At 40.4% G+C, this 144179-nt stretch overlaps 6 protein-coding genes across 7 annotated transcripts in view; 3 read left to right on the forward strand and 3 right to left on the reverse strand.

Moving 5' to 3' along the window:
• Positions 1 to 9875: 9875 nt before the first annotated feature.
• On the reverse strand, positions 9876 to 75012 carry lpgat1 (lysophosphatidylglycerol acyltransferase 1). 2 transcript variants are annotated; one of them, XR_003274601.1, is made up of 9 exons: positions 74436 to 75012; positions 73517 to 73769; positions 48723 to 48841; positions 46625 to 46720; positions 39363 to 39642; positions 30875 to 31001; positions 13941 to 14047; positions 11409 to 11618; positions 9876 to 11092 (listed from the first exon to the last, which is right to left on the reverse strand). XR_003274601.1 is itself a non-coding variant. In XM_026193997.1 (8 exons), exons 2-8 carry the CDS (start codon positions 73752 to 73754, stop codon positions 11467 to 11469), a joined length of 1119 nt encoding a protein of 372 aa, XP_026049782.1. In that variant the 5' UTR covers positions 73755 to 73769; positions 74436 to 75012; the 3' UTR covers positions 9876 to 11466. The 2 variants fall into 2 exon arrangements, 1 of the variants encoding a protein (XP_026049782.1); XM_026193997.1 differs by having other exon boundaries at positions 9876 to 11618.
• A 2362-nt stretch (positions 75013 to 77374) lies between these two features.
• On the reverse strand, positions 77375 to 85843 carry LOC113006529 (integrator complex subunit 7-like). The gene is made up of 11 exons (XM_026142557.1): positions 85620 to 85843; positions 85293 to 85532; positions 84949 to 85086; positions 84650 to 84856; positions 84217 to 84411; positions 83221 to 83324; positions 83031 to 83099; positions 81977 to 82109; positions 81027 to 81125; positions 80323 to 80508; positions 77375 to 77747 (listed from the first exon to the last, which is right to left on the reverse strand). The coding sequence occupies exons 1-11, from the start codon at positions 85668 to 85670 to the stop codon at positions 77466 to 77468; spliced, it is 1704 nt and encodes a 567-aa protein (XP_025998342.1). The 5' UTR covers positions 85671 to 85843; the 3' UTR covers positions 77375 to 77465.
• Positions 85844 to 86195: 352 nt separating this feature from the next.
• Positions 86196 to 91893, forward strand: LOC113006530 (denticleless protein homolog). The gene is made up of 14 exons (XM_026142558.1): positions 86196 to 86475; positions 88057 to 88194; positions 88296 to 88388; positions 88469 to 88530; positions 88740 to 88860; positions 88953 to 89018; positions 89185 to 89300; positions 89394 to 89467; positions 89567 to 89673; positions 89763 to 89867; positions 90344 to 90456; positions 90579 to 90668; positions 90834 to 90957; positions 91138 to 91893. Exons 1-14 carry the CDS (start codon positions 86424 to 86426, stop codon positions 91572 to 91574), a joined length of 1698 nt encoding a protein of 565 aa, XP_025998343.1. The 5' UTR covers positions 86196 to 86423; the 3' UTR covers positions 91575 to 91893.
• Positions 91894 to 101114: 9221 nt separating this feature from the next.
• Positions 101115 to 111853, reverse strand: ints7 (integrator complex subunit 7). Its single transcript, XM_026142860.1, is given in 21 exon segments — positions 101115 to 101487; positions 102559 to 102744; positions 103263 to 103361; positions 104215 to 104347; positions 105269 to 105337; positions 105459 to 105562; positions 105923 to 106117; positions 106356 to 106562; positions 106655 to 106792; positions 107002 to 107241; positions 107791 to 107888; positions 107984 to 108118; positions 108205 to 108322; positions 108410 to 108532; positions 108622 to 108821; positions 109099 to 109145; positions 109251 to 109388; positions 109923 to 110069; positions 111346 to 111377; positions 111380 to 111477; positions 111626 to 111853. Coding segments are annotated over 21 exon segments (2883 nt in total). The 5' UTR covers positions 111720 to 111853; the 3' UTR covers positions 101115 to 101205.
• Positions 111854 to 112384: 531 nt separating this feature from the next.
• Positions 112385 to 119493, forward strand: LOC113007134 (denticleless protein homolog). The gene is made up of 15 exons (XM_026143571.1): positions 112385 to 112694; positions 114150 to 114287; positions 114389 to 114481; positions 114562 to 114623; positions 114833 to 114953; positions 115046 to 115111; positions 115278 to 115393; positions 115487 to 115560; positions 115660 to 115766; positions 115856 to 115960; positions 116437 to 116549; positions 116672 to 116761; positions 116927 to 117050; positions 117231 to 117889; positions 118731 to 119493. Exons 1-15 carry the CDS (start codon positions 112643 to 112645, stop codon positions 118794 to 118796), a joined length of 1986 nt encoding a protein of 661 aa, XP_025999356.1. The 5' UTR covers positions 112385 to 112642; the 3' UTR covers positions 118797 to 119493.
• Positions 119494 to 122137: 2644 nt separating this feature from the next.
• ppp2r5a (protein phosphatase 2, regulatory subunit B', alpha isoform) overlaps positions 122138 to 144179 on the forward strand; it is a 57590-nt gene continuing 35548 nt past the window's right edge. Inside the window, exon 1 of the mRNA XM_026143355.1 lies at positions 122138 to 123191. Coding sequence (XP_025999140.1) covers positions 123044 to 123191 — 148 coding nt within the window. The 5' untranslated portion in view covers positions 122138 to 123043. The remainder of the gene's footprint in view (positions 123192 to 144179) is intronic.

Below are 144179 nucleotides of genomic sequence, written 5' to 3' on the forward strand. Positions count from 1 at the left end.
TGTCACCTTAGCCACATGTTTTTTCTGTGCCCTGAGCTACAAGGTTTCTGGACAAGGTATTTTGCTATTATGTCAACTGTTCTTGGGGTAACTCTTCATCCTTGTCCTCTGATTGCTGTGTTTGTGATTCCTGCTCGCTCACTTACACTTGATTCCACACAAAGGGATATTATAGCCTTCACATCCCTATTAGCGAGACGTCTAATATTGTTGCATTGGAAGTCTGCTAAGTATCCTACTATTTCCCGGTGGCTTAAAGATGTCATGTTTTTTTTAAAACTTGAAAAAATTAAATATACGTTGAGAGGTTGCACAGCCAAATTTTTTCACAAGTGGCAACCCTTTATCTCTTATTTTGCTAGTCTAGAGGTATTGCCTGTTTAAATCTACTTTTGTTACTGGTATATTCCTCTAATATGTTTGATGGTTGTGTTGATCTGTGTGGGACTGGGGGGGGGGGGGGGGGGGGGCGTTGTGTTTTGTTTTTTTGTTTTTTTTGTTGTTTTTTTCATATATATATATATGTATATGTTAATTTACTTAGGAAAATTAAGAAAGGTTGATTGTATTTCGGTAACTGCAAGTACTGTTTTCTTTTTTCAATAAAAATATTTTCAAAAAAAAAAAAAAAAAAAAAAAAAAAAAAAAAAAAAAAAAGAAATGGAAGGAGTATGGCACAAGTATAAACCTACCAAGACAAGGCCGTCCACCTAAACTCACAGGCCGAACAAGGAGAGCGCTGATCAGAAATGCAGCCAAGAGGCCCATGGTGACTCTGGACGAGCTGCAGAGATCTACAGCTCAGATGGGGGAATTTGACCATAGGACAACTATTAGTCACGCACTGCACAAAGTTGGCCTTTATGGAAGAGTGGCAAGAAGAAAGCAGTTAACAGAAAACCATAAGAAGTCCCGTTTGCAGTTTGCCACAAGCCATGCGGGGGACCCAGCAAACATGTGGAAGAAGGTGCTCTGGTCAGATGAGACCAAAATGGAACTTTTTGGCCAAAATGCAAAACGCTATGTGTGGCGGGAAACTAACACTGCACATCACTCTGAACACACCATCCCCACTGTCAAATATGGTGGTGGCAGCATCATGCTCTGGGGGTGCTTCTCTTCAGCAGGGACAGGGAAGCTGGTCAGAGTTGATGGGAAGATGGATTGAGCCAAATACAGGGCAATCTTGGAAGAAAACCTCTTGGAGTCTGCAAAAGACTTGAGTACGGTGTACATTTTAGGACATCGTCAGGTCTCAAGAAAAAAGTTGTCAGGTATCAGACAAAAAATTGTCAGGTCTCAGTTCTCAAAAAAAAAGTTGTCAGGTATCAGACAAAAAATTGTCAGGTCTCAGTTCTCAAAAAAAAATTGTCAGGTCTCAGACAAAAAATTGTCAGGTCTCAGTTCTCAAAAAAAAGTTGTCAGGTATCAGACAAAAAATTGTCAGGTCTCAGTTCTCAAGAAAAAAGTTGTCAGGTATCAGACAAAAAATTGTCAGGTCTCAGTTCTCAAGAAAAAAGTTGTCAGGTCTCAGACAAAAAATTGTCAGGTCTCAGTTCTCAAAAAAAAAGCTGTCAGGTATCAGACAAAAAATTGTCAGGTCTCAGTTCTCAAAAAAAATTGTCAGGTATCAGACAAAAAATTGTCAGGTCTCAGTTCTCAAAAAAAATTGTCAGGTATCAGACAAAAAATTGTCAGGTCTCAGTTCTCAAAAAAAAAGTTGTCAGGTATCAGACAAAAAATTGTCAGGTCTCAGTTCTCAAGAAAAAAGTTGTCAGGTATCAGACAAAAAATTGTCAGGTCTCAGTTCTCAAGAAAAAAGTTGTCAGGTATCAGACAAAAAATTGTCAGGTCTCAGTTCTCAAAAAAAAAAAGTTGTCAGGTCTCAGTTCTCAAGAAAAAAGTTGTCAGGTATCAGACAAAAAATGTCAGGTCTCAGTTCTCAAGAAAAAAGTTGTCAGGTATCAGACAAAAAAATGTCAGGTCTCAGTTCTCAAGAAAAAAGTTGTCAGGTATCAGACAAAAAAATGTCAGGTCTCAGTTCTCAAAAAAAAAATTGTCAGGTATCAGACAAAAAATTGTCAGGTCTCAGTTCTCAAGAAAAAAGTTGTCAGGTAGAACACAAGGTACCATACAGAGAGAAAATCTTCCTGCAGGTGGCGGTGTTGTCATGTCCCACCCAATGACACGACAGCTCCCCAAAAATGAAGCCAAAACGTCTCTATCGCCCCCTGGTGTCTGGCTGCAGTATATACGTCATAAACCCCACCTCCTCCACATTAGCGGATGGGACTGGGGTCAGACTAAAATAAAGTTATTCTCCTCAGATAATTTTTTTCCAAAGATTCTTTCTTTTGTTATCAATAGTTCTCATCACACTGATTGATGTTCAAGGGGTCTCCTCTCCCATAAGTTTGATTCTAATTCCTACCGCGGTGATGTTAAATTGGGGTGAAACGTCATCATAACAGCTTTGACTGGCAGCTGCAGTTACGGAGAAACTTGCGTATCTCTGTTCGGGAATAGCAGATAGAACGTAGGCTCTGAGAGGAGGGCCAGCGTTTACGCTACGAAAACACGACCAAGTGTTTTAACCTGACAGCCTGAGGTGTTCTTCAGTAAACTGGACTACCCGACAGAAGGACCCGAGGCCCTGCTGCACTTTTTCGGTAAGTTAAACGTGTTTGTCAGCTAATCCGTAACTACCGTCCTTAGCTCGGTCCTGAGACCTAGCTAGCTAAGATGAGGACTCGGCTGTCAGGGTTCGTTTAGCTAATCTGTGCAGGTGAATGAATTTACACCGACTAAAGAAATCAAGAGAAACGCTCCGGGCTACTCAGTCACTAATTACTGTTACTGTACTTTTATTACAAGTATTATACTGTAAAATCAACAGGCTGCATCCTGCTTCAGCTCCTGTGCAGAGCTGATTATTAAATATGTGCAAACAACAGCATGTTTTCAGTCTCTTGCCACATCTGTAAAGACAACTTTAAAAAAAAAAAAAAGAAGCTTGTACCTTGTAGCTCTTCATTAATCAGGAACTATGGATTAAAGTACTGTAGTGTACTGTAATACTGAAAAAAATGTAAGAGAACAACTTCAGATCCTGAGTGTGTGAGGACCGAAGAATCAGCTTTATTTCAATTTTGAGGGATAAAATTTATATTTGAGTTGGATGGTTCTGTTCTCTTTGTGATTACAGGAGCTGCCCTCAGATTCAGACCTCAGCACCACCCCGTGACAGCAGACAGATCATCCAACATGTTCACATGTTAACTGCAAAATGAACTGATGAAAACAATACAAAGGTTAAAGTACCACATGTGCTGTAGTGAAAGCTGCAGCTGTTTTATTGATAAAGTTAAAGACAAAAAAACAAAAGGATTAATCACCCATGTAACTGTGTCACTATATATCAGCATTAACAGGACCTCAGTTTTTATCTCAGACCTGCACAGCTTCCGTTTTAAACACTTGATGTACTCAGCTGTATAAAGAGCACGTTTGAGTTTCTCTAGCACAATTAAATAAAACCTGATGAAGGTCAAAGGTCACAGTTTTCTGCAGATAGTGTGTTATTTACCATAAAGTGATTCAGAGTTATTCATACCAGAGTAACCAGAGAGGATCATATCTTTTTAAATATATAACTTTCTACAGGACTGAATATAATATCTTTATGTAAAAGTCCGGAGCCTCTGGGGAGTATCCGAGTATTTATAACATTACACAAACCAAAGGTCTCCATCACAGTGTTCATGAAATGCTGGGTTTATCCATCTTCTGGGGCGGGCCTACGGAGGAGTGCTGAAGATTTCCCTGTGAGGGAGCTGCTGGTGAAGATCATGAGTCCTGCTTGATCAATGCGATGAGCTTCAGTGTTCCTGGTGTTTCTTAAATGATGCCTCTTTCAGTGGGTCAACAGAACTTCTGGCACAGGACAGCTGTGATGAAAGAAAGGGAAGAAGTTTCTCCAAACCTCTGGACCCAGGAAACCCAGCTTGGTCCTGATGGTCTCCCTCACTAGTTTCTCTCCAGGGTGAAGAGATTTAAACAGTTTTAGATCCATTACACTCACAGTCTTAAATGTTAAAATCTCAAAGGACAGCATTATATTTTTGATATTAACAGTAACTCTGGGCTTCTGTGGAGTGTGTAGCCGATCTCATCGCTGTCTAAAAATGGATTTTAAAAAAAACATAAGAAGTGCTGAATCCTTCAACAACACAGACTATTAGAGTAGCAGCTGTCTGTGTGAAGCACTTGCTGCAGGGTTGCGCCATGAATGTATTCAGCTGCCAAGAAAAAGCAGGACTCAGTGCGGGCAACTGCCATGAGTCTGACGATGTTGGGGTGAGACAGTCTCCTAATAAAACAGAAACATCTCCGAATAAAAAACAAAAAAATCACGTTTCAACACTGTCGCTAGCTAGAATGAATTAGCCATACAAAAATAGTACTGATTTGATTTCGTACAAAACTAGCTTTCCTTCTGATATGTAACTTTCACAACATAACCGCAACTTAATATAATACAACTGTGGCAAAAATATGAACAAAAGTTAAACTTACCTTGTGTCGTTAGGAGCCTGCACCGCGGTAAAACTCCAGTGAGGTCAATGACCTTATGCTCTCCCACAGTCACACGTTGATGACGTATTTGGAAATCAATTCGGGTGGGACATGACAACACCGCCACCTGCAGGAAGATTTTCTCTCTGTATGGTACCTTGTGTTCTGATACCTGACAACTTTTTTCTTGAGAACTGAGACCTGACAATTTTTTGTCTGATACCTGACAACTTTTTTCTTTGAGAACTGAGACCTGACAATTTTTTGTCTGATACCTGACAACTTTTTTCTTGAGACCTGACAATGTCCTAAAATGTACACCGTACTTGAGACTGGGGCGGAGGCTCACCTTCCAGCAGGACAACGACCCTAAACATAAAGTCAGGGCAACGATGGAATGGTTTAAAACAAAACATATCCATGTGTTAGAATGGCCCAGTCAAAGTCCAGATCTAAATACAATCGAGAATCTGTGGGGAGATCTGAAAACTGCTGTTCACAAACGCTGTCCATCTAATCTGACTGAGCTGGAGCTGTTTTGCAAAGAAGAATGGGCAAGGATTTCAGTCTGTATTTGTGCAAAGCTGGTAGAGACATACCCTAAAAGACTGGCAGCCATAATTGCAGCAAAAGGTGGTTCTACAAAGTATTGACTCAGGGGGCTGAATAATTACGCACACCACAGGAACAGTGGTGAAGCTTCCCAGGAGTATCAGCCCGACCAAAGTTACTCCAAGAGTAAAGACCTGCAGGTCTCACTAGACTCAGTTAAGGTCAGAGGTCACACAGCTCCAGGTAGGTTGGCATAACTTTTAGACCTTAATAAATGAAGCTATTTAAAAATTGCATTTTGTCCATCATTACAGACAAATGAAAATAATAATAAATGAAATGGGTAATTGCTTTTTCACAGTACTGTTTCAGTACAACGGTGTGCATGAATAGCAGAAGACTTCTCTACACTTAATCATCCACAGGTAGCCAGGATAATCACTTATGCATCACACACACCTACACCTGGCTGCTTTATTCTGCAAGTTTATTACTTTTAATTATTATTATTTTAAGATGCTATGACCAAACAACAACAATCACACCAGCAGTGCGAGGTTTTATTTTTCTAATTAATTTCATTTTTCTGACTGCTGATGAGTTCCAGCAGGATCTGTTGACAAGTATTTGCACATGAGATATGAGCACAGAGGGTTCAACCAACATGACAGGGAGGAAAAGAGAGGGTGAGGACTCTGATGCCCATGGCTGTTGCAATGACATTCAAGCCTTCTCTCCACAGCTGGATGTTTTAGTGCTTGCTGACTCAAGGGACACCGCCATCACCCGAGCATTCACGAGGGAGCAGCCATCAAGGCGTGACATTGAGGACCTTGGGGAGCAGTGCCCGTGAAATAGCTCATTGCAGGTGTCCGAGGAGGAATGCCGGTGCTTCTGCAGAGGACAGTAAAGTTCCTCTAGAGACTAATGTTTCTGTGTAATGCGGCCGACCTTGGGAAGAGTTCTGCTGAGGAGCAGGAGAGTGATGATGCTCCTCCCTCCATCTGATCACCACAGTGAGCAACAGCCACCGTCGCTCCTCACTCTTAGCCCTTTGGTATGTTGGTGAAGCTCGGTGCATGCGTAATCCCATTTTCCAGCTCACTTCCTGCCTTTTTCCCATTGGCGTGTGGCATCCCGGAGCTGTGACCCGTCAAATTTCACTCCAGCTGCTGCAGAAATGTCACGCTGGCCTTAGTTTCTGTTTAGTCTGCAAAGCCAATAATTTTAGGGCAAATTGGCAAAACAGGAAAGGTGGCATTTGGATTTCTGTCAGTGCATCTGATTTGGGAATATAACAGTGTTTGTTGACCAAGTGGTTTAAAGTACCAAGTGCACTGCCTGGCCACCACTGGGATTTAACTAAGCAAATAGGTAGCAGGTTTCCACTGGATAATCAGTGCAGCTGGCAACAAGTTATTTAACCCTAGCCGATGCGGTCAGAAGTTGCTGAGTCATTCCTGCTATTCAGTGCCATTTCAAGGTGGCATTATTGTGTCAAATAATTCAACTTTCTATTATTTTGTTTGTTAAACTGTTAGAAAAATATACAAGTCCACATTCTCCATACAGAACACAGGTCAAAGGTTCCCCCTTGTACAATTTTATTTTTAGCCACTTTTGCTCATGTGATGAACAACAGGCTCATGAGGACAAGACTTTTAGCAACCACATGATCAAAATGACAAATGACAGGTTACACTGTAAATGACACATCAGCGAACCACTAAAACATGATGAAAAGAAGTTGATGAAAGCGTGACGATTACCCTGATCTTGCGTTATCTTCCTGGTTTAAATAAAAGATTTGCATTGCAGGCATTTTATTTTTCAGTATGAAATGGGGCTGCATTTATAGATCATTTTTCTTACCTCAGTTTGCATCGACACTTTGGTCAATTCAGAATCACCAGTTAACCTAACATGCAAACGGACTATGGTAGGAAGCTTGAGAAGACCCATACAGGCACAGGGAGCATATGCAAACACTCCATAGAAAGGTGACAGAGCCAAATAACCAATTATAAAAACCTCAAACAGGCAAGGCTTCTGGGGCATGAAGGTCAGACTGAGAGAGCAAACATAAACTTAGACACCCTGTTAGAGTTGGACCAGCCTTATAGATGATGATAAACACGCACTGATGGGGAAACGCAGTATGCTTCAGAACTGCGTGATGTTACGTCTTGACGTGTCAGGTCTCATGATATTTTTATACCAATGTTAATCTGTGATTGATGCATCTGTGGCCCTCTCACCAACGTAAGATCATCTCCGTCTGCTGCCGAGAGGCCTCGTAGTGTCTGAAATCAGAGCTCTGTAACAGAACCCAGTTACTTTCAACAGCCAGACATCGATGCCACGGTTAAACAAAGGGTACAATACTGAGCAAATACAGGCCTTCGGTTACCCCAGGACCTCTGATAGTTTGTTACCTCACTGAAAACAAGACGGGAACATTTGCTGGCAGAAGAGAGGAACCCTTCCTAGACGACCAGAATTAAAAATCAGCAGGAACTGACGATTTTCACAGCACGATTTAGGAGATTAATTCTGCACATTCATCTCCACTCGGATCTTTTTTTAGACTCCTTTGGGTACATTAGTTTGTCATTTCCAGTGCATGTGTGAATGACAAACTTCCAACTGAAAAGAAAATGGCTCGATCTGCGTTTCTAACATTCAGTTAAAACATGCACCCCACCCCAAGTTTTGAATTTAGATAAATTTTTTGAATTTATCTAATTTTAGCCGTTGGTAGCTTTACTTTTTTTTTTCTCCTTTAAATCGATCTATTGATCTACTAGGATTTTCCTACATAACCATCTTTAAGGTTTATAGAGAATGGTTTGAGCCCAATTGCTTTAAGCTGATAGGAAGAAAACAGAAAACAAATAACCCCTCCTTACAACCAAGGTATGCAGAAGAGCATCTCTGAAGGCACAGTGTTTGAAATAGGGCTATGCGATATGACCAAAGTCTCATATCCCGATATAAGAATTCTATCGTCTTGATAACGATATAAATCACAAAAATGTAAGATTTTCTGTAAATTATGTGAATCTCGGGCAGCTCGACTTGCGGGAAGTGTTTCCAGCTGCACGTCATGTAGCTTGAGTCGAGTGTTTTAACCGATGTATGAAACTATATATTTCTAGACATAAGTTGTAACGGCCGTTTTTATTTTTTAGCACCTGGCGGCTTTTTTACTTCTCATCCGTAAATAATCTGCTCTTTCACGTAATTCAGTTTATTTTGAAAAGTCTCAACAGGATCTTGAGCTTTATTGTGAAAAGTTTGTGGAAAATAACCAAGCGGACACGCGATGGTGTTACCGTCGTAACATAAAGCATAAAAGAGGCGCTTGTCCGACCGTAGTGTGGTTAGATTAAATATAAGAGAAAGAAAGAACTTTGAGAAATTAATATAGCCACTACAGTGACCATCAAAACGATGAAAAAAATATTGCCGTAAACAGTTTATTTTGCGACACCACGAAACAAACGATAGCGTAAAATGAAACTAGACGTTTTTATATCGTCATCCGATATACATTGTTATATCGAACAGCCCTAGTTTGAAATCTTGAAGCAGAAGACCACACTGGGTGCCACATATGATAAATCTCCAAAAACCGTGTCATGCACCTTGTTGAAGCCATGAATAAAAGCAAAAAGGGCTCTAACCCAATACGACTTGTTTTTTTTTTTTTGGTTTTTTTTTAAGAGTGCAAGAATACATTGACGAGAAGCACACCGTTAGGATCTTTATGTTTTATTCCAGCACAAGTTTGTTTGTGTTGTAAAATGGCTGTGTAGCTAGGAATTAAAGGAGAAGTACAAAATGGAAAATTACAGACAGTTCTAGTATAATTTGTTTAAATCCCTATTGTGTTTATGTCCTAAAACCACATCTAGGAAAACATGATTTCCCTGCCTTCTTTGGAAACATGGTCAACAAATTGAAAAAAGAGGGGGAAAAAAAAGATTTTAAAAAAATGCTTCAGTTTAAGTCACGCTCACAATGGAGGGGAATCTGAAAGGGTCAAAGGATGAAACACCATTACAGCCTGATTTTACATGTTTTCACCTACCTAACTAGCCAGGTAGCCCTTTTTTTTTTTGCATTTCACACATTTTTTTATTTTTATTTTTTATTTAAATCAACAGTGGCACAGAGGGAGGGCAGCAGCTACTAGAAATGCACCTTTTGGGCATTTTTTTTACAACAATAATAATCACTGCTCCTCAATCATTTTCATATTAAAGCAGGCTAAGCAAAACCACAACATGAGTACATTCGAGAGAGAACATCTGCATCTTCGCAGGGGCCCTGGTGGAGTTTCCCCCTCAGAGATTTCTCCCTCACTGGACCAGTTTTACCTGGACACCCCAAAATCTTTCCTCACAGCAACGTTTGTCGAGCGTTTAAAGCGAGGGAACAGCATTATTCAGAGGACTGTGGTCAACCAGAACATCTGGTAAGGCGTTAATAGTTTTTCCCGCAAAACTGGGACCGTGTGTCGCTTTTCACATGGACCTACAGCAGCTATAACCTCACAGAAACGGATCACACGTCAACTTCCTGGTCAAAACAATACGGGATAACACTGATAAGTGAAGAGGGGGAGGGGATAAAATCCTTGCTTTCTTCCTATTTTTTAAAAAAAACATTCATATCTTGAAATAAATTGTTTTGAAATGTTCACGAACCAAAAAGAAACAAAGAAAAGAGACAGGCTTCAGTCATTTCACACATTTCCTCAGCTTTGTTATATACAAGATTTAAACATACTGGGACATAAGGACAGAGCAGTTCAAGTAATTTAAAAAGAAACTAAAAATTTGAAACCGCAGCCACACTCTGACAACACAGAGCAATACAACTTGAATCATATATCAACAATGGTTGGATGGGGGTGTGGGGGGGGAAATAAAGACGACCACACACTCACTTAGGCAGGTTATGCTGTAAATTTACAGTAATGATGACACCTATAGTTCTGTAAGCCAAAATTTCTATTGTAGAATGCATTAGGGTATCTTTCTATAAAAATCATGTTTATTTTCCGTGTCTTTTTCCCCACCTCGACAACAATAAGCATATGGCTTAAATATTTGTAAAACTACGTAGTCCGATGGGGGAACAGTGTCTCTGCCTTCTCAGTCTTGCTGAAGCGATCCTCTGCTGTATCGGTATTTATTTTGGAAAGCAGAGAAAGTAGGGTTACTTTTTTCAAATCCAAAATCTTGCCAGTACTTTTCTTTTTGTTTCATTTGAAATAAGTGTTACATCAAATCTCACCAAGGGAGGGAAAAAAAGAAAAAGAAAATCCAATCCCTTAATCAAGCGCCACATTATAGCCATCGTCCCTTTTAGCGTTTTCAGTCAAGCCACCAGTGTAAACATGATCCCCCCGTTTCTCAGCAAACTCACGGACACGGAAAAAAAGAGTCCAGACAAGAGAGAAAAAACAAAGAACACTTTAGAAAAAGAAAAGAAAAGAAAAAAAAAAGACATCAACAACAAATACAGTGGCCGTTGTTGTGAAGATATGCGGGCTAAGGGAGGAGAAAAAAAAGAAGAAAACACCGACAGCTACCGTTCAGGAGGTTTTCCTGGAACAGGGAGCAGTTAGGGCAGTATGGATCCTTAGTGCAATGACAGTCAGAGGAGCGGCCGGCTGCTCGGCCTCAGCGTTCGTACGGCCGCTCGCTCTGCAAAATGTAGCCAGCTGACTCATCAGCGGACCGAAAGATGTCCGGTGGGCTTCGTCGACTCTCGCCAGAAGGAAGAATAAGGGCAGACATGATGCTTCTGGTCACACATATTCCTGCACACGCATTCGCATCCATTCACACTTTACTCTGTAAAACTACTGCGGCGAAAGCCTGGGAGGGGGGAGAGGGGGGAAGAGTCCAGTCCAGAGCATCTTCTGGAGGAGTCCTGAGCCTCATATCGTTACCTTTGAAACAAAAGTCATGTACGTGTGAGTGTCTACATGTATGAGGACGTGTAAACATCAAAATGTGGGTCGTGACAAGTGAGATTATTCTGCTAGGCCGCCTCTCTCGTGTGTGTGTGTGTGGGGTGTTAGGGTTGTGTTAAAGTTAGTTAACTATGCCTGTAACCAGTTTCATATTGTATGGGGTTTGTGTGTAATCTGCGTGTTTTTGTACTTTGTCTTCATATGTTTTCCTGTCAAGTCTCGCCTCTGAAAATTGTACATTCATCCATCGTATGGGGGGAGGGGGGTTATGTATGACACTTGGGCCACACACCATCCAATCCTGAGGCTCTCCCAGTGGTCCAATAAAGACTCCCGTCTCATCAGCGCACTCAGAATAAACAGCAGTAGATGTACTGGAGGACGCTGTACCACATGTAGCCTGAGGCGAAAGCAAACGACTGGATCAGGCACAGCCACACTGGGTCGAGGGTCATCTGCCGGGAAACCGCCTCCTTCTGTCCTTCTGGAGGAGGGAATGATCCTGTTGGGGGACGAATAAATGCAGACTCATCACCAGGATGCTCTTATGTGCTTTCTCTTGGGTTTTGTGCTTATTTGGTTATGATAACTTGTAACTACCAACAGAGGTTCAGGCAAAGCACCCCCTATTTTGGTCATAAGTCTGGGTGCTCCTGGTAACTTATTTACTTACTTGTTGTTCCTAGGCTATTGAAAAGTAGAATGGGGGGCTGCAGAAGGCTGCAGGGAGTTTTTCCTTCCCACAGTTGCCAAGTGCTAGCTAATAGTTTTACTAGTCAACTAATTAGCATAAAAGTAGGGGAAAAAACTGAGTAATAAACTGTAGGCAAAAGTCAGTGAAGCAACTTTCATGTACGAAACACTAGGAAGGCAAACTTTGTGTTTATATTTAAGAGAATTTGAAAGAGTCAATAACATGCTTCACTAATGAAACTGTATTTTAAATGTTACCTAGTGCATTGTGAATAACATTGCTAGTTAGTTTTTGCCACCAAGTTGGAAAATACATGTTGTCCCTAGCGACAGATGGGTGCCAGGCGGTCGCTGACTGGTCTATAGACCTGTGTGCTTATTCACTTGCCCCAACATCTAGTGTCTAGCTGACTAGTGACAAACATCCCCAATATAGAGTAAAAACATTAAGATTTATTTTGAAATTTCTACCAGTAAGCAGCTCATCAGCCTCATTACTTTATAGATGAATCTGGTAACAGGTTTGCATTTTCCATCAGTGTGGCAATGTCAGGTAATATTTCCATTGACAGATGAAGGTACCTTATATTGATTCTTACTGCACCTGTTGTGTAAGGTTGCACAGTTAAGACATTTTCACATAAACATTGGACAATTTCAGAGGGGATTAGGATGGAATATTTTTTTTAAGGGAATTGCTTGTACACTGCTGGAAAAGTCGGTGCTTTTGGTGAGGAAGTAGGATGGATAAATTGTGCAGAAGAAGATGCCCACCAAATGCACCAGGTACCTCGCCTACACTGCTGGAGTCCAACATTATAGAGATTTTGTATGCGAGAGCATGTCTCGGTTTTTCTACAAAATATAGAAATGCTGCTGTAGTACATGACAAATGTGTCAGCACGATTGTTTGGGCTTAAATTTAAAGAAATAAAAGTGCAAAATTGCAGAAAAGGTTCTAGCAGCTTATTGGCCAGACTGCTCTGTAGTTATGAAACAAAAGGTTTTGTTAATTTAAATAAATAAATAATAAAAAAAAAAAAATCAGCATTTTCTGTGAATTAACGGATTCATTTATTACCGTGAACCCATAATAAAAATGAACATTTCTATAGAAGTTAGTAAAAAACACATTAAGTTTTATGTAATGTATATGTTTATAATGTCCAAACTTTATGCCCTCCTTCACATTTTCCAAAGTGAAGACATTGCTAGGTCGATTTTGGCCCGTGGTCCTCATGTTTGACACCATCGGTATAAAAGATGGACAGCTACAGTGACATCACAGACAGACCTCTGAAATCCCTTTCTGACATCTTGCAATAATCTTTTTTGGCTTTGTCACTTTGGTATCCTCAAACTGCATTTGATGCAAGCGGGCGGATCGGACTGTGAAAGTGCACCCTCATTGATTACCAACTCATCAATTTTAGATATATGCTGGATAATTATCTCTTCTAACTTTAAGAACGACCAAATTTTACAAAATGGACTCGATATTTTATCCAGCATGACCCAATAAGGGTGACTGACACTGAAATTCATTAGTAAAATGTATATAGTGGTTCACTATCCCATATATTTTAGTAGGACAAGAAGTCTTTTTGCAACCACACACATCGCCAACTGGTGGCTTTTAAAATGAATGCAGGTTCAATGCAAATGAACATTGGCTTCACTTTTCAGAGCCTGAAACTAGCTCCAACTTTTTGCCTGTTTTAACTGTGTTAAGCTAGGCTGCTGCACACTATTCACTGTTAGACTGAGTATAGTTAACTCAAACTGTGCTCTTGTTATTAGGAGCACTTTTGTCATCTATTTCTGGCTTGTGCACGCTCAGGGAACAAATGTGAAGTGCTCAGGCAAGTGTATTTAACATTCAACTGCACAGGTTCTCCATTCTTGATCAATACTATCAGCATCATCCACTTTACACCCTGACATTTAGAGCAGGGTAAAGGAGAAAGCAGCATAGCCTCAAACCACAGCAAAGCGCAGTAAAGACAGAATATTTAGCTGAAATGAGACCACTGCCAATAAATTGAAGTCATAGCAGTGGTATTGGATAAAGCTGAACCAGTTCATCCCTAGTACCATAGTTCTTCAGTTTGATTTTACCACAGTAACATACCTGTGTCGTAGAAATGGGCCAGTAGATCTTCTTTCTCCACAAACCTCTGATATAGCCAGTCAGTCAGGGCCTCAGCCTCCACAGGAACCTCTTTTATCGGGTACATCCTGAGGAGAGAAAGAAGAAAAAAAAAAAAAAAGAGCCGGGCAGTCAGGGAGAGACAAAGATGAAACACAGCAAAGGGTTTCTGGAGTCTCACTCAGCAAAAATTGTCTGGATTGATCTGTCGTGCAAGCTGCAGTCCAAAATCCCAGGGAGTCAGCTGTGGACCCTGCACAGCAGTCCATTTCAACCTGGCGTCTATTACAGCAGCCTGTGTTTGCTGTAGCTTCAGCTTGTTTGGGGGACTCATTAGCTGGCCAGCTCATCAGAGTGTCACAGAGAGACAGAAGTGCTGAGGGAGCCCCCGACAGCAGACAGACCACTCACTGAGCTCGCTCAAAAGTGAGTGGGAGGAGAAAGTCAGATTTTCTCTCTGTCCCTTTTTTCCCCTCAAACTGACAAAGTTAGATCAGTGCAGCTCTCAACAAACATAGAAGCTACATTTGTAAGTCACAGAGAAGCCACACTATTAAATCCTGGAAATTCAGCTTCCAACTCATCTATAGCCATACAGAGGAACTAGTAAAGCTGCAAACTGCAGTTACTTTTTAATCATCTGGTAGTTTCTTCATTTATAACTTTGCATATAGATGCTAGGGACTTATAGTTACGGTGCCAGCATTTGTTACCCGCCAGGCCTCGGCCTGAGGTCCTTAGGTATTGACAAAAAGGTGATCGAGCATTTATTTATTTATTTTAGACTACGGAGCGTTACACGGTTATATTCCTCATGTACTTGCACTTGAGTCTTGTACAGCTAATTTCAAAATTCACATTCTAATGCTTTATTATGTTTAAATGTGTCTGCATGACGCACTTTATGCTTCTTTTGATAAATGCTTTTAATTTTATGATCATGTAAAACAAAGAAAACAGCCATTTCTCACATTAGGAGAGCAGAGTCTGGTAGAGATTTGATACATTTTTGCTTTGAAATGACTCAAATCACTGTGAATCACTTGTGCTTTATGAGATGTTTTCAGTGGTCATGAATATTTATATTCAAGCATTCCCTTCGTAAAACTTCGCGTAGTGGTTCTCAGACTTTCACTGGCACCCTCCCCCTCACTCGCTCACTCACAATAAGAAGGATCCAAGTTGAATGTTAGCAAAACAAAAAGTTCATCTTGTAAGATCAGCAAAGCCTTCGATATATTGCTTACACATCATTTTGAATTCAAACTGAAAGTAACTGTTTCTGTACCTCAAAAACTGACTTGATGAAGGTATGATAGGAAAAGTGTCTGAAGAATAAAGATGTACTAAAGAAGACCTGAATGGATCTGGACTAAAACTAATTAAAACCTCCCTGTAAGTGTTTAAGCAGCTCTTAAACACTCTAAAAACGTGACAACCTAGAAGACGAAGAAAACTAGAAAATATTCCCATTTAAGAAGACATCACAAAAAAAATAAATAAATAATAATAATTGTATTTTTCGTTAATAAATTCATCACTTCTAGATGGCTCAAACTCAATTTTGGATGAGAAATCTGTGTCTGAACAAACTGAATGACTGATTTGGTGGCTGACGTTGCACAAACTGTAGGTGGCTGATAAAAACGGTCACTGTTAAACAGCATAAAAAGTGCCGATGAAATCTCGTCTCTAGCCAGAAGGGGTCTCCAACAGGCTGCACTCCCACACAGCCTGCCTCTGGTCACCTTCAAATAGAGGTTACAGTCTCCTCCCTTAGACAAAGCATTTCCTCTGCGCTCAATATTCCTGACCGGATAATGTTTGCAGTAAAAGTACATCCGCGCCATTGAGAAAAGCATCTTACGAAAGGAATAGCAAGTAACGAGTATGATGCTAAAACGATCATTTAAGATGTGACCTGTGGGTTCATCGTTTAAATGTAACTGAAGAGAAGAGGCACGTTTCTAAAAGGCCTGCTGCAGACATGATTGCCATGACGATTACCTGTGCAACTAAATGAATCAGTATTCACATGAGGCTCTGAATACAATTATAAATATTAAAGAAACAATGAAAAATGACGAGTAATAGCCTGGATAATGTTTAATCTATTAGTTATCAAGCCAAAAGGAATCAATTAGTTGCCCCCAGTTGGATGAATTTATTAAAATCAACCAAGCAAAACAAGAAATAAGGGATTGAATTGATAAAATAATCTTTACTTGCAGACTTACTCAACAAAATGAATAAGAAGATACTCTAAATGAAATTATGACTTTTTAATAACCAGAGCAAACAGTCACATGAAACCTTCCATTTCCAAGTTTAAAATGTTGAAATTTTTTTTAATTTGAAACAAATGCTTATCACAGAGCATTTTTTGTCTCTTTTTTAATGTAATGGGTTAAAAAGGCTCAGTGTAAAGGGACTGATGCAAAGATGGAGAGTCGCTGCAGTAAAGACTTGATCTTTGAACTGAAACCGTCAGTATGACCAAATGAGGGAAAGGCTCGGCCTGCTTGCCCCACAAACGAGGAGGACAGGAGCTGGTGATTGTGCACAAGCTCCCTCGTCTGGTTTATATACTTCAAGCGCATGTCTATAGACACTCCTGCTCATTATCCAGCAGTTCACGGTGTGGGTGTTGCTCTGAACAAGATCCTGTCTAAGCAGACCAACTTTTATGTCCCTGCCAGCAAGAAACGCCTGTTAAAATTCAAGTTAAAGCTGACTCAAGTCAACCACTTTCATCCGTTAAAGGCTCTAACAGAGCTGAACTTTTGAAGATAAAACAGCTTTTGACCAACAGCTACATTGGGCCCCCTGAACGGCTCAGCCTGCCCAGAACTGCTGTGGAAACCTGATCGGGTGATTAGAGGCCAAAGCAAGACGTTCCTCGAAGCTTCTTCTCCTGTGTTTGCAGGTATCAGGTCTCCTCCTTGTTACTGATGTGTCATAGGAGCCAACAGCACTGAGGCTTTGTCTGAGCACTAAGAAAAGAGAAACTAAGAGACTGAACGCAATAGGAACATTATTATCTTTTAATAACAGTACAGAAATCAAGCGAGTTACCACCATAACAACAAAAGCCACTAAGTGCTTCTAGTTTAGTTTATGGTTGGCCATTTTTGACTTTGGGTGCATAAATAGCGTCTATTAAAAGCACAAATCTTCAGATAATTGACTGCCTTTTTGCAGTAATGATCATCAATGTGGCATCATTAAATAAAAGCGAATGAATTAATTAATTTATGATTTGCAAAGCCATGCAAGGCTTGAGAGTCTTTCACACCTGCTCCACTATAGGATGCCTTTGAAGGGCTCTCATGCTCCAAAATGTAAACCAATAGTGCTGTAACTGTGGCAGAGGGAAACAAAAACCGACTCGGGCCACTTATCAAGAGGGTTGGAACGTTTAGGGCGTTGGGTAGCAGGTGGCTGCCACAGTGGTTTCCTGCAGCTGAAATATTCATGCACAAATCAGGATCTTGTTGGTGTTCAGAGCAGCTGCAGGAGCTGAGGTTGAAGGCGGTGATGCTGGTTCGGGCCCACAAACAAAAACCCCCACCAAAAAACAAAAAAAAAAAAACAAAAAACAAAACCCAACACGCATAGATAGAACACACTCGCCCGTATCAGCTGCTTTCTCTGCTTTATCAGCCTGGTTTGTTTGGCGAACAATGGCCATAACCACATCTGCAGAAGTGGCTCCAGATAAACCACTGACAAACCAAATCACTCAGTTTATGGGATGTTCACTGGTTTCATTTCCTGCTCAGAAACCAACTGACGCTTAATTCGCATCTCACACCAGCTGCAAGAATATTTTCTAATTACAGCTCTAAGTAACCATCATGATCATTTATCTTTCAGGTTAAGCGGCTTTTTCTTTCTCCAACAGTACAGTGGCACAGTGGGTAGCACCATCACCTCAGACCAAGAAGGTCTTTGGCTCCCACACAAACGCAAAGCAGGAGATGAAGCATCGCCAAATATGTTTCCAAACCATCTTCATTCTAAGCCAAAGACTAAAAAATATGGTGAAGCAAATATTCCCTTTGGCTTCACCTGCACAAGTGCATAATTGGTTTTCCCTGCGTCAGGAGCAGGCGCTGGGCTCTCCAAATCACGGACAAACAGAATTCCACATTCTTGATTTTTAGTTCACAAACACTTCTTATAACGACTCCTTGTAAAGCAAAGGGGGGTCTAGCAAAAAAAGTTTGGGAACCACTGGCCTAACCTGAGGCTTCAAAGCAGGACTTCAGAAAACGGGGGATTTGCTACTAGTAACCTGATCTGACAACATTATTCTCCCTGACAGATACAAAACCAATAATAATAATAATAATAATAATAAAAAATTATTTTTTAAAAAGGTGAAATGAGGTCAAAATAGACCTGGGTACCCCGCCCACTTAAAGTTGTGGGGAAATACTAGAAACAACTTTATACGTCTTTCAGAAAATGTCCTCTAAAAGTGAACATTTAAAAACCTCTAAACTATCCATGCACAGTATGCAGCATTTGTCTATACTCTAAATCCATCTTTACAGAGTATTTAAGAAAAATATGAAGGATTATATGTCCTATTGCATCTGCACAAGTTACTATGACATAATTATTGGCTGCCTTCACTTTAAATCTCTTAAAATTTCTTTCTGGTGTCACTACACACAAACAAAGCTCTGCTGGATGTATGTATAAGGATATCACTCCAAACACCTTTTTTTTTTTCTTTCATTTTTAATAGCTGGTAAATTAGCAAGAATCCAAGAGCATGTGACACTGAAAAATATAAATATCTAAAAGTTAAGGATTTAAATTTTAGGTAAGAAGAAATTTTTAGGTTAGCGATGAGGGCCACGACTCTGCTGGCTGCTGATGTTTTAAAGTTGTGAACATCATCATGGTCTCACTCACAGGAAACAAATAGACCGGTCAATCAGTGCATCGCTGCACCTACGGGTCGCATCATTACAGTGGCTGCCGGAGGACGAGCCGAGCGCTCTCTAACAATGCTCCGCTGCGTTTGCAGTGGTGTGAAAAATGAAACGCTGCTCTGCTGTGCCAATGTTGTGCTGAGAGAGAAACAGAGTATGGTGGTGTTTGTATCTGCTGTGTGCATAGTTTCAGCACCACGTGTTACAGCGTACAACAACGGTGGCGGCGGAAGCAAAGAACCGGCGGTGATGTGTTGGCGCGGGGCCACGGCTGCGCTCTCATTTCCACCCTAACCCACTTGGCACCGACTCGCTTGTTAACCTGAAACTCTGGCGAACGGACAGACAGCTGGGGGAGAGCAGCAGTTTCTCCTGTCAATAACCTTCAACGTCAGGCTTTTACAGTGTGCTGACCTGCGCTACGGGCAGCAGAGGACATAGATCCTCACTGACATGTGATGTACAAACTACTGCAGTCATTTTCAGGACTTCGGTGAATAAATGACCAATTTTAATAGCATAATTTTCTTGGATTGATGTGCACGTGTTTATTCACCAGGAAAACAAATCAGGGTAATAAACAGAGTAAATAAGAAGCTTTAAGGCCTTCATATTTACAGTCTTGATTGAGTCATTTAGCTTCTGTACAGCTCTTATTCTTGAGATACTGTTTCCACTCTGAACCGGCGTAGGAAGCTAATTAAATTTGGACAGTGGCTGTAAAAGCCTGTCCACTCGACAAGACTCTTTGGAGCGAAGCCAGTCATTGTTTGGGGACTCTATAAGGTCCTAAATCTCCGGCTGTGAAATCTCGGGAAATAAAGACTATGTCTGGGAGATCTGCACTTGGACACAATGGTGCAGAAGGTGAATATTAAGATTACTGGCCAGCGTAGCTCAGGGACAAAAAGAGAAAAAAAGCCTCCTGTTCCTCTTCCTGTATCTTTCTCATATAGATAAATGTTTTCAACAGCATGCAAAAAACCTGCCGCCTCTGATTTCAAACTATCAGTCTTCCTGAAGAGTGAAGGTACACTGCACAAGATGAAACAACAACAAGTGTTTTATTTCTACTATGCTACAACAACACACCACAACAGCGGTCATGTGATTTCCTCGAGGTCAGTGCCAATCCCAAAGCAAACCACACGCATGCTCTCTGAGAATCCTAAGGGTCGCTGCTTGTGAAACACCAAGAAGCCCTTATCTGCAATCAGAGAGAAGTTGAGGGATGGTAGGAGTGTGCTCGTTAATTGCTCCATTTAGTCTTTAATCTGCTTCCTCTCCGTCTCAAGACTGTCTGTACTGGAGGAAATGGTTTGATGCTGGCATCAAGAGGCACGACCAAAACAGATATAAAAAGACCACAGGCAGAGGGAGGAATGGTACTTTTCCCTTCACATATAAAACTAGGGCTGCTCAATTAATCGAATTTTAATCACGATTACGATCTGGGCTTTCAACGATCATTAAAAATGACTGAGCCGATTATTAGCCCCTCCCTCATTTATCCGCGACACCTTAAAGGTCGGTCCGTGAAAATATTGTCGGGCATAAACCGGTCCGTGGCGCAAAAAAGGTTGGAGACCGCTGATTAAGAGGACCCGAGGGAAGCTCGGAAAGCTAAGCAGAAGTTATTTGGAGAGGAAAGTGACTGCCGTTGGTTGAAAAGAGAGGTAAAAAAAACTTCAGTGGTGTTGCACACTATTTTATATTATTTTTTAAAGTCATTATTCAATACGTTGTTATTGTTAACCCTTTAAAGCTGGTCAGAGCAGCATGCTCCGTTTTGTGTAACTATTTTTAAATCCCTGTAGAACCTGAACCGGGTAAGCTAGCGCAATATTTTTTTTTTTGCATATGAAACCAGAGGAGTTGTACTTACATCTTATGCCATCAGCTTGTCCTCGGTCACGGTTTCCTTCCACATAAAGCTTTGCAAAAACTGCATAAAAAGCGCTTGCAGGAACAAAAACATAATATTCCAGAAACACGCTTTGCCGATCCGATCAGCTGTTCCTAACACTTCCCACAGTGAAACCGACATCAACGCGAACTATCGCATGTCCGCCATTTCCTGCCCGAAACCGGAAGTGATGTCATTTTCGTGGAAAATGTAGTTTTTTACTTGTAGGAGCTTAAAAGCCTATACTGGTGTTTTTATAAGTCATGTTTGACTTTTCTGAATAGTTTCTGTGATGCTTAGAACTCGTATTGCACTGCTGGAAATAGTTTATTTTGATGCACCTGCTGTTTTCTTTGCAAATTTGCATCATAGGATTGTTTTTTCGTTTTTCCTGCAGTATATAAAAATTGTGTATCTCCAAAATAAAACTATGAAGACACTCAAAATAAATTTCCTGTTGTTGTAAACTATTTTTTGCAACTTTTTTGTATTTAAAGTTTTGAGGGATAAACCTCTTAAATTTCTCCAAGTAGAAATATATGTAAAAAAAACAAAACAAAAACGATTTTCAATTTTTTTGTAGTTTATTGCACTTTTTTGCAATTAATGTAGTTACTATGGACTTAATGTATACATATTATTAAAATATGGGCTATAACAGTTGTATAGCAACTTGAAATGCTCCCAAAAATGGCACTACAACATGTAAAAAAAATAATATAAGCTCTGGCGGACTTGGTTCTATAGTAGGTCGTAAGGGTTAAATAAATATCGTCAAATAATCGAGATCTCAATTTCAGTGAAAATAATCGTGATTATCATTTTTGCCATAATCGAGCAGCCCTATATAAAACTAATTCACAATACTTTTAACTCAGTTCAATTCAGTTGAGCTTTATTCATATAGCACCAAATCATAACGACAGTCGCCTCGAGGCACTTTAAACTGTACGGTAAAGACCCTACAATAATACAACAATCAGACGACCTATGAACAAACCCTTGGTCACAGTAGGATGGAAAAACTCTCTTTTAACAGGAAGAGACCTCTGGCAGAGCCAGGCTCAGAGAGGGGCAGCAATGTGCCACGACTGACCACTTATTTTGTAAAGTTGTTTTCCGATTCAGTACACAAAGACGCACCACGTCTTCAGTATCAAGCCTCAGTAGCAGCATGATTTCCCCATAGCAGCTGAAACTGTATGAACAGAAACATCAACTTGAGGCCCAAATTTTTATTTCCTTAACCCAAGCATGTTAAACAGTTACCAACAAACACTCATGTTTTTGCCTCAACTTTGATCTTTTGCATCCACGTGGCAAGATCAAAGTTTCACCTTGTTAAAGTGACCACACACACCCCCCCTCGACAGACTACTGCTCTTGTCTTGCAGAGATTAAGGGCCATCAGGGGAGCATCGACCTGTTATCACTGCAGAGGTTAAGAGTAAGGGCATTAAAACCACTGTCAAACGTAGACGTGGCACCAGTCCTGAACTAACTTAACGGTCACAACACAGATGTCAGAGCATCCTGTTATTTACGCGGATTCATAAAGGTCATTTTAACTAGGTCTCTCTCACACACACACACACACACACACACAAACACACACAAATACAGTAAAATAAAGCACTTAAGTTCCTTTAAGGTTTCCCAATATGAACTACTTCTGTAGTTCATATTATATACTGCATGACGTAGATATTCAGGTATCTGAGGTAAATGTAGGCCTTTTTAATCCACTACATTATTCACACATCAAAATATTCCCACCAACTGACAGAGCGACATGAAACACAAAAACTCTTATTTATAAAAAAAACATATAAAAAATAAAATAAAAATCTAAATGTGGCAATGCTCCAAGCTGCATATTTGCATCAGACACCTCAACTCTGTCTGTCAATAATGAGTGCTGATAAAATCCCAGTGTTTCCCTTTTCTAATTTTAAATTTACAATACTTAAAACTCACTGGATTTAATTTCATTTAAAGCTTCAAAAAAAAGGCCGGGAAGTGAAGAAGGGTTAATAGAAACTGGCTGGAAAGAGGGGAAAAAAAATAAAAACAAAAAACCCCTCGCCACCTCTCTAATCTCAGAGGTACATTCTTCTTCATGAGATGAAAGCAGCTAGTCCAGTGCAGCCTGAAGCACAATTATCAATGTTCATACAGCAGTGGTGACGTCTCAATTTTGCACAATGACAAACCAGTCAAGTAATATTGCGTGTCTAATCACTGGTAACAGAACAACTTTCAGCCAAAAACATGAGAAGCACTGGTGAGAAGCTGATACGCATGAAGAAGAAGAGAAGCTTTAGATGTTAACAAATGCAGGACTTTTCCATTGAGGCACTGCTAATTCTACCGAAATATCTGACTACTCTGCTAATGAGCCTCTGGACGAGGGTTCACTATCGAGTGGAGCAAACACGGGTGGGGGATGCTTCCTTTAATGGGTTTCTATAGCAACACCAGCCCTTTGAAGACCCTAAGCTTTAGGAAATAAAACTATGCCTTCTACTCCTGTTTTTTTTTTTTTTTTTTTATTGCAACATGCAATCTATAATCACAAAAACACTCATACTGTTACAGGTAAGACACATGAGACGTACTGATCCTGAGAGTAATGTTGGGACATTGATTAGCACACAGCGTGTATGTAGGGCTGGACGATATGACCCAAAATCCATATCTCGATATTTTTTAGCTGGATGGTGATATAAGATATATATCTCGATATTTTTTTTTTAAGCCATAAAGTAAGAACAAAAAGAGAGTTCTTAGTCAAAGCTGTGTCCCAGATGTCACACAGGCACTTTTATTAACATACAGCACAGATGTACATGAAAAATTACTCAAAATTAAATTATGAGCATTCATTAAATAATCATGCTCCATAAATAAAAGAAAACAATGTTGTTTTTGTGCTAAACAAAGAGCTCACAATTGTGCAGTCAAAATGTAAACTAAAAGACGCTGAGCGTAATAACAAAGACAGACAGATTTCACAGCTGCTCTGTTCCCAACTTGTACTGTGTGACTGACAGCCTGGAGTTTGAAATCCGCTTCATAACCACATCTCTTACAGGTGCCATTTATGGTCCTTATACACACACAATACGGTAATATTACGTTGAAGCACAGTACGTATCACTCCGCGAAGCTCCTCGGTAGCCGTAATGCGCTGACAATCCATCAAGCGGTGCAGCTCCGTAGCTTACCAAAGTCGTACTCAAACATTTTTGACAGATTGCTGAGCGCCGTGTACCACATAAAATCGGTTTGCGGCCATCAAGCACAACCAGAATTCATACATAAGGCGCGCTGTCAACTTTTGAGAAAATGAAAGGATTTTAGGGTTAGCGCGGTTAGCTCGTTAGCATGTTTAGCTCGTTAACACGTTAACGCCGTCCAGCCCCACGCATGGGGCGATGCGCAGTAACTCGTTAACGGAGATTTGCCGTGTCCATCTTGTCGCTGCCTGCACGTGAAGCGATGGGGGAGGAGGGGGAGTTGTCTTCAATGAAGGCGAGGCGGAGTAACGTTGCGTCAAGACAAAAGTGGACGAAAGAGAGGCAAACCTGCGGCTATATAGTTATAACGTAACATAGACTATATCGATATAAAGGATATTGTCACATCTTATATCTCGTATAAAAATATATCGATATGTTTTAAAAACTCGATATATCGCCCAGCTCTACATGTATGTACTATGTAAGGGCTCAGAGAGGGGAATGTGTTATATATTTTAACAAAGCTATATGTGCAGTTTGCAAGCTCAACACTTCTATGTGAGTCTGGAAAGCCAGGTGTGTGGCTCAAAAGCACCCATGTGATGACCAGGCAGACTCCAGAATCCGTAAATCATGTCACCTTTCAGATATTTTCTAAACAGCAGCTTTCAGAAATGTACACAGCAGCAAAAAAAAAAAAAAAAAAAAGGAGGACAAGGTACATTTAGAAAGAAGGATTTCACCATATTTAACACCCACCGCTGCCCTCGTTCGGCCTCTGTACACCCACCTAGCTCTTCCATCTGCCATTCACAGAGAGCTTATGATGCCGCAATCTGGGAGGCTGAGATTATACGGAGAGAGGGCAGGAGACACAGCGAGGGAGGGTGGAGTTGAGGGATGAGGACTGGAATAGTGAAGCAGAGGTGTTCAACATGGATCCATCTACATCATTACCCAAAATTCAGCTGCCCGTTGTGTAGCTGAAGCTCAGAGGGTAGCCAGCACCTTTGGAGCCCCCTTAAAGCGATAACACGGGAGGAAGACAGCAGCTTATAATGAAGCTCAGTTAACACAGAAACAGTCAGGCTGAAGCAGTTAACTGCAGGATCCCCGACGCATCAACACGACCTGCCTTCTGTAACCGCTGGACCTGAATGCACCCAAACTACAGCAAACATCTAGCTGACATACATATCTCGCGCTTAGAAAGCTGGAAATAACTAGAGGAAAACTAAAAATACCCAGCATCTCAAAAAGAGAGACAAACAACAAACCATTTTTATGCTGCTGTGGTATTGAGTTAATGGGTTTTTTGCTTGTGGGATGGGGGTGTATGCAAAAAAAACATAACACGACCCGCTAAATGGGTGAAATCACTCTTTTACTAAGCTGAGTGGACAGTCAGAAATCTCTCTCTCAAACAGTCTCCCTGCTGAATCATGATAATCCTACAGATGACTTTCAACTTGGTGTCACAGCCGCTTACTCTGTATGTGATGTCTATGGATCATCTTTTGGGATAAAATGAGCAATTCACAAGGCAGCATAATAGCACAGCAACGGTGGGCAACTAATTTTCCCAAAGGGGGCCACATTAGAAACTGTGGAAGGCCGCACCATACAACGAACTCAAGTCTGTTCAGTATTAATGTTATAAACTACTACTGGTAAGAGTAGATGGTACAATTATAAACATGATGCGGCTTTGCTAGCAGAGGTTCAGATGCCCCTTCCGGCTCTGCATCAGTCAAGCTCTTGTAATGATGATTCAAATTATAAGCCTTAAACTCAGCAATCAGCTATCCACAAACAAAACACACAGCTTCACCACTGACTTCTGCATTACTGTTTGTTTTCTTAATTTAAGTTGACATCTTTCAGGGCTAGCAAACATCTTATGAATGTTGTTTCCAAGGCATTTACAGTGAAGGTGCATTCACTTGCACGCATCTACATACGTACGTTTAAAAAACACCAGTTGCCTTGGAAATAAACATTGCTAAAGTTGTATTGTTATTTCATACAAAACTTATCATCACCCCAGGTGTTAACTAGGTGTGCAACGATACACAAAATTCACGGTTCGGTTTGATACTTTGGTGTCACGGTTCGATGTTTTTTCGATACAAAAAAAGGAACCCCATTGTGTTAACTACTAGCTCCATTGAGTAAGCATTAAGTAAACTACATTTCTTCATTTATTTTAGTTCAACTGTACTACTAGCTTTGATTTTGACTATCCTTGTTAAAATATGACTCAAGGTGTTTAGTGTTATGGAGGGAAAATACTCATCAGTCCATGTAATCCCTCTAGAATCATGCATCCTGAGTATCAAGTGGAGATGGGCTTATTTCCAGCACCATATTTTGTTTTTGTACTCTGAATCATGCAAAGCTACCATCAAAGTTTAAAAATAATCCTTTTATATCTTATACTTGGACTTGGCGCAGCTCTTCTGAGTTTTGTGCCCAAGATGACCATTTTAGGGATATCTGCTCTCAGTGGAATATTCCAGAGCCAAGAATTACAAAAAATAAAAACTGCCTGAAAAACGGCAATCTTTCACGGCATTCCTTATTCTGAATTATTTGTAGCCATGACAGTGATTAAATGCTACTCTCACAATAAAAATTCCCCTTAACTGACCCAGCAGAAACACCGCTGTAGGGTAGCACTTGTCCACCCGCGTCTCCTATTCGCATCACCAAAGTGCATCGCATTGCTCACTCCCCTACAGCGCTCCCTTGATCAGCAAGGAGATTAATCCTCTTGTTGACTCTGCACCTGTACCAGCATGGGTCTAAGTTGTCTATGATCAGCACTGTCTGCACGGCATGGAACTGAGTGCGCACGCTTGTAACAACTGTAGTCGGGTGGCTTCTTGTCCATCCCCTGGCTGCAGAGATGCTGACAGAACAGGGGAAGCTGATTGTATCGATGGCTGATTAGAGAGTCTCGGAGGTGGGGAAGAGAATCCAGCATCCCCTCTAATTACAGAGCTGATGAATTCTTAGTCGCAGACAAAGTGAGCAGAGGGGCCTCTCTAGAGAGGGGGCGATGGGCCAGGGTTCATAAATCAACCTCTATCACACCAAGGTGTAGACACACACCTGAGCTGTTTGAGGAAGTTGTTCAAGGCAACATTTAGGCTCACTGTGACTTCTACCTGATGACTACTGCTTTGATGCCTGGATACATCTTTTCTGATCTACCCTAGGGGATTATATTCATCTTGAACACAGTCTACAGAAAATCTAATCCTGGCCCACCTTCACTTTATCCTCAAGTGGATAGAAAAGCAATAGAGAGGAGAATCTGAAGGGCAAAGAGAGCAGGACAACGTGGAGTGACACCTGCATTTGCTTTTCATACGAAGAGGAATATTCTTAAGATGGCAGCCATATACTGTAGCTTATTTCTACATTTTGTTTTTCCAGATGTATTTTTTAAACACCCGGACATCGGATCCTGATTTTCTCAATATTTCACATATACTAAAGCCTATCATAGACAGGTACTGGCACATGTTTACTCCAAAGGGGGCAGTCGTTAAAGAGCAAACATATAAAGTCTGATCTGTTTTTTGTTTGTTTTTATGCTGCTAGATAAGGTTCAGCCAGAAGCCAAATCAGACAGGTATGAAGGGTGAAAACTGAAGGCATCTTTTAATTCTTTAATGTCAGAATTTTACAGCAGTGGTTGAACCTGCCTCGCAAGGGAAAACTACTTCCGCTAATCCCAAGAATATTTAAAATTCATGAGACACATCCACAGTAGTATTAAACCCAATGTCCACACTAGTGGGGGTTTTAGGAACCCTAAAACTGAGACTTTTTAAAAAAAAAAAAAAAATGCTGCTGACCCAGTTTCAGCTATAATTTGAATTATAATTTAGTCTCAAAAGGGCAGAACTGGGGACTTTTGGAAACTATGAAGCACACACCCACATTCATTTCCTGATTAGATCTTATCAGTCACACAAATTAAGCCAAAACATTATTATATCAAGGCTCACATACCATCTGTGAATTCATCCCACTTGTGTGTGCTGCTTTTCCATAATGATCCCATAATGCTGCTCATACTGCACTAATGTGTCACCATATTTGCTTTGCAATGATTCCCAACGTTAACAGGTTTCCTGCCAACATGACTGCCTTTGCATATAGGCTCCACTTAAGGTCCAAGCAAAGTAATCACTAGTCTTGTACTCATTGCTCTTCTTCCTGTTTTGTCTAAGCAACCAACCTCCTGCTTCCTGTTTACATTGGCAGAGCATGTCCAGTGAATACTAATGCTCAGTGTCCTATGTCTACAGGTGTGTATTAGGATGGCCAGACTATTCCTGACACTTTGCTAAAATATTATCTCACTAATATTACAATATTAACATTTGCTAAAGGCATCACTATTAGCATACTGTGAGGTAAAAACGGAAAGGCAAAGTTGGGTTGGTGCAGCTGCAGCTGCTTTGTTGCTGCTGAAGAAAAGAGTAAATCGAAGTTTATAGTCACCACATTGGTGGTTGCGTGTGCCACCTTGTAATTTCGCCACAGCCCTGTAACCATTTATCCTGTCGCTTGAGGTGCAGCAGACTCCCTGCAGTCTTCTCCTGATTGATGAGTGCCACCTCTCAGAAAAAACGCTTACGCATCAGCAGCGGCACAGAAGCAGATAAAGTCTAAACAGAAACCAAAGAGACTGCTTTTGTCTCTCTCACATCTTTTTCCAGAACCTCTCACCTTTTCTGCAGTATTCCCCCCCTCCCTGTAATTTGACAATCTCTGAGCTTCTGTACTAAAATGACATTTAAGTGGCAATAAAGACCAACTCGATCGCACACTCGTGCCTCCAACTAAGACATGTTTTCCAATTTACAACCAGAACGACGTAGTACTTCATCCAGCTCACAATTCATCACATTTCACAGGTTATTGCACATTAAATTACAAATTTAACCTCGAGCACAATTTGGGCGAAGATCCATCAGGTGGCAATTGTGTGCAAGTTTCATTTGTGCATTGTGGACAGGTCGACTCCTTGATGTGGTTTAAGCTGAGCCATCTTTCATCAGGATGAGCTCAAAATTGAAATGTGAACAACCAGTCGAAAAGACGCACAAGTGGTATGTGTACCAGTAGCTGTGATGTCACTTTTGGTGCATACTGCACTTCTTTAAAGTGAGAACAGTGAGCATAATTCGGTGTAAAAAGACACCAAAGAGTTGATTTCCTATCTTTAGTAGGAAAAGAAATCAGCACAAGCCATCTGCCAATCCAAACAGAGTTGAACATACATATGCAACCAGCTTAAGTTCATTATTATCTGTACGATGGCTGGACCCTCCCTCAAAAAAAAAAAAAAAAAAAAAGGAAAAAAGAGAAAGAAATAAACCTCTCAAAACACTTGCTTGACATAAATTTATGTGGGAGTCGGGACTAAAATAAGAGCACCAGCTACAACACAAAGAATGATGAGAAGTAAAGAACGAAGGGTCAAGAATGTGACAGTAAAGAGCAAAACATGCTCAGCTGCCAATGCTACATCAAAGCTATGCAAGCACCTGCAAAGACCATGCTAGCAGCGAGGCCTCAGGTTCAGAGTGATGATAAAGGGCAGCATCTGACCCAAACCAGACAGGCAGGCTGACTTCCATCAGGCAGCAAATGCAAACATGAACAGGTGTACATTAGCACCTGTACTTGTTTCTACAGTGGAAACACTGACAACAGTTTTCTTTACTAAATTGGGGATTTGCATGATGTGTGTGCATATAAAAAGTTAATGTACACGATTGCAACTGTTAATTCTGAAGGTGCTAATACAGAATAATACAAAAGTAATACAAAGGTGGTGCAACAAACTACTTTCTACAGGGAGTAAATACGTAATACTCTTTACCCAAAGTGAAGAGTAAAGAGTATTACAAAATACACAACTTACAATACACACAAAAAAACAACGTGAAATTCAGTGCTCTCAAATTTACAATCACAAGTGGATGGATAACAGCTGAACAGGTACAACTGGATCTGAATGCTAACATTCTTCTGGCTGTTAGTTTTAAGGTTTTATTTTTTAAAGTTTCCTAACCCTTTCACACTTTAAAAACAAAACAACACAAAAAAAACCTCAAACAGAAATGTGAACAGCAGCCTGATGAGATAAATCAGCAAATTTAATAGCTTTAGGGAAATAAATAAAAATCCCTGAACATCTTAAGATAGACATTAAATGTCTGATACCAGTGCATTTATAGCTTAAGTGACTTGATTTCAAGCTTATTTTTATTTTGTTAAAAAAGAAAAAACAACAACTTTTGTTTGCTGGGAAGACATAAGGAGGCGGCCTATGTGAACTGAATGACAGAACTGACCTTAAATAATGACCTGAAAACACAACAAGCACAGTAACACTGTGGCTGATCAACTCTCTCTGCCGACACAGACGTAACTTTGTATTTATTTTAGTGTTAATATGCGTATTAGGATTTTTATAACTGCACTGGCAGAAGGGAGACTGACAAAATAGTGTAACAACTGTGCGGTGTGCATATGACAACAGCACTTCAATTAACAACTAACATGTTCAAGATTCAGCAACATGGGCCTCTCCCTACATTGCGCTGTCTGATTTTGTGATGTAATGTGATTTTCATGCGACAAAGTCTTTGCTGCACGCGTGCTGCAAAGTACATTTGCATTGTGGTTCTGTTTTCTCTCCTGTGAATGTGACAGATTAGTTTACTGTTCCCTGCATCTCATGTGAAAATGCTAAAAGTAAATGGAGAGTTTAACGATCCAACATTTAATTCTTACCTGTAATGTACATGTGTGACTGTAGGAGGCCTGTAGCCAAAGATCCAGGTCTGGATGTCCATCGGTCTTGCTTTGGGGTACGCTATGGTCATGTCTATAACCCACTGCAAGCCTTTACGTTTATTAGCTGCCAGGGAAGAAACACAAACGCAGAAAGTGAGAAGAACTGGATAAAATCAGTCATCCAAAAACGTTCACTGACACTTCAATAGCTGAGATCATCCTGATTTTTCCGCTTTAAGACCGTATCTGTAATCAGAAGGTTTCCTAAATAAAATACCAAAGCATGCAAATTAGGGCTGGTTACCTGCCAAAAAGACTGGTGGAGTACCAGCTGAAGTCCCTGTTTGACAGAACTTGGCTGGCAGCTATGTTTGTGAGTCATAGCAAAGGAAACATTTTCACCTCTACAGCTAATCTTTCATAACATGTTTTTCTATCAGCGAACTCTTACTGTTGTTGTTACTTTTAGTTTTAATGGAAAAGGCAAGAGGAAAAAAAATAGACGGGAAAGCGGGGGACGACAGATGGGGGAGGGAATGCCAGACATGCGATTAAATCTGGGAGTCAGCTGCAGGGTGCATGTGGGTGAGTATTTAGTTGCATTAAGCAGGGTCAAGTCTGTGCTCACCTGCTCATAATCACAAAGACAATAAAATAAATTAAGTGATGTGTGTAAGGCCAATTTGTCGAACCTACACTCAACTTCCTGCTTCTTGTTATTACAGGTTTGGATATGACTCTAACATTACAGCGATGTGAAGCCTTCCACCCTGTGTTCCTTCTAGGGAAAAAAAAAAAAAAAAAAAAAAAAAGCAGAGAGAGCAAAACACAAGCCAGTCTCAACATGTCCTCAACCTGCTTCTTCCATCACTACACAACGAAGAAGTTGAAAACAACAACTGACACAGGGAATCAAATTAAGTTAACGGGACTGCAAAACATAAGATGATGGTGTGAAAAAGTGCTTTCCCTTAAGCTAATACTCGGAACAGGCTTGTCAAATGTAAAACAGAGGAGACCAGCAGTCTGAGCTGTAAAGCAAAGCTGACGTGGAGCAGTGCAGCATATTTGACTGCTAAGGTCGCAGTCCTGTCTGCTGTTACTGTGCAGCAAGCACTTCCCCCTCAGAACACACTGGCGTCTTTATGGGAAGTAAATATGCCGTGTCACAAACTGGAGCTAAATTTTACAGATGACTGACTACAGCAGTTAGAAAAAAGGGAAATAATGCAAACTAGTTATAAATGATGGGAACAAAATGCAGAGAAAAGCAGGGAAAGGGAGTTAAAAAGAGCAGCAGAGACGTTATCAAGTGGAGTACAGACAGTTACACTTCACGTGTTGCTCTTGTTTAGATGACCTGTCAGGTCAGTACAAATCAATAAGGTTATGTTGACAGGAACAGGTTATGTTGACCCGTTACTCTAGATATGTTGGCAAATTCTACAAACTAAATTGCCAAAAGGTAGGCATTTAAAATTTAAACATCTATGTTTAATTTTCCTTGTGAACTGCAAAAAGTTTAATTATCACACAGCAAAAGTTTAGCTGCCCCCAGAGACAATCAAGCCAGTGTTTAGCCCTCCTCAACTGTTAAATATAGGGGTGCATTAGTTTGGGCTTGTGTTGCAGGCAAAGGCTCGGGAAGCATTTCACTGCTAAAAGGGAAAAAAAATGGATTTAATAAAATACCAGCAAAAATCTGATATGATGAAAAAACAAAACAAAAACATCACAGTGTCCAAAAGTTTAACTGCTCCTGTTGTTCGGGTGTGAGAAGTATGAATGATCAGCACAAAGTGGTAAAACACTAACAGGATTGAATGGGTTACCCAGATAAAAGGCATCCAGATATGCTTCAGTTTCAGTAACAGTCATTCAAATGATGTGTACCATGTAAACTGTAAAATGAAATAAAGGTCTTTTTAAAAAAATAATAAAAAAAATAATAATAATAAATGCAATTTTACAATGGTATTTCTACTGCCACTGAGGCTTGGCAGAGTAAAGACCATTATAAACACTGCAGAGCTGAAGAAGTAACCTGTGTCAAAGTTGATGTTTGAGTTTTTGGCATTTTGAATGTTGAGCTTTTAATTGTCTGCATTCTGGTGAACTTTTTTTTATTATTATTATTATTATTATTATTATTATTATTATTATTATTATTATTATTATTATTATTATTAATAATAAATTTTCTTTTAAAGCGCCTTTCAAAGCACTCAAGGAAACTGTACACAGCAGAATAATAAAAGCAACATAAAAGAAAGCCGTTTACACAATCATAAAAGCATAAGACATAAAACAAATGCTCCCCATGGTGGCAAGATGGGGAGAGGGGACAGAGAGAGAAAGAGAAGAAGATCTCAGACACCGAGATGGGATGGAGGTATGGAGGGGAGAGATGATGAATAGTCTTAAATGTGAACAACAGTATTTTGAAATTGATGTGATATTTGACCAGGAGCCAATGAAGCTGCTGCAGGACAGGCGTGATGTGATGGATAGAAGGGGTCCTGGTGATAATACGAGCAGCAGAGTTCTGGACGCGTTGGAGCTTGTGGATGGATTTTTGAGTAAGACCAAAAAGAAGAGAGTTGCAGTAGTCGATCCGGGAAGTAACAAGGCTGTGAACAGGCAGTGGCATGTGGGGTGAGAAAAGGACGAAGATGATGCACCGCATTATGGTGTAAAGTCACTATTAATGTAAAGTGAGATGTGATGAAGCAAGGCTTGGGTACTGCTTTCAAATATTTATTGAAACAACTGTCTAATTATATACATGTCATCCACACGGAGTCGAGAAACATTCTGTTGTGTTTGTTAAGTAACCTTTTTTTAAATGTGAAGGTGTCACCTATTCATGTTGGTAATTAATTTAATTTATCAACCCCTAATCTGCAGACATCAGTGACCTGCAGGGAACCTGTAAACTGAGGAGGATATATATGCGGGCCCATCAGTGGGGGTTACTGGATTTCTTCTGGGCAGCTGGGACAATATAACTGATTACAAAGGTTGTCTACACTTCTATGAATCTAGATAAGAGACGAGTGCGTAGAAAGCTGTTTCTATAGTTTCAACACCAGACAGAAGACAGAAAGAAGCAGCTGAGGAGCAAGTCGACTGATTCATACCAATATTAGTGACTTGACAGGCATCCTTGGTATTAATGGAAATAGCTAACGTCAGTTATCCCTGTGTGGGTAACTGGATCCCTTCTCTATCAGTCTCCCGTGAATGGCTGGTCAAAGAATGGGGCCCTGAGCCAAAGTATTGTTGGCACCCTATATGCTGTGGCACACAATAGTGTAACAGCACCGGCCACGGTAATTTAAAATGACAACAGATAGGCCCCATCCTTTGGTAAACAATTTGAGGAAGGAAACACTGTCTCTCTTTGAGGCCACTCCTCAGGCCAAATTGCTGCACTTTAAGCCTACAACTGTCTGTCTATCCTACTGACTGAAAAGTGGATTTAACCACTTTTGGTGTTATCGAACATGTTGACTTTTGGGTGATTAGGAGCTCCCTAATGACCCACCCTAAATGACTCACAATGGCGAACTTTGTTTCCTGGCAACTGTAAATACAGTTTTATGACACACACCTTACTGGTCCAAGGGACAGCCCTTTCCACAGAGCTGTGCTAATCTTTGTGTTTGCACCGAGTGGCATTTTCAGCCCGGGTGACATTGCATGGCTGCATCAAATCCCATTTTCTCCAAGTGGCCCGGTTGTTTCCGAGTGAGTCAGCGAGCTCTGGGTACCTCTGCAGAGCATCAGTGAGGGTCAGAGGGAGACAGAACTGTGTCTTTCATCAGACAGCCACACACACATACACAAATGAAGAGCACAGGGTAGTGAGGGACACAACGCTCCTTTGGGCATGTGTATTTTCTTGCCCTATGTTTTAATGCCATTAGCTAGATTTAAGTGGAAGGACAAGCCCTGCTGCAACAACCAGCTTCCCCTCCTCCTGAGCTGCTGGAACGGAGGAAAGGACATAACACGAACGAGGATATGAACTGGATGTACAGCAAGGTCAAATTATAATGCACGATTACACATGAATAAGACTGACGTGCCTAAAATGCTTAAAAAACGTTCGTAATAGTTTGCCTTGATGGAGATTATAAACACAAAAACCTCTGCACACACCTACGTTTGTTAACGCAGTAAATATTTTGAACTTAATCAGACCGGTGCATTAAAAAAATGCACATTTAGCACCGTCAGTATGTAAATAAAGCTGCTGTACTCATTTAAATTTTACAGTGGCCAATCAAGAGACACCTCATCTTCAGTCTGAGTGTCTGTCCTGCAGAGGAGTAATCAGACAGCATCTTGCTGTTAGTGCTGAGGCTGTAGGACACAGAGCTGCGCTAGCAAACTTGAGGAAGGCTAAAGTCTGGGCCACATTCTCAATAATGCTGGCTCAAAGTCCCTCCAATTTGCTATTAACACCAAACCCCCGTAAATGGATTCTGAACGAAAGCCAAGAAGAGTCCGCTGGGTCGACACTGAGTGTGCAGCGTACACAGGCATTGGGGGGGGGGGGGGGGGACTCGTTGAAGCTTTACATTTATCGCTGTTTTAATGCCTTCTTTTTGCTGAGGACTGCTCCAAGCAGCAGATTTACTGAGTTATCTGGATAAATTTGCTGAGTAAAAAACAAAACATGTATTCCAATATTAGTCCACAGAGCAGATTTAAGTGGGTCCTCCTGAAATAGGGCCCAAATTGAGAAAGGATTGGTAAGACTAGATTTCATGAATTATAAATATAATAATAATAAATACATACATAAATAAATCATTTAATTTATCCTCATATTTCTTGGTCATGTGTTAAGGAAACGTTGGGAGAATATGTATTTAATTATAAGAGTTTATTATGGGTACATGTTAGAGGATTGATCCCTGAGGGCAGTATGAAGTTGCGTCTTGGACTGATTGAGGTGGAATTGGTAGTAAAAACATTACAGGAGAGAGACAAGACCCTCAACAAATCAAAAAAGGAAATCTATGGGAGAAGTCAGCAGTAGCAAAGATGACACCTGTCACACCCCTCACCCCAAAGAGCCCATCAACAACTGAACAGGAAATGTGAGCAAATCGTGTAGTTGCATTGATGCAAGTCCACACTAGAGTTTTACAACAATTTCTGCATGTAGTTGCAGGCATGTTTCCCTCCCTGTTATTGTAATGATGATCCACTGTTTCTTGGTTATACTTGAGCAATAGCACAGCCTCCACTGGAAGCTGGTGGGAGGAGCCTAATTGATACATTCAGTATCGATTCATTTATGGGTTGTTTTTTTTTTAAGCAAAATTGCTGTATAGAAAAACTGACAGGTCAGACATTGCAGTGCTTTGTCCCAGCAAACCAAATATGGCTTCTTTCTTTTAGAAGTACTTTGATGGCAGTAAGAAGTTACCTGCACATCTGGAAAAACTGGAACCTCCTAGATTTGTACAATGGGTGGACACTGTAGTGGTGGTATCTGTAATGATCAAACTAATATCTTAACTGTAATATGAAAGATATTTCTTCTAGAAAAGATAGACAAATTCATTTCCTGCACTCCAAAAATGTCACACAGTCACACTGTGATCTGCATATATCCATAGGTACAAAAAGGTAGGTGAGTGACACATTAAAGGAAAACTTAAAGGCCACTGAAAGTAACCGGATTAAACTTATCATGGAAGCCACAGCAGGAAGGAGCCACTAGGGGGGGGAACAGGATTCAACAGCATGACGGTTTCACTCCCTTCTCAACTAAAAATTATTTCTCAACATAAAAGTTAATAACATTACAACAGTAAAGATGACCAGAGGCGTAGTTTATGGTGGAGCTGCAGTGTGTCCATACAGAAACAATGGACCCAGATCATGTTTTTCTACAATATACGATGCTTGTTAAATGTAGTTCAAAAATTTGCAAGTAAAAGACAACAAGAGTTAAATATTAAACCCATCTAACTTCCCTGCTTATCCAATTTCGAAGGTTCAAAAAGCTTAAATATGAAGAAAAGTGATTTTTTTCAGCTGCTCCCATCCACAAAGCAAAAACACAAACTGTATATGCACACAAACTACTTGTTTAGTTTGCTGTGACCCTTAAATCTGCAGCAGCCCACAGCAGCCATCCCATGTTCACGTCATGATACCCACAGCTAGCATAGGTTAAAAACTGCACAGCATTTACTCTGCTACATTTATTTTACAGATTTAGTTACCAATTAGAAATACACATTTATAGTATTCACATCAAAGTAATAATAAACTACTGTGGCTGTAATTGTGGTCCCAACAGCAGGTGGATCAGCATATTTATCACATTTTTAAAACAAATAAATAAATAAATAAATAACAGACACAAAGCTCCCAGCAATTTGTCTCTCCTGCTGGTATCAATTTAGGAACTTTCACCTGACATGTGAAAGTTCAACTCTTTATATAGGGTCACTCCATCTGAATTTAACCAAGCCTTCTGCTAAACCGTCTCTGATATGCATAAAAATTTCATGATGCAAAGTCTGAACAATGCTGTGAAATTGTAGCTTCATATACGAATCCTTTAACATTTTTTTTTTTTTACTGTTATTGTGTTTTGTTAAACTGTCTTTTGATCCACTTTCAAATATTGCATCCGATTTTTGGGATAGATGTTCCACAAATTGCTTGATTTGAGATGAAATGACCATACGTGCTATAATACTCCAGGTCAGCTTACCCAGCAGTATGTAAAACAATCAACATTAGCTTATTGTGACCCATAGGAGCCACTACGAAAACAGAATAAAGTTACGCTTGACAAATAAAATGTTACAAATTTTAACAAAGTTAAAAATAAATAAATAAATTTTCACCCTCAAAGCTTGTTAATTGCTGCATTATCATCCTCTTCATTGGCTGTATTTAGGGCTGGTCTCTAGACAGAAAAATTACTCCCCTGCAAATCACGGCTGGGGTTTTCAGGGATACTGATGCAATTTCTGGCACCTCTGTGCGTGTCAGTCCTTTCCTTCACTGGTGGTTAGAGCTGGGCGATATATCGAGTTTTTAAAAAAATATCGATATATTTTTATACGAGATATAAGATGTGACAATATCTTTTATATCGATATAGTCTATGTTACATTATAACTATATAGCCGCAAGTTTGCCTCTCTTTCGTCCACTTTTGTCTTGACGCAACGTTACTCGGCCTCGCCTCTCCTTCACTGAACACAACTCCCCCTCCTCCCCCATCGCTTCACCTGCAGGAAGCGACAAGATGGACACGGTAAATCTCCGTTAACGAGTTACTGCGCATCAACCCGTGCGTGGGGCTGGACGGCGTCAACGTGTTAGCTAGCTAACCACGCTAACGAGCTAACCACGCTAACGCCATGCAGCCCAGAGGTGCTGCACGGACTAAAATCCTTTCATTTTCTCAAAAGTTGACAGCGCGCCTTATGTATGAATTCTGGTTGTGCTTGATGGCTGCGAACCGATTTTATGTGGAACACGGCGCTCAGCAATCTGTCAAAAATGTTTGAGTACGACTTTGGTAAGCTACGGAGCTGCACCGCTTGATGGATTGTCAGAGCATTACGGCTACCGAGGAGCCTCACGGAGTGATACGTACTGTGCTTCAACGTAATATTACCTTACTGTGTATAAGGACCATAAATGGCACCTGTTAAGAGACGTGGTTACGAAGAGGATTTCAAACTCCAGGCTGTCAGTCACACAGTAGAAGTTGGGAACAGAGCAGCTGTGAAATCTGTCTTTGTTATTATGCTCATTGTCTTTTAGTTTACATTGTGACTGCACAATTGTGAGCTTTTTGTTATGCACAAAAACAACATTGTTTTCTTTTATTTATGGAGCATTATTATTTAATAAATGCTCATAATTTATTTTTGAGTAAATTTTATGTACATCTGCTCTATGTTAAGAAAAGTGCCTGTGTGACATCTGGGACACAGCTTTGACTAAGAACTCTATTTTTGTTCTTACTTTATGGCTTTAAAAAAATAAATAAATAAAAAAAAAAATCGATATCTTATATCGCCGTCTAGGTAAAAAATATCGAGATATGAATTTTGGGTCATATCGCCCAGCCCTACTGGTGGTCTTTACCACCAGTCGTCTACAGTTTAAAGGACAGAGACGTGCAGAGGTAATGATCTAAGGTTTCATATTTGAGGCATGATTTATCCCAGCTTTTCTACCAAAAAAAAAAAATCAAATAACTACAGTAAACGGGAGAGAGTTCACAGAAACCAAGAAAAAAGAAAAAAAAAAAAAAAGGGAGAAACAACTTTATCCAGACTCTGCTTTTTAAACCCCAGAAAACTTCCTGAGATAAAATCCAGCACTTTCAAAGAACACCTTCAGCCTTGGCACCAAGTCTAAACTAACAGTTTCTATATCAGTTTGTCTCACTTTAAACCAAAGGCTTTTCCCATGTGTGTGTTTTAGTTACCTGTCGTGTTCAGCATGCTGGTGTCACCGCCCACACTGCCGTTCTCCTGCTGGGCTCCCAGAGTTTTCAGTATGACGTGGCTGGCCCCGAGACGAGGCAACGTGACGTGGGTCAGATGGGGGAGCGAGTGCTTCTTGGCGAACAACTGGCTCGTTTCCCGCCTCTTGCGAAGAAAGCCGCCCTCAGGAAACAGCACTATCCACTTCCTGTCACGGCTGTGGTAGTATTTATCTAGGTGCTCTTTCAGGTAAACCAGCTGCTTGTCTCGGTGAGCTTTACCCTGAAGAAACACAGAAAATAAGCATTTATTTTCAAAAGAGGTTTCAGGTCTATTTTTCAACCTAAAAATTCAACTTAAAATGGGCTGACCGCATTTAAAATAAGCAGTTCTCTTCACTAGTTGCCCCAAGGATACAAAAAAATTTGGGGCTACACCCTAAGTTCTTTAGCTTTAGCTCTGCTTTCAATACGATACTCCCGGACAGACTAATAGATAAACTGCTGGAAATTGGACTTCCTTCCACCACCTGCCGCTGGATCAGAGACTTCCTCTCAGACCGTGTACAGAGAGTTAGAGTGGGGCCTCATCTTTCCTCAGCCCTCAGCCTCAACACCGGCTCTCCACAAGGCTGTGTACTGAGTCCCCTGCTGTACACTCTGTACACACATGACTGTGTTAGTTCCCACCCAGACAACACAGTCATCAAGTTTGCAGATGATACCACTGTGGTGGGGCTCATCTCAGGGGGAGATGAGACTGCATACAGAGCTGAAGTTCAGAGGCTGTCAGATTGGTGTGCAGACAACAACCTGGACCTCAATACCACCAAAACAAAAGAACTGGTAGTTGACTTCAGAAGGAGGAAGTCCGAGCTGCAGCCTGTCAGCATCAACGGGGAGTGCGTGGAAAGGGTCTCCAGTTTCAAGTTTCTGGGTGTGCACATAGACACAGACCTCCAATGGAGCTCTAACACCTCTGCGGTTTTAAAGAAAGCCCAACAGCGTCTCCACTTTCTGAGAATCCTCAGAAAAATGGACCTGAAGAAGGAGCTGCTGACCGTCTTCTACCGCTGCTCCATTGAAAGTGTGCTGACATATTGCATCGGTGTGTGGTTCTCCAGCTGCACCACAGCACACAGAAAGGCACTCCAGAGGGTCATCAACATGGCCCAAAAAAATAATTGGACATCCTCTTCCCTCCCTGAAGGACCTGTACAGTACTCGCTGTCTCAAGAGGGCACGCAGCATCCTACGGGACTGCACACACCCAGGACACGGGGTGTTTAAGCTGCTGCCGTCTGGCAGGAGGTTCAGGCTGCTGAGGTCCCGAACAAATAGACTCAAGGACAGCTTTTACAACAGGGCAATAGCCCTGATCAATGTAAATAGCTGACCTGACTGGCTACCTACCTGGACTTTTTAGGGGGAGGTAACAATGTTTAAAACGATAACAATAATATTTATATTTATAACAAGGTGCAATAATAATTAATGTGCAATAATAACAGTGTGCAATACACATACACTTATTCTTCTTTTTTATACTAAGTTAATATACTGTGTTGTGTTGTTTGTTACGTTGTGATGTGTCATATCGTGTCGTGTTGTGTTATATGTAGTGCCGACGTAGGACAGTTTTTCCAATTTCATTGTACTACTGTACTATGTATGACTGTGCAATGACAATAAAGAGTTATCTTATCTTATCTTAAGTTCATTAACTTGATAAGATAGAAAGCATTTTCGACAGAGCAGAACCGACTAAGCAAATGAATTCAAACACACACAAATCACAAGTTAGGTGCAGTAACTCCCCGAGCCGCATTAACGGCACCACCGAAATGGATGCAAACATGATGGCCTTGACAACATTAAGAGCATTAGCAGGAACAGGATGAGGAGGACCGGGATTGATTTTTATGTTAGGCCTGGTCAAAGTTCATTTTAAATGCATTAGGACAGCAAGCTGCTCTCTGTGAGCACATGTGTTTAATTTAAGCAGCTGTGCCTACTACAACTGCTGCATCACAACAGCTACAGCCGAGTATTCGGCCAAGAAGGTCATTTCAAGATTTATTCTTAGCGGCAGCTACAAATGCTGATTTCCAGAGGTAGAAAGGCATTAGGAGACTCCACACATCACAAGCTCAAAAATGACCTTGATACCGTTGATGTAGTTTAACAGCAGCTACAAGAGCCACATGAAAATGAAGAGTATAGTCCACGATGTTGCTTTTAGAGTTACGGTGCAGTGGGCAAAGGGAATGATCTGCAAGCATACAGCAGCTTTCTCACAAAGCACTTACTCAGGTTTTTCCAATTTAAAGAGAAACACACGTGCAAGGTGCCGGTCTATTACTGGAACCAATCTTTGGTTAAATCTTGCCCAAGAACACTTTGGGATCAAACCTCTAACCCTGGGGTCCCCAACCCCTGGGCCTCGGACCGGTACCGGTCCGTGAGTCGTTTGGTACCAGGCCGCAAGAGTTGAGGCTCAGGTGTGAAATGTATGGTTTTCAGGGTTATTTTGTTATCGATTTTATCGTTAACTTGGTTCTCCTGGGTCTTTTCACGTGCCTTATGAATAAATCTTATTTTTTCGGTACCGGTACTAGTTTTATTTTGTTGTATATATCTGCGACACCTTAAAGGCCGGTCCGTGAAAATATTGTCGGGCATAAACCGGTCCGTGGCGCAAAAAAGGTTGGGGACCGCTGCTCTAACCCATTGACAAGTGGACAATGTGCTCAAAATAAAAGTTTTCAAAATATGGACCTGGACCTATATGGCCTAAATATGGACCTATTTTCGACCTGGATGGGTAAATATTGCAGCTAAAAGGTGAAGAACAAGAAATTGTTCATTGTACATTTTGTGACTTGACAGTGTAGGACCAGAAAGGTTCTGGTAGTATCAATGTGTCACATTATTGTTGTGCCATAACACTACAGTTGGCCAAGTTCCAATGTCAGGTAAACCATTCCTAGAGTTAAAAAGGGGCTGCTACTGACAGTCAGGGTTTCTGTGGAGAAGCGAGGATTTCCCCAGTAAGGCAGGGTTAGGAGAATTCATGTCTTGGTGCCATAATTTATGCCATTCTGGCAGCAGTAAATAAATACGTCTGTCAGTTGCTGTGCTATCTGGCATTTTTGCTTCAAGTTAAACTTGAAGATGTTCAGAGAAAGGCTGATGGGCTATTAAAAACACATTAACTTCAAGATACAGAAAATATTTTTTGCTTCTATGGATAATTACCCCTTCATAACTCTATAGGGGATTTATTTATTTTAATAATGCCAGAATTAGGGATACGACCATTTGGCACAAGTGTCCCAACTTCGATAGCATGAATTGTTGTTTGCTAGTTACTGAACTTGACCACCAAGTTTGTGCTGTTGGCTTCTACTGGAGCTTTTAATTTTAATCTTTTTGATTTCTTTAGCCTTTAGGACAGGACAGACTGTATGCACATGCACAGCAGATCAAATCACACCCAAGCTGCTGAAGCCTTTTGGCATTTTGATTTAATTTACTGACTAATAAAATGGCTCGCTGTGAGATACGGACTGCAGCCTGCCTAAATGTTTGTGCTTCAGTTCTGATGAATAAAGTTCTAGGATCTTGGTCATGTATGCACTGCACCTGTACAGTTTATGGAAGCTGCTTTTTAACAGAGATGATAGCATTTCCTGATAAACTAACACTACTTTCCTATTCAAGGTCACTTCTAGCTCCAAGAAACCAACATTGTGGTGGCAAAAATGCTAAAGTTGAGGCTTCAATTTATGGAGCTCAAATCCAATATGTGACCTCATGTTGGCTACATTCATATTTACAACACATTTCTCATCTCTCTATGCTTCTCTCCCCCTCCCTACTCTTCCTGTTAAAAGGGCATTCTTTGGTTTCCCTGTCACCAAGAGCGTTGCTCACAGGGGTCATAGGCTCATTCTCCCTATCTCTCTAATACGGTGTGTACCTTACAAAGCAACCTGAGATGGCTGGTGTTGTGAACTACTGCTAAATAAATAAAACTAAATTATTACAGGATAATATTACATTTAGATTTGTGGTTTGATGTGACTCAATATTCAGCAGCTGAATTTATAAATGAAACTAATGTACTCCACCTGTCTCAGCTTTGTTTTAGCTACCCTCCCACAGGCTTTAGTCAAGTATTTACTCACTTGCCAGTTTATCGGGTCCACTGAGATAAACTAAAGCAAACAATAGTGCAGCTCTAAATGACACCATCTTCATAAGGGTTAAAACTGGGTTAATTGAGGAGCCATTGCGCTAGACTAGATAAGTTCTTATTACCACCATACAGTTTATAGTCCAATATGGCCTAAAATTCATATCGCGATATAATTTGAAGCATGTGTGGTAGCGATAGATATCACAATATATTCTTTTCTTCTATATAACGTATTTTCCACACTATAAGGCACACTTAAAATCCTTTAATTTTCTCAAAAATCAAGAGTGTGCCTTATGTATGAATTCTGGTTGTGCTTACTGACCTCGAACCGATTTGGGCGTGCAGAAATCTGTTAAAAAATGTTTTAGTACAACTTTGGTAAGCTGCACTGTTTGATGGATTGTCAGAGCATTATGGCTGCCGTAGTGAGTTGCTTCGCGGAGTAATCCGTGTCCAAAACTCAGTCCTCTTCAGGTCCCAAAGTCAAACAAACACTAAGAGTTAAAAACGATCTAAATTCTTTCATCTTTAATTAAATCATCAGCGTTGCTGCTTTATCGGGTGTAACAATTAAGTTTAACATCCAGGCATCCATGAAAACATAATTTATTAAATTTAACGGAGTTAGAAGTTAACAGGAAGTTAGCTCGCTAGTTTACACCTAAACATTTCATACCATGTTCTGACAGAGATTTTTGAAACTAATTAAAACGTACAGCTCTGCTACCACTTCCAATATAAATGAAGACAGAAGACTAAACAGCAGTGGCGTTTGCAGGGTTACTGAAGTTGGACTACCTGGTATATAATGTTGTGCTACATGATTGCTAGCGACACAGCTATGTTAGCATAACATTAGCACAGTGAAGCTGGAGGATGAACGCCAACTCTTTTTCCACTCGATAAAAGTTAACGTGGGGGGTTCTGGTGGTCAGGGACAAATGCAATCACATAGCAGGATGCTATACACGGGCCAAACTTCAGTCAGGAGAACAACTGAGATTATGCATCCACAATACAAGGTTAGTTATTAATATACTGCAACAACACGGGACAAGAACAGCTGCAAGAGAATTCAACACTAATGAATCGATGTTACGGAAGTGGAGGAAGCACAGTTTTTGGCTTTCCCCATATTTCAAAAGTGCTTTATCTCTTTGCTGTGACTGTCGCCCACCATAATTTGCAGATGATAATGGTTTTAGCCGCTGTGATGCTTTCGACCAAGACAGGCGCAGCTTGATGACATCGTCAACATGCGCTATCGCGATAGAGCGATATAGTCAAAATCTCTATCGTTGGCCAAATTTATATCGTTTATATCGTATATCGTTTATATCGCTCACCCCTACTTTAAGGAATGGTGGATTGTGTTTTGCATAACAATGTCTGAGACACGTCTGGCAGCCTGGGTGGACAGCAGATGCTCAGGGTGGCCGGGGCAGCTGCTTGCTGCACTGTGTGGATGTGTGAAAGATTCTGAGGAAGGATGTCAAGAATGCACGCGCAGGAATGCCAGAGGGGACTTCAGAGAGAGACGAGGGCGGCAGAAATGACTGAGCCCGCTCAGACTTCCTACTACGGCCTGTCCAGCTGGCTGTTAGCAGGCTCGGGTTGCTTCACCCTCGGCACGGCTGATGTGAAATTCCACGGCAATGCATTTCCATGACCTAAAAAATTTAATTCCCTCTTGTCAGGGCATTTCTGCTCAGCTCAGAAAGTGCAACAACAGCATGATAAGCGTGAGGAGCGTGGGAGCCTTCTCATTCAACAAAACAAATGTGGATCAACACAGACAGCCCCTCAGCAGCGCTTCTGTTTAATATTAAGTCATGACCTCCGAGATTTTGTCCAGTTGGAAGCTAGTGCCGTTTAGGTTCACCGGCTTTATTTACTCAGTGAAGTTAAACGTGCTGATTTCTAACATCCAAGGCAACAAATGTTTATGTAACCCGATAAATGTTTATTACATCCTGTGTACTCTGGGACACAGGGGTACGATAGTCTGGGTGATGAATATGACTATATGGCTTCAATTTCATGACTGAATGCCTATCATGAAAAATCTGCTTTGTCTTTAGAAAAACCTTTTTAAAAGCTTATTTTTAGTCAGAAATAATGCAACTAAATAATACTATTGCAGATCACTACATTATGTTTCATGACTAATCTACATTCACTAGATGTACACCTCTTTTTATATTTGCGATTATTTTGTTGTCTTGCCCCTTCTTTGCTGTCGCTTGCCTCTCTGTGTGTACTTAAGCTTTTGCATTTGTGTAGCCCGTCCTCTCTCGTGGTTTTCATCATCGTGATATCAAGATGCTCACGTCCCATTTTTTGGTAAAACTTGGAAATTGCCACAATATAGATGTGCTGTGCTGTTGTAGTTGATATCTAATAGATGTCCCCTTGGTTTTGTGTAAGTGTATCACTGACACTAATGAGTTTAGCACAAATCTTGCCTAAAATTAACCTCTCAAACTTGCATGATATTCCAAGAATTCCCTGGCCAGTCAGAGCCCTGTAGGATGTGTGTGTAGTCCTGTCAGAGCTCTGCTTCAGCTGCCCCCACAACAAAAGAGCCCAGTCTGACCCAGAGGGGCTCAGCAGGCCTCCCACACCACTCTCTGCTGACATTTTCCCCTTCTCGGGACACCATGGCTGCAGGAAAGCCTGCTAACATATCTGCTGTCCAGCTGGAACAAGCAGATGGATAGCAGCTTCACTTGTGGACAGCGCAGAAATAACAGGCTTCTAGTAACTGGGGTTTAATGAGATGGGTTGCGACTTCAAAGCTCTGTGGTTTGAACTCTCAGAACTTCAGGGGAAGAAAACAAGGTGTTGACAAGTGTGGAAAAACAGACTTTTATCCTTTGGCAAAAAAGTGTTTCTGCAAGCTTTGAGGCTAATATGCCAATAAAAAAAAAAAAAAAAAAAAATAGGCTAAGAATGTGAAGCAGACTGTGTTAATGCTGACAACAACCAAAGAAAAGAAAAAAAACATATTAAAGTCAAAAGTAAAGATAAAAGTAAGACCTCCAGATTTTGGGCTACTTACCTGTCTAATGAAGAAGTCCCCATGGATCAAGGACACTAGGCCAAAGTTGGTGTATTTAAACACGTGGTCCATCAGCCACATCATTTTTCGTACCACCTGCAAGAAAGGAAAAAATTCAATAATCATTTAAATAAAAAACAAAAAAAGAAATTAAATAAGCAGAGTTTACGTGAACAGCACAAACTGATGCTGCCCCTCTGAGTATTTCTGCCCTCGTGACCTGCACCCATGTGGCTTTGGCTTACTGTCCTTTCAGTGCTAAGCGGATAAAGTGGGCCGGGATGCGGTTGTTGAGGCGAATCATGTCATCATGTTTGTGCAGTGTAGCTCGGCTGCCCCGATCCAATGCCAGCTCTCGGCAAAAAAAAAATAAAAAAGGGAAAACAACAACACTGCCCTCTGCATTGATTTTTATAGTGCTAGCCAATTAACAGGAGTCCTATAAGAACGCAGGCATGACATACATTTAACTAAACACATGTTGACTGAGGTTAGTTATTACTCCTGGAGGAATAGGTGTGCATGTGCACTGACATTACACTTCCCTGTATGTTTACAGTGATCGGTGTGGAAAAATGCAAGAGAGCCAGCATCTGCACACTCCCATCACTATTGCTCTTTCTCAAGGAGATAATAAACACATTCCCCTTGGTGCTATGAAAACTCAAAGCATGAATCTATTAACACAGTACAACAGTAGTTTGAAAACACTTAACGCTGGAATTCACTAAACATCACTAAGAATTCATAGGGAAAATTTCCTGTAGCGGTCAAAAACAATTTTTATTGTGACGTTAGCAGCGGACTAGACAGGTAAAATTGGGGGTGTTCCTGATGACTAATTTACAAGTCAAGCAACATCCACTCATTTTCAGCATCCTCTGTTCTGATCGGTGACCAGCTGGTTAGCCTCAAGCATGTCCACTGGTCTGTTTGGCAACACACAAACAAGTAAATAGTTGCAGGGTTAGGAGAGTTCACATCTTGGTGCCATAATTTATGCCATTCTGGCAGCAGTTGTTGACTGCGCACCTCACAGCCACATACCAAATCATGTTATCATGGAAGCTCCTCACAGCGAGTTAAAACACAAAGTTCCAAAATTAAATCGCAGGGGGATTCACAACAAAAATGACTGAACTATCAGATTAGATCTATTGTTATAATCACTTTCACCCAACTTAACAAACACATTTTAAAGATGCTAACAGAGGAAAAGTGCCTAAAAATAAAACTAACCATCCACCTTGCCACAAGCCAGCAGCCTCAACATAAGCAAAGAAGTGAAAACATTGAGGGAGGGGACAAAAAAAGGGAAGATATCCTGTTACCTGGCGGAATCGAAATGTTGCAACTACCGGTAACTGGCATTTGTTTTTCCTCATATAAATCTATTAAACCAACTTTGGCTTGCTACGGTAAAACATGTCAGGTAAAGGTGAGCGTGGAGTAACTTACTTACTATTATTATTTCACGAAGTCACAAAGAAAGCCTTAAGCAGGCAGCACGAGTGTATAGTATGAGCTTCCTGCAGCATTCATTTTAACAATATTTTTTTAAAAATCCAACTTTAGCTGTTTTATGTGTTCATATAATGTCATTTTGATCACTTCACAGCTGGAGTTCTCTAATGCAGTAATCAAAAGGGCTGTTCAAAGTGGCCGACTCCTGTATTTGTGTTCGAATCAGACTCACAGCAATCATTTCAATGAATAAATAAATTAATAAATAGAACATGTTTTTTATTTATTTGTTTATTAAAGTGGTGTCCCACTGCACACCACTGTGTGTCCTCGCTTTCCTCAGTTACTACAACAGAGGTGAAACGTTCAAAACTGGCATGATGCACAAAGTCAACAGCCACATTAATGTGAAATGCTTAAGGATGAATTGAGACAAGAATTATGTTTCCAAATTAACATAATTTTAGCCAAAAGGCTTTTCAGGGTGATGTTTGTTCTCACAGGAACAGCCCACAGGTCCAAACGTCCGCACTGCTTTTTGTGTAAAGATGTTGACAGTGCATCCTTAACAGTGTTGCACACTTTCCCCCAAGGGGAGGTGACAAGAAAGCAACACATCCCTGTCCTTTCTTACCGTTCCCTTGTCTTGCAGGCACATCATGAGTGTGCACACATCTCCTGTTGATTGGTGGTTGACGATGACCATGGCTTCTTCCTCGGAGATCGGCCGCACATCATCACCCCATTCTGTTACTGTGAGACCAAACAAAAAGACACATGCACTTTAATGAAAAACACGCTGTGCAAGTACTACTCTTCAAACCTTTGGAGCTTTAATGGAAACAAAGTTTGTATTTACATTAGTTTTCACTAAACCTCCTGTCTTTCTGCAGTGTAACATCTTAAAGTGATGTTACACTGCAAGATGCATTATTATGCCATGGTAGAGTTGGGCGATATGATAACGATATGTATTGTGAAATAACTTTTCCTCGATAGAAAAGTTAAACTATTGCGATAGGCCTCATCTCTCTTGTCCTCTTAACAAAAACAGCCAATCCAAATTAAGTAGCGCAGAGCCAAACCAATCACAGCCGCAGCGTCACGTCACGTGACTTGTTACGTGCCGCACATGTGTATTTGTTTGGGAAGCAGCCAGCGGTAATGGAGGAAATGAGTGTGCCGACTAGAGAAAAATTTACCGAGCGTGACCGAAGGTTACCGAAGAGAAAACAGATGATGGTTCCAATGCCGGAGAGATTGTCGAACAGAAGAGCCAAAGAAGTTCCGTAGTGTGAAGGTATTTCGACTATTTCAAGTCTGACAAAAAAACAGAGTAGCGCGCACTTTAAATTGTGCCGAAAGCAAGTCTGGAAATACAATAAAGCGGTGCAGCTCAGTCTCTGACTGGAAGCGCTAATTCGTCATTCGGCTTTTGTCAGACTAAAGTAACTGTTAAAACTGTTTGAAAAGCTCAGCTATACAACAAGGAGAGCTTGAGAATTTCCTTTTAGTTCTCAGTTTATTTGATATTGACAAAAGTTAGTCAATTTTGTCTGATCTTCTGTAAAACAAACTAAGATTTATTTTTAGAATTAATATTTTGTTTCTAAGTGGAATTGACAATTTAGTCTGTTTCGTTTGCTCTATTTTGAAACTTAAACGCTTTAGCGGCTGCTTTTGTGTAGTTTGCAATATTTGCCTTTATTTATCTGAAAAAGTCTCATGTTCCTTAAGTACATCTACCCTGTTGAACTTATTATGGGAAATAAATATTTAAATCAAAACAAGCTGCTGATTATTTCACATTTTACTTGTGAGCAACGGCACATTTAAATCTTACAAATATAGTTATTTGGCTTATATCGTGATATATATCGTTATCGCCTGAAATGAAAAAACATATCGTGATATGAAAAAAAAAAAATCTTATATCGCCCAGCTCTATGCCATGGCTTATCTGCCTCGCAAAAGGTTCTCTTTTATTTCAAGTTATTCGGACCTCCTCAGACTTTCTTACTTCTCTTCTCTCCATCAGTGGCTGTTACTTATTTGTTGTACCAAATGTTTTGTGCAAGTTATTTTTCAACACTGTGATGAACAGCTGAAAGAAGCAAAACCCGGGAAATTAAGATCAATTAAGATTAATTTGTCATTTCTGTAGGACAAACGGGGGAATAAATAAGAACAAAAAACAAACAAAATATTGAAATTGATGAAGGCCCAGTTTTTTTTTTCTGCAATTCTGAAAGGAGTCTCCAACTTGTTGCAGGCAAGTAGCTGTCTTCCACTCAAACTGTGGCAACTCAGATAATCTGCTAGCAACCAAAGCAATTGCAAGCAGAATTTCCATGGAGCACGGTATAGTTAAGCAACTATTAATACCAGTCATGAAATGCATATTTTTCTTTAACGACCAATTGTTGTCAACTGGACACCAACTAGTCTCCAGGCCTGTGTGACTAGAGCCTAACACACATCCTGCACACCCATTCATACTGTCATCACTCCCCTGAAGTATCACATAGAAACCTCAATAAGTAATTATATATGCCAAAGTTGTAAGCTCAGCCTTTTTTTTTTTTTAAACCATTTTTTAAAAAAAAATCAAAAAAGCCAAACAATCATAAACCGTATCTTCCGAAAGTTTTTCCATTCAGGCACTCCAATTTGGAACGACCAAGCGGAAAAATGAATGTTTTCAATCCATCTGAAATTCCTGGTCTGCTTCCAGACACATCAGCGCTCACTGTAAACTGTTAAGGATTTAAAGGTATTAAGCTGAGAAATAAATACACACAGGAATCAAAAACAGTTTGTTTAAGCCAGGTGTTTTATTTTACCAACACAGCAACAACAGAGGGAGTGCCAAGGTGTCTCTATTAGTGAAATCCACTTTTTCTCTGTCTGTAGTTCTACCTCTGGTTGAAAAACAGAGACTGTATCCCTTGTTTCTTGTTCCTCTTGCCATAACTATTCCTCCACTGTGATAAACTATCAGCTATCAGCCTGATTTGCATACTCTCCCTACCTGGATCAGCAGGTTTATTCACACGTATCTACCTCCTAAATGGGCTCTATAAACATTTACACTGTTCTGTTAATGTGCCCAATGGGTCTAAGACCATGGCAGAGGTGCCTTAGATGATTACATCATATACAGTGGATTTTTATGAGTTTCGCTGTGCCGGATTAGTCATCACCGAACATGCATATTCATCTGAGCTGAAGGTAAACAATAAACTGTTGGTTTGTGGTTTGGAAATGAGGAAAGAGAAGTGAGTTTCAGGAAATGGTAGCACAGTCACTTTCTCTATGGACCTGGCAGAGCAAAGAAGAGGAACAGCCCCATTACAAATAAAAGGATGACTTTCAAATGCCGCTTTAATGATGAAAATGTTATTTTATGCAGTGTATGAAATCAGACTATGCATTTATTTCCCCAAAAAGGTCTAAATTATGATACAGACACAAACATTTAGTATAAAAATGTTATTTTGGGGGGGTGGTGAACTTTATTTTTAGTAATAAAAACAACAACAACAACAACAACAACAACAACAACAACAACAACACAGCAAAATCTAAAATAATCATCAGGATATGTGTCAGACAGACAACATTGTTGTTGGTATGGGAACGCCCCGACAGAAATAACATTTTCATTTGGATAAGCAGAACGTTAGGTCTACATCCTGTTACAGAGCTGAGCCTTATTTGCATGTCCATAAATAATTCTTCCCTCCTCAGTGAAACCACGTAAGGAATCCATGTACGTCTGAAGGGAACCGGGCCTTTGTTCACCGTCAAACTGATATAAATAAGACTAAGCAAAATATAGCTGCAAGCTGCAGTTCTGTGGAACAAGTACAGAAACATCAAGCAGGGCACACTGCTGCACACAGGTGCACCCAGGTCTCATCTACCCACAGAACCAGTCTCATCATGATCCCACAAAATGTTATGCAGATATGACTCATTATCTCAGTTTACAACTTTAATGCCAGATGCCACAGCCAGTGACATTTAGACATTGTGACAAAGTACATTTACAAAGAAATCTGATTCAATTAAAATAAATAATGTGAAATAGTTATGGAAACACTGGATAAATGATCACCCACTTATTGTTCAATTATGCCAATCGAAACAATTTCGTGTTCATAGCAGTAGGGCTGGGCCCTATCATACAGTTCACGATTATACCGGTATAATGTTGGGCAACAATAAGAAAATGAAATATCGCAATAGAATATGGGTAAAACGCGCACCGCTTGATGGATTGTCGGAGCATTACAGCTATCGTAGGCAGCAGCCTCACGGAGTGATACGTACTGTGCTTCAACATAATATTACCGTATTTTGTGTGTGTGTGTGTGTGTGTGTGTGTGTGTGTGTGTGTGTGTATAACCTCTTTTTAAGTTTTGTGGATATTATACATGGTTATGCTGAGGGCATGTCGGCCAATTTCCACTGGAAATGCCTTTTGGTTAAACTGTCAGCAAGGAATTTGCATTTGCACTGTTAAATTTTTATATAGCGTTAATGCACATAATAAAACAGCTGCTTGTTTAAGTGAAAATACATTGATGGGTTGTTGTTGTTTTTTGCACTAATAAAGTTGTGGAGTTGTAAAGTATTTTGTCTAGTGTCAATTATATCGTCAGTTATATCGTTATCGCAAATTTTCAAATGTATATCGTGATAAATATTTTTTGGTCATATCGCTCTACATAGCAGTAAGCACCACAACCTTCACAGGCGATGTAGCCACCATGTGCAACAGCACACCACAAAGAAAAGGGAAATTAAAACTGCTGTGGTTTTACTTGCATTAAAGTTTTAAAATAAAAATCCAATGCCATACCCGTTTTGTTTTTTTGTTTTTTAAAATCAAATATATATAATTTCTTTGTTTTCAACCATCATATTGAAACATGTAATACCGTGTTGCTCACTGAAGGCTGCAATAATGCACCTAGAATGCATTTTCCAACCACAAAAATTAAAATCAAATGCAAAACTAACTACCATGTGTGAATGATGACGTGTCTGAGATGGTGAGACGAGATGCTGCTGTTCAAACAGAAGAAACATGCAAAAACTCAGGCTGCTCCTTTATTTCCCTAAGGCGTCAACACAACAGATGGACCTTTTTTTTTTTTTTTTGATTGCACATGCGTTAGGCCAATGTTAGCCACTGTAGTGTGGGGCTCGTGCCAAAAATAAAGTTGAGTGTAAACTGTGGCAGGTAAAGCTAACACAAGTCAAACAACTTTGCACAGTCTACTGAGAACAGATCGAAGAGTGAAATGAAGGTGGAGCACGAGGTGGTGTGAGCAGTAATGCGAGCGCTGTACCAGTCTATCATCGTAAAGCAGAGCCGTGCCAAAATGTAAATTTACTAGTTAACCTCCATTCCAACTATGGTTCTAAGACTGACTAAAAGACCGATGACTAAGGGACCGAGGTCAAAAATACAAGCAGCAGAAATTGGGTTTCTCTGTAGCATGGCTAGGATTCACCATAGAGATAAGGTGAGAAGCTTGGAATTGAGCCGCTGCTGGTCTGTGTCGAAAGGAGCTAGTTGAGGTAGTAGGGTCACCTGGGAGGTTTTCCATGTACACCCAAATAGGAGAAAACCCCAGATTAGATCCACAACTAGCTGGAGAGCTTACAACCAACCAAACCTAGTCTAAAATGAGCAACTCCACTCTGGAAACTAACTGAAACCAAACTCAATTCAATAAAGAAAATATAACTAAATAAAACAAAAATCATGAAGCCTTACAGATTATAATTATAAACCACCATGATTGTTAAATAGGCCTTTACTATGAGCTTAATGATAGACTCGCTACTGTTTCCAAGTAATACAATGTTTCTACCTGTCAAGTGTGATCTGTCTAACAATGTCCAGTGCTCATCAGCGGCTATAGCAGTGGATCTCTTTCTGATTTACGTTGTCAGGCCTCTATACAGAGCATCAGGGCTATTTCACTACATTCACCTCTGATTGTTGTCAGAATACACAGGGAGCTGCAACAATGAAGGAAACATGGTTCATGTAAGATAAGGGCTGGCAACAGTAGCACTGCAGGAGAACACATGAAGCTTCCTCTCCACATTAAACACACTCCAGCAGCTTTGCACATAAACGGAGCATCAAGGAGGGGAAAAAAATCCAGCTGGACTGCAGTAGTCTACTTGTGAGCCTTGTAGTTTGAGGAGGGTCTGACAATTTACAGGTCTGTGTATTGCAAATGTTGCGTTAGTTAGGCTCTAGGGTACAGAGTGACTGAGCTCTTCCTTTCTGTGGAGAAGCAAATTTCAGGATATAAAGATAGAGGATTTTTCCACACCAGTGCCTCAGATAATATCAGGAGAATGGGGTCAGGAATAATGTCCTTCCTCATATGTAGCACACAGGCAAGTCAATGATTTTCACACATGCGTTAAAAGCTCTAGTTTACTGCGCGCTGCCAGATACAGATGGATGCAAGACGTCTGGTTGAAGTTCAGCAGGAATAATGAAGACGAAGACGACGAAGAAGCTCAAATGACAATTTCTATACACATGGTAGCTTAGAGAGAAGACAGAAAGTGCAAAAGTGTTTGTGTTCATTTGGTTAAAACGGGAAGCTCACATTTCTTGTTCCCACTACTGTGTGAGTTTACACACACAAGGGCTACAGGTTTAATAAAAAGAGGTGTACAAAGAGGGAATTACGAAATCAATCTAATTTTTTTTTGTCATGACTAGTGACAAAAATGGAAAATCTCCATCTTTAAGATGAACTAAACCATTTTTTTCCAAATGAAATTGTTTAGCAGAACTGGTCAAGAAATTTGACGGAGCAGAAACAAACGGGAGGTTAAAGGAGTCAAACGGAAAAATGACTAAACTGATAAACTGCCTGAGGAGCAAAACTGCTTCTAGACTGGAGTGGGCAACGTAATATTGTGCTGCAATTTTTCCCACTGAAATTTATGTGGCAAGCTTCTCCTTCTGCTGCTTCTTCTTTGCCCGAGACAACTCACTCTGCTTTTTAATGTAAAACAGCCTGAAATATTAGGGCTTCAACAAAGAGAAAAGCAAAACCTTTAGTTTTACTTTGCCTCTGGGTCTTGGGAACGAGTTCAGTGTTTCCAAACACAAGGTGCTAAAAGCCAGGAGCTACATCTTCAAGGAAGTCTTCAAGACACACTAATTAAAATAAACTCAAATAGAACTGAAAGCCTTCTTAATTGCCAATTTATCCCAAACTCTATGATTCAAGACTAATTTTACCCAAGCAAATAAAAGTCCCTGAAATAAAAGTTTTAAATCTGTTCATTGTGTCACTTAAATAACAGGTGGAACCCAAAACAAGACTTGTGTGAAAAAACTGAACACCAGTCTTTGTTTGTCCATCGGTGTTCATTGTATTCAAACTTTGCAGCTAAAGCACATTGTTTGAAGTTCATCAGATGAGTAGTTCTCCTTTTTTTCTTCTCAGTTACCAGTGTTTCCTCTACAGTGACTGCTGCCTGCTCTGCGTGTAGGAGGATGTTTATTTTTGGCCATCTTTATAAGGACATTTGATGCATTCCAAAGCCTCTTAGCAAAAGTTTAAGATAACAAATGAGTGCTAAACTCTTAAAGGTTTGTTTCAATTTCAGCATTTGTGAGTACGCTGGTCTGAGTATTGTAAATGCCATATAGTGATCAGCACATGGATCTGTGTGGACTACACTACACACGCACCCTTCAAGGAGACTCTGGAGAGACGAATCTCGTTTCTCCGTCTGGCAATCTGAGGGACAAGTCTGGGTTTGGCGGTTACCAGGAGAACGGTACTTGTCTGACTGCATTCTGCCAAGTGAGAAGTTTGGGGGGGGGGGGGGATTATAGCATGGAGTTATGTTTTTTTAGGAGTTGGGCTTGCTCCCTTAGTACCAGTGAAATAATGCTTAAGCACATCAAGACATGTTGGACAATTTCAAGCTCCCAAATTTGTTGAAAAAGTTTGGGGATGGTCCAGCATGACCAGTGCATAAAGCAATGTCTATAAAGACATGGATGAGCGAGCTTGGAGTGGAACCTCTGTATGAATGGTCAAAATGAGTTGAAGCAGTTTTAGCTGCAAAGGGTGGGCCCACATCACATTGAACCCTATGATTAAGAATGGGATTTCAACTCAAGCACATTTGTGTTTCAAGATATACCAGCAAATACTTTTGTCATTATGGTGACATGGTGGTAACCAGATGCACAGAGCCTGAAATCAGCCATCAGCAACAACAACAACAACAACAACAATCTGACATGCAAAACATTTTACATGCAGATGAGGCTAAACCAAGTCTTACCCCTTGAACATGCCTTTGTAATGCTATCAATAAATGAGAGCAGGCCAAAAAGTTCTAACAAAGATTTCATTTGATTTATTGTTTCTGGTTTCGTGTGACAGATTATATCATTCACACCTTATCTGCATGAACAGTTCTTGATTCTGCACTAAAACACATGCACGCAGCAAATACGTCCTTCCAGCGGTCCTCTTTTTCCAAACAATAACTTAATAATTGTCTGCATGCAATGTATTTAGGTTACATCTATAAATGACAGCTGTATAAACATGGGTTACAGGCAGGGCTCTAGGTCCTCTACAAGAGTAAGATCTGTGTTTCTGAAAAATTTTGCTTTTGAATTTTAACTTGTTCCACCTGCTGCTAATTGTTTAGCATGTTCACAAAGTTATTTAGTCATAGTGCCAATCCACAAGTAATTCCGCACTTCATTAGAGCTATTAAAGAACTCACTCTGTAGCTGGAAGCATGAAAGACAACTGATGACACTTAATGGAGGAAGCTCCTTCCATGGTAGACATTTGACATATTAAAGCTTCAGTAAATGAAGAAAACACAAAGAACTAACAGCAGCAATACACCAGCTGCTGAATTACTTTTCTCTAACACACGTTACAGGCTGGTTTCCAAGGTTGTATTTGAAGTACCTGCATCTCAAATCCTCATAAAAAGATCTCACTGAGGGTTTAAAAAAGTAGAATAAAGAATAGAATAAAGAACTGAATTTATTATTTGCATGTTTAATTAGGCCTTTGTTTAACCTCCAAAGATAAGACACCTGATCCACACGCACACAGACATCAGCCACATACTTTGTGAAAAATGACATATCTGTGATACAGTGACATGGGTATATGGGGTGTAAGTACCCTAAAGGCAATGCCATTTCATAAGGAGCATGCCTTCATGCTAGCTGAAGTCCCTATTTTTGCGGGCGAATAAGTGATATCACAAAGATGGGTCATCTGTCAGATAGAATACATTAGGGAAATTGTCTTTGAGAGATGACACAGTTTGCGCAGCAGGATGACAGCCAGGCTGCAGGCACAATGTCTAATCCGGTATCTATGGTCAGCTAAACGGTGTACCGCTGACCTTGCCTGTCCATCCCTATACTTGCTTCTCTCTGTCGAGGACAGATAATTGGCAAAGTATCATGACATCTACTACACAAAAGTGGCTTTCCACCAGAGCGTATAGCTGCATGATTCGGGGAGTGGGGGGGGAGATTTGGTTACAAGTATGTGGCACAGTTAGATTATATCTAGACACTTATTGCTTAAAAACCCTGTCTTTCTAGAGTGGATTTTGTGAAATTAAAAACAGAATTCAACTAAAAGTCAAGAAAATCAGGTGGAGCTGATAGGAAGGGACTTTGACCGTGAAGCCTGTCTCCCAAGGGCATCTGTCACTCCCCACTGGCCTCCTCTGCCATCACTGGAGGGATGAGAGACAACAGGCCCAGGCAGGCAGGAGCATACTCCTGTGCCTGGGGAAACCTGCATGGAAACCACGTAGAGGGAAATTGAGGAATGAATAACACAAGTTTCGTCTGGTTCGTTTGTGAATAAAACACACTAGAAAAATGCCAAAGACTGGGCAACAGAGATCATTTAACTTCATTTTTTAACTACAAAAGCACTACTTTAGTGACTCTGATTGCCTACATGTGATGCATTTAGGGGAAATCTGTAAATAAACATGGGTTACGCTCTCTCTGAATGGACATGGCTCTAGTTCCTCTAAAAGAGGAATAAGATCTGCTTTCATGAGTTCAGGAAAAAAAGACATTTGAACAACCTGTCAGTATTGACAGTTTCTGCATGACTCAGTTATTACCTTGTCGTTTTAATTTAATTTTTTTTAAAATGTACATGAGTAACGGTACCTGCTGCTAACTGTTCAACATGCTCACAAAAGGATTTAGTCATTCAGTGTGCAATTTATTCAGCACTTCATTAGCAGATATTAAAGTACTCACTCTGTAGCTGCGAGCACGAACAACTGACAACACTTAACAGAGAAAGCTCGCTCCATGTTACTGTTTATTAGTAACATCAAATGCAACCAAGGTAAACACACAACTTTCTGGTAAATACAGAAAATATACATAAAAAAGTCTCAGAGAGCAGCTCATGGCCACACAGTGGGCTGCGGAAGATAGTAAAGTTGGGCCAAAGAAGTGATTTACAACAGACAAATGTATGATAAAGATTTCTGATGTAAAGTTTAGTCAGAGTTGCCATCATACGTTTACAATTAAAAACAGAACCAGGGAAACAAAGCCACAGGATTTATCAACTGTCATTCTTACTCAACCGTTTGATCCTGAACAGTTTTCATTTTCGTGTTGATAGTGGGAAGGAACTGTCACGCAATTCAAGCACAGCTTTCAAATTTAAATCAACCCACAAAACGCAAATCAGCAGAATATCAAAATGAACGGCCGAAAACACAAAGAAAGCTCACGAGGCCAGCGTGATGGTCAGATTTGTGAATAAAGGTTTGTGTGGGCCGCTGAGAAGTTTCATATTTCAAACTGAGGTGCGGCAGTTTGGATTCTGGGAACAGGTGCTCCGTAACATGCCATGGGTATTGCTGCTGAAATAGTAAAGTTTGGAAACCTCACAATCCAAGCAACAGACTTTTTCTTATTTTTCAAATCTCAAATCACCGATCACCATGTACCCCAACCAGAAGCCTTGGATGAACCGTGATGTTCGTCTCCTCCTGAAGGTCCGCAACACTGCCTTTAGGTCAGGAGATGCACACGCCTACAGTACAGCCAGGGCTAATCTAAAGAAGGGCATCAAAAAAGCCAAACACCATTACAAAAAGAAGGTAGAAGAACACTTCTCCAACTCCAACCCCCGACGCATGTGGCAAGGACTCCAGACCATTACAGACTACAGGACCACCAAACCCTCCCCCGCATCCTCTGATGTCTCCTTCCTCAACGAGCTCAACAACTTTTATGCTCGTTTTGAGCGAGGGAACCCCACAACCACAACAGACATGACGCCAGACCACCAACCTCTGACTCTCTCCCCCACCGATGTAGGAGCGGTGCTGAGCAGGATCAATGTCCACAAGGCTGCAGGTCCTGATGGCATCCCCGGGCGTGTTCTCAGAGCGTGTTCTGGGGAGCTTGCAGGAGTGCTCACAGACATATTCAATCTGTCCTTGGCCCACGCTGTGGTACCGGCCTGCTTCAAATCCACCTCCATCGTCCCGATACCCAAAAACTCCAACCCATCTAGCCTCAATGACTACCGCCCAGTAGCACTCACCCCCATCATCACTAAGTGCTTAGAGCAGCTGGTCCTAGCACATTTCAAATCCTGTCTCCCCCCCCTGGCCTCATCAGTGACAACGATGAGGTCGCCTACAGGGAGGAGGTGGATCGTCTGGCTGAGTGGTGCGACAGAAACAACCTGCTGCTTAACATCGAGAAGACCAACATCGTGGACTACAGGAGGAATGCTGACCCACATCCACCCATCCACATTAAGGGGACGGCTGTGGAGCGTGTGAGCAGCTTCAAGTTCCTGGGAGTCCACATCTCCGAGGATCTCACCTGGACGACCAACTGCTCCAAGCTGGTCAAGAAGGCTCATCAGCGCCTCTTCTTCTTGAGGACTGAGCAAGAACCACCTGTCCTCAGACATCCTGGTGAACTTCTATCGCTGCACCATCGAGAGCATCCTGACCAACTGTATAACAGTCTGGTACGGGAACTACTCTGCCTCGGACCGGAAGGCGTTGCAGAGGGTCGTGAAAACTGCCCAGCGCATCGCCAGAGCACCACTTCCTGCCATAAAGGACATCTACAGGAAGCAGTGTCTGAAAAGGGCTGGGAAAATCATCAAAGACCCCAGTCACCCATCACATAGATTCTTCACCCTCCTGCCCTCTGGGAGGCGCTACAGGAGCCTCCGGACTAAGGCCACCAGGTACCGGAACAGCTTCTTCCCCACAGCTGTCAGACTCCTGAACTCTGCCTCCTGACATCTGACCCACGTTAAACTCGTGGACTGGACTGGATGCGAACACGCGCGAGCGCGCACGCACGCAATAACATGGACTGAACCATCACTCACAACCACTAGCACTTTATATAGCCTCTGTAGAAATTATCCACATATCTCACTTATCTTAACTGCACAACTGTATAGTTCTGTGTAAATAATCATTCTGTACATACGATCATTTTTAAATCCTACAACTGTTTATAACTTGCATAGTTCCCATTTCTGTATAGCTGTATATCTCAGATTTCTGTATAGTTTTTTATTCCATATTTATATCCTGTTCATAGCTTGTACTCACTACACTCACACTTCATAACATACTTCATACCGTGTACATTACACCATACCATAATAGACCCATTTCTGTAATATACTTAGATATCTATATTATTGCTAATATATATTCTAATATCTATATCACGGCTAAAGCACTTCTGGATGGATGCAAACTGCATTTCGTTGTCCTGTACCTGTGCATGTGCAATGACAATAAAGTTGAATTCTATTCTATTCTCAAATGATTATCTGCCTTCAAAACCCTCGAACAGGTCAGGATACATTCATGACTAAATATAGTTTGGGCTAGGGCTGTTCGATATAACGATGTATATCAGATGACGATGTAAAAACGTCTATCGTTTCATTTTACGCTATCGTTTGTTTCGTGGTGTCGCAAAATAAACTGTTTACGGCAATATTTTTTCATCCTTTTGATGGTCACTGCAGTGGCTATATTAATTTCTTAAAGTTCTTTCTCTTATATTTTATATAACCACACTACTGACAGACAAGCACCTGTTTTTATGCGTTGTGGTTAGCAACAGCGATGGTAACACCCTCGCGTGTCTGCTTGTTTATGTTCCACATAAACTTTTCACAATAAAGCTCAAGATCCTGTTGAGACTTTTCAAAATAAACTGAATCACGTGAAAGAGCAGATTATTTACGGATGAGAAGTAAAAAAGAGCCACCAGGTGCTAAAAAATAAACCTTAGACTCAAACGTTAGAACAGGCTTTTCCCCGCAGCACGCCGTGTAATAAATACTCAAAGAAAACGCGGCCGTTACAACTTATGTCTAAAAATGTATAGTTTCATGCATCAGTTAAAACACTCAACTCCAGCTACATGACGCGCAGCTGGAAACACTTCCTGCAAGTCGAGCTGCCCGAGATTCACAGAATTTACAGAAAATGTTACATTTTTGTGATTTATATCGTTATCGGGACGATAGATGTCTTATATCGGGATATGAGACTTTGGTCATATCGCACAGCCCTAGTTTGGGCTGGGGACTCTACCCCACATCGATTTTTTTTTATCCTTTCTTTTTGCGTCAAGTCCAGCAGCAATGATAGCAACCTGAAGGTTGAAGGACAAAATTTCATGAAAATATCAATTACTGGTTACCATAACTCTGTTCTCATAATACAGGAGCAGGTCATGTCCAGTGAGTGTGAAGAACAGACAGCCCTACACAGTAAAAGACCAGGTTAAATCCAGTTATCAAGGTCTCCATATCAATACAATGATTGTGGAGTATCATGAATTGCTTTTAAATTCTTACTCTCAATAAAAGCTAAAAGCCAGTTTGACCTCATTTTGCTCTAAAAGTTTGTTGTGTTACAACATATCGACATTAAAACATGGATTTACCGCATAATGCACAGTGTTCATCCAAATCAATACCCCACAGTCTCTCTCTGCACACCGGGGATTTAAACGTCAGCCTCCACTTATGCAAACATGTTTCAGGGCTTCAGAACAAAAGAGATGTTAATTTCCATTCATGCTATCGCCCTCTCCACTGATCCCGAGCCGCAGGGCCATTATTCCACTCTGGTTCACTCCTTCACTCATGATACAAGACATGACTCCAAGTCCATTTAAACCTACAGTATGTTTTCATGCACTACACACATTAAACATTTACCAAAGTGGTGCCAATACACCGACAGTACTGTTTCTCTAGGTAAAAGCTTTTAACAGTGCATGCTGTTGTTTTTATAGTGAATATTCTATCGGTGCTTTCATCTAGATGCATTTCTTTGATTACCGAGGACAAAGACCTTGTTAGCCAGTAGGATAAATGACTCAAAATACCAGCAATGCTGAGGTCAAACAGAACAGAATGCTGACAAAGACTGACGTAAACGGAGGTTGATGAAATCCTGAAAAGAGAGCAAAGCTGTCTCAGCCTAACAGGTGCGACACAAATAGCTCAAGACAGTCGAGGAAATGTCCGTCAAAGATGATCTGTGGACACCCACACAGTCCAAAGAACAAGTCTAATCAGCCAAGTAACTGCAAACACTTCCGTGGGTGTACGGAGGCTTTGACAAATGAAAATCAGCTTCAGAATGAATTTACTCCAGCCGGCCACTGTCTACTGCTCAGACAACCTGAAACACGCTCAGTCTTATGCCATAACATGGAACACTGAAAGTTATCCCCAGTTATCCCCCCAAGATGGGGATATTAGAGAGAATATATGAACAACACTACATCCAAAATTGTTCTTTTAATTATACTTCTAATCATTTAGAAGCATCTAATCACTTGAAACTCCTATCAGCACAAAAGCATCTATTCTTGAGTAGGTATTCAGAAAAACAACGTGATAATAAGTTATCATCAGCATGTTATTGTCTCTATAAAAGAATGATTGTATTGGGCGTAGACAGCAAGAAGGAATCACCATTCCTGAAAGGCGAACCTGACTTTTCACTTTCCAATACCCAAAAGCAATCAGATTACTAACTAGCATATAGTCACATCCGAGAAGCTAGAACCTGTATTTTGTTGGCAATTTGCTTTTATTCTTGATTAACATAAATTATGGTTTTAATTTCTACTGATCAAGTAGAAGGAACAAAACTAGTACTGATCAGAATAAAAAAAAATAAAGATAAAACTCCAGTATACCAATGATCAAATCTATTTTTGCTCGCCATTAAGACACAGGTAGCTGCTGCAGACTTCTCCTGAATGATAGGTGATGTCACTCAGACAATACTGATACATCAGGGCTGATATAGGAAGAAAATAAGTGAACACCAGAAACAAAAACATTGTCTAGACATAGCTGGCTCTCCTGCTAGCAACTGGTACTCAAGACAGAGGAAAACTAATTAGATCAGTCCATTGTTCAGTATCAGTATCAGATATCCTATGACCTTTGCAAGGTTTGTAAACTTTGACCATGTGGTGCCAGAAAGTGGCTGTTCAGCATAAGCGTATCTTTGCATACCCTGTAGGAAATAAAACAAACAAAAACAAAAAACAAAGCAGCCCTAATATGGAAGTAAAACTAAAACATCCCAAGTCTAACGGCATATCAAAATGTTTCCATTCTGCATTCAGGATTTGTAGCACCAAGTTCTGCTAACTGATTTTTGTATAACAGACCAATGTCTGACTATAGCTACAGACAAAGAGATACAACCCTAATAGAGCTGGGTTGTATCAGGAAGGCCATAAAGTCAGTGCAAAATCAAACACGTACATCCATCTGCTGTGGCGACCTCTGGACAAATGAGGTAGTAGCCGAAAGTACCTTGTTAGACGCGGGACATATACGAAAAAAAAGAAAGAAAAAAAAGAGTCAAGTTATAGACTTACAGATTCTGATTTCAATGACTGGAACTGGGGGGGGGGGGGTCTGGGCTTTCTGAATTCATGGATGCAGATTATCTTCCATCATACTATAACCACAACTAAGTAGTTGTAAGACTGCATAAATGCTAGCAAGCAGTTTGGTGTGTGGGTGGCATAAAGTGACATAGACAGCGTGGAGTCTTGTTATGAGCCCATGAGTTGAAAGTTTTCAGTGTTGCCAACTTGGTCTTTTGAAACTGCATGTGACGAACAAGGGTTCAATGTGATTGTGAAGCTGCACGCTCGCTGGCTAACAACTTGTGATTGACAAGCCAGTAAGACCCCCAAGTAATGAAATGACTGCCTGAGCCCATAAAATCCTTAGGAAAGTATCTTTTAAGGCCAGCTAAAGCTACGTCGACAGTTTATACTGTCTGTGGTTTGCATACTTCTCCTGCTAACATACTGATGCGGCACACATGGTGTTTAAATGGTGATAAATTCTAATGAAGGTACAGTTTTTACAGATACCAATTCTGAACGATTTCTCTCAGTCCACACACTCAGCCGTGTATATAGTTGCGCTGCTTCTCTTGGAAACGTCACATTCCCGGTGAACAAAGAGTGACGAAAGCAAACAAGTGTGCAGAGTCTGAACATTCAGTCATCATCTTTGATCTCATCGCAGGTCAGACAGTCAACCCACTCACACAACATGAAATGAAAACTTAATCCCACTGGCTTTAATGCACCTGTTGTGAGCATGACAGTCTGATCAGACCTAACACAATTACAATGCTTTCAACAACAAAAACAACAACAACTTTCCACAGAGCACTAAGGTTCACACGTTTGAGGCTTTCTGAGGCATCTTCCTTGCTTAACATATGTTTCTTAATAGCGGGATAGTTCATATTTGATGCATGGAAGTCCTGGCAATCAAGATTTATCCTGTAAAAAGTGGCCTAATGAATTCTAACGGCCACTCTTTGTCGCAGCTATAACAGCACATCTGTGCTTTATTTCTGCTGACATAACGTAAACCTGCAGACAAATAAAAGGACAAAACATGCTGTAAAAAAAACCTTATTTATAGCATGCTTGTAGTTGTTGACGTTAATGTTAAAGTAACAGGCTCCCTGCTATTGAGATTACAGCTTCAATACACGATTCATAGGAAGGATTCAAACACTTTGGTGTGAATACTACTCGCGAGCTTAATTACAGGTCTTGCACCGTCTTTTTCCTTTTGTCATTCTCTTTCATGAACATAAATAAACAAACAAAAAGTGGTGCAATTTCTTGTCCACTTCTCTTTTTGTGATACTCTCATTGAGCTGCATCAGTGTCTTTGCTTTTCGTTTCCTGTCCTCTGCACTTCAGCACTGTGTAATTTACTAATTCAAACAAGTCATTTCATCATTAGAAGTTTGAGCTACTGATATATTCTGAGCCCATTAGCCTGACACGTGCCTCTGGAGTCAGAACTGCTGTTTCTAGGCTAGTTGATGTTGCTAAGCTCTGATAGGGTAGGAGATAGCGGCACACCCTGGTTGCTAGTCCCTTTACAGGACTAACACAAAGAGACAGAACCTTTCATGCTTATAGCCGATTTATCTAACATGTATGTTTTGGGACTGTAGGAAGCCAGAGAGAATCCACACAGGTACAGGGAGAGCATGCCAACCGCCCACACCTATGCAAACGGCAGGACCAAAACACAGCAACAATTCACCTTTTCTGTTAGACTGGGATCAGTTTTGAGTTTCTTCTTTTATCGAAATATGTTAGGTGATTCACCTTACTGCCTGAGGATCCTGAGGAATAACATTATTATCAACATCACTAGAACTATGTTGATCTTATGGTGCCCAGTCCTTCATTAGTTGAAGCAGATTTACGGTTTACTTTACTAAGCACATTTGCAGGACTACCACGAGAGCTCACACAGACTGTATGCCAAGCAGCATCAGTCCACTTTTGCAGTGCTACCAGCAAGTCCTTCTGCTCTGGTCCAAATGTGAGAATACCTTACAATTAGAGCTGGGCGATATGAGATTTTTTCATATCACGATATGTTTTTTTCATTTCAGGCGATAACGATATCTATCACGATATAAGCCAAATAACTATATTTGTAAGATTTAAATGTGCCGTTGCTCACAAGTAAAATGTGAAATAATCAGCAGCTTGTTTTGATTTAAATATTTATTTCCCATAATAAGTTCAACAGGGTAGATGTACTTAAGGAACATGAGACTTTTTCAGATAAATAAAGGCAAATATTGCAAACTACACAAAAGGCAGCCACTAAAGCGTTTAAGTTTCAAAATAGAACAAACGAAACAGACTAAATTGTCAATTCCACTTAGAAACAAAATATTAATTCTAAAAATAAATCTTAGTTTGTTTTACAGAAGAACAGACAAAACTGACTAACTTTTGTCAATATCAAATAAACTGAGAACTAAAAGGAAATTCTCAATCTCTCCTTGTTGTATAGCTGAGCTTTTCAAACAGTTTTAACAGTTACTTTAGTCTGACAAAAGCCGAATGACGAATTAGTGCTTCCAGTCAGAGACTGAGGCTACGTCCACACGTACACGGGTATTTTTGAAAACGGAGATTTTCCGTTTTCGTTTTAAAAATAATCCCGTCCACACATAAAGGCAGAAATGAAGGAAAACGCTGCTATGAACATGCCAAAGCAGCAGGTGGCGCTAGATTCCTAACCGTGCAGAAATGTTGGCCAATCAGAAGTCTAGAAGCCTCGGTGGGAAAAAGTAAACAAAGCTGGGGCATAGAAGCAGAACCGAGTCGTATGTGTGGAGGGACAGTAACTGTGTGTATATGTAAGCATTTAAACACTGCAGAGAGTAGAATTAACAGTAACAGTATTGTAGAAATTCATTTCACTGAAACAATAACGTGGCGCACAGTGTGACGCATGCACCAGTTTATTGTATTTCCAGACTTGCTTTCGGCACAATTTACAGTGCACGCTACTCTGTTTTTTATCAGACTTGAAATAGCCGAAATACCTTCACACTACGGAGCTTCTATGGCTCTTCCGTTCGACAATCTCTCCGGCATTGCAACCATCATCTGTTTTCTCTTCGGTCACGCTCGGTTGATTTTTCTAGTCGGCACACTCATTTCCTCCATTACCCGCTGGCTGCTTCCCAAACAAACACACATGCGGCTTGGCACTTGTGCTGTACGTAACAAGTCACGCGACGTGACGCTGCGGCTGTGATTGGTTCGGCTCTGCGCTACTTAATTTGGATTGGCTGACCTTTTTTTTTTTTTTTTTTTTTGAGGACAAGAGCGGCGAGGTCTATCGCGATAGCTTAATTTCTCTATCGAGTAAAAGTTATATCGCGATACATATCGTTCTATCGCCCAGCTCTACTTACAATATAATTAATATTTTGCACTTTAAGTAATACAAATTAAAGTGCCAGTAGTATTTCAACAAAAACAATAATGTGCAAATAGGAAACTAAAAATGGCTTCTGTCCGTAAGTTTAAATAAAGCTTCAAATTAAATCAAAAAGACTATATTTTCCCATCCAAAATAATAAGCTTTCAGAGTTTCCAGATGTTTCAGTTCATGGAGTAATGATTGCAGTGGACATGCTGTGGAGTGAGTTTTGCTCTTATCCGTGAGATGATGTTCCCAGCTGCTGATAACCACACTAAAGATGTTCTCTGTCCTGACTTCAGCCATTTGAGAGGTGCATGAACCTCTTTACAGGACAAACTCATCTATTCAATTTTGCTTAATACTAGTAAAACAGAACAAAACAAACATTTACATGGTATTAGTACATGAAGTGTCGTCACATTTTTAAAGCTGATGTCATCCTTTATTGCAACCCGAATAATCAGCAGCCAACAAACCAGAAAAGGTGCAAAATTCCCACAACTGTCCATTAATTAGGAAAGAATGCAGCTCTCGGTTGAGTATCTAGTTTAGAAAAAAAAAACATTAAAAAATAAAGAGAGATTAAGAGTGCATTCACCTCATAGTAACATAGCTACTTTAACCCTCAGCCTTCACTTGCACCCTCAAACTGTGAGAAAATCTGGAATTATAATTTAATTTCATATAAGCTGCCCCTGTGATCACCAAAACATCCTCATGCGAGTGTTTGTTACTGATAAAATGATCCACGATATCTACAAAGCACCACTGTTCTGTTTCTCCACAGGAGGTGATGCAACATCCGTCATGTGTGATAGTTAACCAAAAGCATAGCTTTAAGACTGCAGCGTATTAATCTGTCAGAGCCCTTCCTGACATATTTGTAGACTTTCTGGACTGCAAACACAGCCTGAACAGACTCCAACTTATAATATCCATCATAAGCCAAGATATTTACTTATCAGTCTTTAGGAACATCATAGATAAAAACAAGCAGCTAGGAGGACTCCTTGTTTAACAGTATGCTGTCAGTTAATTGGTATAAATAAAATCACAACCTTGTGCTTAAATGCTTCGGTCAGAATGCAACGTTTCATTCCATCCAATAAAACATTTATGTGAAATTGCATCATAAATTACTGATGAATTCTTGAGTTATGGCCAGAAAAGACATTTTGTGAGGTCATGATGGTGCAGACCATGGATACCATCTAAAATCTGGAAAAAGACCATTCATAAGATAGGATGCATGACTGGACAAAAAACAAATAATTAATTAAAATCATTCCAAAAGTACATAAATAGTTTTTGCACAGTTTCTTAAAACATGGCTTATCTGACCAATTTATTGTTAGATTAAATGCCAATTAGGATTCTGCCGATTACACAAAACTGCAAAAAGAGTGTTTATTACGATGAATCTACAGCAAAGTTTACAACACATTTGTTTGCCAAAAGTCCCACATAACAGGGCAGCACAGCATCATGTTAAGTATGGTATGCAGACCAATCATGAATACAGTCACAGTCACTCACAGGCCCATTTGGAGTCCAACTGTTAGCCAAACAGCAATGATTAGACTCCACAGCAGGAGCATTTAAAGCAACCAATACCCGCTTGTTTTCAGCATCGTAAAGTCTGGCCACTGAACCTGCTGCAAATGAAGGTGCTGAACAGTTTTCACTTTTGCTTGCAAGGCTTTCTATTAATGTTGATTTAAATTATGGGAAGATTTATGGAAAAAAAAAAAAATCAGATTGCCCTTCCCTTAGAAATTGGAGTAGAAGCAATGTGCGATTTAAGATTGAGATCAAGTCTGATATCAGACTACAACATTTATTGAACACGGAAAGAAAAATATGGACTATAAATGTCGAAATCTGTGACCTTGGACAAAAACTAGAGCACTGAAATAGTGCTGTATCGTCCACACTAAAAGATTGCAAAGACAATGCGGGGAACCGGGGTTTGAGCAGGTCCGCTTTGTGTTGAGAGGTAACAGTGCTAACTGACTCAACCTTGTCCCAGTGCCCTTGAGCACAAAATTCAGACTGTCACATACAAAAGGACAACCAGGACTGCCCGCTGAACAGTTCATCTCATGCTTTTTCCGTCTTTTCCCATTTATGTTTTTTTTTTTTTCCCCACATGTCAGAACTGTCTGAGCATCAAAGCCACAAATGAAATTTGGTCGGAGCTGCATAATGATAACATCCTCAATTGTAATTATACCGCTCGGACCAAATTGGAGCTGCATAATGATAACTTGGATTCTTAAAAGCTATGCAAGTATATTTACATAGCTTTTAAGCAGAAGTAAAACTGTAGCAGGTAGCTCCACATCTTTGACTTAGCAGAATTTTTATAACAATAACATTACTCAGACTTTGAGAATAATAATAATAATAATAATAATAATAATAATAATAATAATAATAATAATGTTGCATCATAGCTGGCTCATCTCTTGCGCCTTTGTCCATCTGCCCAGCAAACATTTCAAACTAACCAAACGCCGACTGCTGGTCTTTTCTTGATATCTAATCGATTCAAAGTTAGTCCTACTGGAGCTGTCCAGTCCAACCACATTTGAGTTTCACACATTTTGTAAAATTTGTATTAATATTAATTATTTATTGTGAAGAATCCGTTGGTAAAGTTTAGGTATTTGCAACAAACTTGGTTAGGGTTACAAAAAGATCCTGGATTGGGTTAAAAATAAAAGGACTCTCTCGGTTGCCATGGTAATGCCACCCTGCTTTCACTGAACAAAATGACACAATGTCTTCTGTTATGAAATGTACTTCCTATTCAAATGCAATACCTACACGTTTGAAGAAAAAAAATTAACCCCTGCTGGATAATGGTAAGGTTTCAACTGACTGGAAATCAAAATGGGGACTCAGTAAGCCATTTTTTATCTCTCTCCATCGTGATTTGTAATGCAGCAATTCTTAAATACAAAGTTTTCATTCATTTAAAGAAAATGTATTTTTTCTGTGGACCCACTGTAAAAACCATATCATTTATTTTATCTAATACTTATTTAATTTGGCATATTATGAATGATTAATAGAAAAAGATGTAAAACTTAAGAAAATACAATTAAACGCTCATAAATCTATACACTCCTTCACACTTCCAGAGCTGTTCAGTGGGCTCTTTGCCAGGCTGATTCTGGCCCCTGGGCCTTATGTTTGACACCCCTGCTTTAAAGTGATTTTTCAAATTTCGAAATTGCAAAGCATTAATGGCAAATGGCCTGTATTTGTATAGCGCTTTTCTAGTCCCTAAGGACCCCAAAGCGCTTTACACAACCAGTCATCCACCCATTCACACACTGGTGATGGCAAGCTACAATGTAGCCACAGCCACCCTGTGGCGCACTGACAGAGGCGAGGCTGCCGGACACTGGCGCCACCGGGCCCTCTGACCACCACCAGTAGGCAACGGGTGAAGTGTCTTGCCCAAGGACACAACGACCGAGACTGTCCAAGCCGGGGCTCGAACCGGCAACCTTCCGATTACAAGGCGAACTCCCAACTCTTGAGCCACGATCGCCCCAATGTAATTAATTAGTTAATTAATGTAACTAATGTCCCATTTTATCTGGTTTTCATCACTTTAAAAGATCCAGAACAAATACTAGTACGTACACATAGCTATACATAGTATGAGTAGTACCAGATTGCAAATTACAGTGTATGTCATACCTTTAAAATCTGAATTAAACTTTAATGGCCAAATATCTCACTCCAAATCCTGTCGATCAAAGCCTGCAATACATTTTGCTCAACGCAAGTCCAGGTGCTCTATAGAGTGAAAGCTTTGAATTATTAATTAGCATGCCTTGTTGCTTCCTATGTTCACCACTTAGCAGTTTGTAAGCATTTTGCTCCATATAAATGAACCCGACTGTAGCCTGAGTCACGTCAAGATATCCAACCAGCCATTCGAGTGGAAACAACGACGACCTGTGATATTCGTGTCTGTCAGGTGAGTGTGTCTGATATTCTGTCTCCATCTGTCATTTGTGGAGCACACAAACAATTAGCTTCATTACTGATTTATCTGGCAACTACGCTCTCAGTTAATTAACCTATAAAATGTCAAAAACGGTGAAAAATGTGCATTGTAATTTTTTGAATGCACCAGACGCTTTTTTAATGTCCTATTGTGTCCGACTACAAATCCAAAAGCTATATGGAATTCATTTACTGATAGAAATGACAAAGAAAAGCACAAAATCATTACAAAAAGGTTTTCTTAATCTATAATTTAATCGGCTACTTTAAATGAACCGTCTGCAAATGCACAATTCTTATATAATTAAGAAGAAATATATTCAACCTTATAAACAGCAAGCAATGCATTTCAATACAACACCACTTAAACAGAATCAGTTATTAAAGCAAGTAACCACAATTATTTGAAAAAGCTCTACTGAAAGTAGGGCAAAGTTTAGCTTTTTAAAATCAATCTCTCTTTCTTTGCTCTGTTGCACAATCTCAGTCACACTTTTCACTCTTCTTAAACTTAACTTCATTTTTATTTTTTTAAGAACTGTTGTATATAGAAAAGTTTTTGCACCATCTTACAATTATTTCCCTTGTGGGATCAATAAAACATCAATTGAACGAGCTGTTTATTTTTATTGAATCATTTGGCCAAAACATTAGTAGCTTATTAATCAATTAACCATACACCTGAAGCTGCAAGAGGTAACATGTTTCCACAACTTGGAATGTCCAAGAATAGACAAATAGCTTCCTTATTGACTCGTTTTTTCAACAAATGGTATTAAAAAAAGAAAAGAGGAAAAATTACTAAATTTACCCCATTTACTGTCTTACATCAACCTGTGACGCTGCATCAGTTTTAAACTATATAAATATATATAAAACTAGTGTGGAAGGATTTTAAAATGCTTCTGCTATTTATCATAATAAAGATATTACAAACAAACAAATATATCAGTATCATAAATGGCCATACTGTTTTTGTAAATGCTGATATCAGCCCTTTATTTTGCAGTCCATGCCCAATATAAAAAATAAATAAATAAAAAAAAAAAATTATAAAAACATAGTTACACAGGCCAAGAGACCAGTTGGCAACCACCTGTTGCTACAGAAAAAATTGCATTCTTCTGCTAGTCGTAAGTGCCTGCTGAAGGTGCTTTGAAATCAAATGCTAAAGCCTCGTTCATGTCGGCCCAGAGCGTGGCGAGTGACGCAACGATAACCATCGGTCACTATGGAAAAATGTGTATGCCACAACCAGTTTGCTATTGCTAGGTGAAGTTGGTCACAAAGTGGTATACCACACAGAAAACCTGTGACTCCTTTGGCCAGTAGCAGATTGTGAAGTTCACCTGTAGTTTGCATGGAATTTGCTGATTTTTCTGCAAATTCTCGCCAACCACTGTCCGAGCAGTGAAAACTATCAAACATGAAATGCAAAGCGAAAATGACGGCCGTTCAGCTTCAACGCAAAATATGCCCTTTTTGATTTGGTTTGGTTCAGCAGTAATGCAAAACATCAACTTTTACAACGTTTTACAGTAGGACATTCAGCAAACCCCAAGTTTGTTAAATAACATGTTTACACAATATTTAGTTGTCATGATGCTGGGCGGTATTAGCCAATGCTTGTCTCGCTCTCTTTCATGTAAGTACATCTAAGTCACAGCAATAAGCATTTGTTTCTCTCAAACAGGTTTTGGGTTGATGTTATATGCATTAAGCATTAAAAATGTGTACTTTACCCTACAGCAAACAGAATACTTCTATTAGCTTTTGAAGACTTTGAAATTATCTTCCCAATAGCAATAACTTCTTAAGTAACCTCATAGGACCTGGAAGAAAACAGGCCTATGTGAAGAAAAGACTTGAAGCTCATACTGGTGTTAGAGCAGGCTCCTGCATTATTAGATGGTCACCACTGAACCCATCATCCCCACACACACACACACACACACACAGGATGACAAAAGAGGAAAAAAAAAAAAAAACATCTTACCTGTATAACCTGCAACCCAACCCCATGAAGACACCATGGCCAGCAACCACTTGAACATGATGCCTTCAATGTGCCAGAAAACGGAGCGGTCCCATATTCTCAGGGGTTGAAGCAGCATCAGGTACAAGCAGTAGGATGGGATGGCTACACAGTTGTTGATGAACATAAAAGTGAAACGGAGCACGGATCTGAGGAGAACCCAGACCAGTTTCCCGGCCCCATCCAAGAGCTGTGCCATCCTGATACACACCGTCTGCAAAAGGACACACGCACGGCAGCAGTTAGCCTCTCCTACTGACTTGTTTCACAAGACAGGAAACAAGTCATGTGTGCAACTTGCATCACGTTATCCTCACTGTACACAAACTGTCTGAACCAATCCCCAAATTTACTCATAGCTATTACACACACATCCGTACACACACTCTAAACCAAGCAGAGTCTGCCGCTAACCGGCTGAGGCTATTTCACGGAATTTATATGTAACACACGCGTCCTGGACGCTGCAGTCACAGTATTGATAATGAAGATTTACTCTTAAATATGCCCGCTCCTTCTTCTTTAGCGACAGTCTGCTAGCGGCCAATCTTTTACAGTTTTCCTTGCAAAGACAGCACCATAAAAGGACCAGCCGCTCAGGACGCGGTCGAGTACTTCATGACATGCTAGCTAGCGGTGGAGTGAGTTAGCATAACGAGATTAGTTAATAAATATTGGCACTATTGCAAAATAGACCGACACGCACAGCATAGGAAGCTAAGACTTAACACTCCAGTGTTTTACGAGACAATAACACACGTTAACTCGTACGCTGGGTGTCTGGAGGCTCCTGCAAAGCGCAATAGCCGTGTGCCTCATCCAGAATATAGCCCGACCCCTGTAATTGAGTAGTAAAAGTCCTGTAGCTCATGTTACTCACCCGGTTACCGTCACTGAAGCATCCAAGGACGGCCGAAGGTGCAGCTAATTGTTGGAGCGAGATAAACGCTGTCACGTGTACCCAACCCAGGAGGTTAAGTTAGCAGTATTTGCAGGTCGGCATGGTCGGGCTATCAAACGTGGGGGTCAAAGGTGGAAATACTGCGCGATAAAACTGCGGCTGCACCCATTTAGCTATAAAACGCGGACTGCTTGGGAACACGCTCAATCCCGGAGGGCACCGTTAGCTCGCTAGCTGGCTAGCAAGCGACTCCACTCGAGCGCCGCTGGCTCCATCTCAGTCAGACACCGGGATAAATCCTCTGATGCATCATCATCATCACCATCATCGTCATCGTCAAGTTAGCCGACCTCCCATTAGCGAATATTGACGAGAGGCGGCTCAGCCGACGAGGGGAGGCCTGTTGGGATCAGCCCTGATCGTTAGACAAACGCGCCTTAAAATATGCACCGCAGGTACACATCAAATACAAAGATCAGCGATTTCTCGTCTCTAGCTTCCAAGAGCCGTTGTCTTTCTCCGGATGCCGATCACACCGCGTCAATGTACACAAAAGATCAACAGGATCGGAAATGATATGATCCTGCCTTCAAAATAAAATCTTCTTAGTAGTAATCGTACAAAGTGAAGTCAGCTTTTTTTTCTTTTTTTTTTGGTCTAGATATTATGCTATTAAATGAAAATAAAAGGCTTAACTAAAAATCCTTACATGTCCACGCCAGGAACCTCGTATCTTATCTTATCTTTAGTATTTAGTCACTTTTGTAGATTAACATTGTTAAATGTTCTTATAAGGTTGGATTCCTCACTGAGAAGATAAAGTAGTTTGAGGAGCTCCTGAGAGAGAGAGGTAATAACAGAAGGAGGAAAGTTAGTAAATAAGGAAGTGCAAACGATTACTAAAGAGGAAGTGAGATTAGCTATTAAGAGGATGAAAAGCAGAACGGTCCATATGACATACCTGTGGAAGTATGAAGATATCTAGGAGAGAGCTCAGTGGACCTTTTTACACAGTCCACTGAAAGGATGAGGTGCAGAGGTGTAGTAGCTTCAGAGGGATAAGGATTATGATCATCATCATCACAGAGATCATTCCTGTTATCCAAATATCTGACTATAGTCTATACATTTAAACAATGATCACCCAAACAGAATTAGCAAAAATTATTGCACTTTTTTAGAGTTTAACTCAACAAATTATAAATTAAGTAAACCCCGAGCAGCTGCTGGAACAACGATCAGCCTATATTGGATGATTAACAAGACCCCCCATCATACTTCCAGTATTCACTTTGTCTAATGTTTTAGGAAGATCATCCATATAAAAACGGAAACAAAACACCTGACAATATCCTGCCTAGTCAGATCACGCTGGTTACTAAAAAGGATGTAGGTTCCAACGAATAAGTCTTGATTAGTTCACTAAAGATTCAAATGTCTGATTATTTACAAAGTTACAAACAGATCATTGTCACATAATCATCATGTTTTTAATCTTTGAGCTTTTTTTTCTCCATATTTATTTGTGCAATTTTTATACCTGAATATATTAGATTTTTAAATGTATTCTTTTCGCAGAGTTATGAAAAGCTTTAATGTTGATGGTGTTGTCCTGTGAGGATGTTTTACATACATTTATGTATATGGTTTCTTTTACTGTTTAGTTTTTGCCATAATAAATCATTTCTAACTTTTTTGTGTAATGAAATGTTGGGCTCTTGTATTAAGAAAATTAAATGTTTCTAAACATTTATTGTTTGGCCAGATCTTGTATAAAATAAATTTTCACATTTATTTTATTTTTTACACTTTTTTTTTTTTTTTAAATTCTCCATAATTAAATATCTTGAACTTATAATATGAACTGTATTCTTAAATGTTTATTGCTCTGGTCATGTGATCATACTCTACTTATTCTTGTTTTTTGTTTTTAATACTTTTATTAGTTCAATAAAATATTACCTATATTATGGAATAATGTTATATATACTACAATACTACCACTACTACTAATGATGATGATAATAATATTGTAATCATTGCCACACTAGTTCAATGTGAACTAGAAACTAATTTGAATTTCTATTGCACAATGAGGTCATCGAGGCACTTTGATTTTGAAAACCAAAAGCGGATGTTGTTGTTTTTTAAGCGCTTCTCGCTTGATCATCTGACGCCTGCCAGTAGTCTGAGTGCGCAGACTCCGAAGTGCTGATGGTTGGTTTCAGTCTACGACCACAAAAATAAATAATAAATTTAAAAAATCTTATGACTACATCTGAAGTCATCTCGGCACATTTCCAGTTAGTTTTTAAGCTCACATTTGGTTGTGGATATTTTATAATTATTATTTTTTAACAGGCTTTGCCTTTTCTTCTCTAGGATTAGAAACAGCGTTATGGTATTTTAGGAACGTTGTGAGCGCAAAATTAATAACATTATAAAAGTTTAAAATAATTATAGCTCACTTTTAGGTGCTTAAATGCTGATGAACATAACAGGAAAGTCAACTGAGGGGTAAAAATTTAAAACGCTAAACTATCAAGAAAGTGTTAAATATGATGTTATAGACCAGTCATTTAGATAAATATGAGGCTGACAGCACAGATTGTAATGGTCTTCAAATGAAGATGCTCCGTTAATTACTATGGGCTGCCCCCTGTTGGCTGTCTGTGCAACTGCATGTATGTAGGACGCTAAATCCAAGGACGTTTAGCATTAAACTATCCCAGAGAGGCTACTGCACGCAAGAAATCCTATTTGAGAATATGTGAAAAATTAAAAAGCTGCATTAAATTAGGCATTTTGATGTTATCCAGACAGCAAAAGATATAAAGATGAGCATAGATGAGCATAGATAAAATAGATGAGTTAAAAAAATAAAGTGTTCAAAAAAAAAAAACCACACTAAGTTATTATTTAAATCAATTTGGTATTTTAATCATTAAAAAATATGTACATATTTAATTTCTACAAGGTCAAGTGCAGAAGGTCAAACTGTAAGCGCTACTAGAAGCGAGTGTATGTGCTCCTCTGTGGCGCGGGCTGAGCTCCGCCCTGCTGCAGCTGGTGACGGAGTTGCTGGGAGTACGGGTCCTCCAGAGACTTTACTGACACCGTCGTCTTGGGCCCCGTCTTCCACTCTATGCCGCTCTCATCCACCACAGAGGCCTCCACGGTGACGGTGTGGGTGCCCAGGATGGAGAAATTCAGCAGGAACTGGGTGCTGAAGTAGTCGTTGTGGGGCTCCACACGCTGCTTGATCTCATTTGTTTTAGTATCTAGTGGAATCTGAAATGGGAAAAAAACTGTTTAAAACGTTTATACTGGTCAAACTGGTCTAATCTGTGCCATTTAATCCATCTAAACTATGTTGTAGTGAGTTGTCCAGTTTTAGAGATCAGCTGAGAAGATCTCTGACCTTTCTTAAACATAGTGAACTAGACAGCACCTCAGAGAAATCACAAGCTCATTACTCACAGCAACGCTAACGTCTATTAAGCTGCTTTGTTAGATACACGTTCTGCTGCTCAGTAATGAAAACATCCAATCAGCCAACCAGATAGCATCATCTCGATGCATTTAGGCATGCAGACGTCATCAAGACAACCTCTGAGTTCGAACTGAGCATCAGAGCATCAAAAGTTAAGCTGTATTTTTGGGCTTTTCGCCTTTATTTGAAAGTCGGGTAGTGCAGAGTAGACAGGAAAGAGGAGAGGAGAGAGCAGGGATATACGCAGCAAGGTGTCAGGGGTCGGACTTGCATGCAGAAGAGCATCTCTGACTGCACAACAGTGAAGCAAATGGGCTGCAGCTGCAGAACAAGAAACAGGAAGCTGTAGCTACAGTGGGGCAAAAAAGTATTTAGTCAGCCACCGATTGTGCAAGTTCCCCCACTTAAAATGATGACAGAGGTCAGTAATTTGCACCAGAGGTACACTTCAACTGTGAGAGACAGAATGTGGAAAAAAAATCCATGAATTCACATGGTAGGATTTGTAAAGAATTTATTCGTAAATCAGGGTGGAAAATAAGTATTTGGTCACCTCAAACATGGAAAATCTCTGGCTCTCACAGACCTGTAACGTCTTCTGTAAGAAGCTTTTCTGTCCCCCACTCGTTACCTGTATGAATGGCACCTGTTTGAACTCATCATCTGTATAAAAGACACCTGTCCACAGCCTCAAACAGTCAGACTCCAAACTCCGCCATGGCCAAGACCAAAGAGCTTTCGAAGGACACCAGGAAAAGTATTGTAGACCTGCACCAGACTGGGAAGAGTGAATCTACAATAGGCAAGCAGCTTGGTGTGAAAAAATCAACTGTGGGAGCAATCATCAGAAAATGGAAGACATACAAGACCACTGATAATCTCCCTCGATCTGGGGCTCCACGCAAGATCTCATCCCGTGGGGTCAAAATGATCATGAGAACGGTGAGCAAAGATCCCAGAACCACACGGGGGGACCTGGTGAATGACCTGCAGAGAGCTGGGACCAAAGTAACAAAGGTCACCATCAGTAACACACTACAACGGCAGGGAATCAAATCCCGCAGTGCCAGACGTGTTCCGCTGCTGAAGCCAGTGCATGTCCAGGCCCGTCTGAAGTTTGCCAGAGAGCACATGGATGATACAGCAGAGGATTGGGAGAATGTCATGTGGTCAGATGAAACCAAAGTAGAACTTTTTGGTATAAACTCAACTCGTCGTGTTTGGAGGAAGAAGAATACTGAGTTGCATCCCAAGAACACCATACCTACTGTGAAGCATGGGGGTGGAAACATCATGCTATGGGGCTGTTTTTCTGCCAAGGGGACAGGACAACTGATCCGTGTTAAGGACAGAATGAATGGGGCCATGTATCGTGAGATTTTGAGCCAAAACCTCCTTCCATCAGTGAGAACTTTGAAGATGAAACGAGGCTGGGTCTTCCAACATGACAATGATCCAAAACACACCGCCCGGGCAACAAAGGAGTGGCTCCGTAAGAAGCATTTGAAAGTCCTGGAGTGGCCTAGCCAGTCTCCAGACCTCAACTCCATAGAAAATCTGTGGCGGGAGTTGAAAGTCCGTGTTGCTCGGCGACAGCCCCAAAACATCACTGCTCTCGAGAAGATCTGCATGGAGGAATGGGCCAAAATACCAGCTACTGTGTGTGCAAACCTGGTAAAGACCTATAGTAAACGTTTGACCTCTGTTATTGCCAACAAAGGTTATGTTACAAAGTATTGAGTTGTATTTTTGTTATTGACCAAATACTTATTTTCCACCCTGATTTACGAATAAATTCTTTACAAATCCTACCATGTGGATTCATGGATTTTTTTTTTCACATTCTGTCTCTCACAGTTGAAGTGTACCTCTGGTGCAAATTACTGACCTCTGTCATCATTTTAGGTGGGGGAACTTGCACAATCGGTGGCTGACTAAATACTTTTTTTGCCCCACTGTAGTCTCTAGAAGCCTGGGAAAAGTTGCCTGCTCTGATGAATCTCAGTTTCTGGTGTAACTTAAAAATACAAAATCAAAAATCCACTTGACTGTGTTAAACTGGGACTCATTTGCAGTCATCTGTAATTATTACTATTGACAATAGTGGAAACTATATCCTGCAACATATATGTGGCTGGATAGTGTTTGGGAAATTCGTCTTTTAGAACCAATAACATGCTCTTTATGAGGACATGGAGACCTATTTTTATGATATTTAAACAACAAAGAGAGAGTTTACAAATCTGTGTTTAGCATTGTACTCTGTCGCAACAATTGTAAAAGTGGCAATGAAAAAAAGATTTGTGACGTCTAAGTTGTTTAAGTGTCAATACAAACTAAGTACATAAAAAAACTTTGACTGAGGCCACACACCTTGTAGTCAGGTCCCGTCTTGCTCTGAAGAACTGAGGTAACATTAAGACAGACTGACTGGATCTTTCTGAAGAGTCCCGGAGTTGAGCCGTGCTGCACCACACCCTCCACCTTCAAGGTCAGCTGCTGAGTGTTCTGCACTGGGATTGGCTCGCTCGGTGTTCGCGGGGATGGTGAAAGGGCGAGCTGGAAAAAACACAACACACATAAACCTTCAGAGTACCAAAGGAAGAATGTCTTCCTTCCTCTGATGAACACCCACCTTATCGGCCAAAACAGCCAAGAGAGATGTACACGTTAAAATACTAAAGTGACACTGTGGAAACGTCTCATGCGTTCCTCTTACAGCGGGCTATTTCCTGGACTATTTCTTGGCTCGACGCACTGCTTTCCAAGAAGCCCAGCCAAGAAACAGTCCAGCACATAATCCCCATAAAAACACAGAGAGGTGATTTTACATAATATATGAATTAGTGCGCTTTAGAAGTGCTGGCAGGCAGATTTTACCTCGTCTCCAGTCTTTGTCCTGAGCTGAGCCTGCCGTCTCCCTGTATTAGCTACATATCTACTCCTAAGCGATATCAATCTTATTATCCAAGTCCAATAAGCAGCTAGCTTGGGGGAAGACAGCCTGTGGTGACTGTGCCTTAGAATATGCATATCATTATTGTGCTTTTCTCTTTAAACCAACTAAAAACAGTTACCTTGATGCTGGTGGACTGCAGCTTTTGGAAGAAATATCTCTGGAAAGACAGCGGCACCTTCAGCAAAGCTATGACAGCATCACAGAGACAGCTGGTGTGCTGAAAAAACAAGCAACACATTTTCATCATTTGCTCCCACTTCATTTTTGTCATTTCCATTTTTTTCCCCCAACCTTAAAGCAACTGAATGGGGTCCTTTATGACCCTCGCTCTACTGTAATATGAAAGTTCTCCAATTTTTTATTTTATTTTTTTAACCGGACTTTATCTGTTGGTGCGACAGGTTCACGGAAAGTTATGTGAGGTAGTTTGCAGCCCCGCAAAATTTGCTTTTTTTGCTTTTAACATTATAGATTTTGGTTGTTTGTCTGTGTTTGTTTATGAGATGTTCAAAAAGAACACTAAAGTCCTAGGGTTAAATAAGGTAACACAGACTCTTTGTCAGAGCTACAGTATATCCAGACCATTTGTTGTCAGCCCCTGAGAACCCTTCTAATATTTGGGGTTATATTTCTAATTATTGTAATGTTTTCAGTGTTTCTACATATTCATCCATCCATCACCTCCCACTGATCCAACTTGGAGTTATGGAGACCGCCCTGTGACACTCTCCAGTCTTTCACAGGGCTAACACTGAGAGATGGACAACCATTCACACCTACGGCCAATTTAGAATCACCAGTTAACCTATCAAGCATGTGTTTGTCTGTGGGAGGAAGCCGGAGTACCTGGAATGAAGCCATGCACGAGTTTCTGCACAAACTGTGTGAAATATTACAAAACTGCAAACAAGACGTTTCTTTAGATTTTGTTAAAAAACATTAACAAATAACAGTCACGGACTGACTAAAGAAACATAATTTCATCCACACAATTTGGGATTTTTAACTCCTTTGTCTGTGGCATTAGTACCAGACCATCGATGATGAAGTACCAAGTGTTAATCTTACCAGATGTGAGACAGGAGGGTGTTTCTTGGTGAGGCTCTCCGCTTCCTCCAGCACGTGGTTAAAGACCGACATCATCCGTCGCTCATATTCGCTCTCCGTCTGGACAGACCCCACAGTGCCGTACTCCTGAAAACTACATTACAGAAACAGATGGAAGACATGTCGGGGGAATTCACAGAAGGGACCTGTTGCTGCAAAGCGCTTTCTCTGCAGATCAGTCGAGTACACGGTCCAGTGGAGGAGCTTTTGTCAAATAAAATAAGGTGCATTTACTTTTATTACACTGTCATACATCTGTGTGCAGCTTATAAAGGGCTACCTCTACATGTGATGCTGAAAGCTAATAAAATAAAACCAAAATATAGAGGAAAAATCCTTAGTTTCACATTTGTTAGTTTAGTAAAAAAAATTCGATGACAAATTGCCTGATGAGGCACTGATGGACATGTTATCTGATACTCTGAAGGTCTACCAGTCTGTGAGTCTACTGCTTTAATGTGGTGGTGTTTTCATTGTAATATATGTGCAGATTTTCATAAACCTAGTCTTTGACACACGTCCTCCATGCAACAATAGCTAAAAACACTAAAACTACCACTGAAAGTCAAAAACTGGACTGAAACTAAACATATTCAAACAACAGAAGATCTGGACTATTCTAGAAGATACACCTGTGGTATCGTTTTGAAAATCTGAGGCAACTTCCTTCTCGAATGACTGTATTTACAAGATTTTCAGAAAACCTGATCGCTGAGATTCAAACTTGTCCGAGATTTTTCTAGATATGCCTATGGTATCAATTTGAGACTCCTATGTTGCCTCGTTCTGGAGTTATCGCATTCACAAACTTGGATATCCACATTGCCCGGCTGGCCAGCAGGGTGACAATAATGCCTTTTACGGCTGAAACAAAACTAAACTCAAACAAGAAATCTGGAAACTAAAAGTAAAGAAAACACAAAACTATAGTAACTCCGGTACAGAAAAACTCAACACAATCTAAACTAGATCCATTCAAATCAAATTATTTGTTGACACTCAGAGCAGCCCTCACCTGGCAGCCTGTGGGTCCAGTATCAAAGCTTCAATCACGTGGGAGACGAGCAAGCAGCTCTGCTGTTGTCTGGGCAAACAGTTAAAGAAAACTTAAGGACATAAGTTATGAGATGATATTTAAAAGGAAAAAAAAAAGAGAGAGAGAAGAAGGAAAGTATAAAAGTATGATGATGTGCGTTTAAGGATACAACTCCACATTGCGAAGGGTTGCATAATCTGCATCAAACGACGACTGGTGTAAGTCAGCATAGCGAGCAGCAAGACTTCTGAACTCATCCATGCACACCTTCATCTGGAGAGAAGAGAAACGCATCGCAGCTTCACAACTATGCTTTTATTCCTCTAGATAAAGATAAGATAAGATAAGATAGGATAAGATAGGATAAGATAGAACTTTATTAATCCCTCGGGTGGGTTCCTCTGGGAAATTCGATTTCCAAAAAAGCACAGCACCGACAGAAGTTACAGAGTTATACACACACACATATATATAAATACAGAGACAATATAAATAAAATATACGAAGGGGATAAATAGAATAAATAGGAATAAAAATAAAAATACAAGTGAATTGCACATTTCAAGTATTGAGTCTATTGCACCGTTGACTATTTACAAAAGTATTGCACAAGGTATTGCACAGTGAGGTGAAGAGGCACTACAGCTTAGTTGTTCCCCCCTCCTTTGTCCTCCTGTTTCCCCTCCCTCTCCCCTCCAGAGAGGAGTTAAACAGTCTGATGGCGTGTGGGACAAAGGAGTTTTTAAGTCTGTTAGTTCTTGTCTTTGGGAGAAGCAACCTGTCACTGAACAGACTCTTCTGGTTGTTAATGGCCGTGTGCAGAGGATGTCTGGCATTGTCCATAATGTCCATAATGTCCATAAAGCTAGGCAAATAAAATAATTATACTGGCTTTTTGTCGTCCAGTGAAAAGATCCAAGTAAAACTGAGCTACTGACCCGGAGGCCCAAAAGGGAAAACTATATTGAACACTGACCTTAAATCAAATTTACCTCCTAATTAAAAGCAAATACCTCTTCAGCATGATGAACAATCTGCTCCAGTTTGCTGGTGCATTAACAGAAAGCCTAAATAGTGACCTTTGACATGCTGTAACCACAAATTCAAAATAAGTACATAAATAAAAGGGAGTCCACTCCTCTCAGGCCAAAGTTCAGCATGTCACCTGCATTGAGATGCGGCCACAGCGTTGCAGCTCATTTCCTGAAGTGAGGGCGATGGTGGTTGCGATGGCGGGAGGAGGGCTGGTTTTCAGACTGTTGCAGGTACAAATGAGCTGCGACAAAGCTTGCAGGGTGTCGATCCGGAGCTTAATGAACTCGCACTGGAATGTGAGCGGGCTCAGAGGAGTGCTGGCAGCCTGCAGGGAGGGATTAATCAGATAAATAAGGACACAGCAGTTAAATAGTGGCGCGGCTTGAGTTGATCTAACGAGATTCTAGGTGAGTCACGTCATTAGCAGTTAGAGTTGCTTTGAAATCAGCTCTAATGGCACCCCTCTCCACACTGGCTATCAGCAGCTCTCAGCATCCTGTCACTGGTGATAGATAAACAGTATTAATGCTTTTTGACAAGCAGATGCCTGGCAGTTAACTGACTGTGAGGGAGGCGATGCCCTTTTGGTAGGAGCGCAAGGCCTCTGCGATGGCGCTCATGGCTCCGCTGTAGTCCCCGTCTTCCACGTGACTCAGGCACTGCTCAGCCTGGGAGAACTCCTTCAGGCTGCTCAGCCAGAAGTAGAAGTGCTCCGAGGCCACACGAGTCCGCACACACTGGTACAGCTCGCTGGAGAACTCGTGGCATCCCTGCAGGTGAACGATAAGAAAATAATCATCTTGCCGGAGATCCGAGGCACTTCGTGGCTGTTTGCAACACCGTTTTGATCCAAAGATCTCACCATGCGCGAGGCTTGCCGTGCAATGCGATACACCGTCCAGCCGTTAGCAACGTTCTCCAGCTGCTGTTTGATGACAGTCTTCACTTCGGCTGACAGAGACGACTGGCTTGCAACAAAAATCACTGTTGCCAAGGAAACCTGCAGCAGTGACAGTAGGGGGCGATGAGTGTGAAACTCTAGAGATCGGCGATATGTAAAGGCAGTAAAACAAGGAGGTAAATATTAACAGGATGCTCCTGTGAGGTTCCTCTACCTTCTATTAAAACATGAAGGCTAAATAAAACTGCATCATGTATCATTTAGTCTCACATCAGCTGATGCGTGAACCCTTGCACATCTCTCACCAGAAGCTCCTGCTGCTTATCGGTGGACGAGTGACTGGCCACCCGGTAGAGATCAACCAGATCCCCCAGCATACCGTCCCCCAGCACAGGCAGGTGGGTGGCGATGGCCGCCAGAGCGTGACACATGAGAACACGAGAGGAGTCGCAGGACAAGTGGAGCTGGCCGAGCAGGAATTCCACTGCAGACTGGCTGAGATGGGGTCGACTTTTCAGCAGCTTAACCAATGAGGTGAGAGCTGTCTAAAGTTGAAAACAAGAAAATGCAGAGATGGATTGAACACAATCAATGAACCATTTGCTAAGTCTTTAGCCAGCGAGCTAACACACCTTTGTCCAGCTCCATGAGAGCGGAGTTAGCGTCGAGCTCCTGTTCGCCATAACAAGCCACTGACAGGAATGAGCGTGCGGTGGAGAGCGACATTACTGTGCAGTTTTTACTCCTTAAAAGAAGATACACTCATGAGATGTTAGCATTTCACTGTTCAGGCGGCATTCAGGAAAACACTGAGGATACAGAGACAGAACATCCGGTCTGGAGATTGACTTTCATAATAAAACGCCAGTTGTTACTTTAGTGCTTCTGTTGAAAAGAACATTTTTACGTGTGATTTTCATAACTTTTGTTGCAGTCACAGATATTCAATTTCTAGTTCAACACTGCGCACAACCTGAAATTGTGTGTTGTCACACAACTTCCAATTATACTTGCACCACTAAATGCACCATCTACATGCAGTTTGGCAGTGGTTGTATACACCAAAGTGTATTTACTAAACTAACAACTGTCTAACAGGATAAACGTGCTATGCAAAGAGGGACTAGTTATTAGTTTAATCGTTTTAAAAATATTTATTTATGCTGAAGGGGCGTCTCCTTCTCCAGTTATGGTGGGAAAGTTTACAAAGAAAGCGGAAGCAGAAGCGCTCCTGCTCAGGAAGTCGCCGTTTCCACCAATGGTTGCGCGTAACGCAAGTTTAGCGGGGAATTCAGTCCTTCTGCTCGGACGATCTCTTCGTGGGAAATAGTACCCCAGCTTCGGCACAGAAAGCGGACCGGCAGAAGCTTGACATCGAGGAAAACGTTACGTTTTTATACAAAAGCCTTTGGATCGAGTTGTGCTGCAGTGCAGGGATGCTTTTCCGCTCAGTGGTGGACAGAGGAGTGGGCAGACGGAGGCAGAATGGTGAGACAGGGATGGGTTATTTGCGCGGCCATGGCTGGGCTTTAGCTAGTCTAACATGGAAGATAATGCAGTCTAACATCTCTGCTTTATGTTTCGAGGAGTCATGCTGCCAAGAGGGCTCCTAGAGTATCATTTGCACTTGCTTTTCTTTTGCCTTCAGTGTGGACTTTAACGTTTAATTCTACTTTCTTCGTGAATGTCTTTGTCGGGCTGTTCAGACTCTTAACTGGTGGCACACCAACAATTAGTGGTGTGCGGATCGATACTGAAATATCGATTCTTCCGATACCAGCAATTTATGTTCTAGAATCGATTCTCATATTATAATATCGATATTTTAGAACTCTGGGGTAAATTTGTAGTTTTTCCATTAAAATGAACGCAGTGGAAAGAAACTATACAATTCGGATCGTCTAATTTGGAAGGAACTACTTCCTCTTACGCCTTTCATAGCCATATGCGGAATACGGCTTTATAAATGTGTCGCAGCCCCTGGCGTGCACACTCACAACAATGGCTGCGCGCAAACAGAGTCCTGTGTGGACACGTTGTTGTGGCAACACCACTGACCTCGTCAAACACCTCTGAGTAAATCACATCACAGAATATGATAAGCTTATGTTGAGGCGAACTGAAGAGGAGGACAGGGAAAGGTGCTGCTAGGGCGAGACAGACGTCTCTCGCAGAGTCCTTTAGTGCTGCAGGCAGGCAACATGCTCAAATAGCGCACAATGTCAGTTTTTTTTATTTTTTATTTCTATATGATTATTCTGCATTATTAAGCAAAACAAACAAGTTGTCTGATGTCCTCTAATCATTATGAAGCAATATGGTTATGTTACTATTACAATTACATAATACAATTATATATTGTATTATGTAATGCAATGAAACCTTAAGTTTTGTACAGAGTATCGGATCAGCATCGCCGATACCACCCTGAATTTTACTTGGTATCGGATCGGAAAGGAAATCAGTGGTACAGGTGATTATAGTAAATGGTCCCAAAAGAAGAAAAACTCAAAATCTTCTGGTAATTCAAAGAATACATACTATTTTTTTCCTGTTAAATAAAATAGGAATTGCCCATTGATTCATTTATAATGAAACCCAGCAAATCTTCTATTTGTTTATTCATTTATTTTATTTTTAATGGTGTCTATTACTTATTTTGGTATAGTATAGCAGGCCAGGGGTGATTTGTTTGTTACTAAGAAGGCTTTAAAAATGACAATGAGTCAAATCTCTGGACCGTTAGTTTGGACTTTCGTGACGTGATCGGTTCACAAGTACAAATGATCCCGTGTGAATAGCAGCCCCAGGATCCTGTTCTTGGCCTACAGGAGCGGCAGCTGGTGTGGTCTTCTGCTGCAATGACTCCAAGGTTCAATGTGTTGCATGCTCAGAGATGCTCTTCTGCATATCTTAATTGTAACAAGTGATTATTTGAGTTACAGTTGCCTTCATATCAGCTCAAAGTGGTCTGATGATTGTCCTCTTAAATCTGCAATGCTTTTTCTGTTAGTTTTACTGCTGTGTCTCATTGATGTCCTTCCTCTGACCATGCATCATTCTCTTCAGCTCTCCCTGCAGATCCCCGGTCCAGGTACCCTCTGAGTTCCCTGCTTGAAGGCTACCGATGCGTCCGACATGATGAACATATCTCCTATGGGAACCTTGGCGACTCTGTGCCACCGTTTGGATTAGCTTTCTCCTCTGGTAATTCATTTGTGCTTATCGTTGTAAGTGCAGAGAGAGCAAGGCCCTGTTGTCATTAATCTGTCTAACTGCAGTGTCTCTTTTCTCCTGTTTGTTTTCAGCCAGGGACCTGCAGAACATCCTCGCAGCAGCTAATGAAGAAGGCATTGTTAGGCTCTACAACACAGAGAGCCGTGAATATCCACTTCTTAAAGGTATTCTTGTGACTTGTGTTCATAATTGTCATGCCACGTATTTTGAAATGTTGGTGGCTAAAAGTGTGTTAACCTTGCAGCATGGCTGGCTCATGAGAATGCTGTCTTTGATATCGCCTGGATGCCAGGGGAGCCTCAGTTAGTAAGTGCAAATTCATTCTGTTTAGTCAGAGAATTGCAGAAAGTCAGATTTTTTTGTGTCACCCTCAAATGCATGACTCATGTAATTGCATCTGCCTTACCTGGGATTACTAATTTTTGGGGTTTTTTGTTGTTCTTTATTTTGTTGGAACCCATTAAAAACTCTGAAGCCTTTTCTTATTATTCTTTGGTCATCTGTGATCTCTTCAGGTAACTGCTGCGGGTGACCAGATGGCCAGGCTCTGGGATGTGAAGTCTGGAGAGTTGTTAGGCAGCTTCAAGGGCCACCTCTGCAGTCTTAAGTCTGTTGCATTCGCACCAGAGGAGAAAGGTATACCTTTTACTGAGCTAACACTGTGTTGGCTGTGCATTGATGATATATTGTTGTATCATGTGATTAATACATTTTCTTTTGTCACGCAGCTGTGTTTTCTACTGGAGCCAGAGATGGAAATATTATGATCTGGGACATGAGGTGCAGCAAAAAAGGTATTGATCGGAACAGTAATAGACAATTTAGCAATAAATTTTAAATCATATCTTTAGCCACTTTGTTACTAGCAGCCTGTTGCAAAAACACTTATTTTTTCCTGTTTCTTTAGTTGAATTTATGAAAAATGCCACAACAATAATCAAACTTATGTCTTTCCCTCAGATGGTTTCTACAGACAGGTGAACCAGATCAGCGGAGCTCACAACAAAGCAGAGACCAACCCTCCCTCTAAAACGAAGAAGAGACGGGGCGGCATGCGCGGCATGGCTCCGAGCGTGGTGAGTTTTCTCGACAATCAGCCGTTTAATGGAATGAAAAGAGCGATGCTGCAAATGGAAATCTAATCTTTAGCTACTCCATCTTATTTGCAGGACTCCCAGCAGAGCGTTACAGTGGTTTTGTTCAGGGATCAGCACACCCTCATCTCTTCGGGAGCTGTTGACGGGTAAGAAAAGAAAGGCTTCTTGTCACCTTTTTCACATTTATAAGAGCCGTTACCAGACATTCTCGATCATTTTCTGTCTCCTTCAATTCCCTTTATCAGAGTAATCAAGATGTGGGATTTGAGGAAGAACTACACTGCACACCGTCATGATCCTGTACCCCTGCAGACATTTCCGTATCCAGGTTCTTGCACGCGGACGCGGCTGGGTTAGTTCCCTAACATGCCAAGCATCACCTTTACCTGAAATGTGCAAATAACACACAAATAACCCAGCTGTCTTTTTGACGTGCTGCAGGATATTCCGGACTCGCTCTGGACTCCGCGAGAGCCAACGTGATGTGTAACTGCACAGACGACAGCATCTATATGTTCAGTGTCTGCGGAATAAAAACGACACCAGGTAAAGAAGCTCCTCGCTCTGGCTCAACAGTGCGTGTATGTGCACTAGAGTAGAATAGGTCTTTTTTTCCAGTCACCCATTCATCACTAGATGGCGCTAATGCGCTTTGTTATGGGAGCAAAGCATCCAGCAGCAGAAGCCTCTTGATGCAAATAAAAGCCATAGATGCTTTGTTTTCTACTGTTACGTGTTAAAGTCTGATCTGAAGTTCTGAATAGCAGTGGGATAGGTGCTGTTTGACAGGTTGCAATACAGGAAACCATTTCAAAATGCATCATGACAGTTTTTTAATGGAAACGAAAGAGGAAAGTGTTACTAAATGTACAGAAACTAGAGGAAAGTTCAGCATTTCTCTTTTTATTGTTATATACACAGTACTGTACATTTTATCCTTTTATTTGATTGTCCTTAGACTTGTTTGTTCTCTGATCTTTGTGAATATTTTGTCATTTTTAAGAATTATGTTTCATCCACAGTGGCAGTTTTCAGCGGTCACCAGAACTCCTCGTTTTATGTAAAGTCCAGCGTTAGCCCAGATGACCAGTTTTTGGCCAGCGGCTCGAGTGACAACCACACGTACATTTGGAAGGTGCGTTCTCGGTTATATTTTACCTGACGTAATAAAAATTGCTTTATTTTCACTCTGGGGGTTTTCTGGTGTTGAGGAACTGCGAATTTAAGGTTTTTGAACATTTTTTTGTTACATTTCAGATCTCCAATCCTGAACTTCCTCCCATGACGCTTCAAGGTCATAGTGAGGAAGTGACGTCTGTTGCATGGTGTCCGACAGATTTCACTAAGGTAAGACTTGAGTGGTTATACAAGTATGAACACTGCTGTGAATTGGAGGAGTTTTAATGAGCCGAGAAGCACCTGAACCAGCTGCACTTTGCTGGAAGATGCGGGGCGCTCTGACTTTATTCGATTTAATGAGCTTCTGTATAAAGCCCTCTGCTCTGTTGGCAGATTGCTTCCTGTTCCGATGACCACACCGTGCGCATCTGGCGACTTCACCGAGAAAATGATGAAGTGCAGTCCTCATTAGGAGAGGCTAACCTAGTAGGCCATGCACGTCCTAAGATTCTCCCAAGTAAGTGCTTCACCTACAATGTATTCTTGTGAAGAACTAGCATATAGTCATAAAAGCGTAGAGGTTTCACTTACAGTATGTGCATGTGAATTTGTGCTTCATCATAAATCACTGCTGTCCTGCAGTTAAATACAAAACATGATCACATCTGGACTCACACTACTTTATTCTGCTGTTAAGGGCCTTCCATTCCAGCTGAGACAACCCCTGCCAAGCCCCAGAGGAGAGTGAGCCTTGGTGGCATAGCCTCACCTCAGCCTGCAGCCTGTGCTCCCAGTGGAGCCGCCCTGCCCCTTTCTTCCAGCACCACTACACCCAACCGCTCACAGGACTCTAAAACTGCAGCTGTTCGGCACAGAACTCCGCCCACTATCAAACAGTGGTTGTCCCCAAGCAGCAGAACTTCCGAACAGGCTGGCTCTCCGGCCCATTGGGTGCTGAGCCAGTCTCCCCAGAGCTCTGCAAGCAGCACGCCCCCCACAGAACAACGGGCCAAACGCAGGCTGGAAACCGGTGACGGCTCGTCTTCGAACTGTGAGGGCACTGAGCAGTGCGACCGCGTTACTGAACTCTCTCCTGCAGCCAAGAGGAGCCGGACCTTAGCTTGGTTTGTGTGACCAAAACCAAAGCAAACCAGCAAACAGCAAATATCCACATCCATCATACGCCATGATATTTACTTATCAGTCTTTAGGAACATCATAGATAAAAACAAGCAGCTAGGAGGACTCCTTGTTTAACACTATGCTGTCAGTTAATTGGTATAAATAAAATCATACTGATGAATTCTTGAGTTATGGCCAAAAAAGACATTTTGTGAGGTCATGATGGTGCAGACCATGGATACCATCTAAAATCTGGAAAAAGACCATTCATAAGATGGGATGCATGACTGGACAAAAAATAAATTACTTAATTAAAATCATTCCAAAAGTACATAAATAGTTTTTGCACAGTTTCTTAAAACATGGCTTATCTGACCAATTTATTGTTAGATTAAATGCCAATTAGGATTCCGCCGATTACACAAAACTGCAAAAAGAGTGTTTATTACGATGAATCTACAGCAAAGTTTACAACACATTTTTGTTTGCCACATAACAGGGCAGCACAGCATCATGTTAAGTATGGTATGCAGACCAATCATGAATATAGTCACCCACAGGCCCATTTGGAGTCCAACTGTTTGCCAAACAGCAATGATTAGACTCCACAGCAGGAGCATTTAAAGCAACCAATACCCGCTTGTTTTCAGCATCGTAAAGTCCGGCCACTGAACCTGCTGCAAATGAAGGTGCTTAACCGTTTTCACTTTTGCTTGCAAGGCTTTCTATTAATGCTGATTTAAATTATGGGAAGATTTATGGAAAAAAAAAATCAGATTGCCCTTCCCTTAGAAATTAGAGTAGAAGCAATGTGCGATTAAAGATTGAGATCAAGTCTGATATCAGACTACAACATTTATTGAACACGGAAAGAAAAATATGGCATTATCTGTGATTGGCTGACGTTGGTCAGTGGGATCAAGGTGGTGGGTGGCCCCAGAAGCAGCCTTGCCTCGTCCTCCAGCTGCTGACTGACCTGGATGGGCGCAATGATGTACACTGCCGTGTCCTTACTTGAAAACATTGATTGTGTGGTTCCAAATTTGCCAATTTTGAAATTCCTAATGGTATAGGTTTTACCCTCTTTAATTTGGGAGGCCAAGTTTTCGAATATCACAAATCTTAAAACATTTGTCCCATCACATACTGCCGCACTTATATTATTGTGGACAGCTTTGGGCCTTGCACTTCCATCGGAGAAATGCCAGCCAGTGACTTTTGGGGTTTCTTTAAGACAAATCACTTTGACTGTTAGGGGTGGCAGCCTGGTGTACGGCTCACCGGTACTGCGATGATGCTTTGATGAAGCCATTCTGAAATTACACACACACACAAACACACACACACACACACACAGTTTTATGAGACACCATAATGTCCATTTAATCAAATATGACAAACACAGAAACGTGTTTTTGTGTTTGTCATATTGATGTTTTATATATTGATGTTTCATATATTTCCCTTGAGCCTGTGAATTAAAAATAATCTTGATGTTTGTGTAGGCCCTCGGTCATCTTACGCATGTTAGTGTTAAAAACTCATAACGTGAAACGAGGCAACTGAGGAAAACATTTAAACCCGAACATGCAGGTAAGACTTATACGTTTTTCAATGCTCTCTGTGTTAATAACTTGCAATGTAAACTTCACAGTTAATTAGCCAAGAGTGTACAAAGAGCATATGAATTTAAGAGTATAAACTGTGTGGCTAGCGGTCAGTGTACCTGCTACGGTGCTGCTAACTTGTGAAATTCAAGTCGCACAGGTGTTCATGGCTTAGTTAACGTAAGCAGAGTTACACGGAGCCTTTATAACTAAGAAGTATGTCGCATTGTTATTTATATGCTGAGAATATCTGTTAAAAGGCATATAGCCTTCTGTAGGCTACATCACTGTTTTATGTTCTTGTCTTTGCATATGTCACGATAACTGAAAAAAAAAGAAAAAAACGGCTAATTTTTAACAAACCAGTAAAATTGGTTTATTTCACAGATATTAAAAAAAATGTTTATGGTCATTTCTTTGTCACCTTTGCTTAACTGACAGCTTAGCTAAAGGAGTGCCTGCTAACTGCAGAATTCGGTTTTTATAACCGGAGGTTTTAGGTACTTATTATTTGTTCGTGCTGGGGTTTTTTTGTTTTTTTTTAATATAATAACATCAATTATGGAGTTGTTATTTATTTGGGTCTACATGTTTAACTGTGCGTTTAAATCAATAATACTCACCTACCTTTTGCAGTTACGTTTTAGACGTCAAATAACAGCCAACGGTCTGATGTTCTAGAAGGAATTTGCTCGCGACCATCAAAGTGCGTGATGGGCTCGAGACAAAAGCCTTTTATCTCGATATGCTTAGTGTGTAGAGGGGTGTCTACTCATAAGACAAACAGTCAGCTGGTTAAAAACTTTAATCATTGTTAACCATATTACAGAGGCACTGCCAGCTCATATTAATGTCATCAAGAGTCACCATGAACTGTATCTAGCAGATGTTTTGTGCCTAACATCTGCAGCTGTTACTTTTCTGCTCAACCCCCCCCCAATATTAGAATTCACCTTGCATTTTCAGGAAATAACAAGCAAATACTTTGCAACTAACCTATAGATTGTATTATCTGTCAGGAACAGGAGGAAAGACCCAACTTTTGAAATTGCCTATGTGGCCACATTTTTGACAGCTGGAGCATAAAGTTACATTGTTGTGTAGAACAAGTCCTTTTAAGACCCTCACAGTTCAAATTGTATTTTCATTGCCTTGGGTTTAGAAGCAGTATTTCAAAAGGTGCACCGATGCAAATTTGACAGGGATTTGCCACAGAGAAACATAATGTCATTAGTTACTACAGGCATATTGGATAGAGCATTTTGATTGGCCCAATAAATTCAAACTTATTTTCCATTGGTAGAATTGTCTTCAGCAGACAAATGGTTTAAATCAGGGAAGGTGGAGTTGGTTGACGACTTTAAGAGTCATCTTTTGTGAATAGATGATCAGAACAAAAACTATATACCTCTCCCTCATTTCAACTCATCTGGACTAATTTAATGTCTCTGTTTTTCGGCTGTATCATTTATCAGTAAAATTACAATTTGTTCAAACACAACAGACACCTATCCTACACAAACTTTCCCCAGATTGCAAACAGAAGTGGTGGTGGAGTTGCTGTTTATGTGAAAAGTGACATTCAAGTGCATGAAAAACGGTGCATCCATAATGTACCTAACTTTGAATTTCTGGCTTTAAAGGTTGAAGCACCAGTCAGTGCTCTGATTGCAGTTGTGTACAGACCTCCAGACTACACTCTGAGGCCATTCCTGAAAAACCTGGTAAGCCTATTAGACTCATTAGAGATCATGGACTGTCATCCCATCATAGTTTGTGGTGATTTTAATGAGAATGTTTTATCCAGTGCAAACAAACCAATCCTGGAGCTGTTTGAGTCTAGGGCATATGCACAGGTCATCGGGTACTCAGATAGCCCGCCCTCTTTTATTGATATATATTTCATTAAATAATTTGCAGCGCCAAAAGCATCTAAAACAAAGCTTATGTCGATATTACTGTTCCAGGCTTCAAGCAAATGTGGATTATAGCCATTTATCCAAGAGTCTTTTGGATCACGCTTTAGTATGATAGTACTCCTTGTGTTCATTTTATTCAAGTATCTCTCATATTCTGCATGTGTCATCTTGCCAAGAGCTGCTCTAAACTCATGGAAGCAGTTTCAGGCTCATTCAGCAGCTGGTTCAGTGGTCTGAGCTTGTTCTTTGCTGTTTCAAAATCAACTACAGACAGGTAAAGGCAGTGAGCATTAATTATCCAGTCAGAAAAGATGATTTTAAAGTCATCAACTGACTCCAACTGCCCAGATCTGAAAAACCTGTGTGCAGAAGACAAGTCCACCAATAAAAAATAAGCTTGAATTTAACAGGCCAATCACAATGCTCTACTTAGTTGGCATATACTAACTACTAACAAACTATTAATCTGTGGCAAAACCCTGTCAAATCGGTCTAATTGTACCTATTGAAAAAGTTAATCTTACTATAACTGCTTAGATGTAGCAGACATTTTTAGGTTTAATCTTGGCAGAGTGAGAGAGAGCTCGTTAAGCAGGCAGGTGTGAGCCTCGTTGCTATAGTGACTGCAACCAATGGCTCCACACAAAGGCACACAGACATGCGCCTCACTTGTGCTGCTTAAAATGAATTTCAGACATATACACATGTGTATATCATGTTTAATAGTATTACATACATCAATTTGTTTTGTATGTCATAGAAAATAACATAAAAATCTTAAGTCATATTTTACAGCTTCTTTCTGAAAAGGACTAGTAGAATAAATAAAAATAACTAAATTAAATAACTAAATAAAAAATAATAAGCAACATATGAAATACATGAAAATTCAACTTTTAAAACCACAATCCTGAACCTTTAAATTGTGTTGGTTTCTTAGAACATGGCTGAACAGCTGTTTCTATCGGTCTCCTTAATCTTCTGATCAGTCTACACATCTTTTTATTACTCATTCTTCTTTATGTTTTAATGTAAACAGAATCCACACAGTGGTAAAAGAGAACTGTATAGAGATTTGAGTAAACTCAAATGAAAGCCTAAGGTGGTGACACAGTTTAACACATGCAAATAATCAAATAAACACATTAGTCCTTTTTGTGAACATGGATAAATAAGTATCAATAGCATTGTTCAGCCATGCCACTAAAGGCTTTTTTACACATTGTTTTAACCTGGGCTCAGACACAAAGACCCAAATTTAGTTAGTCCCTGACTTTGAGTTGTGGTTATGACTAATTATTATACACAAGCCTTTATCTATCTGAACTCCAAGGACACAAATATGAAAAAAAAACTATACTTACCAGCTGATACTAGGGCTGAACGATTATGGAAAATAATCTAATTGCGATTTTTTGCCCCAATATTGCGATTGCGATGCGATATGCGATTATTTTTTAAGGTCTTTGTCTTCTGTATTAATAAACAAAGACAAGCAATACATCATATAGTATGGCCAATACTATATTACATTAATTTTAAACTGTTCTTTCCTGGAAGACAGACCTCTGTTATGATGACATGAGGTGATGCATGAATTGATGACTGACATTTTTATTTAACTTCTTCAATCACAACAGTATATTTGAAGCTTACAAACATCTGAGCATAAAGTGCTGACAAGGAACCCTGGTGTAAACATTAAAATGAAAGTCAGTACAATGTGCAGATTGCAGAAATATACATAAAAAAAATCAGTGGCTTTACCACACTCAGTTTTTCGACATCTGTGAACTACTAGACAGTCATTCAATTAAAAAATAATATTAAATAAATAAAACTAATAAATAAAAAATACACACATCTTACTGATCTCTGCAGTCAGTAACATTACACATAAAGTGCAAACATAATAGCAATTGTATAAACACACACACAAACACGCCTTTAAATTTTAAAGGCGTGAAATTGGACGGTCTAGTTCTGATTAGCGTCACCGCTGTCTCGGTGGAGTTTAATAAACTCGGCCGTCTGCTTCTTGCTATCTAAAATATAACCAGACACTGGCGTAAATTCTCGACTGTCTCATACTTCTGTTTAATAAGTTTTCTGTTTGACGTTTAGTCAGCTGTGTGAAAACCAAGGAGGAACCCACCCGGGGGATTAATAAAGTTTTATTTTATCTAATCTAATAACTTTAATCTCAGCCAAACCGATTTACTCACGAACAAACAAAACACTGAAAAAAGCCCAACAATAACGTTTTTAGGTTGTCTAAGTGACTTATATATTACGTTTAACCCAAGCAGCGAAACTCCGCGGTGATCTGAAAATGATGTGCCGGGAGTTGTGCCGTTCTCGGCCGCATCAGTAACCCTCAAGCTCCCGGCTAGCTGTCGAGCTGGTGGGTAGCAGACGCCTCTGAAAACGTCGAAGCACTTTTGCAAATATGGGATATCTTGATAAACCGAGCAGATATTTGATGTTTACACAACTACTTCCTCGCCTGAAAATATGTTAAAAGTTTATTTTGTGACCCAGAAAGATTAGTATGAGTAATTTTAAAACTTAGTAGCGGCCGCCATTGCTGGAAACTGGAGTTTGGCTGGGCCGCGGTATGAATTCTGGGATATGGTAGTAATTTGGACAGCCTTCGGCGCGTCGCTGTGACGTAATCGGTCTACAAATGCGGCCTCAGGAGGATGCAGCCCATGAATTTGGACATGTCCAGAGTATAATCGCAGCCTTTGCGGTTAGAAAATTGCACTTGATCATGTCGCGATATTATCGCAAATGCGATATATCGTTCAGCCCTAGCTGATACCCCACACGACACACTAGGTGTGCCATGTGACCTGAAACTTTGGTACAAACTCATCATAATCATTCTGTTAACACTGTTTGTGTTGCTGTTCAGCAGTTTAAAATGTTTTAGATTGGATTACATGGAATGAATTTGAATTTTCTTGGGGGGTTTTGTGTGCGTTTTGTTCTTAGCAGATTTTGTCTTCCATACTGTTGAATTCCAGTTACCACATTTCTGGTCATATGACATCCCGAGTGCCCACTTAAAAAAATCCCCACAGTTAATTCAACATTAAAACAAAATAAAAATATCTTAAATAAAGGTTTGCTCTGTGATGAAATATTAAATAAGCATACATTGTACAGAGCACTAACAATGAAAACAATCCTTTAGCCTGTTGATCAGAGAGAGGCAGTCATTATGTCCATTTAAAACCTGTAATCAAAGAGTACGTTTCTGTGAAACTATAAAGTCCCATATGATCCTTATCATGTCCAGTGACTTCAGAGTGGACCCTCCCTGTCATCCGGCCAGTGTTTGATGTGTGGCAAGCAGCACAGAAGCAGGATAGCTGAGGACTTTAAAAGAAGAGCAGAAAACGGGAACTTATGTAGTTGTAAATGTAAATATCAGTGATACTTGTCTTGTCAAAGGGAATAAAATGATGAAAATGTTAACTTACACACTCATTTAGGGAGGAACTTGACACTGCACAGAGGAGGCACAGTCAGTCTGACAATGATGGTGATCTCCAGGGATGTTTTCCTGCAGCAACATTCCTGCCAACTGGCCATATGATCCAGAGTAGTTGGTTTGTAATGAACAGAAAGGTGTATATGTTAGGTAGTGTGCACTCAGAGCTGGTCCTAAGAAACAAACACATCCTGTAATAAACTGAATACCTGTAGTAGTGCTCCTGCAAATATAAAGCCCTTCATTCATGAGTGGTTTCAAAGAAGGTGTTTTGGAGGCTCAGTCACAGAAACTGTGCAGTCTGTTCAGTCCTTAGTGTCTCAGCTCTGAAGGGGATGGATCACAGAGGGAAACACCTGAGTACAGACATTACAATACACTCCAACACTCCTAAGGTCAAGTGAAAACACAATTTAAACACTTTACAAAGAATGAATATATGTTTTCATGGAAATTTTGTCATTAACCCTTTTTGTTGTGAGTAAATCTCACCGACTGCTTGTGGGACAAGCTAGAAGGAGGACTTATCACAGAATGTCTCCTGTGCTCCAGATGTGAAGTCTCACGCTCTGATCGTACGGCGATGAAGATGGTGATGATGAAGCCTCCCTGATCTGTGGCATTACAGTTTCTGGCTGCTATGTGCTTCACACTGTTGGATTTTACATATATATATATAAACTTTGCATTACTCACAGCTCATAGCTCACAGCTAATCACATGCCTAATCACTATGTGTCACTGTGATCCACAAGTATGGTCACAAATTCGTTTCCAAACCAACAAAATAATCAAAGAAAAAACATCCATGAGTCAGGACACAAAAAGAAAAAAAATGCTGCCACTGAAACAAAGCAGAAGTGTGAGGGGAAAAACTGAGCTCACAGACAGCTGCATGTGTTGGTTTTTAATAGAAATCAGAATCAGAAAGGGTTTTATTGCCAAATGTTGAGCGGGTTTACAACATTAGGAAATTGCTGCGGTGCTTCGGTGCAAACCTACTGTTATAAATACTGTTATAAATTAAGCTTAAATAGACATGAAAATAAAAATGAGAATTAAAAGTGCTAAGTAGATAGATAGATACATGATATATACATGAGTGCAGGTGGTGATCAGTGCCAAACATGGAATGATGCAGTGAACACAGCGTAGGGTCATGTGTTAGTGGTGGGAACAGTCATACGGTTATTGTTCATGTGTCCAACAGCAGAGGGGAAGAAACTGTTCTTATGGCGAGAGGTTCTGGTGCGAATGGACCGGAGCCTCCTGCCTGAGGGGAGCAGGTCAAACAGACTGTGTCCAGGGTGAGAAGGGTCAGCTGAGATCCGAGCTGCACGCCCCAGTGTCCTGGAGGTGTACAGGTCCTGCAGAGATGGAGTCTGCAGCCAATCACCTTCTCAGCAGAGCGCACAACACGCTGCAGTCTCTGTTTGTCCCTGATAGTGGCTCCAGCGTACCACACGGTGATGGAGGAGGTGAGGGTGGACTCTATGATTGCAGTGTAGAATTGCATCATCGTCCGTGTTGGCAGGTTGAATTTCTTCAGCTGCCTCAGGAAGTACATCCTCTGCTGGGCTTTCTTAATGACGGAGGTGATGGTGACGTGGGGATTAGGTGGATCATGACGTGGTCAGAAAGTCCGAGTGAAGCGCGGGGCACCGCACGATAGGCCCCGCTGATCGTGCTGTAACAGTGGTCTAATGTCCTCTCCTCTCTGGTCGGGCATTTAATATACTGCTTGTATTTGGGGAAGCTCATGGCTCAGATTGGCTTTGTTATTGGTGTGGTCCTGTGAGGATGTTTTACATACATTTATGTATATGTTTTCTTTTACTGTTTAGTTTTTGCCATAATAAATCATTTCTAACTTTTTTGTGTAATGAAATGTATTAAGAAAATTAAATGTTTCTAAACATTTATTGTTTGGCCAGATCTTGTATAAAATAAATTTTCACATTTATTTTATTTTTTAAATTCTCCATAATTAAATATCTTGAACTTATAATATGAACTGTATTCTTAAATGTTTATTGCTCTGGTCATGTGATCATACTCTACTTATTCTTGTTTTTTGTTTTTAATACTCTTAATAGTTCAATAAAATATTACCTATATTATGGAATAATGTTATATATACTACAATACTACCACTACTACTAATGATGATGATAATAATATTGTAATCATTGCCACACACAGCACAGATTGTAATGGTCTTCAAATGAAGATGCTCCGTTAATTACTATGGGCTGCCCCCTGTTGGCTGTCTGTGCAACTGCATGTATGTAGGACGCTAAATCCAAGGACGTTTAGCATTAAACTATCCCAGAGAGGCTACTGCACGCAAGAAATCCTATTTGAGAATATGTGAAAAATTAAAAAGCTGCATTAAATCAGGCATTTTGATGTTATCCAGACAGTAAAAGATATAAAGATGAGCATAGATGAGCATAGATAAAATAGATGAGTTAAAAAAAATAAAGTGTTCAAAAAAAAACAAAACAAAAAACACACTAAGTTATTATTTAAATCAATTTGGTATTTTAATCATTAAAAAATATGTACATATTTAATTTCTACAAGGTCAAGTGCAGAAGGTCAAACTGTAAGCGCTACTAGAAGCGAGTGTATGTGCTCCTCTGTGGCGCGGGCTGAGCTCCGCCCTGCTGCAGCTGGTGACGGAGTTGCTGGGAGTACGGGTCCTCCAGAGACTTTACTGACACCGTCGTCTTGGGCCCCGTCTTCCACTCTATGCCGCTCTCATCCACCACAGAGGCCTCCACGGTGACGGTGTGGGTGCCCAGGATGGAGAAATTCAGCAGGAACTGGGTGCTGAAGTAGTCGTTGTGGGGCTCCACACGCTGCTTGATCTCATTTGTTTTAGTATCTAGTGGAATCTGAAATGGGAAAAAAACTGTTTAAAACGTTTATACTGGTCAAACTGGTCTAATCTGTGCCATTTAATCCATCTAAACTATGTTGTAGTGAGTTGTCCAGTTTTAGAGATCAGCTGAGAAGATCTCTGACCTTTCTTAAACATAGTGAACTAGACAGCACCTCAGAGAAATCACAAGCTCATTACTCACAGCAACGCTAATGTCTATTAAGATGCTTTGTTAGATACACGTTCTGCTGCTCAGTAATGAAAACATCCAATCAGCCAACCAGATAGCATCATCTCGATGCATTTAGGCATGCAGACGTCATCAAGACAACCTCTGAGTTCGAACTGAGCATCAGAGCATCAAAAGTTAAGGTGTATTTTTGGGCTTTTCGCCTTTATTTGAAAGTCGGGTAGTGCAGAGTAGACAGGAAAGAGGAGAGGAGAGAGCAGGGATATACGCAGCAAGGTGTCAGGGGTCGGACTTGCATGCAGAAGAGCATCTCTGACTGCACAACAGTGAAGCAAATGGGCTGCAGCTGCAGAACAAGAAACAGGAAGCTGTAGCTACAGTGGGGCAAAAAAGTATTTAGTCAGCCACCGATTGTCATCATTTTAAGTGGGGGAACTTGCACAATCGGTGGCTGACTAAATACTTTTTTTGCCCCACTGTAGTCTCTAGAAGCCTGGGAAAAGTTGCCTGCTCTGATGAATCTCAGTTTCTGGTGTAACTTAAAAATACAAAATCAAAAATCCACTTGACTGTGTTAAACTGGGACTCATTTGCAGTCATCTGTAATTATTACTATTGACAATAGTGGAAACTATATCCTGCAACATATATGTGGCTGGATAGTGACTGGGAAATTCGTCTTTTAGAACCAATAACATGCTCTTTATGAGGACATGGAGACCTATTTTTATGATATTTAAACAACAAAGAGAGAGTTTACAAATCTGTGTTTAGCATTGTACTCTGTCGCAACAATTGTAAAAGTGGCAATGAAAAAAAGATTTGTGACGTCTAAGTTGTTTAAGTGTCAATACAAACTAAGTACATAAAAAAACTTTGACTGAGGCCACACACCTTGTAGTCAGGTCCCGTCTTGCTCTGAAGAACTGAGGTAACATTAAGACAGACTGACTGGATCTTTCTGAAGAGTCCCGGAGTTGAGCCGTGCTGCACCACACCCTCCACCTTCAAGGTCAGCTGCTGAGTGTTCTGCACTGGGATTGGCTCGCTCGGTGTTCGCGGGGATGGTGAAAGGGCGAGCTGGAAAAAACACAACACACATAAACCTTCAGAGTACCAAAGGAAGAATGTCTTCCTTCCTCTGATGAACACCCACCTTATCGACCAAAACAGCCAAGAGAGATGTACACGTTAAAATACTAAAGTGACACTGTGGAAACGTCTCATGCGTTCCTCTTACAGCGGGCTATTTCCTGGACTATTTCTTGGCTCGACGCACTGCTTTCCAAGAAGCCCAGCCAAGAAACAGTCCAGCACATAATCCCCATAAAAACACAGAGAGGTGATTTTACATAATATATGAATTAGTGCGCTTTAGAAGTGCTGGCAGGCAGATTTTACCTCGTCTCCAGTCTTTGTCCTGAGCTGAGCCTGCCGTCTCCCTGTATTAGCTACATATCTACTCCTAAGCGATATCAATCTTATTATCCAAGTCCAATAAGCAGCTAGCTTGGGGGAAGACAGCCTGTGGTGACTGTGCCTTAGAATATGCATATCATTATTGTGCTTTTCTCTTTAAACCAACTAAAAACAGTTACCTTGATGCTGGTGGACTGCAGCTTTTGGAAGAAATATCTCTGGAAAGACAGCGGCACCTTCAGCAAAGCTATGACAGCATCACAGAGACAGCTGGTGTGCTGAAAAAACAAGCAACACATTTTCATCATTTGCTCCCACTTCATTTTTGTCATTTCCATTTTTTTCCCCCAACCTTAAAGCAACTGAATGGGGTCCTTTATGACCCTCGCTCTACTGTAATATGAAAGTTCTCCAATTTTTTATTTTATTTTTTTAACCGGACTTTATCTGTCGGTGCGACAGGTTCACAGAAAGTTATGTGAGGTAGTTTGCAGCCCCGCAAAATTTGCTTTTTTTGCTTTTAACATTATAGATTTTGGTTGTTTGTCTTTCTGTGTTTGTTTATGAGATGTTCAAAAAGAACACTAAAGTCCTAGGGTTAAATAAGGTAACACAGACTCTTTGTCAGAGCTACAGTATATGCAGACCATTTGTTGTCAGCCCCTGAGAACCCTTCTAATATTTGGGGTTATATTTCTAATTATTGTAATGTTTTCAGTGTTTCTACATATTCATCCATCCATCACCTCCCACTGATCCAACTCGGAGTTATGGAGACCGCCCTGTGACACTCTCCAGTCTTTCACAGGGCTAACACTGAGAGATGGACAACCATTCACACCTACGGCCAATTTAGAATCACCAGTTAACCTATCAAGCATGTGTTTGTCTGTGGGAGGAAGCCGGAGTACCTGGAATGAAGCCATGCACGAGTTTCTGCACAAACTGTGTGAAATATTACAAAACTGCAAACAAGACGTTTCTTTAGATTTTGTTAAAAAACATTAACAAATAACAGTCACGGACTGACTAAAGAAACAATTTCATCCACACAATTTGGGATTTTTAACTCCTTTGTCTGTGGCATTAGTACCAGACCATCGATGATGAAGTACCGAGTGTTAATCTTACCAGATGTGAGACAGGAGGGTGTTTCTTGGTGAGGCTCTCCGCTTCCTCCAGCACGTGGTTAAAGACCGACATCATCCGTCGCTCATATTCGCTCTCCGTCTGGACAGACCCCACAGTGCCGTACTCCTGAAAACTACATTACAGAAACAGATGGAAGACATGTCGAGGGAATTCACAGAAGGGACCTGTTGCTGCAAAGCGCTTTCTCTACAGATCAGTCGAGTACACGGTCCAGTGGAGGAGCTTTTGTCAAATAAAATAAGGTGCATTTACTTTTATTACACTGTCATACATCTGTGGGCAGCTTATAAAGGGCTACCTCTACATGTGATGCTGAAAGCTAATAAAATAAAACCAAAATATAGAGGAAAAATCCTTAGTTTCACATTTGTTAGTTTAGTAAAAAAAATTCGATGACAAATTGCCTGATGAGGCACTGATGGACATGTTATCTGATACTCTGAAGGTCTACCAGTCTGTGAGTCTACTGCTTTAATGTGGTGGTGTTTTCATTGTAATATATGTGCAGATTTTCATAAACCTAGTCTTTGACACACGTCCTCCATGCAACAATAGCTAAAAACACTAAAACTACCACTGAAAGTCAAAAACTGGACTGAAACTAAACATATTCAAACAACAGAAGATCTGGACTATTCTACAAGATACACCTGTGGTATCGTTTTGAAAATCTGAGGCAACTTCCTTCTCGAATGACTGTATTTACAAGATTTTCAGAAAACCTGATCGCTGAGATTCAAACTTGTCCGAGATTTTTCTACATATGCCTATGGTATCAATTTGAGACTCCTATGTTGCCTCGTTCTGGAGTTATCGCATTCACAAACTTGGATATCCACATTGCCCGGCTGGCCAGCAGGGTGACAATAATGCCTTTTACGGCTGAAACAAAACTAAACTGAAACAAGAAATCTGGAAACTAAAAGTAAAGAAAACACAAAACTATAGTAACTCCGGTACAGAAAAACTCAACACAATCTAAACTAGATCCATTCAAATCAAATTATTTGTTGACACTCAGAGCAGCCCTCACCTGGCAGCCTGTGGGTCCAGTATCAAAGCTTCAATCACGTGGGAGACGAGCAAGCAGCTCTGCTGTTGTCTGGGCAAACAGTTAAAGAAAACTTAAGGACATAAGTTATGAGATGATATTTAAAAAAGAAAAAAAAAGAGAGAGAGAAGAAGGAAAGTATAAAAGTATGATGATGTGCGTTTAAGGATACAACTCCACATTGCGAAGGGTTGCATAATCTGCATCAAACGACGACTGGTGTAAGTCAGCATAGCGAGCAGCAAGACTTCTGAACTCATCCATGCACACCTTCATCTGGAGAGAAGAGAAATGCATCGCAGCTTCACAACTATGCTTTTATTCCTCTAGATAAAGCTAGGCAAATAAAATAATTATACTGGCTTTTTGTCGTCCAGTGAAAAGATCCAAGTAAAACTGAGCTACTGACCCGGAGGCCCAAAAGGGAAAACTATATTGAACACTGACCTTAAATCAAATTTACCTCCTAATTAAAAGCAAATACCTCTTCAGCATGATGAACAATCTGCTCCACTTTGCTGGTGCATTAACAGAAAGCCTAAATAGTGACCTTTGACATGCTGTAACCACAAATTCAAAATAAGTAAATAAATAAAAGGGAGTCCACTCCTCTCAGGCCAAAGTTCAGCATGTCACCTGCATTGAGATGCGGCCACAGCGTTGCAGCTCATTTCCTGAAGTGAGGGCGATGGTGGTTGCGATGGCGGGAGGAGGGCTGGTTTTCAGACTGTTGCAGGTACAAATGAGCTGCGACAAAGCTTGCAGGGTGTCGATCCGGAGCTTAATGAACTCGCACTGGAATGTGAGCGGGCTCAGAGGAGTGCTGGCAGCCTGCAGGGAGGGATTAATCAGATAAATAAGGACACAGCAGTTAAATAGTGGCGCGGCTTGAGTTGATCTAACGAGATTCTAGGTGAGTCACGTCATTAGCAGTTAGAGTTGCTTTGAAATCAGCTCTAATGGCACCCCTCTCCACACTGGCTATCAGCAGCTCTCAGCATCCTGTCACTGGTGATAGATAAACAGTATTAATGCTTTTTGACAAGCAGATGCCTGGCAGTTAACTGACTGTGAGGGAGGCGATGCCCTTTTGGTAGGAGCGCAAGGCCTCTGCGATGGCGCTCATGGCTCCGCTGTAGTCCCCGTCTTCCACGTGACTCAGGCACTGCTCAGCCTGGGAGAACTCCTTCAGGCTGCTCAGCCAGAAGTAGAAGTGCTCCGAGGCCACACGAGTCCGCACACACTGGTACAGCTCGCTGGAGAACTCGTGGCATCCCTGCAGGTGAAAGATAAGAAAATAATCATCTTGCCGGAGACCCGAGGCACTTCGTGGCTGTTTGCAACACCGTTTTGATCCAAAGATCTCACCATGCGCGAGGCTTGCCGTGCAATGCGATACACCGTCCAGCCGTTAGCAACGTTCTCCAGCTGCTGTTTGATGACAGTCTTCACTTCGGCTGACAGAGACGACTGGCTTGCAACAAAAATCACTGTTGCCAAGGAAACCTGCAGCAGTGACAGTAGGGGGCGATGAGTGTGAAACTCTAGAGATCGGCGATATGTAAAGGCAGTAAAACAAGGAGGTAAATATTAACAGGATGCTCCTGTGAGGTTCCTCTACCTTCTATTAAAACATGAAGGCTAAATAAAACTGCATCATGTATCATTTAGTCTCTATACATCAGCTGATGCGTGAATCCTTGCACATCTCTCACCAGAAGCTCCTGCTGCTTATCGGTGGACGAGTGACTGGCCACCCGGTAGAGATCAACCAGATCCCCCAGCATACCGTCCCCCAGCACAGGCAGGTGGGTGGCGATGGCCGCCAGAGCGTGACACATGAGAACACGAGAGGAGTCGCAGGACAAGTGGAGCTGGCCGAGCAGGAATTCCACTGCAGACTGGCTGAGATGGGGTCGACTTTTCAGCAGCTTAACCAATGAGGTGAGAGCTGTCTAAAGTTGAAAACAAGAAAATGCAGAGATGGGTGTTACTACAGCAAAATGTAGGTAAGGGTTGGCTGATGAGTTGAATGTAAGGAGAGGCATGGAGAAACGCTCCCAAAATAATTCTCACCTCATTTGCAAAGTTTGTGCAGCTGGTATTAAAGAAAAACATTTCTTTAGTTCTAATAGTTAACGAGTATTTTTCAGGCAAACATGAAGAACTACAGGCAACGTGCGCTCAACGCAGGCAATCACTGGGAGATTTTTGTTGTGGCAGATCCTTCGCAACTAATTTCATCCAGTGAGAACCAGAAACCTCCAGGAACCACCGTCAACCAGCTGCCGTTACACATTTCTGTCAGACAAATCCCTGAACCATGTACGCATGAGAAACTTCAATTGGTCCAGTGAGCAGGGCAGGAGTAACAATGAACCTGTAACTCTTAAAAGTCCAGCCAAACCAAACCAGTTTTCCAAATTTAAATTAAAATACATTGTGGTACTTTTTCAGATGTTTTATAATGTAAACTCTGCCTCCTCAGGGGTCTAATGTCTTACTTTCAGTGTGGCTTGTGCACTGGGGCTGTTGTCCTGACTGCACAGCATCAGAAGGGACTCCACTCCCAAAACTGTGTCCTGCTCCAGCTGTACTATATCTGAGGAGGGGGAGATGCACACAACAACAAATATTACCACACTGATTAAGAATTAAAAGCATCCCCCAAATAGGTTATTGCCCAGTCTAACTAACCTTTCTCTGGACAGGAAATGGCAATGTTGGTGAGCACTATGACCCCGTGAGCTGCTACTGCCAGGTTGCTGTGGTAACAGCATTCCTGTGCCAACTTAACCAGGTCAGTGAGCCGGGGTGGAACCAAAGAGCCACCTGAGAAGAAAGTTTTAGAGAATGCAGATCAGTTCAGAGTGGCATTCTTTGTTTCCTAAATGCAGCGATTTAAGCGTAAACATTACCTCCCACATTACTAAAATACTGTTTGATCGCAATAGTTCCAGAGAGGGTGGCGAGAACGGCCAACATCCCCAGCTTCAAACTGTTGTAGGGGATAGTCAAAGCACATTCGCACAGCACCTGCAAAGGTAAAAGCTGTTAGATTGCAGACAGATTTTAAACATCACAACAACCCTACAGTGCAACTGTTGCCATCTGGGGCTCTACCTGAGTGTTTTCTCTTATCCACAGGTGAGGAGCCTTTTTAGCCAGGAGCTTTAAATCGTTAACTGCAAGTCTCTTCACAGCTTTTCTCGGATCATCTTTTAGGTACTGAAGGAGGAGCTGCAGCTGCAAACAGATTAGGAACCAAATCAGAGGTTCACCACAACAAACCGAAAGAAAGGAGGCATTGCTGTGTGCGAGCAAATTGGGTCTACCTGCTTGGGGATATCTATGAGGGAAGAGGCGGCCAGCTGGGTGAAAGTATGCAGGGAGACGATGACCATGGGGGTGGAAGGATAAGAGTTCACCAGATGCTGTAAAAGCTCTCTGCTGCTGGATGCCAGGCTGGCGTCATGATGCATGTGCTGCAGCATGGGGATCAACTTCAGTTTCAGTTCCACAGGAGTGTCTAAACCTGAGGCGGAAGAAAAGATCAATGCAAACGTTATGTAAAAGATGCAGATGTTATCTGCTGGGTTATATTTGGGTTCAGCAAAATGTGTATTTGCAGTGTTTTGTGTTTCTTTTTCTCTGTGATTTCAGCATGAAAAAAAAAAAAAGAATAGCTGCACTCAGTTTAGTGAGAAAACTAAAAACAAAAGACATCAGTAATAATGAAGCTTTGAACCACGACAGCTCTCGTTTATCTTCACGTGATCTGAGACATTTTAAATACAGAATAAACATCTTACCTTGAATCATCTCACTAACTTTGTTGCAAATACCAGCTGCAAAGTCTCTGAAAATGAAAAAGAATTAATTAATTAAAAAGCCACACCACAATTAGATCATCTAAAACATCATCCCATACATCAGAGTTCACTTTTAGTCATCGTTTCCTTACTTTGACTGTGCAGAGAAGCTTGCGGCAGCAAAGATGGCTGCCTCGACTTCCACATTGTCGTGAGAGTCCAGGCTTTGGCGAATACTGTGGTGGGCATTCTTCCTCTCTGGGATGATGGAGGCCAAACTACCAAGCATCCTGAACACATAAGACAGCAGGAATTTTCTTTTGAAAAATCTGAGATGACTGAAAAAGACTGTGCACAACAAAGGTGAAGAAGAAAGTGCAGGCAGGGTGGAGTGGATGGAGACTAGTAGTATTAGTATTTAGTATTTATTTATTTATTGTCATTGTCAAGAACAATGAAATTGCGTTTGGGGCTTCCATACAACCCAAAAAAAAGAAGAAAATAATAAATACCCCTTAAAACCCAAGTGTATTGGGGTAATTTGATGAAGATGTTACAATTCTCACAGAGAATGCACAGGATAAGAAAGGAGGGACACCTCAGGTTGAGCATATTGGAGTAAAAGTTAGAGAGGCAAGGCTGAGATGTTTTGGACATGTGCAGAGGAAGGACACTGGATACACTGCAAAGGATGCCAAAGCCAGGCAAGAAGGCCACAAAGGAGGTTTGTAGATGTAGTGAAGGAGGACATGCAGAGGGTTGACAGAAGAGTGTGCTAGGGTCAGATGCGCCACTCGTGTCTATTCATGATTTCACATTATTACCTCAGAGTGATGGCTCTGGCCACAGGGTCATTACTGTGGATGACTGAAAACACCCGTTTCACAAACTCATCCACATTGAGAATCTTCTCCAAATGTTTCTCACTCTGTTGAGTCACTTTGAGTACACAGAGACGTAGAAAGTTGTTACTGGAAAAGAGAAATAAGCTTCTATTAATAAAGATGTTTGTGGCACAGTAAAGCTCATCTTTAACTTCTCGCATCTTCTAAATAGATCTCACCAACTTCAACAACATTCTATTAAAAAGTGCATAAGATGCACACCTTTATTTATTTAGGCACTTTTGAATAAAATTAAAGTTTGAAAAATCCACTTAAGTAAGAATAGTTTGTTTCTTATTCTTTCTTAAAGTGAAATAAATTCACTTCCCCCCCCCCCAAATCCTCTTATTTGGAACCTTCTCTCTCTTCTCTAATTATAGTTTGTTTATTTTTAAAACCTTCCTCACACCAACATTTTTTCCTCTGTACTTACATCTATTCATACTTTTCATACAACACAATTACACATTAACACGCCTGCCCTCAATGATCAGTTTACTGGGTATGCTTAGTTTAAAGTATCTTGTACTTTTAAAGATTGATAAACATCAAGTTCATTAGAGACATCAAAGACACGCAATTAGACATTAAATATAAGAATAAAATCTATTATCTGTTATTTTTTGGTGTTTCAGAGTTTATTTTATTTTTGCATTAGCTTGAGAGTGATTATGTGAACTGCATGACGGCTTAGGCTTGTGGTTAAATTGTACGCTGAATTACTAGGAGATGTTATTAAAATTTTCTCTACACTCTGAAATGCATTCGGATGCCTATATTAGATTCAGCTATAAAGGAAGTGGGAAACAACTGTCAGTAAAGTAGCCTTTAACAAATAAATACATAAATAAATGATCATCTAAAGCAATAGTGATGTGCGATACCACTGATTTCCTTTCCGATCCGATACCAAGAGAGACGTCTGTCTCGCCCTAGCAGCACCTGTCCCTGTCCTCCTCTTCAGTTCGCCTCAACATAAGCTTATCATATTCTGTGATGTGATTTACTCAGAGGTGTTTGACGAGGTCAGTGGTGTTGCCACAACAACGTGTCCACACAGGACTCTGTTTGCGCGCAGCCATTGTTGTGAGTGTGCACGCCAGGGGCTGCGACACATTTATACAGCCGTATTCCGCATATGACTATGAAAGGCGTAAGAGGAAGTAGTTCCTTCCAAATTAGACGATCCGAATTGTATAGTTTCTTTCCACTGCGTTCATTTTAATGGAAATCTACAAATTTACCCCAGAGTTCTAAAATATCGATATTATAATATGAGAATCGATTCTAGAACATAAATTGCTGGTATCGGAAGAATCGATATTTCAGTATCGATCCGCACACCACTATAAAGCAATCATACCCGAGCCTGAAGATGTCTGCTAGTTTTAAAAAAATGCAGAGTTGATGAGGATGGGAAAGGGGTACTTCTGGAAGAGTTTGGGGAACAAAACCACAGCCTCACACTGCTCACCGAGCTTCCCCGACCTCAACCCTGAAAATAAAGGAATTTCTCCAGTCACAACAAAGCAGGAAGTTTCCATATAGTCCCTAACACTTAACACATGACGAAAAACGACACACCGGATCAGAACACAATCAATGAACCATTTGCTAAGTCTTTAGCCAGCGAGCTAACACACCTTTGTCCAGCTCCATGAGAGCGGAGTTAGCGTCGAGCTCCTGTTCGCCATAACAAGCCTCTGACAGGAATGAGCGTGCGGTGGAGAGCGACATTACTGTGCAGTTTTTACTCCTTAAAAGAAGATACACCCATGAGATGTTAGCATTTCACTGTTCAGGCGGCATTCAGGAAAACACTGAGGATACAGAGACAGAACATCCGGTCTGGAGATTGACTTTCATAATAAAACGCCAGTTGTCATGGTCGCAAGCTAACAAGCTGTTTTAGGGACTGTTGTATTTAAAAATATATATTTAAGTTAAATATCTAAGTGAAATATGTATTAGTATATTATTCTAGTATCTCCTTAGCGTCAAATGATAGATTATGGATGAATCGGTAACACCATAATACTCTAAATAACAACAATTACATTGGAGACATCAAAGTCATGGTGACTTTTAAACCTTTGTTACTTTAGTGCTTCTGTTGAAAAAAACATTTTACGTGTGATTTTCATAACTTTTGTTGCAGTCACAGATATTCAATTTCTAGTTCAACACTGCGCACAACCTGAAATTGTGTGTTGTCACACAACTTCCAATTATACTTGCACCACTAAATGAACCATCTACATGCAGTTTGGCAGTGGTTGTATACACCAAAGTGTATTTACTAAACTAACAACTGTCTAACAGGATAAACGTGCTATGCAAAGAGGGACTAGTTATTAGTTTAATCGTTTTAAAAATATTTATTTATGCTGAAGGGGCGTCTCCTTCTCCAGTTATGGTGGGAAAGTTTACAAAGAAAGCGGAAGCAGAAGCGCTCCTGCCCAGGAAGTCGTCGTTTCCACCAATGGTTGCGCGTAACGCAAGTTTAGCGGGGAATTCAGTCCTTCTGCTCGGACGATCTCTTCGCGGGAAATAGTACCCCAGCTTCGGCACAGAAAGCGGACCGGCAGAAGCTTGACATCGAGGAAAACGTTACGTTTTTATACAAAAGCCTTTGGATCGAGTTGTGCTGCAGTGCAGGGATGCTTTTCCGCTCAGTGGTGGACAGAGGAGTGGGCAGACGGAGGCAGAATGGTGAGACAGGGATGGGTTATTTGCACGGCCATGGCTGGGCTTTAGCTAGTCTAACATGGAAGATAATGCAGTCTAACATCTCTGCTTTATGTTTCGAGGAGTCATGCTGCCAAGAGGGCTCCTAGAGTATCATTTGCACTTGCTTTTCTTTTGCCTTCAGTGTGGACTTTAACGTTTAATTCTACTTTCTTCGTGAATGTCTTTGTCGGGCTGTTCAGACTCCAACTGGTGGCACACCAACAATATGTCATGCCTTATAACCGTAGTACATATTAGGACAGTTTCTCATATTTTGATTGGCTTTGGTTTATACAACTCAAGAGCAAGTGAGAAGACAAGCGTGCGGATCTATGCTCGTAGGTCACTTTAATAGGTACACCTGGCGAGTTGGACCCTCTTTTGTCTTCCAGGCGTAGATTCAACAAGTTGGTTAAAGCGTCCCTCAGATATTTTGATTCATATTGACGCGATGGCATCACACAGTTTCTGCATATTTGTCGACTGTACATCAACGATGCAATGTCCTGTTTTACCACATCCCAATGGCTTGAGATCTGGCGTCTGTGGAGGCCATTTGAGTAAAGTGTGCTCATCGTCATGTTAAAGAAACCAATCTGAGAGGAAGTGAGCTCTGTGACACGGTGTTATCCTGCTGAAAGCAGCCATTACAGCCATTAGAGAAGGGTGTCACGTAGTAAAGGGTAACGTATAGAACAATCTGAAGTAGGCCAGGCTACTACAGACTACCAGACTAATGGAAAGTGGGAAGATGTTTGAGTATATTGTGAAAATATTAAAGAGTTATTTATAAAATAAGAGCCTCACTGTTACCAGTCTAAATTCATTACCCATACAGGTTATTATAGTAAATGGTCCCAAAAGAAAAAAAAAAACTCAAAATCTTCTGGTAATTCAAAGAATACATACTATTTTTTTTCCTGTTAAATAAAATAGGAATTGCCCGTTGATTCATTTATAATGAAACCCAGCAAATCTTCTATTTGTTTATTCATTTATTTTATTTTTCATGGTGTCTATTACTTATTTTGGTATAGTATAGCAGGCCAGGGGTGATTTGTTTGTTACTAAGAAGGCTTTAAAAATGACAATGAGTCAAATCTCTGGACCGTTAGTTTGGACTTTCGTGACGTGATCGGTTCACAAGTACAAATGATCCCGTGTGAATAGCAGCCCCAGGATCCTGTTCTTGGCCTACAGGAGCGGCAGCTGGTGTGGTCTTCTGCTGCAATGACTCCAAGGTTCAATGTGTTGCATGCTCAGAGATGCTCTTCTGCATATCTTAATTGTAACAAGTGATTATTTGAGTTACAGTTGCCTTCATATCAGCTCAAAGTGGTCTGATGATTGTCCTCTTAAATCTGCAATGCTTTTTAGTTAGTTTTACTGCCGTGTCTCATTGATGTCCTTTCTCTGACCATGCATCATTCTCTTCAGCTCTCCCTGCAGATCCCCGGTCCAGGTACCCTCTGAGTTCCCTGCTTGAAGGCTACCGATGCGTCCGACATGATGAACATATCTCCTATGGGAACCTTGGCGACTCTGTGCCACCGTTTGGATTAGCTTTCTCCTCTGGTAATTCATTTGTGCTTATCGTTGTAAGTGCAGAGAGAGCAAGGCCCTGTTGTCATTAATCTGTCTAACTGCAGTGTCTCTTTTCTCCTGTTTGTTTTCAGCCAGGGACCTGCAGAACATCCTCGCAGCAGCTAATGAAGAAGGCATTGTTAGGCTCTACAACACAGAGAGCCGTGAATATCCACTTCTTAAAGGTATTCTTGTGACTTGTGTTCATAATTGTCATGCCACGTATTTTGAAATGTTGGTGGCTAAAAGTGTGTTAACCTTGCAGCATGGCTGGCTCATGAGAATGCTGTCTTTGATATCGCCTGGATGCCAGGGGAGCCTCAGTTAGTAAGTGCAAATTCATTCTGTTTAGTCAGAGAATTGCAGAAAGTCAGATTTTTTTGTGTCACCCTCAAATGCATGACTCATGTAATTGCATCTGCCTTACCTGGGATTACTAATTTTTGGGGTTTTTTGTTGTTCTTTATTTTGTTGGAACCCATTAAAAACTCTGAAGCCTTTTCTTATTATTCTTTGGTCATCTGTGATCTCTTCAGGTAACTGCTGCGGGTGACCAGATGGCCAGGCTCTGGGATGTGAAGTCTGGAGAGTTGTTAGGCAGCTTCAAGGGCCACCTCTGCAGTCTTAAGTCTGTTGCATTCGCACCAGAGGAGAAAGGTATACCTTTTACTGAGCTAACATTGTGTTGGCTGTGCATTGATGATATATTGTTGTATCATGTGATTAATACATTTTCTTTTGTCACGCAGCTGTGTTTTCTACTGGAGCCAGAGATGGAAATATTATGATCTGGGACATGAGGTGCAGCAAAAAAGGTATTGATCGGAACAGTAATAGACAATTTAGCAATACATTTTAAATCATATCTTTAGCCACTTTGTTACTAGCAGCCTGTTGCAAAAACACTTATTTTTTCCTGTTTCTTTAGTTGAATTTATGAAAAATGCCACGACAATAATCAAACTTATGTCTTTCCCTCAGATGGTTTCTACAGACAGGTGAACCAGATCAGCGGAGCTCACAACAAAGCAGAGACCAACCCTCCCTCTAAAACGAAGAAGAGACGGGGCGGCATGCGCGGCATGGCTCCGAGCGTGGTGAGTTTTCTCGACAATCAGCCGTTTAATGGAATGAAAAGAGCGATGCTGCAAATGGAAATCTAATCTTTAGCTACTCCATCTTATTTGCAGGACTCCCAGCAGAGCGTTACAGTGGTTTTGTTCAGGGATCAGCACACCCTCATCTCTTCGGGAGCTGTTGACGGGTAAGAAAAGAAAGGCTTCTTGTCACCTTTTTCACATTTATAAGAGCCGTTACCAGACATTCTCGATCATTTTCTGTCTCCTTCAATTCCCTTTATCAGAGTAATCAAGATGTGGGATTTGAGGAAGAACTACACTGCACACCGTCATGATCCTGTACCCCTGCAGACATTTCCGTATCCAGGTTCTTGCACTCGGACGCGACTGGGTTAGTTCCCTAACATGCCAAGCATCACCTTTACCTGAAATGTGCAAATAACACACAAATAACCCAGCTGTCTTTTTGACGTGCTGCAGGATATTCCGGACTCGCTCTGGACTCCGCGAGAGCCAACGTGATGTGTAACTGCACAGACGACAGCATCTATATGTTCAGTGTCTGCGGAATAAAAACGACACCAGGTAAAGAAGCTCCTCGCTCTGGCTCAACAGTGCGTGTATGTGCACTAGAGTAGAATAGGTCTTTTTTTCCAGTCACCCATTCATCACTAGATGGCGCTAATGCGCTTTGTTATGGGAGCAAAGCATCCAGCAGCAGAAGCCTCTTGATGCAAATAAAAGCCATAGATGCTTTGTTTTCTACTGTTACGTGTTAAAGTCTGATCTGAAGTTCTGAATAGCAGTGGGTTAGGTGCTGTTTGACAGGTTGCAATACAGGAAACCATTTCAAAATGCATCATGACAGTTTTTTAATGGAAACGAAAGAGGAAAGTGTTACTAAATGTACAGAAACTAGAGGAAAGTTCAGCATTTCTCTTTTTATTGTTATATACACAGTACTGTACATTTTATCCTTTTATTTGATTGTCCTTAGACTTGTTTGTTCTCTGATCTTTGTGAATATTTTGTCATTTTTAAGAATTATGTTTCATCCACAGTGGCAGTTTTCAGCGGTCACCAGAACTCCTCGTTTTATGTAAAGTCCAGCGTTAGCCCAGATGACCAGTTTTTGGCCAGCGGCTCGAGTGACAACCACACGTACATTTGGAAGGTGCGTTCTCGGTTATATTTTACCTGACGTAATAAAAATTGCTTTATTTTCACTCTGGGGGTTTTCTGGTGTTGAGGAACTGCGAATTTAAGGTTTTTGAACATTTTTTTGTTACATTTCAGATCTCCAATCCTGAACTTCCTCCCATGACGCTTCAAGGTCATAGTGAGGAAGTGACGTCTGTTGCATGGTGTCCGACAGATTTCACTAAGGTAAGACTTGAGTGGTTATACAAGTATGAACACTGCTGTGAATTGGAGGAGTTTTAATGAGCCGAGAAGCACCTGAACCAGCTGCACTTTGCTGGAAGATGCGGGGCGCTCTGACTTTATTCGATTTAATGAGCTTCTGTATAAAGCCCTCTGCTCTGTTGGCAGATTGCTTCCTGTTCCGATGACCACACCGTGCGCATCTGGCGACTTCACCGAGAAAATGATGAAGTGCAGTCCTCATTAGGAGAGGCTAACCTAGTAGGCCATGCACGTCCTAAGATTCTCCCAAGTAAGTGCTTCACCTACAATGTATTCTTGTGAAGAACTAGCATATAGTCATAAAAGCGTAGAGGTTTCACTTACAGTATGTGCATGTGAATTTGTGCTTCATCATAAATCACTGCTGTCCTGCAGTTAAATACAAAACATGATCACATCTGGACTCACACTACTTTATTCTGCTGTTAAGGGCCTTCCATTCCAGCTGAGACAACCCCTGCCAAGCCCCAGAGGAGAGTGAGCCTTGGTGGCATAGCCTCACCTCAGCCTGCAGCCTGTGCTCCCAGTGGAGCCGCCCTGCCCCTTTCTTCCAGCACCACTACACCCAACCGCTCACAGGACTCTAAAACTGCAGCTGTTCGCCACAGAACTCCGCCCACTATCAAACAGTGGTTGTCCCCAAGCAGCAGAACTTCCGAACAGGCTGGCTCTCCGGCCCATCGGGTGCTGAGCCAGTCTCCCCAGAGCTCTGCAAGCAGCACGCCCCCCACAGAACGACGGGCCAAACGCAGGCTGGAAACCGGTGACGGCTTGTCTTCGAACTGTGAGGGCACTGAGCAGTGCGACTGCGTTACTGAACTCTCTCCTGCAGCCAAGAGGAGCCGGACCCTCTCTGGTGTTTGCTGCCCAGCTCAGGAGAGCCCAGCACAAACAGGCTGCCACACAGAGGACAACAATGCGGCTTCATCCAGACAGACCGACAAGGAGAACTGCTCTCCCAGAGGAGTGAACTGGCTGTCAGTGATGAGCCAGAAGCTGAGGAAAGGTCAAAGAAGCCCTAGAAGTCCCAAAGACCCCAGAAGTCCCAGTGCTGCTAAGAAACAAGAAAGCAAGACACCAGCATCACCAGTAAGTATAAAACTCACAGGTTTGGGAGTGGATTAACATTCTCATCTGAAATTATCCTCAAGTTTGGTGCTGTGATGCAAGGGTGGTGTTATATGTAGTTCAGTTATACTGAAACACAATTGGCAGCCGATGAGGTGGAGATTTTAAACCGCAGCTGCCCATCAGCCACCTACAGACGCTGCTTGTTTCCACCTCCTGCTACAGCTGCTGTAGATGGTGGAGTCAAAGCAGATATGATGCCATTTCTTAACTGATTCAAGGAGATTTTCAGCAAAATATTCTTTAAGGAAAAGGAACCCATATTGGCACATACAGCAGGGGTGTCAAAAATAAGGTCCGGGGACAGAAATCGTCCCAGCACAGAGTCCTGTCTGGCGACACCGAAAGGCTTTAAAAAGCGAATGAGTGCATGGATTTTAAACTCTTATCTGTATTTTTAGAGGTTTTAAAGCTTCTTCTATTGATAAAGAGCTCCCCCGTAGCAATTCATACTAAATCAACTATTACTATTACTCAACCTAAAAGTAGTTAAGTAATAGAAAAACAATTGAATACCTGTTTTTTTTGTTTTGTTTTGTTTTTCTTAATATATGTTTATTCCATAGAAAAACTGCAACGCAATGGTCATTTTTCTTAGTCTTAAAGACAGGGATGAAATATTTAGTTATCAAAGTGGGCTATATGTAGCACACGATGTAAAATGAGTTTGACAGTCCTTACATACTGTAGGCATTGGCACGGATATGTCTGGGTGATTATATTTTAATTAAATGTGGCATCCATGCATGTTGTTTTAGCTTTTAAGATGATCCTTTGTTTTTTTTTCATTTCTGTTTTCCAGAATGTGTGCACCCCTCCAGCCATGAAGAAAATCTCCATGTATTTCACAAAAAGGCCTTTGGATTGACCTGGTTGTACCAAACTTGGTGCTTTTCTTTAAGAGGGTTTTATTCAAGGTGGTTTTTAAGTGGCACCCAAAAACTGTAAGCCTCTTAAGATCACTGATTACTGAGATCAGAAGAGATCAGTCACTGAACATTTGATGGTTTGGATTTGACATCCAGGGACTGCTTTCAATTTTATATTTAAATATGTTCTTTTCTTTTCTTTTCTTTTTTCTTTTTTACGCCTCCTACAGAAATTTCTGGTGCTGTGCAGAATTTCTGGCTGGCGACTAAAGTTGCGAACATGAGTACTTCTAAAGATGCTTCAGCATTAAATCGAAGACTCCACATTTAAAAGGCTGATTAGATTTTAAAAAGTTGATCCTCAAGTGCAGAGAAAAGCATTTGTTCACAGAACAATTTAAAAAAATCTAGTTATTTGGTTCATTTTGTTAAACCTTTTTATGAACCGCACTGTAAGCTGCTCACAGATCACCTCTATAACATTTGTAAGCCAGCCATCGAAGTCACGTGTTTTCCGTGTACGAGTTTGCTCCTTCATATCGGAGTTGCACACGTGGTTTGCAATAGATTTTTTCCTTACTGAGCAAATTTTTGACTTGTCTATATGTACAGAAGAACCAATGAATGATGCTTGATTTATTTGTATTTAATTGATAAATCTAGCTGTAGTCAAATTTTATTAAACAGTTTTCTGCCTGTGTGTGTATTTGTGTGTATGTGAGGGACAGAGAGGGTCTGATGGGGAAGTGGTGAGAGTTTTAGTCGAGGTAATTAAAAGAGAAAATCTAAAGACTGAAAAACATTCAAACCTAAAAAATTAAATCTCTATCATCTCACACTTTTCTTTAGCTCCCTGCAGATTCGTGTGATTAGTGTTTTACAGCTATTTTGTTCCATTTGGACAGTTTTAATTTTTTTACTTATTTTTTTTCATTTTGTATTCCAACTATAGAAATGGTTGGAAGACAATGCCAGAAAAATTGACAATCACTGCCTCTGCCCCAGAGAGGCAGAAGGGTTGTTTTTAACATGTATGTGTGATGGTAACTTATTACAGCAGCTGTGGTAAAGACTTTCAATGAAGTGACTTCCTCTGATTATAAATGCAGCTGAACTGAAGAGCACACAAACCCAACATAAAAGCATGATAGGTGAGAAAATGGACAGTAAGTTATTAAAGAAAAAAGATGGTATACTGGTATTTGATGGTAGTTACTTAAATATTTGACTTCTGTATGACTTTCAGTCTCAGATCACTGTGGAGGAATTTTTGCACGCTCTTCTTAACTGTGTCACTTCAGTTCATTGAGGTTTGTGGGCAAAGTTTATGCACAGCATTTCAGTCGGATTGAGGTCTAGACTTTGACTGCCGCTGTGCTCCTGTTACATATCACAATTTTGGCAAAACGTTAGCAGTGAGACAGATGGCTTCACACTTGACTCTATAATACTTTGATTTACAAAGGAGTTTGTGGTTGACCCAATGACTTCAAGGTGCCCAGGTCCTGTGGTTGCAAAACAAGCCCAAATCACCCCCCACTCCGCCATGGCCATTGATAGTTGGTAGGAGATGTTTGTCCTGATATGGCGTGTTTGCTTTTCTCAAAACATGATGCTGTGCATTATGGACAAACCTCTGCACTTTGGTCTTGTCCATCCAGAAGACATTTTCCAAAAGGCTTGAAGTTTGTTCAGATGTAATTTTGCAACCCTAAGCTCTGCTACAATGTTTTCTCCTGGTATGGTAGCACTAATTGTACTGCCATGAACTTTAACATTTAGCATGCTGACTGAGACCTGAGATGTAGCTCTAGGTGAATGTGTAGTTTTCTTGAGCATTGTAGAGTCTGACCTTGGGGTGACTTTGCTGGGACGTCCACTCTTGGGAAGATGTTGGTAATTCTAAATGCTTCGCTTTATGAAGTGCATTTGATTGGTAGCACTACTTACCCTCTAAATTCCCGTGGAAACAGTGAGGGACTGCATAGACTCCTGTCTAATGAAAAACTTGTTAACACTTACTGTTCCGTTTCCATTATAATAGCAAATAATTAATAGGGAAAGAAAATGGTAAAAATCTACTACAAGATTGATCTAAATAGATAAAGATAAATGACAATAATTAACATTAAAGATGTTAATTATTAACATCTTTATACAATCCATATTTAGAATTTGGCCAAAGGTTTCAGGACTTAGCTCTATGGCACTTTCTTTCATAATTTAGGATTTTACAATACATTATTCTAGATTTCTTTTGTGTTACTTTTGATGTAAGTGTAGTGATAAAAAGAAAGCTTTCTTCTTGTCTCTATTACAGACAAAGTAAATGTACTAAAATAGAAACCCAATTTCCTGTGGAAAGGCCCTTATTTTAGGCTTTATACCTGTATTTTATAAACACATACAGCATGTAATGCGGAAGGCATTGAGTTAGGGCATAGCTGTCAAACTCTGGCCCGTGGGCCAAATTTGGCCCTCAGCCTAATTACATTTGGCCCGTGAAGCCATACCAAATTACTATTAGAGCAGGCCTACTGGTATTATACAGCTAATATATATATTGTTTAGTATTAAGCTTTGCTTGTTCTATATTCAGTTTTCCAGCAAAACTTATTTGAGTCCATAAGAAAAGATTCATTCTTATATCTGGAGGAAGATTTTTTTTTTCCAATAAATATTAATGTTAGCCCGCGACTTTGTTCCAGTTTTGAATTTTGGCCCACTGTGTATTTGAGTTTGACACCCCTGAGTTAGAGAGTGATACAGGCAGGGCCAAAGCGTGTGTGAATTCCTGAATAACATACAGTTATTATCAGTTTTCCAGGGTGGAATGACTGAACAGCATACATCTTTAATGACCAGGGTGCACATGGTTGAATTTATTTTGGATTTTCTCTCGGGGGTCAGGAGCGTACATACAGGCTCAAATATACACTTAAATATTTTAATAAGTTTTCGGTGGGAGAAACGTTTCGTCACTCATCCAAGTGACTTCTTCAGTCTCTTTGTTATCGGAGTTTTTCCAAATGCAATATCCCAGGATCTCTTTTTTAAATCCTAAAACAATCTGTGGCTAAAAACTGAAAGTATAAGTGGGGTACTTCTTTAAAAAGCGCAAAGAAACACACGGCGACAAATGGAACTCTTATTATATTATCTTATTATTATTTTAAATGTATTGCTACGAGACGTGTGTCAGTTTTTGTTTAACGCTACTGCCTGTACCGCATCACCTATTTGTTTTCACATGTCACATGTTCAAGTCCCGCTTTCTGCGCGGCTCGATTGGTTTAAAAAGTTCTAGTTTTTTGAAATTTTCGCCTCTGATTGGCTGTTAGCAACGTCAATCAGTGACGTGCCCCCGTCAGCGCTCCGCAGTCAAGCTCACAGACACACAGTGACGGAGCGGCTTCGCTGGGAGTGTTTACGGCTGCCTGCCTCAGCTCGACATCCAGTAATTTGCTGTTTTTGACAATACTCGGTCTTTATCGAGGTCGTGCTAGCGAAACAGTCTCACACTATTCATTCGGAAGTGTGGCGAAAGGTGAAGTTTCTCTTAGGTGGATGAGGCTAACTTTCAAGCGCTAAATGAGTCGACGAGCGAAATTTAACTTCATCGATCGCGGATAAAAATTTTTCTCTCAAAAACACACTCAGCAGAATTCTGTCTAGGATTAAACCAGTGCTCGAAGACGCGGACTGTGTGTTTTACCGAAGAGCTGCAAAAAGTAAACGGGGCAACTTTCTTTGGTAACTTTTCCCCCCCTCAGCAGCGGTGCAAATTGTTGTAACCGTCAGCTAATTTTAGCAGGCTAGCTAACTGTCAGCTTAGGTCTACTGTAGACAGCTTCAATCCGGCAATGCCTCTCTTATGTTTTGCAACAGGTAGACGTTTTTCGATCACAATGCAGCAGTAAAAATAATGTCAGAAATTTAGGAGCTTATTCTTGTCGTGTTGGTCGCTCCGTGCTGTGTAGTGTGGGCGGTGTCGTGTGACTAAATTCGTATTTTTTCGTATTTTGAAGACTATCCCCCTCCTCCGTATTTCATAGAGCAAGATAATGATGCAGTCTTTGGGCACAGCTTAACCTCCGTACCGACCGACCATGTTGGATCATACAAAAATAACACAAACCTTCTGATGTGAAAAGGGGAAGGAAGCTTTTCGTATGACCTAGGAGATACAGTGCAAAAAGTGTCAAGGTAGTTTTTTTTTTTTTTTTTTTTAATTTTATGCATCAAAATGTCGGCCATCTCCGCATCAGAGAAAGTGGATGGGTTTACGAGGAAGTCCATGAGGAAGGCACAGAAGCAGAGAAAATCCCAGGGCTCCTCTCAGTATCGCACTCACACCGCTCCGGTCGAGCTCTCCCCGCTGCCGCAGCTCAAAGGTAAGAGGATGAAGGGGTCCGCCGCTTAAAATAGTCTGCCTGTCATGACCGCTGTGTGTGTGTACACTGCCGGATCCACTGCAGGTACACTGTGCATGCAGCCAGAAATGCATTACACATTTTAAAGCTGGCCTGTATTCAGAAACCTGCCAAAAAATAATGCACACCTATTAACACTTGCAAGCAGCTTGTAAGAGTTGACCAAAGGGTGTTTGAAAAGGCTCTGTGCCAAAGTATGTTACATTGGTTTTGTATTCTTGGACAGTTTTGTCAGTAGTTGTATTAACATCTCTTGACCCATTGTTTTGTTTTTTGTTTTGTCCTTGCTGGATGTTGTGTAATGACAAATGCACATCCCCAGAGCCATGTTGTTCTAGTGGCTAAGAAGGATTTATGTATTTGCGTCAAGGTGTTTTGAAGGATCAGTGTCTCTACACCTGATGCACTGATTGGAAAATTCAATTTGGCTTTGATATAAGTTTTTGATTTGCCACGATTTTAGTGTTTATTCCTTGTCTTGTACACACACAAAAAAATAGTTTCCTTTTTTTAAAGTCCAGCCAGTACAGCTCTTCATCACTCTACCGTTTTATTTTATTTTTTGGCAAGCACGGTCTGTGTAGGGTCTCAGTAAACCAGGCCACGGTAGTCTTGAGGGTTTGAAAAAGAAGGCATCTCGACTTCTTTAGGTTTCTGAAGAGGTTTCGGCTTCCATCCAAGAGGCTTCTTCAGTTCTAAAACAACGAGTCCTGGGTAATTAAACCCTAGTGGGGACTATCCCCTTTGGAGCTGATTCTGAGCATCACGTTGACTGACATGATCAATAGTGGGTCAATAACCCTTTTGTCCTCAAAAACCTAAAGAAGTCCAGTTACCTTCATGCATTGCATTTTCAAGCTTGTAGGCAGCTGGTTCACAATAATAATAATAATAATGATAATTGATTGCATTTATATAGCGCTTTGCAATTCCACTATTCATTCACTCTCACATTCACACACTGGTGGAGGCAAGCTACAGTCGTAGCCACAGCTGCCCTGGGGCAGACTGACAGAAGAGAGGCTGCCATATCGTGCCATCGGCCCCTCTGGCCAACACCAGTAGGCGGTGGGGTAAAGTGTCTTGCCCAGGGACACAATGACCAGGACAGAGAGCCCAGGGATCGAACTGGCGACCTTCCGGTTACAGATGCGCTTCCCAACCCATTCTGGCCCATTCTGAGCCACGGTCACCCTTGCCTCAGAATTGGCCTTTGATGGGTAAGAGTTTGTCTTGCCTGACTTAACAGAATTTTATGGGTTTTTTTTTCCTGTTATCTCTGCCCATTTGATAAACAAATATAATAATTTAAAATATCTGTTTATAAGTTTTCAAATTCTTAAAAATATGAAAAAGAATAATACCAGAAGCTTAAAAACAGACTAAATTAACTTTATTATTTTGTGTTGCAGGGGTTGATATTACAGTAGGACATTTTATATTGTAATTTATAAAAGCAATAAAGATTCAGTTTTTCAATCAAGCTGATGACTGGTAGCCAGATTTTCTGAAGGAGACCTGCTTTGTTTGACACGGGTGTAGCGCATTTTCTAATTCCTTCAGCCACCAAACTGGTAAGTTGGATGTATCTCAGACTTTTAAGATTGTAGCACAATTTTTCTTGCTAACATTGTCTATAAAGCCTGAGCTTCACAACGACACTTCACGCTATTCAAATCAACCACCCAAAACAGTGCTGTAAGAGGAGCAAAAGGAAGCACCCTGGTAAACGCCTTGATAAGTAGCTCAAATACATGAACCCCCCCAAAATCAATCTGTAATCTGTTACACTGCACAAACTGATGAGATGGATTTCATTGCTCAGTTGGACATTTCACACACAGCGGTGAAGTGCTTTTGAATAATCTGGTTGGAGAGAAGTGTAGGCTGTGTTAAGTTTTGAATTGTCTGTGCCATTTATAGAGAGAGCATGAATATTTCCCAAGGATTGTTAAGGTAAATACCATCTTATTTGATATACCAATTGGTAAGCAAGGATGTTCCTGGCCCATACAGATATTGACTTGATATCTCTGTGCAACCCAACAAAAAAGTGACAGCAGTTTGGCACTACAGACTGTGTGGTTGTCAGTAAATATTTTAGTTTTGATTATGAAATCAGTAATTTAAAATTTACTTGAGAAAATTAAGAATCAACTTCCTCCCACAACCAGTGACTGTCACCCAAAGGACACAGAAAGGGAATCTGGATAACCACCTGAAAAGTTGTAAGACCCAACTTATCTGTGAGCAATATTGTGTTGTCAAAGTCAGACCAGCTATGTGGCATAGGGCTAGGTGCAGCTCTGCTTCAGACACACAGCTATCAGTGCAAGGAGACGGGTGAATGATTTAGCGTAGCTTAATGAGTGGACGTAAGTGGGTGGATATTGGCTGAACAAGTAAAGGTAAATGTTAGTGAGCCATAACAGTTGTCTAATGGCACCAACTCTTCCAGGCTGTTTTGTGTGTAAATAACAGTTAACAGAAACTAATTATACTGTATATGTGAGCTTAATGGTTGCAGCTTGTATCTAAAAGCTCCCCTGTGATTAGACCTGATGAGGGGAAATGCATATTTGAGTGGTTTTATTATGCATGTTTTAAAATTAATATTGGAGCATAGTTTTTGGACACCTTTGACACCGCTAAGCCATAAAATGTTTGCTTCTGTTGTCTCCTGTATGTTGTTAATGGTACAGGCTCTTAATAGAGAAGACAACTTTGTCAAAGCTGTAATCTTTTTTCTTTTCACACTGAGAAGTTTACATAGTGAGCTATTGTAAAGGGATTCCTAGTCCAAACATACTGAAATATAACTCTTTTGCTAGAGGCAGAATTGCTGCAATACTTAACAAATAAGGATGAGGCAGGGAGTCCCATACACACTCCCATACTTTACTGAACCAAGCTCAATATTTAAAGCTCAGTGCTGCAGTTTGTCTCCTGTGATGCTTCACAAGGCTGAAAGGACCAGAGAAAGCAAGAACCACCTGTTACATGCCATGACGTTTGTTTTGTACTTGTCTCATTCTCATGTCAGTGACAGCCAGTAAGCACAGCCTCTGACTGCGCAGGAGATAATGCAAGACAGCAAAATGTGATCATCAAGCGAAATGTGACACTGCTTGGTTGAAACACGGGAGGCTGGTATAAAACCTCCTGGAGTCTGTTGTTTGTGTGTTTTAGGTGGAGACAGGCATGTGGGGTGGAGGCCTGGTTGTGTTTGTTATGTTACATGCCTACCAGTTGTACTTGTGTAGACTTTGCAATGTTGTTTTTTAGGAAGTGTTCTCACCTGACCCCTTCAGAATTAGGTGTGTATTTATATTGTATGGTAAATTTAAGGCTTTACTAAATATACCAAAGTTTTACCTTTTTATAATATGGAAACTACAGGTCCTCAAAATACATAGGTCTGATTTAAAAGTCTTTATATACAAGGAGTAGACATGTGAAATTCTTGCAACTAAAAATACATTTACATTTACAAATTGCAAGAAAATTAATTTTACATTAACTTCAAGTCTCACAATCTGAAGTCAATATATAGCAGTGCCAATGGACCGATGTAATATCTGTGACACAGGGTAACAGAAGCAAGCACTGGTAACATGGATGTTTGCTCTGTTTCCTGAGGTTTCACTGAAGCAAACTTGAAAAACTGCATTTTGGGTAAACGTTCTTGGGCTATAGTACCATGTAGTTTAGAGGCTGATCAAAACAAGTTATAGCATATAATAGGGCTGCACGATTAATCGTTAGAAAATCGCGATCTCGATTCATACTTATGTGCGATCTCATTTCCAAATGACAACGATTTAAAAAACAAAACAAAACAAAACAAAAACCTACGACGACGATTGTACCACATTTTGATCCGGGACGTACTCTGCATGAAAAAAAGCGCTCACTCTTCCTGCTCAACAAATGACAAGGGCGGAGCCTTATACCACGTGACACAGAAGCTGTGCCGTGTGATGTTAAAATTAGCAGGGAAAAAACAACGGAGAGCACGTCAGGGATGACGAGAAAGTGACAGGAGAAAATCCGTTCCGGTCAACCACCCAAACACCAATAACGGGAACCTTATACAGCGCTTCCCTATACACGTCGAACTCAAAGAAATTACGGAGGCTATTACTTACCTGACCAAAGATATGGCTCCCATCAACACTGTGCAAAACGAGGGATTTAGGAAAATGATCAACACCCGGCCTAGACAAACGCTACACAGTGCCGTCCCCCAACTATTTTTCTATTGTTGCACTACCTGCTCTATACACGCAGTGTCAAGCAACGGTGGAGACGAAATTTCAAGCAGTACAACATTTTGCGGCAACAACAAAACGTGAGACATTTGTTGTTTTTATGTTTATTTATTGTTTTTATGTTCAGTTTCAACTGTTACGAAGTTGATGTGCAGTTAATAAGTGCAATAAATATTTATACTGGAAAAGAAAATCGTGAGAGAATCGTGATTTCAATTCTAAGCCAAAAAATCATGATTCTCATTTTATGCAAAATCGTGCAGCCCTAGCATATAACAAGGGCTAGTTGTTTTACCTACATTTTGATACCAAGCTGAGCTTTTATCCATGATTTCTTCTGTGTCAAAAGCTTGTGGTAAACCCATATTATCAACAACCCGGCGAGTTATCCTGTATAGTATCATATTGTTTTGTAGCATGTCAGGATATGCTCATTGGATTTACAGATTGGAATCATATATGTGATTAGTGTGCATCTAATTTGTATATATGATAGAAACAAATAAAAAAGTCAAATACGTGTATTTCGGACCATAAGGTGCACGGGATTATAAGGCACATTAAGCGAAACAAAGCAGTCAGATAAATCAAACTTTATTCAACTCATTCTTCTTGCTTCCTGCACTTCTGTACCATTGATTCATTAATGCTGTATTCTGTCACAGCTGCTCTATTACCATGTTGTTGCAGTATATTAATGACTAACTTCGTATTGTGGATGGATTATCTCAGTTGTTCTCCTGACTGAAGTTTGGTCTGTTTACAGCATCCTGCCATGCGATTGCATTTGTCTCTAACCATCAGGAACCCTCACGTTAACTTTTATCGAGTGGAAAAGTGTTAGCTTCACTGTTTATGTTATGCTAACAAAGCTATGTCACTAGCGATCACGTAGCACAGCGGTCCCCAACCTTTTTCGCGCCACGGACCGGTTCATGCCCGACAATATTTTCACGGACCGGCCTTTAAGGTGTTGCGGATAAATACAACAAAATAAAACTAGTACCGGTACCGTAAAAAAGAAGATTTATTCATAACACACGTGAAAAGACCCAGGAAAACCGAGTTAAAGATAAAAACGATAACAAAATAACGCTCAAAACCGATTAAAAACCCTGAAAACCATACATTTCACACCTGAGCCTCAACTCTCGTGGCCCGGTACCAAACGACTTACGGACCGGTACCGGTCCAAAGCCCGGGGGTTGGGGACCGCTGATGTAGCACATCATTACGGTATATACCACCTAGCCCAACTTCAGTAACCCTACAAACATCACTGCTGTTTAATTTTCTATCTTCATTTATATTGGAAGTGATAGCAGAGCTGTAAGTTTAAATTTTTATCAGAAATCTCTCAGTCAGAACATGCTATATCATGCTTAGGTAACTAGCGAAACTAGCGAGCTAACTTCCTGCTAACTTCTAACTCCGTTAAATCATTTAACGGAGTTAGAAGTTAGCAGGAAACAGAATTTATTACATTTAACTTAAATGTAATAAATTCTGTTTTCATGGATCCCTGGATGTTAAACTTAATTATTACACTTGGTAAAGCAGCAATGCTGATTGTTTTATTAAAGATGAAAGAATTTAGACAGTTTTTAACTCTCAGTGTGCTGCAGTGTTCGTTTTGACTTTGGGACCTGAAGCGGACTGAGTTTTTGGACCCAGATTACTCCCAGATTTATGAACACCTTAGTGCAACAAATACGGCAATAACAACGCCCTGCTTGCATGTTTTACAAAAAACAGTGAACACTATATTATGGCCCAGCCCTACTTGTTGGTTGTTTACCTTTAACCGGCAGGTAAAACAAATCCTACTTGCATACACACACTTGGTTGCAGAGTGAGTTTCATCCATAACAATGTGTACATTTACTTTGTGCAGGAAATTGTCTGACTTATATAAATACAGACAGTTAATGACGAGTTAATGAGCTTTATAATGGTGATATGAGAAATTATCACTGTTGTGATCAAAGAACTGATGACAGGATTTTAATTGTCAAGTTTCTTTCACTTATAACTTCAGCAAGTCATATCAAATGATCATTTTTTGTCGATACTAAAGGAAGGAGCAGACTTGCCTGATCAAGTAGTTGCAACTTTTCAACATGATGCAACTTCTTAAATGCTGGCAATAAAATGTGTTGGTATTAATGCTGACTATAGTTATACAACAGCAAAAAAGGCTTTGTAGATTTTGAAAATATATTTTATTGTTATGGTGCATCTGGAAAGCAGATGATCAAAAAGATGGGGGCTTTGGGAAGGATTTGAGCACTGCACCACAGCAATGTGCACAAACTGACTTGAAACAACATGACAGATGCTGGTTTGACAAGGGTGGAAGTGACAGGCAAATTATCCAGCGTTCTTCCACTGAAAGCTGGAGGGTGATTTGTACCTCATGTTTGTGGCAACTGCTGGCAGATAGATGAGAAAATCTTTTTTTTAATTCTTTTTTTTTTTTTTTTTTTTTTTTTTTTTTTCGTAATGGGTTTGCAGATGTTTGACCTGCTCATTTGGGTTATTGTGCCCTGCTTTGCCTCCCCCCAAAATCTTATTTCTATTTGTATTTTGTAGGAAAATGAGTATAAAGAGTTTCTACAAGCACACTTTTCCTTTCTAATAAGCGTTAGTGTTTCAATTATTTATTGGGAAGGACTTAAGCACACGATCTACTCAAAGTATGAAGTTACCTTTTTTATTTAAGTGGGTCAGTATAAAAGAGTACAAAAAAGCTGATAAATGTAACAGCTAAGGGAAACAAAGCAATGATATTTAGATGGAAATACATTCATACGCAAATGCTGCGGGATCTTAAAAAAATCGTATTGCTACAGAAATCAGGAATTATTGAACTTGTGAAATATAATGCCAGTATATTTAATGCTTATGTTAACAGCTTGTCAATAATTGTATTTAAAACCATCAGCCGTTTTGCTAATATTGTGTATATACTTCGTCAGTGCAGCACCATGTGACTCTGAGACTAGCCAATTACAGTATTTCTCTTTGGGGCATCTCTGCATGTGTGTGTGTATGTGTGGTTGAAAGTAGGTAGAAGCAGTCTAAATAATGCATGCAAACATTTTAATTTCCAAGTATGTTGTCACAGGCAAATTATGGAGCATTATATTTGCTTGTCTCTCCAGGGGCTTTTAGACAGACTTTGATTTCAGGTGGTGGTCTTGCCCTCTGTGAGCTCGGCATGGCAGCACATGAATCAGTTCTCTACTGGCTGCAGGTTCTAGCACTTCAAACAAGAGTACAGTTCAATTTTTTACTAGGAAATACATTTGACTACTTTTGTGACATCGTGCTATAACAAGCTGCACAAATACCACTCACATAGACATTCTAGAAGATGGGCATAGCCGTTAGATCTAAAATGTGAAACCAACACTGTGCCTCAAAGCTCCCTCTTTTGATGAGCATGACAGGGCAATAACCTGTGGTCTTAAAAAAGGATTTTAGGTCCTAAGTTCCAAAATTTGTAGGAAAATGGCCCACTCCCCACTGAGTTCATGGACTTGGTTTGGGTGAGACTGAATAAAACATCAAGTATCAGAAAGGAAGATTTTTCAGGGGATGCTTACTGCCTGTTTGCCACGGAGCATGCTTGTCCTTTAGTTTGTCAGTCGGAACCAGAAACAACAGGAAAATATATATATTTAGGACAAAATATTTGCATAAATTTTTACTTTGTTTTTTGTTTGTTTGTTTGTTTTTATACTTTTTATATATTTTAAAGTCATCCACATCCTTTGTGAGTGACCCTTCTCCTTGCAGCAAATTTCCAGATCAGATCAAAGAGTAGTAGTCTTCTGAGCACTTTAAGTACTACCCGTGCATATTAAGGCATCATTGCCAGATTAATAAATATCACCCAAACACTCCCATGTCTGCTCATACGTGCAACTTGGGGAAGTTTGCAAGAGTAACCACAATTTTTCTAGCATGTTTACACTTATTGATTAGCCATCTGTTGCCTGGTAGCACTCAGTTGTGTGAGTCATGATTCATTTACAGAACAGAGTCTGTGTTGTGGTTACATATAGGCTCAGTACACTAGAAGAGCTGTCAGTATACTGTACATTGAGGTGTTTATGAAATTATCATTTTTGCCAGTCAACCTCGAACTATCTTTAATTGGATAAGAGTGTTGGTTTATTCAGTTGCCTGAAAGCCAAAAATCACAAGTACAGTGTTAACTTGCAGAAAAAAAATGTTTTTAATTGGCACAACATAGAAATCCTTACATCATTTTGCACAAACTGCACCTACTTTTAATGAGTCACAATGGTTTTATCTGCACTATTTCTGGTTTCTGGAGTAACTCTAAGAATGGAAATTTTTGCAGCCAGCTTTATCAGGTGCTAAAAGATAGTAGCCTGCAAAGATGCTTCTTCCCTCCTGCAGTGGAGAGGCTGGAGTGCTTACAGCTCCTGTTGTGTGATAGACACTGAAAAGATGAGTCATTCACAGACCAACATTGTTGCCATGGCAGCCAGAAGCCTTGAGAGCAAGCCAGGGAAATGTTTTACTTTCCAAATACATGCTGCTACATTTAGGTTGATATTTCTGTCCTTGGAGTGAAATTTTCAGCTGAGCCTTGGTTCCTAACTAGATCTGACTTTACGTTTGGGTGGTGTGGGTCTTTCTGTCAGCAACCTAAATGTGGCACAGTCACAGTGGTCCATGGCTTGTTCCTACATGGAAAAATCTGTTGCGCTGTGCATCTGTTTCTCACTTTCTGTCTGCTGTATTATTTTAAAAGAAGATGAATGTATAGTTTTTTTTTTATTGTTTCATTTATCAGCCCTGGAAATTAGCTTTTTCCACAGTATATGTTTGGTTAAAATGTGAAACCAGAAGTCATCCTACATGGCTCTAAAATCAAATATGTGCTGGCATCACAAAAAGCCAGCAGAAGGAAACAGACTTTTTATCTGTGAAAATATTCATCAGTCTAATCTTCTCTAAATTGTATTTTGCACAATAAACAAATTGCAAAAGACCTTTTTAAAGCTAAAAGTTATAGGAATTGTATAGCTGATCGGTTCATCATTGCAGTACTGAACAACTGTTATCCCATATTACAGATTTGCCTCACATTGCACAGGCCTAATTGTTTCCTTTTGTCTTGTTTTGTATCTTTAATGGAAGTGACTAAAGGTTTGTTCACACCAAATGGGAAGCAAAGTTTTGCCTAGCTTTATTTATGAGAGTACAGTTGCTTGGAGGATCTTTGAGAACTGTTTGTTCAGAAGAGCAAACAGAAGGAGGAAGAGTGCAGCTGATAGCTGGCAACAAGTTGTAGTAACATATTTTCAGATTTTCCCAGCGCTCCTGTTTTTTTTTTTGTTTTTTTAATGTCTTTAAAAACATTTTTAAAAATGGAGAAATGGAAGAAAACAGCATCAGTAAGCTTGTCCTTGTCTGATTGTCATTGTCTTGAAAATCAACATTTTATGGAAGACTCTCAGCTGATAGACTTTTGTGACACAGTGCTGCATCTTTGCATAAGCTTTGAATTTGTAATTGCAGTGTGTGAAAACTTCACTTTGGCGAACCCATCATAAGATGCTAAACTTTGTTTAAGTGAGGAAAATGTGTGTAATTGAGGCAAATGGGCTGTACCCAGACTATTTTCTTTCTTTTTTTTCTTTTTTTTTTTAAAGCATGCGCTAAATTATAGTAGCTTTTAAGTATTAAATGTTCTGTGCTGTAATTGACCCTTAGTTTATTATAAGGTTGTGTCCATATGTTTTCCTCTCCTCTAGCTTAGGATACTAGCACAGAAAATGAGCTTCCTCTGAAGGATGTCTGGGCTCTTATAGATAAGGCGAGGAGCTTGGTCATTTGTTAGCAGGCCAGAGTAATAGTAGAGATCAGCTACTCCTCCACAATCAAAGGAGTCCATTGAGATGGTACAGGCATCTGACCAGGATGGATCATAGATGAGGTGTTTGACATCTTGGGACAGACCCAGGAAACAGCTAAGACTGTACATCTCTCAGCTGGCTTAGGAATAGTTTCGTGTCCCTAGAGGAGGTGGTTAGGGAGAGCGAGGTCTGGGTGTCCGCGCTTAGATTGCTGCACCCACAACTTGCACCCAAATAGTTGGTAGAAGTGGATGGGTGAGACCTTCGCAATGATCGAGATTTCTTTGTTCAGTATTGATAAAATGTGGTTTGATCTTTATCCACAGTTCACAGTGAATAAATGTGTAGGATAAAATCTTGTAAAACCTCCTGTAGCGTCAACAATCTCAGACATTTTCCCAAACCTTTTTTTTCTAAACATCAGCAAATATTAAGATGTTGGATTGGATGTTCATGTAAATGTTACATTAAACAGGGGGGGAGTGGACTCTGTTAACCCCCATCGATTGACAGTTGTCCCACACAGGCAGTTTCCATCATATCTGCCAGCGGATAACAAATCGATAAATAATTTCCTAGGAAACACAGGGACAAATCTTTGTGTTTGGCTGAGGTGTCAGTTGTTGCTATAATTGTTGCCTCTGGTAGGTTAGGATTTCATTGTTTTATTGTTTTTATTTCAACATGTGATGTGCAATATTGTGCTAAATACCATGCATAGATAACATTCGGAATGGGTGTTAAATATGCAATTTATATGAGTCTGTGTCAAAGCTATTAACTTTAACCACAACAACAAAAAATAGAATTTCAACTTACTTTAGTAAGTTAAGTTAGTTTATGTATGTTTTAGTTAATCTAACTTAAAAATGGTACAGGAAATGTAAGTTTTGGTCAAATTTGTCAACACAACCAGCATCAGACGGCTTTGGTTAAATTATTTCCCGAGAAGTGGGTTTCAACATATGATGAAGTTTTAAAAAAAAAAAAAAAAAGTATTTATTGTAATATTTGATCTGAACTTCCCAAATTTTACTACAGACAAATACCCTTCTCTATTATAAATAAAAATATAAAAAAAAAATTAGAAATCATATTATAACCATATATGGAAACCATATATTGAAAAATATATATATTTTGGGAAAAAAGAGAAGTAAAACTAAAGGAAAGCTGCAGACCCAGTACGGAAACTAAAAGGGAAAAAAAATGTTCTGACATATTTGTCAGTGCATCAAACAAAAAGGTATTGGCGCTTATATTTACTGTAAATGAGACTGAGTCTTAAGTGTTATGCTTGTTTTGTTATCTGTAATCGGTAAAGCCCCCCAAACAAGTCTGTATTATTAAAATAAAAATAAGCATCCAGTAGAAACTAAACTGAGCACATAAGAAAATCCACTGTAGAAACTAGAGCTGGGCGATATGAGATTTTTTCATATCACTATATGTTTTTTTTCATTTCAGGCGATAACGATATCTATCACGATATAAGCCAAATAACTTGTAAGAATTTGTAAGATTTAAATGTGCCGTTGCTCACAAGTAAAATGTGAAATAATCAGCAGCTTGTTTTTATTTAAATATTTATTTCCCATAATAAGTTCAACAGGGTAGATGTACTTAAGGAACATGAGACTTTTTCAGATAAATAAAGGCAAATATTGCAAACTACACAAAAGGCAGCCGCTAAAGCGTTTAAGTTTCAAAATAGAACAAACGAAACAGACTAAATTGTCAATTCCACTTAGAAACAAAATATTAATTCTAAAAATAAATCTTAGTTTGTTTTACAGAAGAACAGACAAAACTGACTAACTTTTGTCAATATCAAATAAACTGAGAACTAAAAGGAAATTCTCAAGCTCTCCTTGTTGTATAGCTGAGCTTTTCAAACAGTTTTAACAGTTACTTTAGTCTGACAAAAGCCAAATGACGAATTAGCGCTTCCAGTTAGAGACTGAGGCTACGTCCACACGTACACGGGTATTTTTGAAAACGGAGATTTTCCGTTTTCGTTTTAAAAAATAATCCCGTCCACACATAAAGGCAGAAATGAAGGAAAACGCTGCTATGAACATGCCAAAGCAGCAGGTGGCGCTAGATTCCTAACCGTGCAGAAATGTTGGCCAATCAGAAGTCTAGAAGCCTCGGTGGGAAAAAGTAAACAAAGCTGGGGCATAGAAGCAGAACCGAGTCGTATGTGTGGACGGACAGTAACTGTGTGTATATGTAAGCATTTAAACACTGCAGAGAGTAGAATTAACAGTAACAGTATTGTAGAAATTCATTTCACTGAAACAATAACGTGGCGCACAGTGTGACACATGCACCAGTTTATTGTATTTCCAGACTTGCTTTCGGCACAATTTACAGTGCACGCTACTCTGTTTTTTGTCAGACTTGAAATAGCCGAAATACCTTCACACTACGGAGCTTCTATGGCTCTTCCGTTCGACAATCTCTCCGGCATTGGAACCATCATCTGTTTTCTCTTCGGTCACGCTCGGTTGATTTTTCTAGTCGGCACACTCATTTCCTCCATTACCCGCTGGCTGCTTCCCAAACAAACACACGTGCGGCTTGGCACTTGTGCTGTACGTAACAAGTCACGCGACGTGACGCTGCGGCTGTGATTGGTTCGGCTCTGCGCTACTTAATTTGGATTGGCTGACTTTTTTTTTTTTTTTTTAAGAGGACAAGAGCGGCGAGGTCTATCGCGATAGCTTAATTTCTCTATCGAGTAAAAGTTATATCGCGATACATATCGTTATCGTTCTATCGCCCAGCTCTAGTAGAAACTCAATTAAACTTACTTCTTTTTACATGACTGTGTATAGTAATCAAAGGCAAGTTTTATTTTTTTAAAAAGGTACTTGAAGGCTTGTGAAAAGTTATACACTGCATTTGTGAGAATGCAGATGTCTGATGCAGGTCTATCAGACATTGGGTAGGTTTAAATCTACCAGTTCCCCACTGAAAAATCTGTGATTGTGGTTTGAGTTGATGTGCAAAGAGTGTGCAGATTCTGCATTCACTGGTTGTAAACGTGCTTCCTCCTGCACGCTCTATCCAGGGAGCTCCCTCTAAACCACACAGAACATTTCCACTAGTCAGAACCAGTAGTGCACACCTCCCCTCCTGAAAACATCACACACTCTAGCATATTGTGTTAGCTTCTCATTGTCTTAAAAGCAACTGTAACTGGGGCCCTTTAGAGTGACATGAAAGAACACCAAGTTGTGTTGTAGTTTAGCAGCTGAGGCAGAAAAGGGAATACGCTGCCTGTTTTGTTCACCCTTTCTCTGTGCACAGCCCTAACCTCCTTCAGCCAGATCATCTGACATTCAGCTTTCTCAGCAGCTGTAGTACATGCTCAAATTTCAGAATAACCCAGAGGTCGTGAAGAGGTAGTAAGAAGGCACTTTGTCCGTTACGGGCTGGAAATGGTGCGGCAGTGTAAAGATTAAAATAGAACCAAACTTCTCATTTGTGGACAGAGGAGTTCTGGCTTTCTGCCATAGCAGTTTTAGTTCTTGTCTCAATTTTAAATCAACATTGGGCACTGGTTTTAGTATTTAATGTACTTGTAATAAACTGATAAACAGAACTTGTTAAATAGTTTATTTTACTGGTTTGGACCTGAAGTCGACAACCAATAAAAGTTGCATTCATAAATACAAATACAAACAGAATTCAGCAGCCAACTTTCACAGTCTAGCTCAGCACGATCTCAAATAACTGAATGATGGCTGATTAACCTGCATACATTTTGTAAACAGACCCGTTAGCCTCAGCTGTTACTTACTAGCATTCTTCTGGTGACAGAGCATTCAGCTTCCTGTGCTGTTCTGATTGCTTGCCCTATTAATATAATGCTTGATTACACTTTAGTGTTTGATCACTTATGCCAGTATATTGTACTTTTTTATTAGAGACTTTGTTTGGACCGTAATTACTAAAAGGGGGAAACTTCACATCTACTTACTTATCATGTGACTTTCCCAAGGTCATTTTCCTTAATACAGCACACTGAGTGAAAATCATTAGTATATAATGAATAAAGCTTACCCTGGTGGCTAGATTTGCACCATTATCCATTCCTTTGACTCTGAGGCATGTTGCTTTTTCCCTCTTTCTCTTTGATCACAGTACACACAAATCCACCCTTCTAGCAAACCGCAAAGTGAAATCTAACAAAGTGCTTATTATTTGAAAAAGAACAAAATGGTTCATACTTTAACAAACCACAATTCTACTTTGCTTCTAAATGAAGAATGATAAATGTTGACTTGTACTGCAAATTAAATAAATGTATACAGTTGTGAAAAAGTTCTCACTGTACTCTATGCAGTCCTGTCAAAAACCAATTATCTCATGATTCAGTTGCTTGTAGAACGTCCTTTAGCAACAATAACGTAGTTATACGGAAAATGATTTGGCCATTCTTTTGTAGATTTGCTGCCTGGGACCAGGCTTCTGTTATTTGAGCCAGTTTCAGCCAAGTTTTAGTTGTCAAACAGATCAACAGATCTCCTACTCCTTATAGTAGAATAGTTTGGTACACAGGGGAGTTCATGGTCAACTCTGTGACTGCAAGGTGACCAGGTCCTGTAGCTGGAAAAACAAGCCCAAAGCATCACCCTTCTACCTCCATGCTGATAGTTGGTATGAGGTATTTGTGCTGATATGCTGTGCTTGGTTTTCATCAAATGTGGTCCTGTGACACATGGGCAGGCATCTCCACTTTGATCTCATCTGTGGGAAGGCCATCGTTCCAGATGTTTTGTTGTTTGTTCAGATGCAATTCTGCAAACCCTAAACTGTAGTGCAGGGGTTTGTTTTGTTTTTGTTTTTAAGAGAAGAGGCTTTCTTGTTTGTTTGTTTGTTTACTTTGTTTATTATTGAGTTCTTTCAGGCACGGTCTGTAAAATCCAATTAATCACACATAGGAAAACATGCTTATTTAACAAGTAGCTACTATCCACCTGTTGTTCAAAAAAACAATACTACAGGTCTTTTTTCTGCAGGTGTCCTGTGAAAATTTCCTACCTCACCCTCACCTGCTGAATTTATGAAATTATGAGGAATCAAAAATGCTTTGAATTAAAATGCACCAAATTTCAGCCCTCCTTATGTACTTGCAGAAAAAAACATTAATAGTGTGAGGATAAATTTTTCTGCATTACTCATGTTTGTGGTTTGTAGTTTAAGTTAAAACTATTCCTGAGATTCCTTCAGCTGCCTTGTGGCTGCCATGAGGTCATATTTATGCCCACATTATGTTAATGTGCAGTCTAAACAAATGTGGTGGCTTGTTCTTAAATCGCATTGTACTTTCAGTACAGTACTATCCTATCCAACCAGTTCAGCAACAGCAGTGTGACCTACCTGGCATCACTCCTGTCATGCATTAACAGACTTCAGTTAACTCTCACTTCTGTTCTTTGGTCTTTGTTTTTTGTTTTCCCCTCCCCACATATTTCACATTCTGCACATGTTCAAGCAAATGAAACTCAAAGTAATATATTTTAGTGTATTGAATAGAAGGCCTTCTTATGTCTTTCCCTTTATTTTATCTTCATTGTAAAGACTGTGTACTTGTATAATGGGCAGGAATGCAGTCCTAAGCAGTAAAAGTTAATGCTGGGCTCATTATAAATGAGCACCTGCAGATGTGCAGACTCAAAAGCTTTTACTGTCTCTTCCCACTGTGAATTATTAGCTGGTTCTCTGAACAATTCTTAGACTGAAATTCTTTCAAAACCTGTCATGAAAGGAGGATTTTTTTTTTTTTTTAAAGCAGTCTCAACCCCCAGAAAGCATCCCATGTAAAATGAAATATGCATGAGTAGAAATTATTATTACTACTCATATAAGTGAGATGTCTTTTTTGGTGGAGCGTCCCAGGTTACATGGAGTACAGAACATTCTCTAGCTGGATTGGCAGAGAGCTTTCAGGGGCCTAAAGGTTATGTCAGTTCAGTTTGTGTTATCAATTGGTAATTTTACCACACCAGTCTTAATCCTAAGAAGATTTTTTTTCCCCCCTTCTTTATTTAACTAAAAATAACTTTATCATCAAATGTTAAGCTGTAAGACATGGACTGCTGGGGAAAAATATTAATTTGTATGTTTGTTTTTTTTTAAAAAAAAACAACAACAACAAAAAAAACCTATGTCTAGGTTCAAATGGGCTTCTGGAGCATTGCCAAGATAATTTCACATCTAGGGTCTCAGGATAGAACTTGAGGACTAATCTGTCACTTCAGAGGTCACCTGACCTGCATGCCTTGCCTCAGTTTGTTTTGGTGTCTTTCCACTAAGCTTTATTTCTGTGAAGTGTTGATGGGCATCAAAAGCCCAAGTATTAGTGTAAAGGGTTCTTAAGGAGTTGATGTAAATATATTTGGGGACTCCCAGTGTTTGTACCATCATGATGATTGTTCCATGTTGACAATGGCGATGTGTCCTTATAGTGTGCCTGTCACACATGCTGCCTGGGGCACAGAACTGCCCCGCTCATATGTTCAGTCTGGACCACTGGGCAAGAGTAAGGTTTAAATTTTGGTCTTTTTCCTGTATGTTGGCCTTAAAAATGAATTACATCATCTTACTGACAAATACTGTACCCCCAGCCTACCACAAATAATAGATAAATGATTAATAATCAAATGTTTTTTTTTTTGGTTTTTTTTAATGTTTAAGTCCATTAATTTTTTTTTGTTTTGTTTTAAATTGTGCACGTGTTTGTCACAGTTGTGTCTAGTGAGATATGCTGACTTGTGTTGGGTAGTTTCCATTTCTGAACTGGTACCTAAACATGGATTTAAGTACCCAACAGTACCATTACTAATTTTGAAGTAATTAGCTCTAAATTTTATGATACAAAATTAGTCCAAGTCTCAATTGAAATATTTTTGTTACATATTTACATCTTGCAAACTGCACCAGCTGTTTGGTTGCTTTCTACAATGTCTCTGACATTGACGTCACTGCCACATTATTTGAATGCTATAATATTAAGCAGCATGATCACATACTAAGGTTTCAGACATACATGTTGTGTAATGTGTTTGTTTAACATAAACAGTATTCTAGCAAGAAATCTCATTTCAGTCCGTGTAAAAAAAAAATAAAAATAAAATAAAATAAATGCTCATCTCAAGTGGTTGAAAAAGAAATGTAATCGGCTTCTTTAGGTTTGTAAAGACATTTCACCTCTCATCAAAGAGGCTCCTTTTTTTTCTAAAAACGTAAGGTGGACAGTCCCAGGTATTTAAACTCTAGTGGATGTGTCCCCTTTGGAGATAGCCCTTGACCTACTATTAATGTTTCATCATTAACAGCCAAGGTGTGAAAAGAGGGGTGGGCCTTTACCATCAGGGGTTGGTGGCGAAACCACTATGAGACCTTAAATTACTAATGCTAGTGAAAATGCAAAGTTAAAATGTTAACCAGCACCATGAAATAAGTGTGATATCTGTTTGATGTCTCACTAAAAGTCATCATCATGCATGGGTTCAACATCTTTTGGGGTGTTATGCTTCAGTGAGAAATCTGTCGTTGCTGCATTGTAACTGCAGACCCCTCTAAACTCTATGGTATAACCCTACCTAGAAATGCACCTACATGCCATGTCGACATAGCACAACTAAAGTGAACCAGCCTGTTCAGCACCGTGGATACCTGCTGTGCCTTTCAGGCTACTCTTTTGCCAGTTTTTGAACCTATCAGTGACAGAATAACAATCATCATCTCAATATAAGGAATCAAAATCATAGCATTAATGAGGACTCACATATGTCAGGAAATTCCTGAAGGGAAGTGGCTGAAACTGTTTAAATGGATCTGAGGAAATGTACAAAGATTTGGAGAAACTAGGGACAGAGATGTTTTCCTACTCTTCAGCTTTTAGATGTTTTGTGTTTGACCTTGTTTCCTCAGATTAGATGTGTTGGCCTGTTTTGCATTTTTTGCACTACAAATATTGTATCAAATTTTGACAAGTGTAACCACAGCTGAGAGCGTTTTTCGCTCACTGCCATTGCCATGTGTGTTTCTTGTTCTTCAACGTGTTGCAGGAGTGATGATACGTTCTTTCTGTCTTTCTTCCTAACTCAGTTGGGCTTTGCTAATGAAAAAAATACATTGTTGAAGTTCCCCATCTCAGGCTGTTCATCATCAGCTTCATAACATTTCCACAGCATAATTAAACATCTTTATCCCAGAAGAAAGGGAAACCTAACCTTTATTTATTTAAGTTATTAGTTAATGGTTTGGCTGTTTAGAGCCAAACACTGAGCCTGAATAAACCACTACGCAAGCCTTAATATCAAAGCAGGGACGTGATGCATTCCCTCATAGTGTGCATGAGAGTACTGTGAGGCACTAAGTTCTTTTTTGGGGGGGATTTGAGAGAGGACACTAAGTGCTGTAGCTGCACAGTGGTATTCATCAAAATGTAAATAGAGGTTAAACACTTGAGTTCAGCTGTTACAGCTTTTTATAGCTATGTCAGCAGCGTGTTGTTAATAAAATCACCTTCAATAGTGTTAGATTCTATTTTAACTTTATATCCAATGCCAAAATCCTCCCTGTTTGTTCCCTCTGAATACTGCTTTTGTGCTTTCCCGTTGGACTGTTGCCCTTTGTTGCAGAGCACTGTTCATCAAGGGCACAACAAAACACTCATTGGGGCAATGAAACACGGGATGCTAAAATGGAAACTGATTGTGTAACTGCAGTAATCTCAGTACATTGTTTCTTTGTGTTCCAGCATCAATGATATTCAGATGATATTTTAAAATTCTGTGAAAACTGCCCACTGTGATAAAACCAGCCATCCTGCATGTTGCAGTTGGCATCAAGATTTGCGCAGTCTTTTGTGTCTGGCTAATATCAGAGGCTGACCTACGTAGGACTGAATTTGGCTGATGAGTTCCAACTTTGGTTCAAAAATGTTTTCGCATTGATTAATCCTAAGAAGTGATAGCAGAATTTTACTTTTAGGTGCTCTGCTCAGAGATCCTTGGATATCATGACCATATTTAAGCAGGATTTGCCTTTGTGATAAATCAGGTCTTCTCATATCTAATAGGTGGTCACTGGAGAGCTGTTGTGTGCAACCAAGGGCCTTGGACAAACTGATACCCATCATCATTTCTTATCTGTAAACATCTTAACAACTTCCTGCAGGGTGGGGCAATTAAACTAATTCAATCTGAATGATTAGGTTTTGACAATAGTCCTCGTGTTTAAATTGTTGTCCTCTTTCACCGAAACTCCAAATGAAGACCCAACTGACATGTTCTATTCAGCTCTAACCTACAGGATTATGAAAGTGGTTTGATAGTTGAACATAATTTAAACAGGTTGGCCCCCCACAAGGAAGGTGATGTTATTGACATTGTTTGTTTATTGTTTAGCAGGTTCCCTGAGAAGTTATAGATATATTTGGATCATATTACCAGAGGTGGGGTGTAGCGTACCTTGGATGTAGTTAACACAAATCCACACTAATTGAAGCAGGAAAAAAATTGCAAACTAATGTGGACCCAGATATCCTGCTGGATGCAGGGGCTTAGTTCGTGCGTGCTTTTGATTGGTGTGGGCTGGTTTAGTTTCTGTGGATATGAGGGAACACAAGATATTTGCCCTGTGTGCATATTAATGAGAGCCCTCATGCTCATAAATCACTGGGTGCATGTAATTATGTACTCTGCTGGAACGGATGCTTCTCTTATTGAATATTGAACTTGTACAATCTGTGCAATTAATTGTACAATGCTTCCACTTCAGCTCTTCATCTCCTTTTACCATAGCTTTCTGTAAAACCATGACTGTGTGTTGACTCTCTGTGCACGCACACCCTAACATTTTATGGTGTCTTTTTTGTTTTTTGGTAAAAGGACAGTTAAGTTTAATGTTATGAATGCAAAAGGTCTAAACATGTTTAGTCTATGTGCATAGTGGAGAAGGTTTTTGACATTAAAAGTAAAACGTGGGCACTATTTGGAATATTTTTTTTATGACTTTTCATTCTTGTCAAGCTATTCAGTGAACACCTCTACTCCATATGGTAGCATGTTCATTTCTAGTGTTTCTTCATTAAGTTTTTTTTTTTCTTCTTTAATTTGTGGCTCATCTGTTCGTGGGTAATTGAATAATTCATGCCGTGTTTAGACTCTGCAGTTGTGTGGTTGTGGAGCTGAGATCATATTTCCTGTTTTGTCATCAAATCTGGTCTTTATTCTTCTTCCACAGTGCACAGTGTTTCTGTGAAACAGCCTGAGTTGTTCATGCAAAACATTTAAGTGTCTTTAAGATGATACTGAAAATACATTACACTGGTCACAATCCAAAACTGCTGCTTTTAAGAAAGTCACTGCTGCAAATACTTCTGCAAATAATACTACTACTGCAAAAACTGATGTAATTGTAGAGTTTGTTAATAACAATGACACATTCCTGACCAAACTTGCTTTGTTTCTCTAAGTCTGATGCTCAAAAACGCTTGAACAGTGACAAATCCTTCAGATTTGTTTTCTTTTCTTTTTTTTTTTGTGGTATTTGTCTGTCTACAGAAGCTTTAAGAAATTTGACCAATGTAAAATGGAGCCCAGAAAATACTGTTACTAACAGTTTTGTGCAACATGTGGTTTCTTCATGACAGCGGTCGGCAACATTTAGTCTGGTGTTGCTAAATGTAGAGCATATGACATGCTGTCTTACTTCAGTATTAGAGTTTTCAGCAAACCAATCATCAGTATATTTTTGGA

The sequence above is a fragment of the Astatotilapia calliptera genome, chromosome 15, assembly GCF_900246225.1.
Source record: "Astatotilapia calliptera chromosome 15, fAstCal1.2, whole genome shotgun sequence".
In the NCBI taxonomy this organism is placed as follows: Eukaryota; Metazoa; Chordata; class Actinopteri; order Cichliformes; family Cichlidae; genus Astatotilapia; species Astatotilapia calliptera.

What these genes read in the sequence shown, in the direction of transcription:
- lpgat1 (XM_026193997.1), bottom strand. Translation starts at nt 73,754, where the DNA reads ATGGCACAGCTCTTGGATGGGGCCGGGAAACTGGTCTGGGTTCTCCTC. An exon ending in CAGCATGCTGAACACGACAG is followed by an intron (nt 31,002 to 39,362) that starts GTAACTAAAACA and finishes CTTCCCTGGCAG; the next exon opens with CTAATAAACGTAAAGGCTTG. An exon ending in GTCACACATGTACATTACAG is followed by an intron (nt 14,048 to 30,874) that starts GTAAGAATTAAA and finishes TTCTCTCCTCAG; the next exon opens with GATGTACCCGATAAAAGAGG.
- LOC113006529 (XM_026142557.1), bottom strand. Translation starts at nt 85,670, where the DNA reads ATGGCGAACAGGAGCTCGACGCTAACTCCGCTCTCATGGAGCTGGACA. An exon ending in AGGGCATCGCCTCCCTCACA is followed by an intron (nt 84,412 to 84,649) that starts GTCAGTTAACTG and finishes CCCTCCCTGCAG; the next exon opens with GCTGCCAGCACTCCTCTGAG. An exon ending in AGACGGGACCTGACTACAAG is followed by an intron (nt 77,748 to 80,322) that starts GTGTGTGGCCTC and finishes TTCCCATTTCAG; the next exon opens with ATTCCACTAGATACTAAAAC.
- LOC113006530 (XM_026142558.1), top strand. Translation starts at nt 86,424, where the DNA reads ATGCTTTTCCGCTCAGTGGTGGACAGAGGAGTGGGCAGACGGAGGCAG. An exon ending in ATTCGCACCAGAGGAGAAAG is followed by an intron (nt 88,861 to 88,952) that starts GTATACCTTTTA and finishes TTTGTCACGCAG; the next exon opens with CTGTGTTTTCTACTGGAGCC. An exon ending in GCGGCATGGCTCCGAGCGTG is followed by an intron (nt 89,301 to 89,393) that starts GTGAGTTTTCTC and finishes TCTTATTTGCAG; the next exon opens with GACTCCCAGCAGAGCGTTAC.
- LOC113007134 (XM_026143571.1), top strand. Translation starts at nt 112,643, where the DNA reads ATGCTTTTCCGCTCAGTGGTGGACAGAGGAGTGGGCAGACGGAGGCAG. An exon ending in GCGGCATGGCTCCGAGCGTG is followed by an intron (nt 115,394 to 115,486) that starts GTGAGTTTTCTC and finishes TCTTATTTGCAG; the next exon opens with GACTCCCAGCAGAGCGTTAC. An exon ending in TTGCACTCGGACGCGACTGG is followed by an intron (nt 115,767 to 115,855) that starts GTTAGTTCCCTA and finishes GACGTGCTGCAG; the next exon opens with GATATTCCGGACTCGCTCTG.